The sequence below is a fragment of the Halichoeres trimaculatus genome, unplaced genomic scaffold (genome assembly GCF_033239565.1).
Source record: "Halichoeres trimaculatus isolate MK-OKI-2021-1 unplaced genomic scaffold, fHalTri1.1 fHalTri1_scaffold_22, whole genome shotgun sequence".
Taxonomy (NCBI): Eukaryota; Metazoa; Chordata; class Actinopteri; order Labriformes; family Labridae; genus Halichoeres; species Halichoeres trimaculatus.
The window spans coordinates 17,257,647-17,374,383 of NW_027437200.1; the positions used below are offsets into that span (position 1 = coordinate 17,257,647).

The window sequence follows — 116,737 nt, forward strand, 5'->3', positions numbered from 1 at the left end:
TCGCTGTTTTATTGTCAGTTTCAGTCAGCTGTGAACATGCACAGACACAGGGTGTGTATTCTTGTCCGACAACCTTCGCAGCCTTGCTTTGTTGAGGTGGAACCAAGGCTGTCTGAGAGACACCCTCTATTAATGAACCGATGCTATGGAAGTCCAGGCCTGCAAAATGAGACAGGGGAGAAAATGATTAATAGATCATAGAAACAGGATGACTGTCAAGAGAAGCCAGTCATATGAGATTCTCAAGAACCATATCATATAATAGTCACAGCTATGATTCGATTAAAAAAAAAATTCAATGGGTGATAGGTTTAAAAAATTATGTTTATATGAAAAAATGCAACTTTGCCTCAAAATAATTGTGTAATGCGTTGAATTATAAGATTTGTAAACTTAAATATCTTTCAAACAACAACTTCTAAAGAGAGTGAAGGATAAAGGAGAGTGCCAAAACTGTAGTTCTTCAAGTGTCCACTAGAGGCTATCTGATATAGTGAGATCAGATTCCATGTTAAACCTGTTTACAGCTCTTGTTTTGATATTTGTATACACTATGTAGCCTTATATAACGAATAATCAGACAAAAACAAAAAATGTGTCATTTATTTTAGTCAGACTCACTAGAAAAACTACTCACTGCAGCTGGGGCAGGAGGTGAGGGTGGGGCCCCTTTAGGGGGGTTCTGTGCAGGGCTGACATTGCAAACTCTCCTCATTGTCACTGCTCTAGTAATTCAAAGTTGGTCAGCTGGGGCCCCCTTTTGGCTCTCTTCATTTACATGAATTGTGTCATCCAACATGAACCTTCATCTACTTGAATCTTGTTGACTTCACTCACTTATTTTCATTTGGTATAAACACACAACCTAAGAGTTATACACCGTTTCACATAGTTAGGGGTGTGGCTGTAGTAGTATGTATGTCTCTAGACCAGTGTGATGAACTGTAGCTGAATGCCCGGAGGATTAAACCCTCGTCAGCTCCACTTCTTTGCCCTTTGACCATCATAGAGACTATATGAAGCTCTGTTGTTGACTTTCTAAAGTGGCTTGAACTCACGATGTTAGAGTCCTCAATCTGAAAATCTAACAGGAAGCAACTTCACTGGTAAACATTTTCTCATGATTATTCATAGTTTGGATCAGGGGTGGCCAACCTGTGGCTCGCGAGCCGCATGTGGCTCTTTGCCTTTCGATGCGTGGCTCTTTGATCCATTCATAGAAAAATATATATAGTTATGAGTAGTGGTGTGCTAATCAATCTAAACTATATATATATATATATATATATATATATATATATATATATATATATATATATATATAGATGCCAACGTTGGGACCAGTTGGGATTGATACTTAAGTTTCAGTTTCTCTTCTCTAGTATGAATTGAAACACACAAACGCAGTAAATCTCACTTTGAAAATTGGAAATGTATTGATTTTTATTTTATGTCATTTCGTTTATGTGTGAGAGGAAGTGTTTTTGTAAGACCACGTGTGTGATGTGGCTCTCTGTAGTACCACGGTCATTTTTGTGGCTCTTGGTCTCTGACTGGTTGGCCACCCCTGGGTTAGATACAGTAGGGTACACCTTTGGGCCTGAAAACATTATTATTAGTGATATTTTTGTTTCTAACGAAATTCAGGCTCATTAAATCAAAATCCTTAAATACAAATTGTAAACAAGAAGTTATCAAACCTAAAAAACTATGACACATTTTATCAATACACTGAACTAATAAATAGAAAACTCTTAGAATTACAATTATATAATCAAAAAGTATAACATGAGTTTTAGACTTTGTAAAATTGGAGGTAAAATATTAAAAAAAAAAAACAAGGAATAAAATTTACCAGGGTTTTTTTTTTTTTTTGTGACACGAATGGGCTTCCGTACCTCACAGCTCTGACAGCATGACTTAAGTAGTGGGTAACATTAACTAAGTGATGTGTGCTGTGTGATCCTCCCACAGACAGCAGTCAGACACTGTAAAGCCTGTGGTTGACTGCTGTGCCTGGTATAATTACAGCAGCTCAACGGGCTTGTTTGTGTGTTGTAATGCACAAACATAACTGAATCTCCTTCGATCCACTCATCCGTCACCTGATGTGCGCCGCCCCCCCTGGTGACCACAAACACTCACTGCAGCCAGACTGGCTCATCTGAAAACAATGTGTTTTATTTTCCTCTGCTTTAGACTCCTTCCTCCTCCTCCTCTTCCTCCTCCTCCTGTGTGAATCTGTCAGAGGATCAACGCGGCGTGATGCCTTCACTTACCACCTCACCGAGCATGCTATTTCAGGCTGTGTGCCAGTGAGTGAAAAATCTCGCATATCTCTCCACGGACGTCACGAAGAGGGCGTAGTTGGTGGGTCTGTTGCGTTGCTAAGTTGCCTCATCAAAATAAATAGTGTTGAGATTTTTATTTTTATTTTTTTTTTTTTTTTGAAGACTGGGAGAAACCTGTTTTTAATATATTCACAGAAGTCCCGTGGGAAAATTTGAGGAAGCTCACAAACGTGTTCGAAAAAAATAAATAAATAAAGACTTGAACTTCCTAAAATAAAATGCATTTCAAAAACAACAAAATAATCCCATGTAAACTTTTTAAATGTATTGTATCATCACAGAAAAATATTCTGTCTCATTTGCGGAGAGCGTTGGAGCGTCAGGAGCACAGGGGGCGTGTGCGTAAACGGTGAGGAAACAGAGCACAGCACAGACACAAGCTCAAGACAGACAGTTTCCTTAAAAAGTGAGAAAACGGCTGTTGGACTATGTAAAACTTGGCGGCTCGACAGGTTCTTATTTGTCTCTGACAGGAGATTCCCTACGCATCTGGCCAAAGCGTCAAGGCAGACGTAAACACAGGTGCTGAAGGTTTTACAAAATAAAAGCCTGGCTACTACAACACTTGGTGGATCTGATTGAGAAAAGAAAGAAACACTGTAGTTTTACAAATTTAGGCCTGTTAAAAATGTGACTAGCTTTGTGCAGACACCCAGATAAGTGATTGTGACTAGAAGATACAATCCTACACTGAGTCAAAATGATCATCCGTAAACAGAAGACTACAAGATGATCAGTCTTTACAGGGTGAAATTCAATATCTGTTTCATTACAGGTATAAAATGATTACTAATATTCAAGCTATGTCAGACTTGGGGATTAAAGGGTTACAGCATTGACCATTAAACGCATTGTCCTTTCATTTCTTGCCAAGGCCCTTTACTCCACATCCATGACCTCGTTTCTAGTAACTTCTAGCCTGCCAGATGTTACAAAAAAGAAGGGCTTAGTCATCTTTAAGGTTTAATACAAAAAAAGCTTCATGGAACAAACCAGAACAATGTCATATTCTCATTGTGTTTTGTAGTTTTGTAACACATATCAAATAAAAATGAGTATTTGCCACACAGACAAACTGGGTTCCTTCTGTAGTTGACTGATTCTTAATCTGGTTTCTGTGTTAGCATATATGCTAATCTGATCAAAAACATTACTATACTGAGAATAAGACAAAGTATACGGTTAAAAAAATAAATCCACTAAGGTCTTTTTTTGAAGGTTTAGACTGGAAAACATTAACTTTTTAAGCAACAACAGATCAAAAAAAATATGGAAGCCCTAAGCAGACATTCAACCATTCATGTATATATATATATATATATATATATATATATATATATATATATATATATATATATATATATATATATATTAACCAGTGATAATATGTTGAAATTAAACTGTTTAAACAATAAAAAAAACTTTTAAAAAAAGTAGGCTTGATGTATCATGGGGAATGGTGGCATTTAAGTGAAAAATCCCTTGGTATTTTTTTTTTATTATAATTTTTTTAAGATCACCAAAAATACATCCCATCATCATGAGAAAAAAAGAAAACATGGTTATCTTGAGTTTTTAAATTTGACAGTTTTAAAACCAGTTTGTTTATCAGTAAATTAGGAGTACACTTACATGCCAACTTGGGACCTCCATACAAGATCTTAGTTTATGGTTTATACTGTATAAATTCAAATTCAACAGTTCAAATTAAAATTCTAACAGTTCAAATTCAAATTCAAATTCTAATGTGAAAAAAAACAACAACAAAAAAACAACTTGAACTTCCTTAAATAAAATGCATTTCAAAAACAACAAAATAATCCCATGTAAACTTTTTAAGTGTATAACTCTAAACATATTTCAAATGAAACTTTTGATGAGTAGTTTTGTTGAATTAGAGGAAAAGACTCAGGGTCAAAGTGCTCTAAAAAGGCTGAATCACAGAATACAAACAGAGATACAGGAAAATACCTTGACCCACTAAAAACTGATTCGGTAACAAGTGTTTTTTTGGAGCAAGTTTTTAAAGAAACAGACCCTACTACGTCAAAACAGGCGCTCTCTGAAGCGCCACCTGTTATTCGCTTTTACTCTGAAGGAAATCCGTGCTACTTCCGGTGTTTGTGCAGCTCTGTATGCGGCTTAACGCGCCTCTCTTGCACTGGGAGGGTGAAGCCGCATAAAAGCGTTCCCATAATGCGGGCGTGAAGCGCTCCATGTAGAGGGGACCCAGGAGGAGGACCGCGGAGGGTTTACACCGGCTCCACACCGAGCCTGACAGCCAGGCCCCGGGGCAGAGAAGCGGAGGGATTAAACGGAGGAGAGAAAACATGTCGAACCGAAAGCACCGGGACAACCAGGAGATCTGCGCCCGCAAGGTCCGCGAGCTGGCCCAGTCTGGAGTAAACAAACACTGCTTCGAGTGCAACCAGCCCGGGGTGACTTACACCGACATCACGGTGGGCAGCTTCGTCTGCACGTCGTGCTCCGGAATGCTGTGAGTGAACCCCCCCTCCTGCCGCGCCCCCTGGGTTTATTTACTGCACATTTTTAGCATCAGTGTGTGAGGACAAACACATAATAGAGCCGTGGAGTTAAAGTACCAGGCCTGATATTGCACCATGCACCACCCAGAGTCAGATTTACAAGGCTTTTCTTGATTTTTTTCCAGCGTTTTCCAGCGTGCCGAAATTAATTCACGCAGTGTCCACCTCTCTTTCTCTCCCGTGCATTTCTTCAACAGCCTCAAACCGCTATAGTTGGTCATTTTCCAGCTCTGATTTACGGTTCATTTCGTCATGGTGCAGGTTTGACACTACCCCTCTCTCTCAGTCTCTCTCCAGGCTCCTCTCCAATGTGGGCGAGTGTATTCTGTGTGTGTGTGTGTGAGTGAGTGTATGTGTGTGTGTGTGCTGTCACATTTTAATCTGCATGTAGTCCCAGCACTTCTCAGGGAGATGGTTTCAGCACTTTGCACACCTACATCAAGGTGTCCCACTTTGTGTCTCCCCCCCAGCATGGACTAAATAGGAGGTTCTGGTTTCTGGAAACATGTTGCTCTGTATTTCACACCGGTTCTGTCCTGTTATTCACAGTCACGTGACAGACGTTTTCCTCTCCCACCTGCTCTGTCCCTGTAGTCCTGTCTCAGAGGCGAGGACTCACTGCACGCCTCTTAATTTTTCTACCTGCAAATCCCTTCTCTCTCTCCATCTCTCCTCTGTGTCCCAGGAGAGGCCTCAACCCTCCTCATAGAGTCAAGTCCATCTCCATGACAACCTTCTCCCAACAGGAAGTGGAATTCCTTCAAAATCACGGCAATGAGGTGAGTGACACCTAACAACCACAAAACCACCGTCTCAATGCTTCATCCTGGGGTTATCTTCACTTTTAGATTCACGCTGAGGGCTTGGTTCAACATTCTCATCCTGTGGTCGACGTGGACGTCTCGCGCTCATTCCTGGCAATGACACAAAATATGAAACGTCCCTCATGGCTCAGCTAGCCTTTGTGGTCTGGCGCTTTTTTTTTTCAGACCAGCTCACACAGAGCCAAGAAACAAAAGGACCGGCCATGTCTGTCCCACCCTAACCACCATCTACTTCCTCTGAATGTGTGTGTTTATACTCACATTTCCCAAACTGTTATAAACAAGGGCAGGGAGAAATTTCTGCGAGGACCAAACATACATGAACATACCAAAAGAATGTGATGCTAAATTTTGTGCTGTCAACAAAGATTCTCAGTGATAATAAAAAATATTTTACCATAATATAGCAGACTATCAAAGAGGGGATGCATACAAATGGAATGGTAACATTAGCTTTCACTGACTGCCTAGCTAAAGGGGGAAAACTGGGAGGTGGCTGCATGCTAATGCTAGCTGTTGTCTGAAAGCAGCAAATGGTAAATCTTAAATTTAACTACATTTTCTTTTTAGTAGGTGATCAATAAAGTGTTTGATTAAGATCATCAGATACGTTAAATCAACTTAAACAACATTATATCAGCAACTTTAGCGTAGCTGTACATTATTGCACTGAGCTAAGCTAACACAAATCGTAACTCCAACTTTATCCTGGTAGTATATACATATTTAGTCTTTTATTTTTTTTTAAAAAATAATCAAAACCAGACTTCTAACAATTGAAGTTAATGTAAATGTCACCTCTTATAGTTTTGTGAGGCTGTGGGGACAATAACGATGTAGAAGTGACTTCCTGTAACAACCGTTTTGCCAGCTGCTGGTGCAGACAGCTCCCTCTGTGAAGCTTATATTACACAGAAAAGAGTGGCATGTTACAGGCCATCAAGATAAGTGCAGTGTGTTTTCATCCAGTGTCTGTGTAGAACAAGATGTGCTTCAGTATATGAGAGAGGTAGCCAATAATATGACTAAGGGGGAGGTATATAATCGTACAGTTTCCTCTCTCCACCATCCTCTGGAGATTGATCCATAGAGCCGTGAATCATAGGCGGTAATATCTGCCGCACTCTGACTTGTAAACCGGATGTGAGTCACTGATGGGAAAATCTGTTTGTGAGAGATTCTCTGACACAAAATGTCAAACCAAAGAGAGCTGTTGTTTGATTGAAGGGGTTTGAAACTCTGCTTTTTTAAAAGGGAACATCCAACTCTGTCTGTGTGTTCCTTCAAATTGTCTGTGTGTGTGTGTATATGTGTGTGTGTGTGTGTGTGTATGTGTGTGTGTAGGTCGGGAGGAGGACTTGGCTGTGCGTGTTTGACCCAAAGACAGACGGTTGCTCCAACATGAAGGACTCTCAGAAGTTTAAAGAGTTCCTTCAGGATAAATATGAGAAGAAAAAGTGGTAAGAATTCAGGTTTTGTCTGTATGCTAATGTCACTAAGCAGCGCTAACGAATGCTACGAGTTAGACAGAACTTCAGTTGTAAGATGATTTAACTACAGTTATTGTTGATTTGATTAATTTTATTTCAATCAGAGAAATTTTTCAACAGTTTAAAAATACTAATCACAAGTTTGTAGATCCAAATGTTGCACAAGTTGCCTGTTTTTGTTTCATTTTATAAAACTGTCCCCATTGCTTTGAGTTTTTTTTAAAGCTCTGGTAAGGAACGCTTACTTTGTGTTGCTCTTGGCACTTTCTGCTGACAAAACTTTGTCTCTTCACTGAAAGATAACATTTCCTGATATTCTAAAACAAAGTGATGTTTTTTGAAGAGTCAAATGGATCACTCACTGTTTCTGCAGTGTTTTCATAAAACTCTCATCTGACAGTTACCTGGATGCAAGGATAGAGAGCACTGAAAATAACTGTAATATGTAGGTGAAAGTCATCATTGTTAAATGAGTTGCTAAAATGTCCTACTGGAGAGTATGAACAGCTGCAAATGTTTAATTTCATGGTTAGCTATGCTAGCTGTGTTGCATACAAATGGAATGACATGCCTACCAGTCTTAGCCTGACCCCGTTAGAAGTCCTAATATGAAACAGTAGTTACAAAACCAGGTTGTACACAACGCAGAATATTATCCTAATCAGTTGCATGTTAACTCTGTCTTTATAGGGATGATAGCATGCTAATATTAGCATTTGGCTCACATTGATGTTCAGTTTCAACACACAGTGATGCTGTACTAGCACAATGATAGCACTATGATGGCTTCACCACTAGCAAAAGCTGTGCTATAGGAAAGGAGATGTTAGCCTGCTTGCTAAATTTGAATGACTGTTTACCCTAAAAGTATAACTTTGAAATGACTTTTACAAAGTTTCTCAATGCTTGACTAATAATTGACCAAAAAGCGAAGTGATCTCCCATTTTCATTCTTTGATAATGCTAATGCTAATGCAAATGAAAATATGCTAACTTTAGCATGCCACCTAGCGTTGTGTTGCACTTATGTTGTATGTTGTAAAAATGCACAATAATGATATTTATGCCACTTCTTGATAATAGAGTTAAACCATTAGTGTTAGCTCCACTGTGTTAAACCTTGGTAGCAATTTTTAGCTTCCTAGCTAAATGTAGCTAACTGAACTTTACATGTGCTGAGGGCCTTATAACTTGATTTTAAGTCATTTTGGTGGATGAAGAGGATAAACTTATCATGGATTAAAATGAAATGAAAGTCTGTTAGCTTTTGATGTTAGCTAACAGCATCAGTTTGTTCTGAGACAACTGAAAACAGCTGACACATCCTGTCTTTTTTTGTACTGTGACTGCAGGAAGTTGTTTAGAAGATTAATCAATTGATTTAGCAAGTTTACAGATCAATTTTCTGCTGATTTGTCAATGATTAACCCTCTGATTGTTTAGTTTCTGAACTCATTGGAGCATGATGTTGAAACATTGGGTTTAAACAACATCTGATGACGTTTGTTCTGAAATTAGACATTCGCTGGTTTTAAATGGAGACACCCACTCAGAAAAATGAACTCAGGATAATGGCTGCTTTCATGCCGGTAATAAAAGAGGAGTCATTATTTGGGGTTTAGTCTCAGGATCCCAGAAAGGTTCTTTGTCATGAAGTTTGGAGGAGGAATACTGATTAGATATCAAGCTTTAATTGGGCTTCTTATGAAGCCAGTTAGTCACTCATTTCAAGTCGGTTAAATAACCCCTCTCTTTCAGGCACTTTTCCAAAAGCAAGAACCGGAGGGACGTTGAGGGTCCTTGGAGCCCGGGGGTCCAGGCTGTACCCCCTTCACATGGTCCCTTAGGAAACCAGGTCCCGCCTCATAATATGCCCCCCAACGCCAGGTCTGCGAGGCCACTGGTGAGACGTTTTCTGTATCCTGGATGTGCATGAGAGCGTAGTGAAGATAACAGAGGAGTGAAAGTGAGAGTGAGGATTCATGAGAGAAAGTGTTTGGGTGTGGCAGAAAAACAGGAAGTTAAAACAGACGAGCCGTTCCTAAAAAAGAATCAGAGAGTATAAGGTGGAGAGATGACCTGAATTGGCTGCTGCACAGAGACAGAGACGGATGAGTCGGACAGCGAGCGGGGCAGGTAGCCTCGACATCAAAGCTTCGGCTTATGAATTATTGAGAAACCATGAAAGAGGCTCACTTCTTCTGCCTTTGTGTGTCTCTGTGCCTCCACCTCCCATCTGCTTCCTCTCTCCTCCTCTCCGCCTCCTCTTCTTAAGTCTCAGTCCCAGATGCCATCGTGGGATCGCGCTCCTGCAATTTCACCTGCGGACATGCGGACGGATGTGTTCACAGCTCGGCCGTCACGCTCCCAAAGCTTCAGAGACCCTCCGCTGAAAGGTCAGAGGCTGATCTCTGTCAGAGGAGATGGTATTTTTGCACTGATGTGATCGATGTCACTTTCATTGTGCTTCTTTGTCTGTAGATCCCACCCTGTGCGGGATAGAAAGACAGCGGCCAGGCTCTCTGTCATCAGGCTTGGGAGGTCAAGGCCACGCCCCCTCCTTTCCTGCTCTCCCAAGGCCTTCAGGTTCTCCTCTCTCATGTTATTCCTTCTTGACAATGACTTTTGAATATATTTGAGCCACTTTTCAGAACAGGACAACTTAAATTGTCTTTCATCACACAATCACACTCCAACCATTTTAACTTTTCATTGAATACCTGGAACTATTTGTTCAGGAAACGGGAAAAGTACAGGAGAATACACTTGTTTAGGGGCCAACTGATAATTTTATAAGTGTCTTATTTTAAGTAAAGTCTAATTAGGCTTAATATGAGCCACATTTACCTGGCAAGTCCAGGAGAAAAACGTATTTCAAGGGATTAAAAAAAAGAAATGAAGCCGGAATTTTTTCAAAGGGTTAGAAAGACCAATCTGCCAATGTGGGAAAAATTTACTTGCACAGTTGTTACGATAAGAATAATGTTCCTCCTTTTTTAGAGCAATTAAAGCATAATTTCTTTTTGTTTTGATAAAAAATAAGACATTTTTTAGGACTTGTCATGTGAATAGGGACTCACATTAAGTCTAATAAGTCAATTTTCACTAGATATAAGGCTGTTAGCTTTTGTCTGTGCCTTTAAAAGCTCTAATTTTTAATAAACATTTTCCTAAAGGAGTTTTTAATATTCCACAATCTTACCTTTGACAGAATTTTTGGAAAAGTAACTTCATTTTGTTTTTGTTTTTATTGTGTATCGGTTTGAAATATTGGTTATTGTATGAATATTGGCCCCAAAACTACACATATTGGCTGTTTTCCAAACCGGCTGCTATATACTACATGTGAGTGTAGTATGTAGTAAGCACTACTACATACTACGTACTTCTTGAAGTATGTATTATGACTTTACTGTTGGGTCCGTTTTGTAGTATACTACTCTGGTTTCCAGTCTCGGAAGGCGGAGCTACAGATGATATTGGTTTTTCTTTGCCTTTAGTAAATAAATATATACAACAACCTATGGGCAGATCTCGGCATTTAGTTATTTTGTTAATACATCATAGCAAAATCATTATTCTTGATTTCTTATCTTACACCAAAAGTTATATTGTTGACTGAAGATAAATCTGGATTTTTATTTTTACAGCTAATGGAGGTTAAAAAAAGGGTAATATGTGGTTAATATGGACTTTAATGAAGTAAACACCTCTTTTATAACTATAAGTGACAAGATTTATAGGTGTTTCTTTCTCATCACTTTACTTCTATTTCACGTCTCACGGACCGCCTAGCGTTAGTGTTGTTGTATTGTAGTTGTAATGCTGACTCATTCCAGTAGATGGCAGTAATTCACCAAAACCTGCCACCACACTGACCAACAGCATTAGCGCCGTGCGTTGTGGGAACCAGTCTGCAGAAATTTTCCTGGATCAGTAGGACTTCCAGGGATTTTTGGCATACTGCAGATTTTGCAAGTTTTCTGATACTACCTGCTGCAGACTGTATTTCAGCCAAAATAGTAGGCACTGCTAGTGTAGTAGGCGGTTTGGAAAACGGCCATTGTCGGCATTTGCCGAAACAATAAAAAAAGGGTGTCTCCATTTTTGACAAATTTGACATTTGTGTCAGTATTTTGTCTTTGTTTTGTAAGTTAGGAAATGAAAAAGATTGTTTTTTTTACACTTCCAGAAAAAAAATAGATAAGTTGTTGTTTTTTTAACTGACAGCAATGTTTTACCACATGTCAAAATGAATATCAGTGATCAGCTGTATGGACTGATAATATCAGCCTTATAGTATATCAGTCAGGGACTCATAGTTTAGTTAATCCCTTTTCATACTGTGGGTCCACAAAAGCCTCATAATGCAGCTCCACTCTCCCTGTGTTTTCATTTCACATTACAGCATTACAGACACAGTGTTTCAGAGTTTTACAGAATATTTGTGCAGATGATATTTGTCACTTTCTGCTCATCACTGAAGCCCCAAAGTGTCACTTTGAGGAGAGAAAAATGTAACATTTCTGTCATTCATCATTTTCTCTCTGAAGTGTTTCTGTCGACTTTAATCGTGTTGGATTTTAAACGGCTCCACATCTTCACCCAGGCACGCTGGATTTCTCTTTGAATGGTGTTTCTCTTCCCGTCTCTCCACTTAATACGCCCCTTTCTTCTCCTTTTCTGTCTCTGTCTTATCTCACTGTCCCTCTCCCCTGTAGCCAGTAGCTCTTTCAAAAACCACTTCACTTTGGGTAAGACATGGCACCAACTGATGCTTTTGAGTGTGTGCTGAATGGCTGGGATCAATAAGCGCTTCCATGCTGTGTCATTCGTAATAAGACGGCCAATCTGTGAGCCCCCCTGGCGCTAACTGTGCCTCATGTGCATATGAATTTAGTCTATGCTAAGCTATATACTCAAAAAGCTTCACATTTTGCGTCACATGCTGATGTTTGGGTGGATGTTTTCCTCATCGCTCAGGTATTCCCTCGTCAGAGCCCAGATTTAAAACCTGTGAGGGTCAAGGAGACACACTCACTGTTCCCTGAGAGGAAGAACAAGTAATGCTATTTTTAGCGTAGCTGCTGCCCCTGTCAGCAAAGGGCCGCTGATATTTCTCACCACGTTGGTGTTGGAGCACTCAGAAAGTATGTGGGCTGCAGCTGTAATCCCATGAAACACATTAACATCCCGAACAAGCACCCTAGGAAGTTTGAGTATGTTAGCGAAGATAAGCGCTATCTCTGGCCCTGGAGAAGTGAATTATCATATCTCAGAAGTATGGGGCTCTGCTGTGGCATGCTGTGTAGCCGGTGAAATGAAGTCTGGTCTGTGTCTCTGACTCCTCAGATGATGGGAATTAAATTATATATATAAAAACAAAACATTGAGATCATTATGCTAACACTTTGGCTAATGCTAGCATGCTATATGGCTAATGTTTGTAAAAAGCTTGCTACCCGCACTGGTTCTTTCCTTTGTGAAATTGTTTTTTGTTGTTGTTGTTTTGTTTTGTTGCTTTGAAAACTTTCCCAACTTGCTGCATTTTATATTTTGTTGGCGCTAAAGTGTTGATGCTATGCTATAGCTTGCTAGTCAAGCTAGCTCTACCTTTGCAAACCTCATAGCATGGACATGTCAAAGCATGGTTCAAATTACTTTAATTTAGGGGTTGTTTGTGTAGCTTGAAGCTTTTGCCTCTCTACTTATTACATCTGTATCATTTTTCTTTTTGATGTATAGCAATTTATGCTAGCTAAGCTAAGATACAGTAGGTCTGGATGCAATATTATGGCGCACTTTTCTCCTAAAAAGTTTTTTAGGTTCTACAGTTTCATTCAGCAGATGCTTTTGTCCAAAGTGACGTACAACACAAGCAAGAACTTAGACAGAAGGATTTGTCATATTTTAGTGAAAAATGTCTTTTTAGACCTAATATGAGCCACATCCACTTGACCAGTCCAGAAAAGTGTCTTATTTCAAGTTATTTAAGGAAAAAATGAGGTCTGAGTTGCTTGAAATTAGTAAAACAAAAAATGTTAGTGGGGTAAGAGAATACTAGAATAATGTCTTAATACAAGTAAATTTCTCTTACCTCACTGGGAGATTTTTGTTGCTCATTTCAAGCAATACAAGCCTTATTTTTATCTTTAAATAACTTGAAATATGACACTTTCTGGACTGGTCAAGTGAATGTGGCTCATATTTAGTCTAAAGAGACATTTTTACGGAAAATAAGACAAAAACACTTCGTAAGATTTCGTTTTTTTGCTGTGTAAGAGCTGGGTCTGAGACCTTCGGACTACTTCTACCCCTGAGGACAAAGAGGAGAAGGCTCAGATTAAGTGCCTAAGTGTTCCCTGAACAGTTAAGTCTTCAAATATGTCTTACAAGTAGAAAGGGACTCTGTGGATCGTATAGAGTCAGGTAATTGATTCCACCATTCGGGCACAACAGAGGAGAAGAGTCTGGCTAGTGATTTGGAGCCGCGCTGGGCTGGGAGCACCAGGCGTCTAGATTCAAAATACAGTAAATGTTTTGAGTAAGATACTTTTCTTTTGTCTTCTAACCATCATTTGAGTAGTTGTTCCATAGTTTTTAATTAATCCCATTATACTCATCTGCATATGTCGTCACGATGCAGTTGTATTTAAGCTGTGGATGTTTTCAGTTGATAAAAAGCTCAGGAAGACTTGGCCCAGTGCGGTGTTTTTCAGCTGCTGTTTCCAAAGTCATAAATTAACCAACCAACAGGAAGGAGAAGTTTTTAACCCCTCAGAAAAAAAAGTCAATTTCGACATCATAACCCGTCACACCTCCTGTGTTAATGAAGCTTGTGACACAGTGAAAACTTGAGCGTACCTCTCAGAGAGACAGTCGAGATTGTTTCCTCCTGGTGAGGTCCACAGGTCATGCTCGGCCTCTGGAAACAGCAGCTGAGAAAATAATATCACTTCAGCCTCTTTAATCTTTTAGTCCCCCTGCTCTCTGGATTACGGCCCATGATCTTCTTCAGTTGATTGAGTCGATAAAGATTATGTGAGATGATCAGGAGCTCCAGAGCACGTACTAAATGATCCGTGTCTGGGTAAATTACTTTTTCATCCATTACAAGTTCTTTTGAGGTTTGCAGTCAGAAAAAATACCTGAAGGTACTTTTAGTTTAAGTGGCTTTTGAAGTTCAGTGACTTTCTGGAGCTTTTGATGATTTAATGATCCTCCTCATCACATCTGAACACGTACTATATTAAATCTTGTGGTGTGTGGAGGACTTCTTAGGAATCCTCGCTAGGTTTTATATTTGCTTGGTAAATTAGTTAGCTTGTCTTGGGTACACATCCAGAAATACCTCAAATTAGTAAATTTAGGTTTAAAAGCTTCATTTAATCATCACAACACTTGTCCAGTGTTAAAAGCTTTCTCTGTTTTTTTGCACACAGGTCGGACAGTATCAGCCTCAGGGGCCACGGGGCCCTTCAGAGCTTTCCCCAAGTCTCTCAGTGTTGACTTTGGAGGTCTAAGTCACCCTCAGACGCAGCCTCTGCCTCAGTCTCTGTCCCAGCAGCAGACGCAGACTCAGACACAGACACAGCAGCACCAGCCTGGGAGTGTCGGCCAGATGACGACACAGGTCAGCAGCTCCAACTCCCAGGACAGATACGCTGCCGTGTCACAGCTGGACATCGCCTTCTCGGACCCACCAGCAGTCACAGGTGGGGAATATTTCAGGTTGTGGATGCTGGAATGTATGGCAAAATGTAACCATTGGCTGTATACAGAGTGGACAGTGTGTCTCCGCCTTTTACCATTGTCCGGTTTTGAAGCCAGTAGACTGCACAGTAGAGACTGTGAGGGATTCTGGGAGAATCTGAATGGAGCCGGGTGACAAAATTGATATATATTTTTTTCTTCCAAGAGTCTAATCACTGTCTGACTCTACCTCCCGACATATTTTACAATCCCCCCAAAAAATACACAAGAACAGCAGCTGTCAATCATCGTTAAACCTTACGTAAAACCTCTTTTTTAACCTCTTATAACTAATTAAAATGAAAGCTTTTAGAAAAAAAGAGGACTTGAATACAAGACAGCCAAGAAACATTTTTACGAGGTGTGTTAATATTTTAAAGTTTAACCACAGCCCATCTGGAATGACTGGAGAGCTGGATTTTTTGACCTATACTGCAGTCAGCCACCAGGGGGAGCAGTTTTTGTGGCTACCTTACTTCGAGCTGAGCAAGATAACGCCGATTTTTTTTTACAGTCTATGGTTGTAACATTTAAATCCTAGACTGGAGATGTGATGCAGATATCTGTAATTCAGTTTCGCCCGGACAAAAATAACATGTCAGATACCTGAATTACATTTTTCCTATCCACACAGTTGTCATTTCAGATATCTACAACGTCATTTTGACTAGGCAAAATATGTCACTTTTCGCCATTTATGTTAATTGGGTTTCTCATTTAAGATATGTACTACGTCATTTCGGATATCCAAAATGTGAATTATGGATATCTGCAAATAATTCGCAGATATCTGTTATTCACTTTAAAGATATTCAAGAAAAATTAGAATTACTTTTATTTAAAATTAAAGTTATCTGTAATTATAATTCTTTCTAGTCAAAATGTTTAAGGGGTATCTTGAATTGAAGTGTAGTGTTTAAATGTCAAAACGGCTTGCCATAGGAATGTGCATTCTTAGACCCGGGAACATGAATACTATTATCCAAATGCCAGTTTTCCAATTTCTCATCCAGTAGCCTGTATTACTATTTGACGAAAAACAAATTCTTATTTTTAGATTCAACTCAAGATATGTTAAATTACACTGAAATCATCATAAGGTATTTGAAGGAAATGAATGGTTCATCTCAATCGGAGGATTTCAGCAGAAAATCACTTTTTATTCAGATTTTTATTGCATTTTTAAAAATTCCATGGTTTTATTTTTTCAACAGTCTTTGGGTCTTTATAAACAATGTGTGCACTTCTTACCAGTATCTTGATTTAAATGTATCCCCAGTGCTTTAGTGATGCGGTTGCCCCTGACAACCGTCTATTTGGCTGCACCTGGATGCTTGGCTCAGGGGTTCCCAAACTTTCCCAAGATGTTTTTTTTTCTTTTTCAATTTAACCACTATATTTCTTATATCTTTACAATAATGGATAGATTACACACTTTTAAAAAAAGATTTTGACTTACCCCACTGCCATGGGTGATGGCTCAAACTCCATGTATCTTGGTGTTTTAATTAACATGAATCACACATCGCTTTTGATCTGTAAACTGAGCTGTCTGACAGTTTTTTAAGTGAAGTGTGCCGTTTAAAAGCCTAGTCGTCTTGTTTTTGTGGCAGCAGGAAACAGGAAGACGTTGTGAAAGCTTAACTCTGGTAAACTGTAAAAGACTAAAATAGCATGCAATTTTAAAAAACATTGATGAGACAACATACTGTGAAAAGTGAAAACTTTTGACATGTTTTTAGCTTTTTACATGTAACACAAGTCAGCATCCAGAATCTAAGGTTGCCATTTTTTCAGAAAAGTGTCAAATATTTGCCTCTGATAGCTTCATAAATGTTTGTATGTTATCATTATTTTAACAACGTATAAAAAAGGGTCAGACGAAGAGTTCATGATGAAGTAACTGTTAGAGTTGTCTTTAACTGAGCATGTTTTAGCTTTATTTAAGTCTCTGAAAGCTGAAAGTGTACCTTACAAATATGAATATATATATACTACAGTATGACATTGATAGGCTTGTGCTTGTAAAAAAAAGTGCTTTCACGTTGAACGACCTGACCACCTCCTCCACAACATGTTTATAGATAGATACGGTGAGAGTTTAAGTTTCTGTGTGATGCAGTTTGTTCACGGCCAGCTCAACAAGGTTGCATAACATCCTTACTTACTCCAAATACCAAGGCTTTTAGCGGCTGAATTATGCTCATTGTGTTTGCTCCAGAACATGCTCACTCCCATTCAAAGGGCCTTGTTGATAAAAAAAAAAAAAAAAATCAGCTGTACTTGTTTAACAGCCGAGACGCTGGTTTTAACACTCAGGACTCATGTGAGAAGCCCTCGAGCTCTCAACAAGAAGCTTTGTTGTTCTTCATCGCAGCCTGCCACAGTAATGAGGTTATTGATTTTCTGCCTGCCCAGCTCGCTTTGATTCATATCAAGACTAACACATATTTTATTCAGCGGGATTTGTTCTGCTTTTGTCCTCTGATGATTTAAATGCTTGAAGATCAACCGAGCTCTTTGTGGGATTTTTTTTACACACATGTCAGGCTCGTAGGAGCAGCATTTGATCTCTTTATGAGCTCTCATTAAAGCCCCTCGGTTATGTTTGTGTCTGTGTGAAATGTGTGTTCACAGCTCCCCCTGCTGGCCCTCCACAGTACAGCACGCTCTTTGGGAACAGACTCTCCTCCAGCTCTACACCTGCCAGGTACATGAGAAATTCTGCTTTGGTTTAAAAGGATTTTTTAGATTTCTTCCTTTTTCCCATGTATCAAATTTTCATTTTCCATCAAAAACTCAGATTTTGTTGCAAAATTTTTTTACTTTCCCTCAAAATGTTACTTCTGGGGATTTCTTTTTTTTGTAACTTTATTTATAAAACAAAACCCATGTTTAACCTCTGTTGTCGTTAGTTTCTGAATCCAGATTTTGAGTGAGATTTGTTCAATTATTTTTTAAACTAAGCTGTTTTTATACCAAATTTATGATTGTTAAAATTCAGTATTTGCATTATTTTCTTTAACATCAGATTTGTCATTTTCTCTCTTTCACTCAGCTTTTATGTTATACATTTTTAAGGTCTCCTTTTAAAAATTTAGCTTTTTTGCATGACTTTTGCATTTATTCTTAAAATGTTGCATATATTTTACATGACATTGATAACTTTTTGGATTCAGCTTTTTTAAGATTTTTTTTTGTTTTACAAGATTTCCTCAATATATAAAGCCAGCTTATTGAACAATTGTTTATTTATTTGTTTAATATTTTTTATTTTTTCTAACCGCTGTTAATTGCACAATACCTGTTTTTGCTTATAGACTGTTGGAAAAAAAATGGAAAAAATGTTTTTGGATTCACCTTTGATCCCCATAACTTTTCTGGATTTATTATTTATTAAGACTTATTAACTACTTTTAAATTCCCCTTTTAGCCTCAGTTTTAGATTCTTTTTTAAATTTAATTGATTTTTATTTTTTAATGTGTTAATGTATTAAATTTATATATTTTAAATTTTTTGGCAGTGGTTTTAAAATTTACTTTAATTTACTAGGCTTTGATTGATTATTATATCTTTGTTTTAAATTTATTTTTAAATTTCAGTGTGTAGTAACTAGCTGCATTTAGTTTTTTTTTCCCTTTGGTGGAACAGAAGATACAGCATTCTTAAATAACTTTTAATTTGTGTGTAACCAACTGAATTAAGCATCATTTTGTTTTTATTGACCTACTTTTAATCTTAGATCTATGAAGAAGCTGATCCACCTCTAAAGTAAAAAGTGGTTGTTGTGTGTTAAAGAATTTGTTTTAATTAAAAAAAATCATAATAAAAAGCAGGGTCATATTTATCATACATTATGGAGGCTTCATGTCCCTGAAGGCCACCGTACTTTCACTGTTGCACAATGTTACTCATGACTTTAAGATGTCAATTCTGAAATCAAACTTTTGTTTTAATTTCCTGTGTCTGGATAACTCTGAAAGCCATATTCAGGTGGATCTTCTGTTCTTCTTCTGCTCTTTTCACAGTTCCCCTGGTGTGGATTCGGTCTCCAGCTCTCAAACCTTTGCGAGTAAGTACAGAGCACGGCCTGCATTGATCCTCCTGCTAAGCTGCTCGGTGTTTACCTGCAGCTCCGTCCCTTTAAAGCTATCTGACTCCTCTTAATTAGGATGCATGTGAGCGGCTCAGAGCCGTGTGTGTTTGAGCAGACAGGAATGTACCACCACTCACTGAGAATTATACCCCCCCTCCCCTTTCTGTCTTTCTCTTCTTGTGTGTCTCAGATTTCCCCAACCCATTCAGCTCCAGCTCCAGCTCGGCCTCCCAGCAGCCCCCTGCCCTCTCCCCCAGTAACCCCTTCAGCAACGCTTCAGGAGGTGAGACTCACGCTCAGGGGCTCAAAGATCCAGTATAAAAACTGAGAAACACTCACAACCAGACCAGAAGACACATCCTGACTCTACACTTGACCGGTCTTAGACCTAGTTATGTCCCCTCTAGGCTTCTGTATGAAAAATAGAAACCTGTTCCTCTTTTTTAAGCTGGGTTAATGCCACTCTGTGTGGGTGTGTTTTTCTCTCTCCAGGTGACTCCAGTGCGTTTGTCACATCGCCCACCTCTGTGTTCCCTCCGTCCGCCCCCTTCCCAGCTCCAGCCTCCCAGAATGCATTTCCTCACGAGTCAGCCAGCAACCAAGAAGCCAACGGTAACATTTCTGATAGATAGATAGATAGATAGATAGATAGATAGATAGATAGATAGATAGATAGATAGATAGATAGATAGATAGATAGATAGATAGATATGTGATCAGGCTGCAGATCAAACGCTGAAGTGCTGAAAGGCATCAGCACGTCTCAGATCATTCATTATTTCAGCAGTGACCACTCGACGCTGCACAGGAATACAAATCCACACACTCAGCAACCGCTGCCACCGCCGTAACTCATCGCTTCATCTGCTGCTGGTTCCACTTTCTGTCCTCACAGCTCTGAACATGTTTCTTTTTAATCTCTTTTTTATCCACGGTTACACTGTCTTGTGTTTTTGTTTTTCAGGTTTTGCCTCCTTCCCTGCGCCTGACTCTCAGCCCAAAGTACCCCGGCCAATGTCGGTGAACCCGTTTACGGTGTGTTCAATGCCCTGTACATCATATATTCTCTGCTTTTTCTTTCTCCTATTTTGTAATTAAGTGTGAGAAAGTTTTTGCTAATCATAAATTACCTTGAATGTAACACAGATACATCTACAAAAGCAAACAAAACCATCAGAAAGAAGTTTTTTTTGTTGAGTATTTTCACATGAAACCACTGGTGCAGGGTCGGGGTTTGAAATGCCCTTCGTTTACATTTTTAGCCTTAAAGAAAAATTCACAATAAGTTATATATCAGGCAGTTTAGGGACATCTGGATGTAATTTTTTCTTTATAAAAATTTGAACCGTGCAGGGAAAAATCAGCAAAGACAAAAATCACCACTTTGTCCAAAGGAGGCGCCAGAATCAACACAAACTGAAAATTCCTCACTGTAGCTTTAAGTTGGTTTTTTTTTTCTTTTAGCTAAAATAAAGATGCAGACATGATAAAGGGTGTGTTATTAGTTGATGTACAAACAGAAAGCAAAAAAACAAGTATTACACACATTAGGCAGGCCAGTGAAAAATATATGCAGTAAGGGCCTGTCTCCACTGACAGCATCCACTTTGCCCTAGAAGCATCCAAGACTTTGTTTACAGAGTGCTTCTCATGTGAACTTACTGATGTAAGGTCATGCTGGCCATTTAACCCTGAAGTCCACTTTGTTTGTAACCTTAGTGCTGTGTTCTTGCACGGCACACTGCAACGAGGATATGACGTCTAATCGGGTCGACCGCTCCTCTTGACATTGTTTTTAACAGTGACAAGGGTGTTAGAGGGCTGTAGGTCCAAAAAAAAATACAATATTTTAAAAAAGCAAGAATAAACAAAGGAAATAAAAGCATGAATCTTTTCTGCCCCTTTTGCTAATCACCGTGAAGTCTATTTTAACATTCTCTTGATGCTTACTGTTTAATGTTTTGCTGAACTATTTTACAAAGAAAAAGGAAGGAAATCACATTTTATCATTACACTGCAAAAACTGAAATCTTCTCAAGTGTTCTTCTCTTGTTTTTTGTAAAAAAAAATTCATTTAGACTTTATATGAGCTACATTGACCTGACCAGCCCAGAAAAATGTGCTTATCAAGATTAGAATAATGTCTGAATAAAAGCACATGTCTCTTACTCCACAGGCAGATTTGTTTACTTGTTAGAGGCAGTTTAGACCTCATTTTTGTCTTTCAATAACATGAAATAAGACATTTTTCTGGACCATAGACTGTAAAAAAATGGATGTCATCTTCCTTGGCTTGAAGTGAGGTCGCCTGGTGACTGGCTGCAATATAGGTAAAAAAAAATCAAGCTTTTAAGTCATTCCAGATGGGCTGTGGTCAAACTTTAAAAAATGAATACACTTCGTAGAAATGTTTCTTAAGTCTGATTGTTGTGGTGATTTGAAGATATTATCGAGCTGCTTTGAATTCAAGTCCTCTATTTTTTTTTTTAAGTTTTGTTTTCTTATGAGGTTAAAACGAGGTTTTATGTCATGTTTAACCATTATTGACAGCTGCTGTTCTTGTGTATTTTTTTCGGGGATTGTAAAATATGTCAGTAGGTAGAGTCAAGAAGAGATTAGACTAAAAAAAAAAGCTCCACTCAGATTCTCCCAGAATCCCCTCACAGTCTCTACTGCGCAGACTCTGGCTGCACGACTGCTTCAATGGCGGCGCCTGTGACGGGGGAATTTTGGCTTCTAAACTGTACAATGGTAAATGGTGGAGCCACGCTGTCCACTCTATATACAGTCTGGTCAGGTGAATGTGTCTCATATTAATCAAGAGACATTTTTTACTGAAAAAAAGACAAAAACACTTGATAAGATTTCATTTTTTTGCAGTGTAGCATCAGCTCTGAAACCCTTGCACACTGGGAGAAATGAGTGGAGCTCCCAAAACGCTGATCTGCACTGGTTAGAATGGGGAACAGGAGCTGCCAGCTCAAAAAATGCTGCAAGTGGAGACAGGCCCTTTCAGAAACATGCCAATGCTCCAGTATTTCTGCTAGTCATGAATCTGGACACGCATATTCACTTACAGTATTTACAGAGAGCTGCCAGCTGCTGGCCTTTCCCCTTTAGGATGTTTCCTCTGCTCGTTTCTCACTCTGCCTCTCTGGTCTTTACAGGGGAATGTTTACCCCAGCCGAGGGACGTCGAGAAACCCTTTCATCTGATCCCCCTCCTCCTCTTACTGCCCATCCATCTCTGGGAAACCGAGGGAGGAGTGAACTTGAGGAGTCTCTGCCATTTCAATGCCTTCAAAGTCACCCCCTCCCTCCTCCTCCTCCTTCTCTCCTCCTCCTCTCCTCTCTCTGCCCTTCTCCGTCTGTGTTTACGTGTTTGTAGAGGAAAAAAAATTGTGTGAATGTAATTATGAAGTTCATGTATGTACGTACGTGTGAGCGTGTTCCCCCTGCTGTGTCAAAAAAAAGGTGTTTGTGTGCCAGTAGACGCCACCTCAGGGCTCTGTGGGAGTCACGAGTGAAAAGACGCCTCTATGGTTTTTGCAGAAACACACGTTGCTGCTGCTGCTACTACTTTGCTTTCATCTCCTGCTTAAAAAGTGCATAAAAACAGTCACCGGTAATTCATCCAGATATCGTCCAAAGGAAAAAAAAGAGACTTTTACTTCTCACCAAGGGTTTCAACAGATGGTCTGAACAGCCTTAAACGCCTCCTGATGCATGGGATAGACAGAGAGATCATGTTTGGTTTTGTCAACATTTTTTTGTTTCTTCTTCGTGGGAGAGTTTATGTATTCCACTCCAAGGCTGCATGCGCTTCGAGGGCTAAAAGGAGATGCTACTGAATGTAAAAGCAATTTCAGAATTACTCAAAATGTGTATAAAACCATCATCGCTTCACGTACCGGACCAAAATCTTACCTGTTTATTTTATTTTTGAAAGGGGGGAGGATTTGTTTGACGCAGAGGCAAAGTTTGTTTCTTTTGTTTTGCCAAAACACAAAAAGAGAAGAGATTCATGTAACAGCGTCTTTGTTAACAACAAGTATTCATGTTCATAAAATCAGTTTGTTGCTTCTTACGACTCGTGGTGTTTAAATTATTTTCCATTAATGTGTCATAATGTGAAATTTGTTTTTTTTTGTTTTTTTAATTTTGCACTGATTTATTTTACCAGCAGGGGGCGCGTGAGACCCACTATTCCCTCCGCGTGCATGAGGTTACTCACGGATGCGTATTACATAACAACATAGATACTGCATAAGGATACAGTACAAATATAGAAACCTTTTATGGCTTTCAGAAGGACTATTTTTAGACCGTTTTGAAAGATTTATCGCGATTTGAAATCCAGAGCAAATCCAGACTGAATTATTTATACAGAAAATACGTTTTGTTTGTATTTTTCTGTTTGATTTACCACAGCTATGCTCTATTTAAATAAGAATTCAACGCTCAGCCCCTCTAATACAAATCTTTACACCTTAAATAGCAGAAATTAGCCCCATTTATTCAATTACAGCAGCTTAATCTGCCGTTTGTGCTGCATTCAGAGGTCCATAATCACACTAAATTCCCACAGGATCAAATGAGTTGACCATGAACTTGTATTTTAAATATTTTTTATGTAACCTTCTACTGTGTAAATGCTTCTGTTGCTGCTTTAGCAGCGAAAATATTCACATATGAAAACAGGACTGAGGGGGATTTTCACAATAAATAGAACACGATGGACTCGTGCGAGAGCCAACACTGAAATCTTACTCCACACACACTGGAAGGGCTGATGCCTTCACGGACTGTCGGATATATGAATTATTATGATGTAGACTTAATGAAAATGCAATTACTAAATGTTTACATTTTTCGGCTTTAGCAGGGAAAACTGCTATGAAAAGGGCTTTTATATTTCATAATAGTAAATTGATTAAATAGCATCTTTAAAATCATTAGTTTGCAAAGTGGTTAACAGCAGAAGTCCTAGAACAATATGAAATAAAATAAGACAGCAGTTGAACAGTGCAATACAAACCTTAAGGCAAATACAAAAACAAACACAATGGCAGAACAAGAGAACCCAGACAGCACAAAATCTAATCAACATAGACTAAGACCCTGGGGACCACAGGAAAGGACAAGAAAGTACTAGAAAAAAAAAAACCATAATAGGAATACAAGGTCTTTATAAGCAAGCTAGTAAAAATCTATTAAAAGAAGTAAATATGAAATGGATTTAAATGTAAAGCAATTTATTATACATATATTAAAATGTATTAACATTTTTATTGTTTTTTTTTTTTTTTTTTTTTTTTTTTTTTTTTTTTTGAATAACAACTGAGTACTCTAATAGTATATATGCTTGTTGTATGTTTGAAAGATGAGAAATTAGCATAAGTTATTTTTTATTTATTGGAGCAGGCGTCATCATATCTTTTTTGTTATCAAGGAATTTTAGAATTATAATCAAGTTACAAATTTGTGTTATCCGGTCTTTTCCCGTTTTAAGTAGCTAATAACCGCTTAATACCTTCATTGTGAAATACTGTAATTCTATATTTGCATAATTTGGCAATGAAGGTAGCATAAAAGCAAAACAAAACAAAAAAAATTCTGCTTAGTTGAATTTGACACTCTGATTTCCGTGCTCGGACTGGTGTCCGTGAACGCGCACAGCTCCACAGCACGGCGCTGAGTGACAGTCCTGCTCCTCCACGGTAGCTGCTCTGCTCCTCTCCACACTACAGCAGCAAGGACCAGAGCCGAGCCGTACGGGACGGGTCTGTGGGGGCCGGACTGACTCACGAAGGCAGCCAGCGTGCAGCAGGACGGGCTCTGTCCTCTGTGATGTGCAGTAAATGGGATTAAAGCGCTCAGACACCAGCAGCACGAGTAGTAGTAGTTGTAGTGAGGAGTAGGGGGAGCTGCACCGCATGTGCTCGCTTGTGTGCGGCTGGGAAACTTGCGCTGGGCCGTTTGAAAGAGAGGAAAACAACCGAAAAGAGGAGGAAAACTGATCAGAGCTGCAGCTGGGAACTGTTTTTGGTGTAACCTCCGTGACTCGCGGTAGAAGCAACCCGAACCGCCCCTGCCTCCCCTCTCACATGCCTGCGTTGATGTGGGAGAGAGGGAGGGGAACGGAGTCCGGGCATGTTTGAATTACCTCTCTAAACTTGCACAAATATCACAGAAGACACAGTTTAAGCTGCGTTTGTTTTAGTGGGGTGTAGATAAGACACTGGGTGTCATGGAGGGTCAAGCTGAGCCGCAGAGCTGCGAGGACGTGCGGAAGAGCGGATACCTCCGCAAGCAGAAGTCCATGCACCGGCGGTACTTCGTGCTCCGCGCCGCCTCGGAGCGCGGCCCGGCCCGTCTGGAGTACTACGAGAGCGAGAAGAAATTCCGCGGCAAGGCCCCCGTCCCGAAGAAAGCCGTGGCTCTGGAGACCTGCTTCAACATCAACAAGCGGGCTGACTCCAAGAACAAGCACATGATCGTGCTCTACACCCGGGCCGAGAGTTTCGCCATCGCCGCGGAGAACGAGGCGGACCAGGACGAGTGGTTCCAGGCCATGGTGGAGCTGCAGTGCAAAAGTAAGCAGGAGTGTTTTAAAAAACATACACACACACACAGATACACACACTCACACGTGCACGCTCTCATGCATGCATGCACACACTCAATACTGTATGAGGCTCCTGCACGGGAGCAGAAACGTGGCAGGAGAAGCGCACTGCAGATCTGGACATGTTTCATGCAGGGTTGTTTTAAAAAACGAGTTTGTGTCTGTGTGGATGCACTTTATCTGCTTTGTTTGAGAAAATCAGAGTGTAAAGGTGCATGGTGGTGAATGTGACGCTTAAAACAGGTTAAAGTTGTTTACAAACGACCCCTGACGGGCCTCTGTGTGTAAACATGCGCCTTGAAGCTGCCCCTTTGGAGCTTATCCTCCCCACCAGCCCTTATCATATTGGTGTCAGCTCAAGATATTTGCTCCCAGTTCTCCTCCAGACTTTGCTAAGTTTCTCTCTTCTGGGGCCTCAGCTGTGTGCGAGCTATTTCCAAACCAGTCAACTGCTCAAACACACCCTGTCCTCATGTTTACTCTGCCTGCTTTCCTGCTGACACTGCAATATTACATCAGACATTGATCCCAGAAGGAGAGGAAAGGTCCCCAAAGTAGCCCCAAACCTGACTGCTTCACTGCTCAAACATCCATGTGCATTTGATTGGCAATGAGTAAGCAGCTCAGCTTTTCACTCTGCTTCCAAAAACTCCCACCCCTCCAAAATAAAATCACCAATTTTCTCAGATGGTGTCTATCAGACGCTGGGTAAACACAGCTGTCAGAGTCCTGAGCAAAGCGACTCTGAATCACCTGTTGACCCCTCCTTTCCCACACAGTGGGGGACCAGCCTGGCCATAAGGGACATGTGATGCAATCTTTACTCTCAAAGAAGCTGTAAGGGTCAAGGTGCTTCTCCCACATGACCCACTGATTATGAAATATACTAGTATATTCTCATACGTTCATGTTATACGGAGAGCCATTTTTTTCATGGTGCTGACAGATTGGACTGATTGAAAACTGCATCAAGGGGGAACTAGCAGAGTTTGGGAGTTGGTGCCAAGATTTTTGGCTCCCTCCTGTTGCTGTATCACAACATGGTTCGTGTGTTTGAATGTATTTAGTGAGTTTCTTTGTGAAAGTGACTTGACAGATGTTAAAGTGAGCCAACAGAAATTACTATACTGTGTTTTAAAACCAAAAAGTTTTTTCAAAGTTTGAATAATGTGCAGATTGAGAAAATAAAAGACACTTTGAATGTTTTAAAATGCTAACATTTCATTCCTTGGAGTACAAGAAGAATCATAACCTAGAGGCAAGTAGAGCACTTTGCATCAACTTAAGCTATGCTAACTGCCCCCTTAAAAAGCTAACTCTATGTTGTAATTATTTCCATTTAATTTGCTTTCACTAAAATTAAAGGAAAACAGCAGTAATACTTTAGATTGAAGGACAGTGGAACTTGTGTTTTGCTAGCTTGAAAAATTGCTACATTTTGCTGGCAAGGCAAAATGTACTCAGTTGTTATTCAATAATTCTCCACTCTTCAGCAGTGCTTGAAAGTGTCAACAGAGGAAGCTAACGCTAGTAATAGCTTGGCTAACTCCCCTTTTAAAAAACAGACTACCTTGTAACAAGTTTAAGTATTGTTGGTTCAAGCTAGGCTAATTACTTTTGAAAGAGTAAGACAAATTCCTTGTTTAATATCAAACCGCTTACATGGCTTACCTTTTGCTAGCTAAAACAAATGTTACATTCTGCTGGCAACACTCTGTTAGTGTTAGCTAATGTTTCACAGTAAATAACCTGAAGGTTTAATTTTCCCGCTCTTAAACGTTGTTTGTTATTAGTAACTAATTAAGCTAACACCAGTGTTAGCTTGGCTAAGTTGCTCACTCTGACTTCCAAGAAGAGTTGCAGTGCTTAAGTTTGTAATTTTATCCTTTTCAATCAACAATATGGTGATTGAAAATCAAAGTCCTGAGTAGTTTGTTGAAGAATGCCAGCGGTTGACTTTGCTAGCTTGAATTAAGCTAGCACCCAAAACGTTGTTGTTTGCAAAGTTACACAGTAACTAACCAGAGAGTTCTTCTTTTGAATCCAAAACAATGTTTGTTGATAACATTTCTGTAGGTTTCTGTTTGTATAAAGACTATAAAATTATTTCTGTGGCTGAAAAGTTATGTTACAGACACCATGTTTTATGCAGATTTGAGGGCACCTCTTGCTCTTGTATTGCTATCCAAACAACTCTTAGAGGCTACAGGACAACCTGCCAGGAGTTTGTCCATCTTCATCATACCCCACAGATCCCGTCCACCTCTCATCTCCCTCCTTTGTTGCTCTCAGTGTTGTGTTTCTCCTGTAAATCAGCCTCTCTGACAGTGACAAAAGGCTGCGGCCGGCTGCTGTGTAAACTCTCGCGCTGGCATTTTCTTGCGGTATGTGCTGTACAGTCTCTGCTCGCACATGAAATGAGGCCACACATGCACGCACACATGCATCATCCCGGCCTGTTTGCACAGAGTTTTGTAAGAGAGGAGTGGGCTGTGGGGTCACGGTCAAGTGCTGCCTAAATCTGCTTGTGTGAAAATAGTTTGAATGTACACACACTGTACGCTGAGAGGATTCCTGTCTGTAATAACCCTCCTCTGGTATGTGCAGCACAGTTTCACGTCTTGAGTGACTGTGTTGATTGGACCCTCCCTTGCTTTATTTCCAGTCTCACACTCAACTGACACTACTCCACTCAAGTGTCCGTACAGTCCAGCATCCAACGGTGGGAATAGAGGAATTCACAGCCTGCAGACAGTGAGCAGGGCAAAGTGTAACCCCAGAGATGCTACTCTTTCTTTCTCACATAGTTTCCAGAGGAGAGGACCACTTCTTGAATCTGATACCTGTCAGCCACTGCAGAGGGGAAAGAGTTCCCAGCAGCTGGATTTAACGTTATCGTTTGATACAAGGTTCGTGTATTTAGTGGGAAAACATTACCATACACGTCCATGTTTCCAGTCTGAGCCTGGGAAACCCACCTAAAGCTGCCCAGGGGGCCGTCCACTACCTTACAGACCCCCCTTCACGAGCTGGCGGTAACTACACAAACACGGGCCAGCTGCCGCGTGGAGCGATATTAGAATCCCAAGTTATTTATTCAGCTGAGTCCGGTAAGACCCGTCCGCCGGCGAGTACAGTATCAAGCTGGAGGGCGGCTATTTGCTCAGCTATTACGAGTCAGTGGAGTGTGTAAGGGCTTAACCTCGATGAAACTGGGCTGAGGTGAAGCCAGCGATCGTTGTCTGCCTGGAAGACCGTACGGAGCTGGTGCTGACCTAGAAAGAAAACACTACAGCAGAGTTTGACTGTTAGAGTGTGAGTGTGTTTGTGTGGAGGGGGTTAGAGGGAACAGCAGCTGCAGAGGTACAAGAACACTATCCAGGCTCTAAAACATAAACATCTACTTAATTTGATGAAATACTGACCACACAGAATTTACAACATATAGAACTCTTGTGACTTTAATAGGGATGGGAATCGAAAACCAGTTCCTGTTGAGAAGCGATAAGAAATGTTTCAATTCATCGCTATCATTAGCCTTTGTGCTGAACGATTCCCTTATCAATTCTTTACGTTGTGCCGGAGCTGCCAGGTCTTAAATCGACTTGTCTGCTTCAGCTATCTTAGCTTAGCAGTTAGATAACGTTTCCCAAGAAAACTCTGATTCAGGATTTTCAGCTTGAAGCTTTCCTGAAGAACTGACTTCATAAAGAAATGTACATTACTCTCTCTCAGGAGATTCAGATTGAGTACAGTCGAAATGGTATAAATCACCTTATTTACCAAAATAACAAAAAAACGCAAGCTTGATGCTAAGGTATATGAGAAACTGCATTGATATGCTAGCAGTTAGCATACATCAGTATAACTTCAGCTTCAGAATAGAATTTCAACTTTCATCACAGAAACATATCACATCAACTCTTCAAAATGTCAAAAGCTAACAGGCAATTGAAAGGCTCATGGCTGACTTCATAACTACAGAAAGGTTCCAAACAACTTAAACGATTGCTATAACCACTCTGAGACACTAGATGGCCTATTTCAATTATTAATATATTTCAACACAGTACATCAACTTCACATTGTGTGCAATTTTTACCTGTTTCTGTATAATTATGCCCAGAAATATTCAGACTCAGGGACCACTTACATTGTATTCACTTACAGTATAAACTCAATTATTTGTTGTTGACACAGAAAACCTGTAAAGATACTTTTTGTACCAAGAAAATCACAACAGGAATTGATAAGGGAATCGATAAAGAATCGGATTGTTAAGGGCATCAGTATTGACAAAATCTTCCCATCTCTTTAATAAACTTCTTATTCATCCATACATTTTTTTTTCTTGGCTAACAACTCCTCCTACAAATCTTCACTGATTTTCACAGTTTGGATTTAAAACTGTTCAGCATGTTTAGGAGAATTTTACTTCTACCTTTCACATTTCTTTCTTTACTTTTTTAAAAATTCATTTTCCCCCCTTTTTTTGTTCTATGGAGATGGAGATGTTCTATTACCATGGAAACCACACAGTTGATGATGTCATAAGGGGTTCCGAGGCTATAAATAGGACTGGTGTGTGCCACTTGCAGAAGAGGTTAGGGTTAAAGGTTAGGGTTCAGCATTTCAGCAATTAGCATTCAATGAAATGCACCCTCTTTCTTATTTATCCTTATTAATGTTTTCTGTGATTGAATTTGATATTTTTTTCCTAAAATTTTGGCGAGACATTTCCAAGATGTATGCTAAAGAACATTTAGTTGTGGTCTAAAAGGCTTTTTGACCTCATTCAGCACACTAAAGCTCCATGAAATTATTTTTCTGCATTCATCTGAAATGCTTAGAAGCAACATCTGTTTCCAAATAATTTGATCTAATCCACAAACCTCAATGGGAACCCTTTTTCCTTCGCTGTAAATCTGTTCTCAGTTTGTGTTTCTGCGGATTATCATGATGTAATTTTTCACACTTTTTAGCGCCACAAAACAAACCCAGCTGATCGTTTCTGAGCAAAACTCAGCCGCTGCCTAACTTTAAACCTTGGGAAACCTCACCAGAACTCTTAAATCTGAGTTGACACGAGGAGATGTGTGTGTGTGTGTGTGTGTGCTTTTGTGTGTGAGATTAAAACTGACTCTTCAGAGGGTTTTTCCCCCCACGAGATTCTCGGCCGGCGGCTCCGACCAATGAGATCTGATCTCCGCGGTGGCTCGCCGCTCTGCCCGATTAAACGTTAAGCTGCTCTTAAGCACTGCTCATCTCCCTAATTAGGCGGTAATTATTGTCTCGAGGGTCAGCGGCTGCCTGGTGGCACAGCGTGCAGGGACTGTGTGCTAACAAACTCAGAGAGGAGGGAGCAGGAAGAAGAAGCCAGAAAGTCTCAAATTGGTGCCACAAGGTCTCTCCTCCGTTTGAAGCTCCAACCCTGCCGTCGGATATTTCCTCTGCATAAACAGTTTGCGCTTTTAAACCCCCTGCTTCTTTATCTAACACAACAAGCAGGGCAGACCCTCGCTTGTTGTGATGCAGCATCCGTAAGAAAACCATCAGTGCTGTCTGGAAAGGCCTCAGGCTCCTCCTCAGTGAATTAAGTGCTCGCCTTTTGATTGACAGCAGAGCGAGGCCAGAGATCCATTTAGTCAATGAGTGCCCATATGTTGAGCACGGTGATGCTGTGGGGCTTTAAATGCATAGTAACGTTTTATAGGGGCCACTATTGATTGCTGTTGGTTGATACCAGACCATTATCGCCGTCGTAGAGGAGGTCAGGAGGTTCATGAGCTGGGATTTATCCGCCCTACAGTGAATATGTTAGAGAGGAGCAGGCAGAGAAATTAGTAGATTCCAGCCTCATTATCTGGTGTGTTACAGCCGACTCCTCCGGGAAGTGAAATACAAGAAGGCGGATTGATCAGACGGACTGTCTATACACAGGAGGAGCACTGCCTGTCTTCATCTTCTTTGCTGGGTCTGTTTGATTCTTGTGTCACAGTTGATGTAGAAGAGACACAGCAGACCCAGTGTTCGACATTTTCCATTACAATGGGTTAAAAATCTGACAAATAAAAAGACGTTTCACCACTGAAAATTATTGCAGAGGTAAATTTGGGCAGAACAGAAAGATAGGATAGAGTACATTCTCTTGTCTCCCGACGAAATTGTCTTTGTACAAAACTTCAGAGAACAGCATTGTTTTGAAAACGCACACAGCAAGACAATTTATGATATTGATAAGGTGATAAACATCATGATACAAAGGAACACTAAATGAATCAGAACGGAAAAGGATAAGAAATTAAATAAATATGACGCTTACGATAGGAAATTTCATGGTACGGTATGATACAATATGATATGATAAAAACTGATGAGATAGGATAGTATAAGATAGAAAATTATATTGTATGATATGATTTAAAACAACCTGAAATGATGTGGGAGGATATAACATGATAGGACACAGCAAGAAAGGAAATGATACAATATGATATGACATGACATGACATAACATGATATGACATGATATGAAATGATATGATATGATATGATATGATATGATATGATATGATATGATATGATAGGATAGGATATGATAGGGTTTGATATGATATGATATGATATGATATCATATGATATGACATGACACGACATGACATGACATCATATGACATGACATGACATGATATGATATGATATGATAGGGTTTGACATGACATGACATGACATGACATGATATGACATGACATGATGTGATATGATATGATATGATATGAAATGATAGGTTTTGATATGATATGATATGATATGATATGATAAATGATATGATATGATATGATATGAAATGATAGGTTTTGATATGATATGATATGATATGATTTGATATGATATAATATGATATGATATTATATAAATGATACCATAGGATAATATGGAAAATGACACTATATGTAAAATGATTAGAAACAAACTGAAATTATATAGTAGGATATTACATGATAGGACACATCAAAGATATGATAAATGATATGATATGATATGATACTATTTGATATGACATGATATGATAAATGATATGATATGATATGATACTATTTGATATGATATGATATGATATGATATGATACATTATTGAAGGAAATTACATGATGCAAATTGATATGATACTGAATGATAAAACATGATAGAACACAAAATAGCAAGCTACAATATCAGCAAATCAACCCCACGCCATACATAATGATACAATACAAGAGGAAAAATGAAACACAATAGAATCAGACAGAATCAGACTTTAACTTGGAGGCCTGATTATCTGATGTCTCCAAAGATTATCTTCCCGTATTTTCATGTGTTAAGAGTCATTGTAAATTATCTGTAAACATGTATAGTGTTTATTCTCTGATCACCTGTTGTGTGGAGGGAACACTGAGGATAGCGGATCATGAAGTCTGGGCCAGTTTCCGGACCTCGGAGTATGAATTCCTGGATTTCAAAATTCACTTTATCTGCTTCGGATACTGTGCCCAATTAGAGGCTTATTCGACAAATTTTCAAAACCAAAATGATTTTTCTCAACAAAACCCCTCTTATCTGGAAGCTAAGCCCTCAAAATGTTTCTGTCAGCTCAGGGGACTTTGGCCTGCTCTAACCCTCTATTACAGAAACTTTGTGTTTACAAACGCTGAGCCAGACTCACCAGAGTCCGAGACGAGTGCCAGTTTGGTGGGATCGCTGAGCTGATCCTTGCTTAAGAATACTTTCACGGAGCTTGTTTTTGTGCGTGTCTCTTCAAGGGACAGCAAACCTCGGATGCGTCACAGATAGTTTCTTGTGTTTAGTTCCTTGGATGTGTGTGTGTGTGTGTGTGTGTGTGTGTGTGTGTGTGTGTGTGTGTGTGTGTGTGTGCTCCTCTGGCTAACACATACCACATGTGAAATTAACCTCAGGCTAGATCCAGTGCTGTGGAGGCATTGTGTCCCTGAGTGTGGGCCCAGATACAGGGAGGGGGGTACAGATGGTAGAGATGGATGAAGAGATGGGAAGTTGAGGAGCTGGGAAAAAAAACAAGAGGGAAATGGGTACACATGGGAGCCAGAGATTAGACCGACTGTTTCTTAAAGCTGGGTGGCTCAGTGGGTTTTCTATCTCGGATACATGTGAAGACAAAACGCACACAGCTGTCTCCCATCTATCCGCGCTGGTAACCTGGTATGGCATCTGGGGATTGTGGGTAAAGCGGGGGCACAGTAGCTGAAAGTGGGGCTTTAGCCTGCAGAGGTTTCTGTGCAGAGTTTTGTGGTGTTGCGGTGCAACTCAGCATGCTGGGGCAGTGAGGTCAGAAACTTGAAACAGGACCTAGTGAGGGCCAGAGGGTTCATTCTGGAGTCGTTCCACTGATTTACAAGCTGCGTTGGCACAGCAAGAAGTCAAAACTAACATGAAGTTTCTATCACTGGAGTGCCCTTTTTTCCTGTAAACCTTTAAAGAGGGGATATCATGTTTTCCCATTTTGCAAACGAAAAACACTAAAGGTGCAGATTTTCAAACTGTTGCACATTTATATGTTGTAGAAATCCCTGAATCTTTCTGTAAACTGAACAAAACAGCCTTTCCTAAGAAAAGCACAAGACCAACATGAGATCTTCACGAGATCTTAATGAGACTTGCTGTAATGATGATGTCATCACATAAAGATCTCCTAACTGGTTCATGACACATTGAAGGGGCTGGTTCTAGAACACTGATGCTGTGTTCCATTTGTACTCGGAACCGGGAAGTCTGAGTGGGAATGACATCACCTCCAAGTTCAGCGTTCCAGTTGCCAAGTCGGAAAAGCTTGCTGTAAAAGCAGTATTTCTGTATTTAAACATTGAATAATACTATATAAACGGTAGGGGTGGGTACCTTTCACATTTGAAAATATACGGTACCAATGCTAGTACCTGGCAATCGGTACCGGTACTCAACGGTACCGATTTGTGGTACTTTTTTGTGTTTATGTGGTAAAAAATATAAATTTGATTGATAATAAAATATGTACATTTTTTCAATCCAACACATTTGTTCTTTAACATATAACCTTGAAATGCTGTGTTCATGTCCAGTATGTAAAATCACCTACTCTTCCACTCCCTCACAGTCACAAGGATGCATTTAGGTACCTTAACATGGTACCTTTTGATTTCACATGTATCTATACCCGGTAATTTTGACAGAATTTGGTCAGTACCCATAAAAGTACCTAATTCGATACCCATCCCTAATAAACGGCTGATTAATTGCCACAAACACGAGCCAGAAATTCTAAAATAAAATAAATACAACAGGAGTTTAATTACTGTGTACCCCTGAACTTGGGATTTCCTGCTGGGAACTCTGGGGTAGTGTGGGTACCCGGACTTACAAGTCGGGAATTCTGACAGCAGTTTAAGCTACGATTTCATTACACTGAAATAGAGTTTCTCTAAAATATTAGTGTAGTGTCAAAACTTTAAATCATGTACAGTTACTGCAGGGGTTTCAGAGTGATAGAATAAAGCCTTAAAAAACGTACAATACCCCCTCTTTAAAGTACCAAATTAGGTACTTTTAAAGGTACCAACTGAATTCTGTCTGCCGTACTGAGTACTAATTTACTTGGAATCAAAAGGTACCATATTTAGGTACCGAAACACATTCTTGTGACTGTGACAAAGTGGAAGAGTAGGGAATTTTGCAAACTGGACTTGAACACAGCATTGCAAGGTTATATAATGAAGAATAAAAATGTTATATTGAACATTATGAGATTTTATTATTAAACAAATTAAATTTTATTTCTACATAAACACACAAAAGAACCAAAAATTGGTACCGTTGAGTACCGATACCAAATGCAGAAGGCTCTTTATTTTGTTTTGTTTTGTCTCCTCTAGGATCTCAAAGCAACAAACCCCCCTCCCCTGTGGCAAAGTGCCTCAATAACAACAACACCCCCCCCTATTCTGGTCTGGTTGTAATTGCCCCAAAACCCCTATAGAAGACCTACTTCCTGAGGATTTGTGTGATAACCATAACAATAATCGGCCTGTCGCTCAGGCAGGAGCCATCAATACTCCAGCAGCCATCTTGGTAACCCCTGGGGGAAACATTGCACCCCTAAAGCCCCAGAAAAACACACTGTCCTCTAAGTAGCAAATCACCACAGCCTGAAATGAACTCATTTAAAATCCAGTTTGAGAAAATTAGGTTTGATTATGGCTTCTTTATGTACAGTTCATGTTCTCAGGGGAGGTACCTCAACATGGCAAATAACCCAGCATGAATAGACAGCAGTGTTAGACGTGTAGGTCGCTGTTCTCGAGGCGCTCGAAGGACTGAAAGTTTCATGTGTGGTCGTGGTGGAAGCGAGGTAAACAAGTGGTGCGTGAATAAGCCAGTGTAAGATGTTTTCAGATTGCTAAAAACAGACTTTGAGGAGGAGATACGTCTCTCCCGTGTGAACTCACTGACCTGACGTGAAGGTTGCAGCAAGGTGGGGTGTTTTTTTCCACACCCGTTGCTCATATCCAGCCATAAACTTTAACGCTGCTGCGTTATGATCTCCAGGTGTCTCTGCTTTCATGTGCATCCGCTGTTTTCATCTCCTGCTGAGGGCCATTCTCACTGATGTTGTTCTGAGGGCTCATTATGTTGTATAGGGGTTCCTGCTCCTGCTGCACGAAAGTTGACCGCCTGATAACCTTATTATGCAAAGTGGGAGGGGAAATGTAGCGCTGCCATAAACATTTCCCCTGGAGGAAGAAGGCCACGGGCGATCTATAATTTATACGTCTGAGCGTAGGATCAACCTTGGCTGTGTGTAATCACAGAGCAAAGTCTGGATTGGTCCATATGGCTAAATCAATCTGCACCCCTGAAGGAGTCGGTGAAAACCTCTTAAGGGGTCTCAGTGCTCGGTGGATTGAGCGTGAAAGTGTGCGGCCTGAGTGGCCCTGAAATGAAGAGTGTTTGTGGAAGAGCCACAGCTGAGGTTTAAGGCCGCACTGTACTCAAAACAAACAACACTTGTTTTCCTCTGAAGGGGGATTCAATGGGCTCTTGACGGGGAAAAGATACTCCTGGATGGATTTGTTCTCTGCAGTCTGGGTCCATTTTAGCCCTCTGGAGCCCAGATGAGTTTGAGTTTTGCAGTGGTTTAGTATAAATCCAGACTCTAAGTGACAGTGTTGGACCCAGTTCACACATACAGCTTTAGCTCAACATTAAAGAATTTAAGTCAATGCTAGGCTTGCAAACTAAAAATGGACTATCCCAGACTTTTGTGTTTTAAAAATTTGAGCTCAGTCATAACTGGTTTTTTTTAACCTTAAGATCACTAATATCTAAAGCAACCAATTTGCTGGTTGCTTGATTAAATCCAACCAAATATCCAGTCAGACGAAGGCAAGAAAACAACCAGGAATGTTAAAAAGGAAGAAGATATTGTTGACGTTGATTTTTACTTGTGGTTGCCTGTGGCAAAAAAAGCGTCTGCTAAAAGAAACTGTTGAATTGGAGAACTGCTACAGCTCCAGCTAGTGGCAGACAGCTGTAATTCTTGTAATATTTTTTTTCCCATCATCTTTATTATTTTCTCTTTTCAAATACAGATAAAAAAAACTGGGACATGTTCATCCATACCTCAGCCAAAACAAAAAAAACTAAATGAGAGGAGAAATGCACTGATCCGATCCTGGTATCAGGTATCGGTGCTGATCCAGCGGGTATCGGTGGGATCGGTCCAAACTTGACACCAAGGCTAAACTATGATTTAGTCTACAAGGTATAACATTTTATAATCAAATAGTCATTTCTGTAAATTCTTAAGCATTTTTTAACAAACTGCTGTTAAACATTTTATTTATTTTAACATTTTTAGTTTGAAAAAATATTAACTTCAGTAATTCATATGTACTCATTTTTTTTGTCTTTTACTCAAAACATTACCAGTCTTATCCCACAGTAGAGGATGCAGATTATTAATTAACACCCAAAGCCCAGGTATCCGCATCAGTATCGGGATCAGAAAAGCTGGATCGGTGCATCCCTAAGTAAGAGTACACAAATTAAAGCAAAAAAAAAAAAATCAAAACAGAAGCAAAATCAAAGACCAAAATATTTTCATAAGAGGAAGATCACAGGGTTGGTTTTCTTTAAAGTGGTCTTTACATGGCTGCCATATTGAGTCAGATATATTCATCTTTCCTCTAGGGGTAATTTTTTTTTTTCCAAACTGCAGATGCTTTATTACATTATTCATTAAAGCTAAATAAACTGGAGGTTTGTTTTCGTCTGGTTGTTTGATAAAAAGAGCTTCGTAGCAGCTGACCCAATGTCTAGCACAGGGGTGGCCAACCAGTCAGAGACCAAGAGCCACAAAAATTACCGTGGTACTACAAAGAGCCACTTCACACACACACTTCCTCTCACACATAAACGAAAGGACATTAGATGAAAATCAAGAGATTTCCAAATTCTGATGTGACATTTCTTGCGTTAGTAAGTGTGTTTCAATTCATACCAAGAGCTGTGTCAAAGACAAATTTTGGTTTTTACTGTAGAAGAGACAAAGTTTAATCCATCTTTCTATCTAGATAGCTATGAGCACATGTGGGATGTAGAGAAAAGAAACTGAAACTTAAGTATCAGTTTTATCACCCAAGTATTGATCAATACTGATCATAACATCAGTATATAAATAATTCAGATTGATTGGTACACCACTTCTCATAACAATAATGAATGGATCAAAGAGCTGCACACTGAAAGGCAAAGAGCCGCATGTGGCTCGCAAGCCGCAGATTGGCCACCCCTGGTCTAGCACTATATGAACTATGTCTGGTTTGATATGTTTCCTAATTTTTAGATTTTTCAGTCACTATTTTTAAATATTTTAGGGGTTTAGGCGCCTTGGTGAGAGTTTAGGACAGTTGTTAAAGCAGGAAACCAAAGGAGACTCAGGGGAAAAAGAAATTGGATTTGAGCTGAAAGGTGTTGGCTTAAGATTTTCTTAACTTTTCCTTTTGGTTTAAAATGTTTTTTTTTACATCTTTATTCAGAGATGACTGGACAGTGGATGCAAGAGTCTGCACATTGGACTGATTGACTTGGTTTTGAAACCAACTGCAGCACCTCTTTCTCCAATGTTTCCCACCCTGTTCACTGTCCTGTCCTCTCAAAAAAGAAACAAAGGCATAAAATAGTAACTTTAAGAAAAAAAAAGAAGCAGGCAGGGTAGTTTATTTTTGGGCCAAATAAAGGCTGTTGTTAAATTAGCCCCTCCGAGCCACCATTCATTTTCTTCACCTCTTGAGGAATCCCTGATATCTCTTTGCAATTTCCTGCAGTCCCACATTCCCCACTTAAAAGTTTCCCAAAACCATCCCTTCCTGTTGTAAATCTAAATCGAGGAGGCAAACAGGGCTCCTTGCACACTGTGTACATGAAACAGCCATGCATGGCCTTGAGTGAGTCATCTGATGTAGCAGGGGGAGCGCCTTCACATTCACACACACACACACACACACACACACACTCACACACACATGCAGCCACTAAGCCACAGCCTCTGCTGCTTTCAACAAAACATCTATTCTGAGGCGCTTTCAACTTTTAAGCGAACCTCAACTTTGGGGAAGCAAAAAAGACGACTTCTTTTGCAATCTCTAGAGACAAGGTTTCGGGAACAGATCTTTGGGAATGTTTCTCGTAATGGGCGCTCGGCGATTGCTGTCCACTGATGGTGCCGAGGCTTCCTGTCTGCATATGGTTGTCATTGTCGGATTTGAAGCCAAAGCATAGGAAAAAGAAACAAGCATATATTTGTATTCTGCGGTTAGGGTGCACTGTGATTAGCCTGTTTTTGCCAAAATCATAACCCAAAAGAAGAACACCGCATACACTTTGAGAAAGTATGGCCTTTCATTCAGTAACTTGTCAAAATGAGGTTCACCCCACCAATCAGATGCCAGATGTGGAGGTCTAATAAGACAGGTGCTGCCACAAAGAACGTCCTGTACCACTGAGAGGAACAGAGGGGCCTCTTTATGAACGGTTGTTTCTTCAGCTTTGTTTTGACATTGATTGATTCTGCGTTAAAGATCAGGGACCATCATGCTTAGACTTATCCTCGCGCGGAGAATCCTCAGAAATGTGGTACAGGGAAGGAGAGAGGAACATTTCAGGGTGGGTTCCTTGAAGAAGAAAGAGAAGAAGAGGGATCCACCCTAAAACATGACTCATCGTATGGTATTTCTTTAATCCTGGGCTTTCTAGTAAACAGATGTGAGGTTTCTTGTTGCTGTGAGCAAAAGAGCTTAGAGGTAAATCTTTAAGATGATGAAATGGTGTCAGTAATTGCTCGCAATGTGTTGCACAGCTTGATAAAAACCAAGGTGGTTTCCTAGGCACATTTCTTTCATCAGGTTTGGAAACAATACAGTCACTGAACAGGCGGTCAAACATTAAGTGGTTAAGTGAGTCCCTTGTCTTTATTTGGCCCATACCAGCCCTCACTGAGCTCTCCTGTCTCCTGTCTTCTTGCTTCAGTAATTCACTACTGTCTGAATACAAAACACCCAACACAAAGACTGAATGGACTGCCTGTGCTCCCATTTAAAGATTTTATTAGTTTACAAAGCCGCTTTATTGTTAGAAGAGCAGCTCTAAAAATGGCTTTTGAAGAGCTTGTTTTGTGCTTTCTCTTTGGTATCTAACCATCTATTAACACCACCCTGTGTCTGTTTTTCCACCATGTTTGCACTCCTACATCGTCATCATTCTTCAGTTGTCAGCACTTTCATTTTTTTCCACACTAGTATTCATGCTTGTGTGTTACCATCAGGGTGTCTTTGCGTGACTGACAAATGAGACCCCAGGTATGGTGCCTGCAGGTACGGCAAGCAGGTCTCACAAGCTCCCGCATGCTCCGTTTGAGCTCAGATCTCAGTTGAAGATCTAAGAACAGCTCAATTTCTGCAAAGTGAACATTAATGCCACCTTGTCCTCCTGTTACAGGTAAATAGGGGTGGTTTCACCTGGTGTTCCTTTTACAGGCAGATGAAGGTCATGGCAGTGATTTATTGCTCAAGTCTTTCTCAACACTGCTCCTAATAAACCTTGTCCACTTTATCCCTTGTCATTTCAACAACCTTTTAACCTTCTTGTATCTCTTCTTTGTCTCTTCACAGGTAAGAATCCCACTGACAGTGGAGCTGCAGGCGACTACGGAGTGCCCAATCCTGGACCTGCTTTCAAAGAAGTGTGGCAGGTGAAGGTGTGGCCAAAAGGTCTGGGTCAAGCCAAGAACTTGGTGGGAATTTACCGCCTTTGCCTGACCGACAAAACTGTCAACTTTGTCAAGCTCAACTCGGATGCTGCGGCTGTGGTACTGCAGCTGATGAACGTCCGTCGCTGTGGCCATTCAGAAAACTTTTTCTTTGTTGAAGTGGGACGCTCGGCGGTGACAGGCCCTGGCGAGTTCTGGATGCAGGTGAGTCTCTGATAGGGGCCCCCTTTTGTGCTGACAGTTTAAGCCTCTAGTCTCCCTCTATGTGGAGACCCTATAATCAACAGAGTCAGAGGAAGTTACTCTTGAAGTTTAAAACTGTATCATCTTGTGTAGGTAAAATGAAGTTGATAAAATCTCAGATAGGAGTCACCAATTAAAGCTATGGTCTATGATCTGAAACCGAGTTTGGCTGATGAGACACATTTGAAAAACGCAGCCTGCGCAGGTATTTTAATATTGAACAAATTGATATTTTTTACCACATAAACACAAAAAAGTACCGAAAATTGGTACCGTTGAGTGCCGGTACCGATTGCCAGGTACCAGGCATTGGTACCGTATCGTTTCAAATGTGAAAGGTACCTATCCCTAGTCTTCAGTCCCAAATCCCTCTGCAGCTTTTTCCACCAGTCGTAAATTTCTCCGATATTCAGTCTCTGTTGGCACCTGTATGGCTCATAATTCTTCCTTGCTTCAGCCTTTTCCTTGAAACTTTTTTTTCTTCCTTTCTTCCCTTCCCTGTGGAGGGAACAGCTTCCTGGTTTTGGTCTTCTCTGGCTCCATGACGCTTCGGTAGCTGAGCAGCTAGCTGACGTGAGAGGGGTAGTGGGGAAGGACGAGGTGGGACCATGGGCGGGACGGGGCGGAGCAGGGGAGACAGGGGATTGGATGGACTCATGCACAAATCCAAAATGAGGGAAACGGCGGTTCAGATTGGTCAACTATTAAGCCGTTTTGCAGCTGCTGTACTGAATGGATTTTTTCGTTCTTTTGGTTTTTATATTGCGTAGATCGGACCATCGGACCATGACGGCCTCAAAACGGTGTTAATGATAATTACCTAGCTTCAAATCGTAGATCATAGCTTTAAAGGCTAAAGCCAGAAATTTGATTTAAAAAATTAAATGAAACTCAAATTTCTCCAACAATTAGAAATTGGAGTATAAAAATGTTTTTAAGCCCAGGTTTGGTTTTATGGATAAAATTTGACAAGTACACTTGTGAAATCAGCCAACATTGTGATTCAGGTTAATTTTTGTGTTTCTGTGTCTCAGGTTGATGACTCAGTGGTGGCCCAGAACATGCACGAAACCTTGTTAGAGGCCATGAAGGCGCTGAGCGAGGAGTTCCGTCAGCGCAGCAAATCTCAGTCCAACTCCGGTCCTGGAGGAGGTGCTACTGCTTCAAACCCCATCAGTGTTCCTTCACGCCGTCACCACCCAAACCCTCCTCCCAGCCAGGTAGGCTTCACCCGCCGGCCCCGAACAGAACCTCCTGGAGGAGCTAACAGCGCGGCAGGGGCCAGCAGTGCCAATGCCTCCCCAACCCCACGGCATAGTTTTCCAAGGTCTCGTACTGCTAGTGATGGGGGGAAGGCTGAGGAAGGGTTGGCGGGATCTACGTCACACCAAGGTCCAAGTTCCAGCCCTTCCACTAATGGTTCCTGCTCCACCACCCCAATCCTCAGGTCAAAATCAGTGCGATCAGCTCCCAACTCAGCTGCTAAAACTCCTCATGGGTTGATGCGATCCATCTCGACACCAGCACCCTCCCCAGCCCCAAGCCTCTCCTCCAGCTCTGGGCATGGCTCTGAGTTTGGGGGTGTAACTTCAGCTGCTGGTGCTGGTCCATCCGGTGGCTACAGCCGGGTTCTCTCCCATCGTGCATCGGTCTCGGGTTCCCCCAGTGACTATGGCTCCTCAGATGAATATGGCTCAAGCCCTGGGGATCACACGCTCCTCCCTTCACCAAGCCTCCCAGGGAGCTCTGTTGGTAGCGCAGGTAGCCAGTCTCTTGGTGATGAAGGAGCTAACTACATCCTAATGAGCCAACGTAGTGGTGGTGGCAGCAGTAGTAATCAAGGGAGCTTGACCTCAAGTTCCCTGCCAGCACCAGGAACACCGACCTATGGTTCCCAGCCCCAAACCAGGAGAGTCCTGCGTCGCTCCTCCAGCAGGGAATGTGAAGCTGAACGTAGACTACTGAGCAAGCGGGCTTCCTTACCTCCAATGGCCCTGGAGAGGCTGGCTCCCCGTCAGCGTAGAGCAGAGGAGCCTGCAGATGAAGACTCAGCAGATTACGCCATCATGTCAAGGAGCACGAGCCGAGAGTCCTTTACGTCCACTTCCTCAGCCACACAGAGGGAATCTGTGATGAGTGCTGGATCGGCAGGGGGAGGGGGGTACTTGGATGTGGCGGGTGAGTTTAGAATTGAAGGAGGTGGAGGAGCAAGTAATAACATAGATGTGGTCGTGGACAATGGGTACATGTCCATGCTTCCTGGAGTCACTCAGCCTCCAGCAACCCAGTCCCAGTCAGCAGCTGTCTCAGTGCCAGACTCAGACTCCAAACCTGGGGATGATTATATGGCCATGACCCCAAACAACAGCGTTTCCCCCCCACAGCAGATCCAGCCTCCACCAGCTTCTGATGGCTACATGATAATGTCCCCCAATAGCAGTTGCTCCCCTGATCAGCGGGGAGGTCTTTCTGGAGGGGCTTGGGTGGGCAGTGGCAGTGCAGATAGCCGGGCAGGCAGTGACTATATGAACATGTCTCCAATCAGTGCACGTTCTGTGAATGGTAGCCCCCCGCCCCCTGAACATTCAGGTCAGTTGGAGACCAGTTCTCAACAACAAGCCCCTAAAATGGTGTACTCTTACTACTCCCTTCCACGGTCTTACAAACACAACCCCACTGCCGGACACTTTGAGGATGGACCTGGGCGAGGCAGAAGGCCTAATGGGACTTGTAGCAGGGGAATGGGTGGAGGGAGGACTATGGGAGGGCGTCAGGAGCAAACAGGGGTAGGCAATTCTGTAGTTGGACGTCTATCACTCTCTTCCTCTTCATATTCTTCAAGCTCAGCTAGCAGCGAGAGCCTTGGGGAGGGCGAGGATCGAGCTACCCAGGCTGTGAGCCCTATATCTGGGGGAGCACAGTCCAAAGATGGGACTAAGCTCCAGCAGAGACGAGGATCTGCTGGATTATCCAAGCAAGGTAGTCATACTAGAAACAGACCAGTGAGCCTGTTTGTTGATGTGTCCAAGGCAAATACCCTCCCTAGGGTCCGTGAGAACCCCTTACCTCCAGAACCCAAGAGTCCTGGTGAGTATGTTAGCATTGAGTTTAAGGAAGAGAAGTGTAACCAAGCTGGGGTTGGGGGAGGGCGAGGCAGAGGTCTTAGACATGGCTTATCATTGCCTCATGGCTCAAGTAGCAAGCAACCTCAACACAGGCCAACTTCTTGCTTAGGGAACTTCATCCCCCTTTCCCGTAGCCCCTCTGCCCCCATCACGCCCCCACCAGCCTCTGAGTATGTCAACATGGACTTGGGCCCTTCGCCCTCTCCCTCACCCCTCTCCCTTACCCCGCTGGTTTTTCCTTCTTTCCACACCCCTCCAACGCCTCCAACCCTTGCTCATGCTCCCAAAGTCCGTGAGGAGGGTACCACCAGCCCTTGTGAAGAGGGGGCAGAAGTAGCAGAGGCTCCACTTAGGAAAAGCAGAGAAAGCGTCCCATCTGTGACTGAATCTGAGTCCCCAACCTCCTGTGGAGACTACACAGAGATGGCCTTCAGCCTGAGCAGCAACACCGTCCCTAGGCCATCGTCCAGTGTGTCGCCGAAAGCCCCCTCCCCAACCAGAACTGATACTACTGTTCCAGTGCTGTCACGTGGTCTAGACTTCCCTCTGGCCAAACCAGGACCCAATCCTGATCATGGAGCTAAAGTAATCCGGGCCGACCCCCAAGGACGCAGGCGGCACTGCTCAGAAACCTTCCTTGCCTCACCTTCCCTCCCGACCTCTACCTCTACGTCCTCCTCTTCTACCGCCTCCCTCTTCCCAGAACACGCCCAAGCTGTGGCTCGCCGGCTTGGCTTTGAAAGCATGCTGTGGGGTAATGGTGCTGTGACTGATAACCCCACACAGTTCGCCCTTCCTGGACAGGCAGCCCTTCCCCCAAACGGCCAGACTCCCTCCACGGAGCAAGGCCTTAACTACATAGACTTGGACTTAGCCAATAAAGAGGGTCCCCATTTGGGTCTTGAAGGACCCTCAGGTACCCAAGCCGCTTCTCGCCTCTTCTCCGTAATGAGTGGAGGTCCTGGGGTCGGTGGAGTAAGCCCAGCAGTTGGCAGCAGCAACAGCTCCAGCCTCAACACTTATGCCAGCATTGACTTCTACAAGTCGGAGGAGCTACGGACACATCAGAACGGAAACAAGGAAGGAACAGGTAAGAGTTACTTTTATCCATTGAGGAAACATTTTTTGACTGTGTAGAGTTGTGACAGAGAGGTTTGGATACAAATCCACCAAAGTTCCACATGATACTCAGTGGCATTTAGGTACTTTACTTCCGAACACCCTTCGTTTGCTAGGTAGGTACTTTGTGGATGTGTGCCAAGCAGCCTGAGGCCTTCCCCAAAACTCTTGACAAACATTTTAGAAGTTATGTTGAGTATGAAGACTGCCTTCAATCTGTCTTTGGAAACCAACAGTTGACACCACAGGGACTATGTCCATGTTTATACAGCCTGAGAACACCAGCAGATTTTTTTGGGGCCATCCCTGTTTGGTGTTTGACTGGTGCAGTCTCTGGTACAACATGGGCACTGTTTTTTTTGGAGTGCTTTGGGATCTGTCATTTTACTTTGATGGGAAAGTAAACTAGCTACAGCATAGCCTCCTGTCTGGTCTTTGCTCATAAAGAAACTTCTATCTACACCAGATTAGAACAAAGACACCAGTCTGAACAGGAAGTACATGTATATTGACTACTATGACTATCCGTAAATGCATTTCCTTGTCTAGGGATTGGTGTTCTTCCAGAGTCATACCGACTTTTCACCTGATGTAATTATGTAGGTAGCCCAAGGCCAGACAACCTATTGGAACATCAATGAATATAGATATTCTACAAATCACTATTGAACCTCTCTCCGCTGCTTCAATATTGTTTCAGTTACACCAACTCCTCAGCTCAGGTTTTTTTGTCCCGTTTTTTTTTGTTTGAGTTCAGATTCAGGAGATGTTTGTTTTGTTTTCTGTTTAGGAGAGCTGTCACACACTTATCACTGCAGCGCTTCTCCATCATAGAAAACTACTCAGACGTACCACAGAAGCACCCTGCCCCTGGTTCAATGGATTTGAACTCTGACCCTTTTTTTCCAACAGCGTGTCAGTTCTCAGATCCTCACATGTGACTTGAGTAGTGGGAATGAGCATGTCAGATTTGATGTTATTTTTCAAGACTCCAGGCCAACTTCAACTTTAGAACAATCTAGCTAAGATTTGTATTAAGCTTTGTGGGTATATAGCTCTAGATTTATAAATGCATCTTATTGTTTTTTATCAACTAATGAAGCAGTCAGCATATGTAAGATCCATATAAGAGGCAAAGAAAATTCTTCAAATTAAATGACACTAATTAGGTCATGGTTGTACAGCTGTGTGTCATCTGCATTGCTATGAAAGTTGATGGCATGTATCTTGATATTTCCAAGAGGCAGAATTTCAGGTTAAAATTTTAGGGGACCTAGAATTGAACCCTGAGGGACACCGCAATTTACTTTCTAACATTTTCATGAGCATTCACTCAAACTAACATACAACTCTCTGTTAGTTAGCTTGGGTTCAAAACGTTAAAGGCTATTATCGCTTAGCTGTGATTGTATATTAGACGTAGACACTGAAAACTACAGTTGTGCTGTCGCTGCAGTGCTGTCAAACCTTTTTTGTTACAAAGGGAGGTCACCAAGGCTAGATGATGAATCTTCTTTGTGTTTACATTTTTCCTACTGTGAGGGGCAATTTTCTAGCTGTGGGGGACCACCACAGCTAAACAATGCCTCAACTAGGTCACCATGAGACGTTTCCTCATAGAAAGAAAAAAAAACACTCGCTTTGAGCCACCGTCTGCACTAAATTGGCCTGTTAAGAATCAGACGCCTGCAGTTTGAGCAGATAAAGCAGGGTTTAAATGGAGATGTGGATTTATATGCATCAGTAAAACGCCTGGTAGTCTTAGTTAAGCTTCCACAGTGGGGCTCTTGTGATAAATGTGTCCTGCCAGGGCTTGTTGTTTATGCAGCCTGGGTAGCCTCTGCGTGATTTGTACCCCAGGTTGTGTTGGACTTAAACCTCAGAGGGGGGTTTGTGGTAAACATTTCATAGCTTTGCTCCTCGGTAATGAAAAATGTAAGGCATTAGGAAGAAATCATCGCAGGATCTTGCGGTGAGTGAAGCACAGCGAGGCTCAACAGTTGGTTTTCATAGACGCCACAGTGGAAATAAAGCATCAGCCGACTTCCATACTCTGCCGTGTTGGTTTTATTGGGATGTGGAAGCCCAGAAGTTGGTGGAAAAAGGCGGCGTTGTTGGGTGTATCTTATGTATAAATCTTGCAACAGTGGGAGCATATGGGCTCTGGGCTGTGGAGTATGTCAGCGGGGCAGCGTGGGGGAGAATGTTACACATTGGCTGTGAATGTTGAGATGGGGCCAGTGTTTCACTCACACAGCTCTCAAATGCCTCTGTACAGTGTTCCCCCTCCTTTCATCCGACCTCCCCCTCTTTCCTCCTCCAATAAATGATCCTTTTGTTCCCGTGTTTTTGCCGCGGTGGGCAGACGGGCCTCTGCAGGGCCGAGTCCCAAGACTGGTGGACTCATGTGAACGGGCCGTCCTCTCACTCTGTAATTCCTCGCATTTCTACTTTACATTTCCTCCTCTTCTTGTCTCTTGTTTTTACTATTTTTTTCTGTTTTTTTCTTCTTTTTAAATACTCATCCTCACACTTTTTCCAATCTCCTCAACCTTTGTCCTCACCCGACATCTAGGCCAGAGGATGTTTCGAATTCCTCCCCTCCTTTCTGCTCACATACTGCTCAACATTTTTTCACCAAAACCTCTCTTGTCTTCACGCCCTTTCGTACTCCTCCCTTTTCTCACTCTGTTTCATCCTTTAAACGCTCGCAGAGATGCTTAAAAATAGATTCAAGCGCAGCGCGGAGAAAAAAACAAAAACAGAGATGCTTCATGACTGATTTGCCCTCACTTTGAACAGTCTGGCGCTGATGAATGATTGTGTCTGCGTGGATGCTGTTTGCTTTTTTAAAGAGCCCTGATCTGCCGTAATTAAAGGGAGGTTTTTCTGCTAGCATGTGCTAACATGCAGAAAAAAAAACAGAGTGTCTCTGGTGTGTGCTTTCCTCGCAGGGAGCCAAAGGCTAAATGTGAACATCAGTAGTGGGACATGTGCCAAAAACAATCCAGTTTGACACTGCTTATGTAATATGTAACATGCAAAAATAGCCGCTCTTAATTAAGATAATAAGGGAGTGTATGGTGAGTGGGTTCACTTCAGATAACATCTTTGAGAAATAAATTGAAATAATCTGACACATTTTCATCCAGTGGTAACTCAGGCTGTGTGTGTTTATATATATTCAGATCTGAGTCTCTTTGTTGATGTATTTCCTCGTTACGAAAGACACTAACAGTGTGTTGTGTCATGACTTTCAGCTCCACAGGTTATGAATCAAAAAAAGGAATTTCCAGGAAAAAAAAACTTCAATTAGATTACTCCTCCCACACTTCCAGGAAAACCATGTGAAAGAATTTTATTATCTGCACTTCCAGCCGGTCGCTTTGCTTTATTTCTTTACCATCTGGAGGAGGAGGAGGAGGTGTATGCCAGGCTGAAAATAACCTGTAACTCTTTAAACCAGCGTCACAGCCGTGCTGCTTCAAGGAGGAAGTTTTTAATAGGGGAATCCGTGCATACCCATATTTACCCTGGATACACATGAAAACCTGATTCATATGAACCGCAAAACTGGATCCTTAGAAAGGAAATGACCGTCATGAGGAGGAGAGAAGAGTCCTGATTCCAATCTCAACTGTCAGATCAGTTTGTATTGTACTATATGAGATTCTGCTGTTGGTTTGTCGAGCTGTAAATGAACTAAGCACCACTTGTAGATAACACCCCTATGGACTGAAGTCCTCTTACACAATATCTTTTTCTCTTCTTTACTGATTTTGTATGCTCTTCGTTTCCTGTAGCTTATCTAACGTCAGTCATTTGATCGCTCATGTGACTCTGCTCAGGCATTTTTGAGATGACGCAGCATAATGTCACTTAAATCTGATTCAGAGCAGGTTCACTTAAGACATCACTACCTTTGTGAATTTCTAACACTGGAGCCCTGCAGGGAGCGAGCTGCGTTATCTCTTATTGATGAAATCCTTCTGTGTGCTGGAGCAGTCAGGAGTTTCCGGAAGAATCTGTCAGTTTTGTTTTTTATATTTGTAGTCATTTAAGGATGAATTAAGAAGATCAATGGATTTCCTTAAGGAAAATCAAGTGACTTAAAGCTGAAAGAAATGAGTCAAACAAATACTGAAAATTTAATTTATTCTAGTAGAGAAACAACCAAACTCTTTGGAACAAGAGGTAGAGTATTTATTAAGCAGTAGATTATTAAATAAAAAATTTAAAACAGAAGCTGAAAAAAACATAAATAAGTTAATAAACAGATAAATAATTATAGAAAAATTAAAAGATAAATAGATAAAAAAATGATTAAAAAAAAGAAAAAAAGATGTATAAGTAAATAAACAGAAAGATACATAAATAAATAAATAATACAAAATCAGATAAATTAACAAACAAATCAAGAAGATGAGCCAATAAATAATTAAGAACAAAGCTAAAAAGAAAACATAAATAAGTTAATAAATAGATTATAAAGCTTATATTAAATTAAAAGATAGATGGATTAAAAAAATTGAAAAAGAAAGTCAAAAAAAGATGTATAAGTAAATAAACAGAAAGACAAATAAATAAATAAAAAAACAAAATCAGATGAATTAAACAGATAAATTAGTAAAAAGATATATAAATGAAAAAGTAAGTAAATTGTAGATGAAAAAAATATTTTTGTAATAAAAATCTAAAGAAAAACCATAAATATGCTGATAAATAGATAATAAAGTATATATAAATTAAAAGATAAATAGATTCAAAATAATTAAAAACAAAGTTAAGATGTATAAGAAAATAAAAAAAATAAAAAACAAAATCAGATAAATTAACAAATAGATAAATTAGTAAACAGATGAAAACAAATATTTTCGTAAATAGAATAAATGTTAATCCTCAAGTCAACAAGAAAGTTAATTAAAACTTAAATGGGTAATAAATCAATAACATTTTAAAGAGTTCAAAAATGACTCATTAAATAAGAAAATAAGGAAAAAAATATGTTTTTAGATAAATTAATTAAAGTAGGAGAAATAAGTTTACAGATATACATATATCAATTTGGGCCGATACTGTTTTTTTATTTTTCATTTTTTATAACTGACACCATATATGTTCAACGTTCCGATCTTATATTATTGAAAATCATTGAACAATACCTGTGAAACAATAATAACTTTATGTTTTAGCTTTAATAACCAATAAAGTGTCCTGAGTTTTAGGTCTCAGAGCAAAAAGCAACAATGGCTGGCTGTCAGACCTTCCTGAAGGTTTATAAGATCAGTTTCATATGTAAGGATGGGCCGCTCACGGATCACCCAAAAATAAGGAAATTGGCACTGATTGATTGGTGCATGTCTAATATATATTAATACAGTAATAAGTAAGTATAAAGACTGGAGTTCATCTGGATGCTGTGTGGAGGTAAACTGGGAACAGTTGTTGTTTCTTTTGGCCCAGTTGGCAGCTGTTCGGTGTTTTCCAAAGCTGCTCTAAGTCTGGGGTTAAGTGTGCCAGGAAGAGGTAAATATACTTAAAGAAAGTCAGTCAGTGGAACGGCCTGGACGCCGGGCACAGCCAAGTCCTGAAGTGAACAAATCCTGTCTGCTCTGGATGTTACTGCTGACCTGTTACAGACTCTAATCGGCAGACGTCGGCTTTAAGAAGAGGCAGTTTGACTGGTCATAGTTTGATGCAGGTATTTCAGAAAAGTCTGAACAGGCACGTTTGCTCATGAGGCTGATTGATGAATAAAACAAACAGCGTCTGCAGACACTGCAGGCAGTTTGGTCCAGGTTGTTGTGAGATAACAGCTTATCCCTTTATCAAACAATCATTACTCCACACTGACTGTTTTACACTGCAACAAACAAACACACACCCATTCCTCTACACAGAACACACACGTTTCTCATGTGTGTGTAATCAGGGCATCTCTGGTTTGGACTAACAGCAGTCGGAGCGTTACGTAAAACAAACCACGTGGACGGGACATGACCCCCAATGAGGGTGAGGCTCAGGGCACTCTGAGCGTGTGTGTGTGTGTGTTTTATCTGCTGTGCGCTTTTAACCTGGTTTGTGCCGTCAGCTCCGGTCTGTCTTTGCTGAATTAGCCTCTCAGCACAGTAACACACAGATCCAGTTGTGTGTGTGTGAGAGAGAGGATGAATGCAGAGAGGTACACATGAACAAACAAAAACAAGGCTGAAGAATTTAGATTTTTTTTTTTTTTCTGTGGAGTTAAGATAACCAGAAATCTTTGATTTCCTTTGATAGATCGTTTATTAATTCCCTGAATCTGATCCATTCAGGCTCAAGGAAGACAGATCTATTAACTCATTAGCCTCCCCGACTCGCCTCTGTTCTCCTGTTGTGTAATCCAACCATGTGGGTTTGAAAAACAGGACGAGGTGGGAGGTGTACCCCTGCTTTTTAGGATTACATAATCCACATTAAGCTGAAAATAAGCTCAAACTTCTCCACTTTGCAACTTTCCTTCATTAGCGTAATTACTGCGTTACACAACCAATCAGCCCTCACGGGAAGATCCCTTCAAATAAGCCTCTCATCTCTGTGTTTATCTATGATTTTTCCCCACATTTGGATTGTTTGGGTTTTTTGCAGCATGAGAAAAAGTAGGGAGTAAGACGTCACACTTTCTGAGGATCTTTGGAGTCAAAGTTGTCGAATTCTCTGAAGTTAATCCTGGGTGATTTGTTTTGAGGGAGTCGTTAAAACTCTTCTTGTTTTCTTCCCCTTGAAGGCTGCAAAAGTGCCCTCCCATTTCTCAAAGCCCCATGAGGTCATCCGTGTGCGTCGCCTCATCGTCTCATTACAAGCTGTGCACAATTAGGTTAAACGGAAGGCTGGAGGAGTAATCCGAGTTGAATACTTACACACATGTACACACACGGCTTTGTGACGGGTGAACAGGCCGCTACACACACTGGCTGCTCACTCTGCAGAAATCAGTGTTACGCTGCACACAATAAGTGGAGCACAGAGGGACGGACGGAGCCGCTCTTCTCTGCGTTAGTGAACTCTGCTCCTCTGCTATCAGCTGAGCGTTCTCCCTCTGAACTTGTAAGAGATCATAAAAAGTCAGCACATCTGGCACCGTCATGGACGCACACCAGAGAGTTTTGTGTGTAGAAAAATGTTGTGCATATTACAGCTACAAACAAGAGCGACACCTGGAAAACAGGTGCTGATTTTACAGGTCAGCATGTAGCAGTATTTATAGATCAGGCTACTGGCAGACTCTTGTACTGAATCTGTCAGTTTTTTGCATCCCCGCCTTGAAATTATTGCTTGATGTGTGCAAAAAAACAAAATTTTAGATAGATTTTCATCTTTGAAGGGCATATTGCAGGTTAAATTTTTTGTAAATCAACACTTCTGATAATGGCAGTAGAGTAAGTCATTCACTGATTTTATATGTTATTCAACAAAAAAGGCATACATTTAGAGGAAGTAGTGGCTATTTTCGGTGTAGCTGTTGAAAACACACTTTTTTCAACATCACGTCATTTGATATAACAAAAGGGAATCACATTACCTCACTCCCCTTTGAGCCAATGTGAATAACAGGTTGTCATGGTTCTTGTTGAGAATCGAAAAGAAATGTTTCAATCCATCGATATCGTTAGCCTTTGTGCTTAACGATTCCCTTATCAATTCTTAATGTTGTGCCAGAGCTGCCGGGCCTTGCGTCGACTACTGCTGCAGCTATCTTAGCTTAGCAGTTAGATAACATTTCCCAAGAAAACTCTGATTCAGGATTTTCAGCTTGAAGTTTTACTGAAGAAGTGACTTCATTACTACATTACTCTCTCTCAAGAAATTCATACTCAGTACATTTGAAATGGTATAAATCACCTTATTTACCAAAATAACAAAATAGCACAAGCTTGATGCTAACGTATATGGGAAATTGCATTCATGTGCTAGCAGTTAGCATACATCAGTATAACTTCAGCTTCAGAATAGAATTTCAACTTTCATCACAGAAACATATCACATCAACTCTTTTTAAAAAAAAAAATGAGAATTTCAAATGTCAAAAACAAACAGGCTAATGAAAGGCTCATGGCTGACTTCATAACTACGGAAAGGTTCCAAACAACTTAAACGATTGATATGACCACTTTGAGACACTAGATGGCCTACTGGAATTATTAATATATTACAACATTGTGTGCAATTTTTACCCATTTCTGTATAATTATGCCCAGAAATATCCAGACTCAAGGACTAATTACCAATTATTCACTTACAGTATAAACTCAATTAAATGTTGTTGACACAGAAAACCTGTAAAGCTACTTTTTGTACCAAGAAAATTCACAACAGGAATTGATAAGGAAATCGATAAAGAATCAGATCGATAAGCAGAATTAAAAACGGCACCGGTATTGACAAAATCTTATCAATTCCCATCCCTTGTTTGGATGGATGGTTGCAGAAATATTAGCTCAACAGGACATCAAGTCTACTTTTTCGGACTCGGTGAGTTAGCTTTCGTACTCAGGTTTGTTTGTGTTTGTGCAGCTGACAAGACGGGACTTATTTCTGCATTGGCCACAAAAATCGCAGTTGTCCGTGGTGCCCATTTCACGACAGGAAGATAGATATGATGAGGTCTATTTTATAAAGTCTATGGATGGAGTTCATGATGGGATACCGGAGCCAGGTGAGACCGACACGGCTTCTGTCCCGTCAGACAACTCCAGCTCCACCGGGAGCAGCAGCAGCTCCTGTTTATAATCAGCTCTTACAAAAACGACTCATTTTTTAAGTCAGTGAATCTGATTTCAAACTTTAAATGCGCTGATGTGACACAGAATTAAGCTACATACACTAGCTAACAGCGCTCACTCACCGGGACACCTGCTCCGTTCTCCTCTGGTTCTCCTCACACCTCAACTCCTCTGCTCTCCTACGACCTTTATTCCTCCTAATCCTGCCCTGTTCCCGGTCTCCATCTTTCCTAACAGGCTCATTAATATAAACCCTGTTTATTATTATTTGTTTATTAATGTTAAAGTTATTTTCCTGTCAATTTCTTAACAGTTTTTTTTAACCTGCAGTATAGCCCTTTAAAGTCTGCAGGTTGGTTTTACTCCCCTTGTGTAAACAACTTAAAACAGCGCGGCATGAAGAATGAAGAGCGCGATCAGCTGCATCAGTGTGGACATGTTAGTTCAGCTGTCAGTGAAACGATGGATCCAGATCAAGGAAGTCCTGGATTGAGATCTGAATCAGCAAGTTCGAAAGCTTCCCAGACCGTAAAACAGCGTGTAGTTTATCATTTAATGAGACAGGATTTGACATCTTGTTAAATCTAATCCTTTGTTCCAACAATCATCATCATCAGGCTCCGAGCAGACAGTCACACACCTGGAATGTTGATCGCTGCGAGAGTCGAGCCAGGTTTTTTTTTTTTTTTTTTATCCTCCAGCGCTGAAGGGAGTGAGTTCATGTGTGAAAGTCAATAAATCAATCAGACTCTGTTCTTAAAGCTCATTTCCAAGAGAGGATGAGCCAAAGGAAGAGTTTTATAAGCAGCTGACACATTTAAAGATGAGGAGTTTATGTGTGATCCTGAAATAGTCCCACTTTTATAAATTTGCCTCTTCATAATCGATTTACAGCACGACAAAGAGAGATCTGTGTTTCTCTCTGCTGAAAATTATTTCTTGGATTATTTTTGCACAGACGGTGTCAGCGCAGAAGAAGCAGATTGAAGGGACCTCAGCGTAAACGTCGTGTTTGTCAGTCATCGACATCGTGAAACGTTTGGTCGTAAGGAGAGTCCCTCGCCTCTAATCCTTAGGCCAACAAAAAATAAATCAAATTACGCTTTTCATTGGTCTGGGTTAATGGTGTTATTTAATTTGGAAGGTGATGTTAGGACGTCTGTGCCTCTGTGTGTGTGTGTGTGTGTGTGTGTGTGTGTGTGTGTGTGTTGCCTGAGGTCGACTCTGTCACAGACTAATCTACTGAATACAGTGAGAGCAGAGGAGAGGAAATGGGAGGATTTAGCTCACAATGAATAGAGGCTAAATCAGTGTGTGTGTGTGTGTGTGTGTGTGTGTGTGTGTGTGTGTGTGTGTGTCTCTAAGCACTTGTTGAACCTTCATGAATCATCATCCTCACTCATTATTGAATCACAACGCTCATAATGAAGTCTTTTTATAACCGTCTCTTTTGTCTTCTGAATGGATTTTTTTACTGCTCTGTGGATTAAGTGTGTGTGTGTGTGTGTGTGTGTGTGTGTGTGTGTGTGTGTGTGTGTGTGCAATATTTACAATCTCTCCTCCATATTTACCTTCACACTGTTAATATTTGCCTGGTTTCTACAGTCATCAAAGGCCTTTTCATGCAGCGCTTGTTGACGCTTAAATATTGGAGCTGGACACGCCGGCGAGCGCAGAGAAAAGACGAAGACGTGTTACGAAGGTGAAAAAAGAAAAAGAAGAAGAAGAGTGGATAAAGGACAGGAAGGAGGAGCTGGGAGAAGTACAGGAAAGTTTCAGGGCTCGGAAAAAGACGAGTAATGACTGAGAGAAAGAGAGGGAAGGTGTGTTTCCCAGGGGTGAAACGCAAAAGTATTGATGCATTTCGGCCTCACTTTTAGACGAAAAACAGTATTTTTAGCCAACCTAAAACCAAAGACTGTAAAAAAAAAAAAAAAAAAAAAAAAGGACGTCATCTTGCTCGGCTTGAAGTGAGGTCTCCACAAAAACTGCTCCCCCTGGTGGCTGGCTGCAGTATAGGTCAAAAAATCCATCTAACCAGTCATTCCAGATGGGCTGTGGTCAAACTTTTCGTGGAAATGTTTCTCACGTCCGATTGTTGTGGTGATTTGACTGTCTTGTATTCAAGTCCTCTTTTTTTCTAAAAAGTTTTGTTTTCATTAGTTATAAGAGGTTAAAAACAAGGTTTTACGTCACGTTTAAGGATGATTGACAGCTGCTGTTCTTGTATTTTTTTCGGGGATTGTAAAATATGTCGGGAGGTAGAGTCAAGAAGTGATTACTCTCTTGAAAGAAAATAAAAAAATATTATTTTTGTCACTCGGCTCCACTCAGATTCTCCCAGAATCCCTCGCAGTCTCTGCTGCGCAGACTCTGGCTCTGGCACCCTTAGGGGAACTTTTCCTCAAAGACGCCAACGGAGGCTGACATTCCTGCCTTGCGTCAACAAGCAAAAGTGAAATATTTCAGTGTCATACGACAAACATGAAAGGCTAGTTTCTGTCTTTGCTCTTGTTACAAAGAACTAACCACTGCTTTCAAAGGGTTTACACCAGGGATGCACAGAAGTGAAAATTTCTAGTAGTGCTGTTATGGCTAATAACCGATATTTACCAGTATCAATTTTGGTACAAAACAAAACAAAAAAATCTGAGATGATGTGTCCAGGTAGTTCAGAGAGAAGGAGTGGTGGGATCGTGAGAAAAGACGACCATGGAGAGGATTAAAGGATGGAGCGCCCTAGATGATTTTTTGGATCAAAAACAGGAAGAGAAACATTAGAGACAAGAGTCCACTCTTCTTAGGTAGTTTTGGTGTTTACATAGTCATAGAAAACAGTTTTATTTGGAAAGATCGTTCAAGATGCTCTGAGAATGGCCAGCAGCCATTGAGTAAACATCGGCCCACTTCTACACAAATCGGCCAATACTGATATTGACATCAATATATCGTGCATCCCTAGTTTGGACCAATCAGAATCAAGTATTTGATAAATGTGAGTTTTGAGAGTCAAATGAAATCGACAGCAAAGAGACGTAGATGTCAGATTAGCCTGAAGAGCCACTGGACCCCAAACGTTGCTGATTGGACGTTCCACTTTCCTACCTGGAAGGGCAGGGAGCTCCCAGAAGAAAGTCAAATAAAACTCATCGTATTCAGGAATGTTTTTTGAGAGAGAGTGAACAAAAAATTTAATTGCAAAGAATACAAATAATTTCAAAAGTGGGATTCTGAGAAAGCTGTAGCATTTGGATAGCAGGACAGTGTTTTGGGCTCTTCATTATGAGTCTGGGCTGGGATGGTGACGGCCAAGATCCTTAATTGTAATAATTTAAAGTTATGAGATTTGAATAACTTAACAACTTACTGAAGCAGGGCTGAAATAATGCACTCTTTTCTTCATTACACACAGCTGTAGTAGTGTTTGAAAGTTATAAATAACACAACGGTGTTTCAGTACCTCTGAGAAAACCACTCACACAAAAATTCACAGCCCATTTTGAGGAGACGTTTGATGAATAAAGTCTCAGAAAAGTGTTCATGTGTTAGTTTTCATTGTGACATACACTGCTGAGGACACACACACACACACACACTGGTGTCGCCCTGCTTTGGTGTGATCTTGCTGATTGCAGCAGGGAGTTGATGTGTGTGAATGTGTGATGTCGATGACATTTTTCTGGAGGTCAGGGCCGGAGCAGCCGACCTGAGTGTCTTCATTCTTCAGCTCATCACATGAAGCCTGAGGAGGGACAGATTAGCTGATAGCACATGGTGTGTGTGTGTGTGTGTGTGTGTGTGTGTGTGTGTGTTTGTTTTTGATTCCAGTAGTTCTACGAAGCCATAAGGATCAGATGTTGTTTGCAGCTCTTAATGTGACAGCTCGTCATGTGTAAACACACGTGTGTGTTCACATGATCTATTGATCTGTGTTCAAAGTCAAAACCAGCTCTAGATGCTTCTTTTTTGTCACATTATATAAAATATAAACCTAAAAATAGTGTATCATTTAAGTGCTACGGTAATTGGCAATATGTAAGAAATAAGGACACTGTAACTGTTTGTCACGTTTCGCCTCCTACTGTTTCTTTTTTTCTGTGTGCGTCTGATCTTTAGACAACAGGACGTGAAAACACAAAAATTACACAACTTTGAAATTTGTCTCCTGTTCTCCCAACAGAGTATTTGGTTTTGACTTGTTAGCAAAACTACGATAGCACAAAACATCAGCAACAGCAACCAGCCACACATTACAATGAGTGTAAGAAATATTTGTAAATTGGAAATGAAACAACTAAAAGTAACAGGGAAAAGGAGGTTATATACGTATAAGAAGCACAGAAGCACAGTGTTTAGTGCTGCCGCCTCACAGTAAGAACGTCACCAATTAGCATCCCTGTTTGGGGTAAGTTTGCCTTTCTGTACGGTGGCTGATAGGTGTCAGCTGATTTGCAAAAGCAACAACAGAAGAGGAAAGTTATCCTAATAGACACAGAAAAGTTGTGAAAGTAAGTTAAGGATTGTTTTCTTTTTAACTTCAGCTAAAATAAATATAGCTCTAATGCTAACTTAAATAAAGAAATACAACTACTGTGAAGGATATCACAAGCTGACACCCCTATGAAGGACAATTGTCCTCTTAACTCCCGTTGTGTTCTCGCCATAGACTGTATAAAACATGGACGTGGTCTCTGTGACATCACCCGTCTGTTCCTCAAACCGTGAAATGAGGCCAATCCGCGGAAGCAGCCACATTTGCTATGAGTTTCCTTTCGAATAGCTACAGGGGGTACGTCAGTCACATGACCTGAGTTGTGCCTCTGATTGGACAATGAAGCGATCCAAATAACTTCTAAACCGCCGAGTCAGAAATAAATTCACTCATGGTGAAATCAGCGTTTAAGACCAAAGATGTTATTTGAACCAGACTGTAAATATGCTTTTAAATGGCACAAAAGTCAATTTTTATGTCTAGATGTGTGCGTGACTTCTGGTTTTTCTGCAGCCAGCCTCAAGTGGATTCTTGACGAACAGCACCTTTTAGCACTTCCACACTTTTGGTCTTACATTCCTGTTGTAGCTTTTGCAAATCGTCTGACACCCACCCGCCACCGTATTTCTGTGTGAGGTTTGTATGTTCTCCCCACGAATCATGGGTTCTCTCCTCAACCGGTCTGAAACATGTTCATCAGGTTAATTAGTGATTCTGAATTGCCCGTAGGCGTGAGTGTGTGTGTGGACGGTTGTCTGCCTCTGTGATTGGCTGGTGACCAGTCCAAGGTGAACCCTGCCTCTAGTTTGGTAAAGAAAGCTGGGAAAGGCTCCAGACTCCTCTGAACCTGAACAGGATAAAGGTTGGAAGAATGAATGGATGCATATAAAAATAGTCTAAGAATAAACTTAAAGCTTCTGTGAGTAACTTGCCATTTGTGACATTTTTGGCACCCCCTGTGGACAAAGTTGCACCTCTTAATTTTTTTTCTGGTTTTGTTGTGTGAAGGTGTAACCCTTATTTTTATTCAACAATCCAAAGTATCACTGAACAAGAATCTTTGAAATGTGAGAATTAGCTTTATTTCTTTTGCATCTGATTGATCAACCTAGTCCTGTACTCATGGTGGATCAAGATAAGATCAGACTCCTTATCTCGTCTTGGTGTTGGGTTTCTGCTAATAAAATGTTATTAACATTTATGGGTCGAGACCTGTAAATGTTTTTGTAAAGTGTCTTGAGATAACATTTGTTATGATTTGGCGCTATACAAATAAAGATTGATTGATTGAACCCGCGTCATGAAAAATGACTTTAAAGCGATAACGAGTCTTTTTTTACAGTCTTATTTGTTTTTGTAGGTCATAAAAAACAGCAGAATAATTTAAGTCTGTTTCACGACCAGCTAAAAAAAAATCTTCACAGGAGCTGTAATTTTTTTATTTTTTTTTTCAGATTTTTAAAAAAGGAGAATTCTGATGTCTTAGGGCGTATTCAGACCTGGACTGTTTGGTCCACTTTAAACGGACCAGGGTTCGTTTCACACGCTGGTGCAGACTTTTTATGCAGGTGTGAATAGACACAAACGAACCCTGGTGCGGACCAAACAACCGGACCAAGACCCACTTTTTGAGGTGGTCTTGGTCTGCTTCCAAACGAACTCTGGTGCGGTTCGTGGTTCTCCGGTGCAGGTCTGAATACAAACCAAGGTCCATCCGAACTAACTACAGGATACATGTGCCTTTTTGGCCTGTAAAGCCACCGTAACCTAACCGTCTTTGGTTCATACCTGATCCTCTTCTGTTTAGCTACGCTGTTGCTGGCATGTTGTGGGTCAGGACACGCAGAGCATAGCGTCTCCTTGCTGCGCGCATTCCTCTTTTCTGTTCCTAAATTATAAACAGTGTTGTTAAGCTGCTTTGAAGGAGCTGCTCTTGAAACTGAAAATGATTTTGCAGCTCTAATAAGAGCACAAACACACATTTACCTCCATTTCTGGGTCTGTATTCTGTGTGTCACCTTTGTCAGTGCTGTCCAATGAGAGCACTGATCGTCACACACGTGGATGTGTTTACAGAATATAGTCCACTTGCAAAAAGTACAATCTGAATACGAACCGCACCAAACGAAAAAAATAAAGTCCGCTTTTGGTCCGGACCAAACAAGTGGACCAAAGGACTTTTCTGGTCTGAATACAGCCTTATTCGTTATGACTGAGCTGCTAGTCCCACCAACAAATCTCTTAATGCTCTTGTATTAGAGGCCTTAGCGTCTTGCTCAAGGGCTCCTCAGAAGTAACTCAGATGTAGTCTTTTCCTTTGTGTGTGTGTCTGAGTGGTGTGTGTTTTTTGGTGAGCTGCCCGGGTGAGTGCATGCTAATTAGGTAGTAAAACCGGGCTCATGGCTCAGTACTCTGGTCATGTTTTGACTGACTGCTGCCTTATTCACATGCATTTGGCACACGGACACACGCACACACACGAGAACACAGCGGCCGGGTAATGAATTGTATTGGCAGCTTGGTCAGTCAAAGAGGCGCCGCCGGACAGACTAAAAGTGTGTTTTTCATGTGTGTGTGTGTTCTTTTATGTGTGTTTGTGTGCACTGAGGTCCTTCGCCATTGAACCTGTCATTGGCTGTGACAGAAAAACAGTTATTAACACACCTGGGCATGCTTACTTTACGACTCTTTAGCTACATCAGAAAGTTTGAGGTTGTCAAAAGTACACACACACACACACACTCACAGACACACACACACAGGTCTGGAGGCTGTAGCTCCTAGGAATAGCTGTCAACGGTTGATCTTAGCCAATCACCTTTCAGGAAGCAGGGATCAGCCAAAAGCTCCTCAACTAATGGCCAAAGTTACCTTCACTGACCTGGCTCTAGTCCATGTCAGCCACACACACACTTAAACACACACACACACACACACCATGTCTTTTTGTCAACTGTTTTGCTCCTTCTGTCTCGAACAAAGCCCCCTTCCTCTCCTCTCCGCTCTCCAAACCTCTCTTTCTTCTCCGTCTCTTCCTGTCTTTTCTCTCCGCGTCTTTCATCAGACTTTTTAAGTTTTTAATTTTCACACCGGACTTTTCATCGTCTTTCTTTTACCCCTGATCCAGGTATAAAGGAGTGTTAGGTTGAGTGTGTGAGCCATGTGTGTGTGTGTTGAATGAATAAACGTAGCTGGAAAAGAAGCTGTTTGTAAAATATAGGGAGTAAACCTTAAAGAGTGTGAGCAGGACGGTTCTCGTCCCATGAGTTAAGGTGAGGCCTGTAAATATAAGCTTGCTCTGTTTGTTTTAAACTGCCTCCTTTGTGTGTTCATAATATTTGAGTTCTTGATTTGTTTGTAGACTTGCTCACGTGTCGGTGTCTTTGTGTCACTCTAAAGTAAAGTTCAAAGATCTGACGTTGTGTACGGACAGAAAATTGACCGATTTATTGTGAATTTACTAAAACGCTTCAGTGCAAAATAAATATTAAGAAGTTAAAAAGAGATCTCATACAACAAAACTGATACCTTCCTTTTTGTACATTAGACAGACTAAGTCTACCTTTGTTTCTCCTGCTTAAATTGTTTATGCTAGGCTATCAAAGCTAACCTTCTTAGTTCCAGATTTATACTGAATAAACAGGATTATTGTTTTACCCAACATTTAAAATCTCAGAATTTATTGGCAGAAGCGTAACTTCAAATTTTCAGGCCTTTAACCTTAAGAGGCATTTAGAAGTCAACACAATGATAATGTTGTACGCTATCAGTTAAAGTGGGGGTGCTCTGGTCTTTTAGACTTCATGTTGTCTCATTGGTAGTCCTGTAGTCGCTTTAATCAAAAAGTTTGGGAAAAAAAAATCTCAGTTTTTCTCACATCAGTGTTTTAGAAAACCCTTTAACTAGTATCATGTGAAAATCTTTGTTTTAAGCTTGCTCACCGCTACAAAAATCCCCCTTTCCTCTGATTGGCCAGCCGTCTGTAGGTTTGTTGGAGGCAAACTATGGGCAGACCTTGGTGTTTGAGGCCCGCACTTACAGTGTGTAATGAACCAGTTAGAAGATTATTATGCAATGACCTTATCAATTCTGCAAGTCTCGTGAAGATCTCATGAAGATCTCGCGTTTCAGATGATTCCTTTGAGCTGTTTACAGCCAGATTTAGAGATTTTTACAGCGTCTGAATACATGGTGGTCTAAAAATCCTGACCACATTTGGCGTAGATATCTGGAATTGTTACTGTGATATCCATGTTTAAAGTATTAAAGCAGAATATCCCCTCTTTAAGACTTGACAATGACTCATTCTAGTATTCAAGTCTCACAGTCACAACACAATACTTAACATTACAACTACAGATGGGTCCTGAATTAGGTACTTTTATAGGTACTGACCAAATTCTGTCAAAAGTACCAGGTACCGATTCAAGAAAAATCAAAAAGTACCATGTTTAGGTACCTAAACGCATCCTTGTTACACAGTGGAAGAGGAGGTGAGTTTCCATGCTGGACATGAACACAGCATTATAAGGTTATATACTGAAGGATAAATCTGTTACATTAAAAATATATATATATATTATTAAACAAATTAATATTTTTTACCATATAAACACAAAGAAGTATCAAAAATTGGTACCGTTAAGTACCAGTACCGATTGCCAGGTACCAGGCATTAGTATCGTATCGTTTCAAAAGTGAAAAGTACCCATCCCTTACAGTTGCAAGAATTAATTTCTAACAGTATCTTGTTAGGATAAGTGTAAAGTGATTACCTTACATCCTAACCATAGACTGTCACTGTGACTCAAGTGAGGTCTCCACAAAAACTGCTCCCCCTGGTGGCTGGCTGCAGTATAGGTCAAAGAATCCAGCTCTCCAGTCATTCCTGATGGGCTGTGGTCAAACTTTAAAAAATGTATACACCTCGTAGAAATGTTTCTCACGTCCAATTGTTGTGGTGATTTAAAGATTCCATTTGGCTGTCTTGTATTCAAGTCCTCTTTTTCTCTGAAAAGTTTAGTTTTCATTAGTTATATGAGGTTAAAAACGAGGCTTTATGTCACGTTTAACGATGATTGACAGCTGACGTTCTCATGTATTTTTTTCGGGGATTGTAAAATATGTCAGAAGGTAGAGTCAAGAAGTGATTAGACTCTCAAAAGAAAAATATGTTTATTATTTTTGTCACCAAGCTCCACTCAGATTCTCCTCTATACTGCGCAGACTCTGGCTGGGCCTGTAACGGGGGAATTTTGGCTTCAAAACCGTACGATAGTAAATGGCGGGGCCACACTGTCCACTCTATATACAGTCTATGAGGCTGACAGCTCAAGTTAGACCTGCTCATCCTCGAGAAAAACATGAATATTCAAAGGAAATCTTATTCAGATTCAACAGTATTTTAGAAGTATTTCTTTCAAAGTCACAAATATGAACTTTGTTATAATGCACCGTTAATTTCAGCACAATATTTCAGTCTGGACTAAACAAATGGAGCAATATCTCCAGCCTCTGATCCAGCCTGAGTAAACAGTCCAAACACTCTCTGCTTCCAGTTTTGCAATTATGAGGCTTAGCTGCTTGTCGCTGTTTTATAGGATTGCAAATATCAAAGTTTGGAAATGAACTGTTGGCTGAAGGAAACAGGGAAATCTGAAAATGAGGTTTGGGGAAATTTGGACAAGCTTTTTCCGGCATGTTCTCCCCTCCTGTAGATTTAATTATTCAAAGATGTGTCATTAACTGATGTATTTGACGTTTTGCTGCCAGTCTGTGAGGCTCGTGAGGTTAAATAGACACCTCCTCCTTCCACCGTGTGTGCTGCGCCTCCACCATGTGCGTCCTGCTCTGTGTAGGTTCAGTGTGTATACACTTGGCGGTGTGCCAGCTCCCTGTACGGACATGATCCCGTCTACAGAGCGCTGATTGTGCGCTCTGGTATGGGATGTATGCCGGGCTTGGGGAGCGTCGGGCGCTGCAAAAAGAAAAGGAGCAACCACCCACCAACCCAAGTGGGGTTCACTGAGGGCACAGGAGGAGGAGGAGGAGGAGGAGTGTTTCCCTCCTTTCACACACTCTTTTTGATTTGTTCCCTCTTTTTTTCCCCTCTCCTCCTCCTCCTCCTCCTTCCTCACACTCTCCCAGGAAAACATTCGAGCTTCTTTTTTCGAGCTCCTGTTTTTGCGTTCTTTTCACTCAGTTTGTCTCCCGGCCTCTTTTTTTTTTTTTTTCTCACGTATAAATTTCTCTTTTCTCTCCACACATGATTGTCTTGATGTCAACTCCACCGCAGTGTCTCTCCCCATGTCTCCGCAGTGATCTGTGCGTTTCAGACTGTGTGTGTGTGTGTGTGTGTGTGTGTGTGTGTGTGTGTGTGTGTGTGTGTGTGTGTGTGTGTGTGTGGATTCTGGGCCACGGCGTTGCTCAGCTGCTTCTCCTCTAACTGGGTTTGTCTGTAAAGAGCTTAACACCGTGGGCGTTTGGAGAGCACTAAGCTGATTAACGGCGACTAACGAGCCACTTCTCACATGAAGCCCATGTTTGTGTGTCTGGCTGCAGTGATATCGTTTGTTTATGTGATGCCAGCTCATGTTTGTGTGTCTGTGTGTGTGCGTGGACCGTCTCGAGCCGTACTGAGACCAGATGGATCAGGTGGATCAGGTGGAAGGGGGTTAAGGGGATGAGAGGAGGTCAGAGTTGATTTTGCGGTTAACCCATAGGCTGACGATGACGACAAGGTGCAAATCCAGTTAAGACTCCTTCAGAGGAGGTCAGGTTGTTCTCAGACGAGCTGAATTTTTCTTCACTCTGACTTTTCTCGATCCAACGAGACTGTGGGAAATTGCTTCATCACGCTACGAGCTCCTCAGGTGATCACAAACTGCCTGAACACTTTCCTCAAACGTGGTTTTATTATTTGAGAAGTCTCCAACAAAATGCGAGACTTAAACTTAACTTTTTCCTGCTCTTAAACACTTTTTATCTCTAAATTTAAACATAAAAAGCCTGAAGCTAACCTTTAGCTAACACCCATGTAGCCAAAGTCAAAATTTCTTCAATTCATCTTATCCAATAATTAAGGAGCAACTTTTTAGCTGAATTTAAGTTTTAAATTTCAGAATGACCCTTTAATATTTATCATTTATCATTTTTTCATTGAAGCTAAATTATACTTTTTTGAAAAAATCCTAGCGGCCTCAGAATTTGTCAGGGGCTGCAAGCTGAGCTACCACTAGCTTGAATCATGACTATGCTCATTAAAGATCCTTCAACCACTGAAGTCTCTTTTCAAAGCAGACATCAAGTTGACTGAAAAGGCTAAAACAATTTTTCCCAAAATGTGTCCCACCAATGTCTTTTTGGGCTGCTAGCCAAGCTATTGCAAACTTTAGCTAGCTCACAAGCTAAACGTCTTCTTCACGTTTGGAGGTGGATAGACAGCAGTTTCATTTCATTTTCCTTAAGCTCCAATCAGCAAATTTATACTTTAATTAAAAAGACCAAGTGTTAAAAAAAGGTCCCTGTAACACTCTCCGGGGGCTGCTAGCTGAGCTGTTGCAAGCTTTAGCCAACTAGCGAGCTTCCAGTCTTCCTGAAGTCACTCAAACATGCTGCAGACTGCCTATTTGGAGGTTTTTTTTTTTAACTCTACAAAAACTTTCAAGTTCAAATCTGGTAAAATTGATTTTATTTTAGTTTGGTTTAGTTTATTTGTTTATTGTTCCGTGGACAGTCCCCTTTAATTCACTATGCAGTAAAAGAGGCTAATTTCCAGCTGTAGTCACCGGCTAGTTGTAAAATAGGCAGCCTACAATTTTGGTTGATTTAAATTTTTTTTTTGTAAAGAATTGTAACTGACATATTATTTATATATATATATATTTTTTTTACTTTTTTTGCTACATCAATTTTTTTTGCCAAATTGTATGACGGAGATGTCTGCATACAGTGGCAGCCAATATAATTATTGTTAAATTGGCCGTTAAGATACCAATTAAACAAATAAAATATTTATAAATTCATTACTGTGCCCTATACATAATAGAAAAGACACATCATAGGAATTTTTAGGTGATTTTCCTTATAAAAAGTAACACTGAAAATGTTTTACTGCCTCCATAAAGTCCAGACCTAAACCCCATCCAACAAATCTGGGAGAGCTTGCTGCTGTGCATTAGCTTGAGTAGCAGAAGACATCTGATAAAATCAGTGTTGATGTTCTCAGGAAATATACTGACTCTATTCCAGAGACGTGCTGCTGTAACTGCTGCAAAAGGTGAACAAACCAAATGTTGACATTAAAAGTGGATAAAAACAGAAGTCTTGAACATCAAAGTTTTTCATCAAGCACAACTGAGATAGTCTTAGTAAAAAAAAGATGCAACACAGCTTGATTTAAGATAATACAAACTCATTTTAACGTTTTTAGTTCACTGCATATTAATGTACATGAGTTATTGTCTGAGACCGTTACAGCTTTTTGCCCCAAGTCTGTTCTGAAGTGCCTGTAAGTTTTTCCAAGTCAAATGTAAATTCAGCAGTTTTAGGAACTTTCAGTGAAGTCAACAGTCGTCGTGTTTAAGAACAGGAACAAAACCTCATGGGAACAGAGGGGCCACCGTTCACTGATTGCTCAACTCTCACTGCCTGGAGGGAAGCTATTGGCAAAACACACACACACACACACACTTACACAGAGTGCACATTTAAGTTACCTAATCCTCACACATGAAGCAGGGTTCACATTCACTGCAGCTCTGTTCAATCAGGAACAAATCTGTGGAATAATTTAAGCATTAAAAAAACATCAACTGAATATTTCTCAGTCTGAGCAGATCAAGTGAAACTCTTCATTTATCTGCGTATACTCGAATCTCAGCCCCTCTGAGCCGGACTCTTCCCTGGTCAGGCTGATTGAAACCTTCTCTGTGGTGATGGAGAGGAAGAACAAACAGTCCCTCGACCCGCCTTATGTAACTCATCAGTGCGGATCGAATGAAGGGGCACTGATGTTTGCTCACCGCTGCCATTATTGGCCTGAGAACGGTCGTTAACCTTTCGAGCGCTGCCTCACCTTCACGTTGCCTCAGCGTCAGCAGCGTATCCGAGCCTCAGCGGAACAACTAACAGTTTCCTGTGCTTCACAGGGTTTACTTCATCTAATTGCTCAATTTGCTGGGGGAAGGAGGAGGATGTGGAATAGTGCTTTTCTGACCTGCATCAGGGAACAAGCTTGTACCTCGAATTAGAGATCCATTATCCAATCATTCAACGGCTCATTAGCTCAACATAGAGAATTTAAGTTGTGTAACACTGGCAGGTTGGTGGGTGCCCAGGGTTTGGGCACATCTCAAAGGGGTATCCTTAAAATAAATAATCCAAAAAATCACAAACTAGAAAATCAATCAGAGAGCGCAGACCTCCACCAAGCATATTGTGATTGTCACCAACACTTTAGTCCTACTTTAATGTTATACTCCCTTTCAGCAGACTGTCTGCTACAATTTGGTGTTAGTTACAGGTTTGTACAATAATTTGTTTCCTGACAGTGTTGAAAATTGGGATGACCCAGTTCATATTTCATATTCCAGATCTTAGTATCCAGAATATTGCCAGGATCTGGATCGCACTTTGACATCTGTCAGAAATGATGGTGACCTTGTCTTGTGTTGTTTTGCAAAGCAATCCGACCATTTATGGTGGAGTTATATACACATATGGTGAAAACAGCCCTATCTCACAATGATAAAGAATCCTTTAAAAAAAGTCCTGGATCCAGACAGTGATCCAGATCACCTCCAAAATGTAATCACTTCCTCCTTATCACATTTTGAACATTTCCTGATAATTTCATTAAGACCCGTTTGCTAGTTTTTGAGTTATGTTGTTCACAGACAAACAGACAAACTCTACAAAAAGAGGTAAAAATAACACCTAATCCTCCATTATCTAAGTAATTCTTTTTTTTTTTTTTAAAGGCTCAATTTAATACATTTTCCTCCATCGATAAAGTGGCAGAATAGGCTAATAGAGTTAGCCAACAGTTTAAGTTCTCACTGCTTAGCATGTTAGCAGTGTGAGGAACATTTTCCCACAGATATCACTAAGAATTTACCCCCCCCCCCCCCCCCCCAAAAAAAAAAAAAAAAAAAAAACAACCCAACAAGACCTGGTTTGTATTTCCTGGTTGAAATTACAGCTGTAAGTGATTATCTTTCAGCTGTAGCTAGCTAGTATAATATAGCCTAGCAACAAAACTCTTGCTCAGCTGAAGACTGAATTCACTTTTAAAAACTGAACTCTGCCAACAAATGTAAGCAGGGTGAGCACACTCTTAAGTTTTAGTGTCTAGCAAGACACATTTTACCCTGAACATATTTTTGATCTGCTGCTGTAAGCTAGCTGAGCAGCTAAGGCTTGTAGCCAACGTGAAGAGGAAAACTGTGCTGTTACAGGCATCTCTTTCACTATTTCTTGTCTTCTCGTATTTTTATAGGAAAGTGACGTCCCTCTATATATTTTAGAGGCAGTTGAACAATATTTACACCATGTAATGATTGAACAGATATCAAAAAAGTTTAATGTACAGTTATTTGATGATAAGAGTTATAATAAGGGTAAAGAGTGACAGCTCTAATGACATTAATTTCTGCACCTAGCCTCTTGGTGGTGTTTATTTGTCAGCTTATTATTGCAAAACAAATTGTATGTGTATTGTACTGAGCCAAATATGAAAAAATTCACAGCTGCAATCCAAAAATACTTTAAAAAAAAATTATGGTTGTATTAGATGTTAAAATTCACAAAGTTCAAGAAAATTGTAGTTTATGAGGAAAACATTGAAAAACAAGGGTTTAACATCCATATTTGTTGAAGAAATGTTTGTAACACCTCTATTAAGCAAATTAAGCTAATGTCTGACAGAAATGTTTTCATCTCCAATGAATAAAAAGTTTCCTCTTTTATTTAAAAATATACATTTCAGAGTGAAGTTTTTTATTTCACAAGTAGCTCCTTTGATAACAAGAGTGACTCAAGCTTCAACCTATTTGCTAAATAGCAATTAGATCAACATTTAAATCATGTTCAGCCTCTTTCTTTGTTTGCTTTTTGAGTTGTTATTAAAGCTGAATTTCCGCCAGTGTTGGCAAAGAAAGCAAATCTCATTTGGATTTTGCGGCTACGCCAGGCTTTGCCAGCCGTCGTGTCGGCCTGGATTTGTTTCCTTGCCATTCATGTGCAAAGTTTAAATGAGGTGGAAACCGAAACCGTCCGGCTCAAACTGGCACCGTGTTTATTTGAAGGTTTGTGGTTGTAAATGTCTGCACAGTCTTATATTTCTTTCTGCTTACGTTTAAATGAGCGTCATCTTTGTGTTTGGGCTGCGTGGAGGCCCTGCAGTGCAGACTCATCCTGAGAACGTCTTAAACGTCGGTGCTTCAGGGGAACTTCATGTTCTTTTTCTCAGACGGAGAACACGGCTGAAATCCACAATTACACCTGTGCACAGCCGCTAACACAATGTTCCCCTCGCTGCAGACGTCACATCACCTTACCGGAGCATTAAAAGCCTCTATTTGGCTCCGGAGAGGAAATTAAATGTGCACATCTCTCCTGTTTACTTATTAGCCCTTCGTGGTGAGGAACAAACAAGCTGAAAGTGGAAAGACGAGGGATGATGAAGGGCTGGGACGTTATGTATCGGAGCATGCAGCCTCTCTGCTGCATTTCATTTGGCTTTCATGAAACTGTTTGTATTCATGACCAGTTGTCCAGGGGAGAGGAGGAAAAAGTGGCAGAAGTTGATCATGTTTGTTGCATATGTGTGTGTGTGTGTGTGTGTGCGCATGTTTTCGGAGGCTTTAAGAGGAGCATGTGAATATGAATCACACTCACTCATCCTTCACACACACACACGGAGGTAGTTATGTCGTGTGCGTCATCGCGCTGCTTGTTTACACGATGTGGGGACTTTATATCCACACGCTCCTTCTTGATCTTCATGAGCAAAAAGTTGACGGTGAAATCGACCACATATTTCATTCTTCATCGTCTGTTTTTCTTCCACTTCTGTGTCGTCGACTCTCAAGCCGTGACACTAACCAGCTTCCCAGCTCCACACACACACAGAAAACCACGCATGTAATCATTTCCCAAAGGCTTGCGGTTCATTGACTCATACATTACGCACACGACCAGCACATCCTGTCATTGTGCCGCTTGACACTTGCATGTGCGTCTCCATTTGAGTCTCTTTAAACGCTCCTTTCTTTTTCTTGTTTTCGCGTTCATGCCTGACAGAAATACAACCACACATACCATACAGAAGGAACATACCAGCGGTTTTGCATGTTTTTGCAAGTTTGCTACCAAATCCCATTTACTCAATGCCATAGCTTAGCATAGTTTTTCCATTTCAGTCGTTGGCTCACAGCCACACAAGAGGGAAATGTATCAGCAGGCTTTGTGGTCCAGTAATCTGTTGTAATAAATATTCAGCTTGGAGAATTATTTTCCCTCTAAGTTGTTTTACATTTTCATGAAGTGTGGCAAATCAGAATTGCAAGGCAGGCGTTACGCAAGGTTGCTGAAAAATCAAAGCTGGGTTGTTATTGTGGAAGAGATTTCCACTCAAACAAGTGTTGAGTGTTTAGTATGTGGATTCTTAAAGTGTAGAGCAACGGAAACAACAGCAAAAAAAGAAGATGTGCCCAGCAAGCAAGACAAAAAAAGCTTTTCAACCACCGACTAAAAGTTCCTGGTACCACTCCCCCCAGGAACTTAATGGTTCCTTTAGATCAGGGGTAGGCAACCTTTGCCATGACTCAGTGCCAATACTAAGGCCCCGTTTACACGAACATTTCACCTGAAAACGCTAAAACGCTGTGAAAAAAATTCTGCGTTTACACAGAAACGCAGATGGACTGAAAACGCTGTAGTAAGCATGCCAGGCCTGTAGGTGGTGTTAAAACTGTCTTGTCCAGAAGCTGCTTTTGGAAGATCTCCACTGAAGTAGAGTTGAGCCGGTCATCTGGTGTATTGGGGAATACTAAAGCCGAGTTTCCACCAAGCAGTCCGGGTCGGTTTGTCTCGGTACTGTGCGCTTTTAGCGGCGTTTCCACACACTCATCCCGGGACGGATCCCTAAAAACCGAGACGAGCCGTCCCACTTTTTTGGGACCCTTTCGTATGGGTGCCAGACTAAACCGATCCGCTCTCGGGAGGTGGAGCAACACACTGCAGACGGTTGATTGGTCAAAAGAATCGTCACTCACCCCGACAGCGGCTGCATTTCTCCTGGCGGCTCACAGACTTCTCTGAAACGAAGCTTGATTGCACTTTGTAACAAAGAGTTACATGAAAATCACAGAGAGGACGAAATGCTGCATGTCTTCCATCCGTGCTCTTTGTTTACTGTGTCGCGTTTTCTTCTTTGTATGATTTAATCGCGGGGTAAGCTGCTACGGCGTCGCGCTATTGTTTAACAGCTGTAGCTTCCGGCATGTGGCTTACACGCCACCCACCACGAGAGGGCACAGTTTGCTGTGGAAACGCAAACGGGATGAGACTTTACTGTCCCAAACCGTCCCAAACCGTACTGAACCGACCCGTACTGCTTGGTGGAAATGCAGCTTAAGTTAAAAAGTGGGGCTAAAGAAGCTCATTTTGTATGAAGACAGTCTGCAGATACAGTAGATTGATCAGCACAAGCACAACACGGTAGTTAGCGACGATCGTAACAATAGTACTGTTGTCACGTTGTATGCGCGCATGAGGCGGAGTGTGACGTCATCGTTTCCACTGAAAACATCGGCTTACTGTTTACACAGCAACGGTGTCTGCAGCGTTTCAGAAAAATCCCACTCTGGAGGCTGTTTTCAAAGTTTGCGTTTTAGGTCGGCTGAAACACGGTTTCAGTGTAAATGTTGGACTGAAACACAAGAAAACTTTTGCGTTTCAGCCCAAAACCATTTGAAACTTTGATGTATTGTTGTGAGTGTTGTGAACAGAGAGGTTTACTGGAGCCGCTGTCGAGGGACTTTTTTATCAAGGGGTAATATATTTCCTCCTCCTCCTCCTGTGGAGACGCGGTCGAGGTGAGAAACGTCTGCAGCGCAGCTTCCAGAAGGTTCATGGATAAATATTTGCGATACATGACGGCCAAGTCTTCCTGTCTACCCACATTCACACACACACACACACACACACACACACACACACACACACACACACACAGGCATACCAGCTCTTGCGCACATTCATGCTTCCACTCTTGTACGCCTACGCACATATCACAGTCACTCAATGCGTTTGCTCACACACACTGTGCCACACACACACACACACACGGCTCTCTCTAAGTCCTAACCTGTATTGAGTAACATGTAGAAATTGAATCTGTGTGTGTGTGTGTTTGTGTGTGTGCTGTTGCGGTGTGATGAGGCAGGGCTCTCTATTAATAATTACACAATTCATCATCAGACTGGAGCAGAGGCCAGAGATTGGCACATGGGCACCAGTACCCCAACACACACACACACACACACACACACACACACTTTCACACAGATTGGGACATGATTTCTGAATGCCACACTCTCAGATCCTCAGCTTGTTTCTTCTAAGTAACTGAAAAGTTTGTCGATTTGTCTCTGTACGATCTGAGAGAGGATCATAAACGCTGCTTTAAACTGAATAAACAGCTGAACTGAATAAAGTCAAAAGGTACCTTGTTTAGGTACCTAAATGCATCCTTGTGACTTTCAAGGAGTCATAGAGTAGGCTTTGATTTAAAGGTTTATGCTCAAATGTTTCAGGCTCAGTGCGAGGTGGTACGTTTTTGTAGTGAATCCACAGGGATGGGTACCGAGTTAGGTACTTTTATAGGTACCGACCTACTCCTGACAAAAGTACCGGGTACCAATTCATGTAAAGTCAAAAGGTACCTTGTTTAGGTACCTAAATGCATCCTTGTGACTTTCAAGGAGTCATAGAGTAGGCTTTGATTTAAAGGTTTATGCTCAAATGTTTCAGGCTCAGTGCGAGGTGGTACGTTTTTGTAGTGAATCCACATCAGACAGCATCATTTCACCTTTTTTCGAGCCAGTTCTGCCTTTATTCAGAGAGCGCAGTGGATCGAGCAAGACACAGGGTGAGAGTTTGGAGTAACAGGCAGGAGAGAGTTCACAGGTTGGATCCAACCTGGAGGAATTTTACAAAGGCTGGTCTCATGTTGCGTTGTCTATTTGCCAGTGTTTCTAAAATTTTTTCAGACCAAGGACTATTTATCCCCCTAAAAAACTCTCAGACCACCACGCTAAACAGCCCTGCAACATCAGCAAACTGATGCATTACCAACTCAGGTGTCTCAGGTCTGCCTCCGCTCTGTCACGGCACCGGGTCAAATATCGTTTCACTCAACTCAAAGCCCCGTTTCCACCAAGAGGTTCAGTTTGGTTCGTCTCGTCACTGCATTTATTTTGTAGTGTTTCCACTGACTAATTCTTGGAAAGACCCCAAAATAGCCGAGACGAGCTGTCCCACTTTTTGGGACCCTTCCGTTGAGGTGCCAGACTGAACCGATCTGATCCAGGAAGGTGGAGCTACAATATGTCCTTTGATTGGTGTATGTTTAGCTGCGTTTCCACAAAGCAGTCCGGTTCGGTTCAGTACAGTTTGATACGGTTCGGTTCAGTTAAGCCTGATCCTATTTGCTATTTGGTTATTTGGGGATCTGTCCCGGGAGAAGTCAGAGGAAACGCCACAAAATTCACGAAAATCAAAACAAAAAAGATGATAAATTGTTGGATGTCTTCAATTATTGCGCTTTGTTAAGTGTTACAATTTTCTTTTTTGTTGGATTCTTTAGCAGGGTACACTGTGTTGCGCTGCTACGGTATCATGCTTTTAGATAAATGATGTGGCTACTGGTATGAGGCTTAGGACACCGCCTACCACTTGGAGTCACAGTTGGCTGTGGAAACGCAAACAGGGTCAGGCTTAAGCGATCCAACCCGTACCAAACTGAACCAGGGATGGGTACCGAGTTAGGTACTTTTATAGGTACCGACCTACTCCTGACAAAAGTACCGGGTACCAATTCATGTAAAGTCAAAAGGTACCTTGTTTAGGTACCTAAATGCATCCTTGTGACTTTCAAGGAGTCATAGAGTAGGCAATTTTCCATGCTGGACATGAACACAGCATTGCAAGTTTATATATACAAGATTAAATATGTTAAGTTGAAAAAATATATATATTTTATTATGTAAAAAAAATGATATTTTTTGCCACATTAACACACAAAAGTAACAAAAATTGGTACCGTTGAGTACCGGTATTGATTGCCAGGTACCTGGCATCAGTACCGTATCGTTTCAAATGTGAAAGGTACCCATCCCTAAACTGTGCTGATCTAAACTGGACTGCTTGGTGGAAATGGAGCTAAAGTGTTGACTCACACTGGATCCATCCTGTTGCATTTCAGCTGCTTCTCTGCTCCGGCAAGTTGCAGCAGATCCGCAACAGTCCTAGTTTAGCAGGAGACAGGAAGTTGACGGACCACAATTCGAGAAACAGTGCTCTAGGTCATATTGGCGGCCTAACAGAAAGTTAAATTCAAGGGATTTTTGTGGAAATTTTCAAATCAAAATCTATTTTTTTTGTCCCACTAAAGCGCCTTTTTTGCGCAAATCTCATCTTTTAACAGTCAGAAGTTTTACTCACTGAGAATCTGTACCGTGAAGAATGTTAAAGACTGGGCTTTTTGTGTGACACTTACCAACTCCTCACAGGAGCTTTAAATGTTAAAGCCTTTGATGAAAATTTATCCAAATATAAAATTTTGATTTCTGTGAAAGGACGGTTAACCCACCCACTCCTCAGAGTCTAAAATAAATATTGATTTTTCCACAAAAACTATAAGTAGCTTCAGGGATCAGGCTTTGCTGACAGGAAACATCATCATGTCAAGTTGAACAAAGGTGAACCTGAAGGTTTCAGTCATGCTCTTTGTTTGGTGTTTTAAAGAATTTCACCACAGCTATGCTCCACGTTTCAGTCAGAAACAAATGTCACAGCAGCAGCAGCAGCAGCTCCGTCTGCCAGCTGCCTCTCTTAAAGATGGAGCAACAGCTTCTTGTGTTTCACTCCGCGTCAGAGAGCCGGAGCCTCACACATTCTGGAAAAACCCTTACTCAGAAGTGAGGACCCCGCCTGCTCATGATATCCCTCTGAATATCACTTCACTCCGAGACGCCGCCTCCTGCTCGTGTGTGAGTTTCTGCGAGTGTGTTGCTGGAAAGTGGCAGAACTGGTGGAGCGATACGACTCAGAGAGGGGAAAAAATCTGAGGTCTGAGTCAGCGAACAATGAGTGTGAGAGAAACAGAGAGTGGATGAGATAACGCTTTGGTCCTGTTGGCTTTAGCAGTGTGTGTGCTGTCCAGGGACAGGACGTCCCATGTCACATTTCACAACAGTCGCCAGGCTCGGTTACACAAGGACGCCTGTTTTCCTCCACTGTTTTACAACCAGTTTTACAATCGGCTCAAATGCAGTGAAAGTCTTTAAATCCAACGTGTTTTATTCAAACTGGAGTCAAATGAAACAGACGGACTTCTGACCAGTGGGAGAATATTTACCACCACAGCTTCTGCCATGTTCCTGAACTGATTTGTTTGCAGAAATGTACCGACCGTTTTATGTTTTTACGGTCTCTTAAAAGCTAATTACCCCTTATCTTTATATAGGTTGAAATAAGTACATGCTACGCCCAGGACAATAACCAGGTTGACTGGGACATAAAACATTTACCAGCTGACACACTTTCTCAGTCACAGTGTGTAAAACCTGATGACTGCTAAACCAGACTTTCAAAGAATCATCTTCTTCAAAACTTTTAAACTTCTCGTCATTCATCCAGTCAGAGCAAAGCGTAAGTGTGACTGCTGTTTTGAAACCGTCACCTTAAACCTGACTCCTTGTGTTATTTGAACAGGTAAATACACAGTGAAGCAGCGTAGTGTGTCGTAAGCAGGTGGTTATGCAGATCTCCAGGACAGGATCTCGCTCCTTATCTCTCCTCTCTGTCAGAGGCAGCTGGGTCCAACAGCTCCTCAGGCTGCTCCCACATCTGCGCCCACCAACTGTCATCAATACGACTCTCAAAACAAGCTTCATATGAGAAGTATCGCTTCCTACTGTGTCAACAGACAGAGGTGAAATGAGCGGGGACTCCTCTTCACGGCTTGATCTGATGTGACATGTTAATAGAGGTTGGACCAATCAGAATCAAGTATCGAGCATAGCTGGAAAACAGGGTATTTGCATGGATTATTACGCTTCTTTATTCAACACCTGCCTGTGTGAAATGCTTGATTCTGATTGGTCAAACCCCCTTTGAAAATGGAGATTGATTCTGCATAACAGAAGCAACAACAGACACACTGAGGCTAAAATGCCAGTTTCCAAGTTCATGTTGGCATCATGTTGATAAACTTTTTTCCTACCTGGGGTCCCTCATCCAGGTCTACCCTCCTTCACACCCACTATGCTCTGCTTGGGAAAGACGCCTGGTGCTCTAAGCCCAGCGCGGCTCCAAATCTCTAGCCAGACTCTTCTTCTCTGTTGTTCCTTAATGGTGGAATAAATTACCTAACTCTACACAATCCACAGAGTCCCTTTCTTCTTTAAGAGATATCTGAAGACTCAGCTGTTCAGGGAACACTTAAGCACTTAATCTGACCCTTTTTCTCTTTGTCCTCAGGGGTAGAGTGAGTCAGAAGGTCCCAGACCCAGCTCTTAGTAAATTTTCAGCACTAATTACTGAATGTTTGTTGAAGGATTAATTGTGGCTAGTTGGCTAGATTATTCTACATTATTAAAAAAAAAGAAATCTTGCATTTAACAGCAGCACCTGCAGTCGAATAACTTGTAGCACTTTGTTGCACTAACTAGACAAAAGCGTCTGCCAAATAAAACTGTTAACTGTAGATAAACATTGGAGAAAAGGGTTCAGTTTAGCAAAATTACCAGCTAATTATACTTTCGTCAGGACCAACAAAATGATTAATAATTTTCATACAATAAGTTAAATTTGGCAGCCTGGCTCTAAAAAAGATTGAAAAGCTTGAGGCGGGGAGAACACACTTCTCCCCTCTAACATTTGCATACATGAGGCACCAAGGCAGGGAGAGCAGCAGCAAAGACCTCCTGGAGTGCACAACGGAGTAGGCTTCAATTAGGCCGAAAATTAGTATTGCAAAATTCTGGGAACTTTTAAAGTTTGAAACTTTCCAAGGGAGTTAACAGGAATTTCTGGGAATTTTCTGGAATTTTCCTGGTTGTAAACATGCGGACATGCATACAAACATGTTTAATGCAAATTTACAACATTTCCAAGACCAAATATTCTAGGAATTTTGAGGAAAAAAAAAACAGTTTGATGGCAACAAAACCCTGAAAAAAAATTCTGGGATCTTTTAAAGTTTGAAACTTTCCATTGGAGTTAACAGGAATTTCTGGGAATTTTCTGGAATTTGTATTAACTGCATTTACCTGGTCAAAAACATGCAGACATGCATACTAACATGTGCAATGCAAATTTACAAAATTTCCAAGACAAAATTTCCTAGGATTTTTTTTTAATTCATTTGGATGGCAACAAAACCCTGGAAAAAAAAATCTCTGAATTTTTTTAAGTTTGAAAGTTTTCATGGGAATTGACTGTAATTTCTGGTAATTTTCCAGAATTTATATTAACTGCATTTTCCTGGTTATAAACATGCAGACAAGCATGCAAACATGTCTAATGCAAATTTACAAAATTTTCAAGACCAAATATTCTAGGAATTTTAAGAAAAAAATTCAGTTTGAAGAGCCTGGGTGCAGGGGAGGCAGGAGGAGTCTGCAGGTGTTAGGAGCAGTTGACTCTGTGGCCTCCCTGAACTAAAACCATGTGTTGTAGTTACTCCAGACCACAAGGTGGCAGTATTGAGAAGTCAAAGTTAGATTGCGGAATTTAGCGAGACTTTTTGAAATGCATTGACAGAGAAAACAATACTGCACTGTTTTTCCAAGATATGTTACAGTGTGATATCAGCTAACTTTGTCCAAATTAATTGATTAATAATAAAAGGTTTTTTTCTGAAAAAAAGGTGGATAAAAAAACTTGCAACACCTGCAGACAAAACTCAGGGTTAAATTTGTACAAACTCCCTTGAGCTTTTTGAGGCAGCTTCATCAAGATTTATGACACTTTCAAAGGCTCCAGGTGCACACACACACACACACACACACACACACACACACACACACACACACACACACACACAGGGGCACTGTTTAGGGTTCAACCACCTCTAGTGTTTTTTTTTAGTTTTCCTTAAAAAAAAATCTTTGCCTGTGTTTATAAAAATGTGTATTCAAACCCAAACATGACAGGAAACAAATGTAAATTGAGAGTCCAGATTTTGTTTAACGATGCTCTAAAAATACTCTGAGGCCACACGTGGGCAGTGAATGTGGTTCTCCCACAGTTTCTTTCTCCTCCTCCCCTTTTTTCCCGCACTCAGCACTGCTGCTCCGTCTCTGTCGGTCTCTTCCTGTCCCCACACATTCCTGCTCCTCTGCGCTCCATAACACACCCACTCAGTCTCTCCCACAGTGTCGCTGCATAATGAAACTACCCTGCAGCCTCTTGTTACTCCACTTTTAACTTATATCAAAGAAGTCAGACAGCTCCCAAAAAGTGGAGGCTTTTGATTCGTCACGGAGAAATAGCTTTTTCGCACTTTCGACGCCTCCCCTCTGGAGATTTCATAACACCTTTTCATAATCTGTGCCGTGGGCACACGTGGTTGTGTGTATCCTCAGTCCACCTGTGTTATTTTTCCATGCAACAGTACGCCCCCGCCCTCATCATGGTATGTAGATATACATTACACACCCACACATGCACACACACACCAACACACACACACCTGCATTATAACTCATAACCAGTTGAGGTGATTGACAGCTGCGTAATAACACTCTCGTCTTTCAGCTCCACGCTGCCAGCTCAGTGGTGTGAATGTATGAAACCACCAGAGACAATGTGCTGCGTTCACTGTCCTCCTAAAGAGCCGTCATGTTGGGGTGTTGTTTTGAGCTTAATTTTCTTTAAATGGGAACAAAATGTTCATGTTCTCCACTTTTAAGAACTCACATGTCATTGGTGCAGCACTTCAAATGCCTCTTTCCTTCGTTTTTTTCTCCTCCGATGATCAATGTTCACCCACCAGCCAGCTCTCCTCGTGTTTATTCTAAACAAGCCGCTGCCGGCGTTTCTGAGAACATGAAAGGCTCCCCGCGTCCCCGAGGACTTTCCCCGAAGAGGCGCGCCTGTGCCTTTGCAGGGCAGCAAAATGCAAATGAAAAGCTGGGGGACGACAGAAAGACTGCAGATTTGTCACTTCTTATCACTTCCTGTAAAGCACAACTTTTGAACTTGATTCAACAGGACATTGCAGTAGAGATCTTTAAAACCATGAAAGTCACGTACACCAAAATCTGCAGCTCTGACTAAAGGCCCATTTATGCCCAACGTTAAATACAGATCCGGATCCGGATCCTGTGGTGCTCTGCGTTTACTTTAGGGAGGCACTGATATAAAAATTTTGTCTGATACCAACATCCGCTATTAATATTTACCAATATGTGACATACTGAAAATCATGCAAACTGAATTTTTCAGCATCCCTTTATTTTCAAACTTGTTTTCCCTTTCCACTCTTTTTAAGTTGTTTAGAAAACATTTTATTTGACTCTTGGAAGATCGTTTAAGATGCTCTGAAAATCGCAGGCAGCTTGTGAGTAAATATCGGCCCACTTTTACACATCGACCAATACTGATATTGACACCAATATATTGTGCATCTCTAGTTCATTTCATCCATATTTCTGCGCATTTCCATGAAACTTATAGGGGCCAAACCAAGCAGTACCACAGGAAACCGTGGGAGGCAGTGTTGCTGTTATTCCCCGATACTTAGCTCTAGTGAGACATGAAGAAGAAATAACAATGTTGGGACTTTTTGAAGAAATACTTTGTGAGTTGGTGAGGAGCTTCTGCCTCTATTTTTGCCTTTTATTCAAGCAATACATCTGCAACACCTCCTTCATAGTCGCCATGTTTGTTTTTGAGTTTATTGTTGTTGCCATAAGCTTTTGACTTTGGGCTGCCCCCTCCTGGTGGATGTATTGGTTAACAGCAATGCCAGGGTAAAGGACGCATGGAATTATGTGAGCAGTAGGGATGGGTACTGAATTAGGTACTTTTATTGGTACCAACTGAATTCTGTCAAAAGTACCTGGTACCAATTCACGTAAAATCAAAAGGTACCATGTTGAGGTACCTAAATGCATCCTTGTGACTGTGAGGGAGTGGAAGAGTAGGTGTTTTTCCATGCTGGACATGAACACAGCATTGCAAGGTTATAAATTAAAGAATAAAAACATTACATTTAAAAAAATATATACTTTATTATTAAACAAATTGATTTTGTTTTATTAGTACCATTGAGTACCGGTACCTGTCATTGGTACTGTATTGTTTCAAATATAAAAGGTACCATCCCTAGTGAGCAGTGACAGAAACATTGTTTGAAAATGACCTATGGATTTCCACATCTAAAGGGAGTATAAATGGGATTTAGTGTCAGTTATCGTCAGAGTAGTTTGAGGAAACAAGGGTTGCAAATGGGATGGAAAATTCTGTATATATCAGGAGAGTTTCCTGGAAATTTTCATGGGAATTATTGGAAATTTTCAGAGTTTTGTCAACTCAAATGGATTTTTTTTTATTTGATTGCTTGAAATTATTTTATTTTCTTCTATTTATTTATTTATTTATTTTTGTCCTGTGAAAACTGATTTGTGTCATTTATAGATGTTGTACCAGGCAAACTTGTGTGTATGGTTGCTTATGACAAATATTATTGTTTATATTCATGACAGACTCTGTGAAGAAAATTAATTTAAATGTCATTTTATAAATATTGTATTAGACATGTCACATGCATGTCTGCTTATAAAAATAATTATTCCTGTTAATTCATGTAAATTTCCCCAAAACCCATAGAAAGTTTCCAACTTTGAAAATTCGGAGAATTTTGCAGCCCTGGAAGAAACCCGAGACGTGAACCACAGACCTCCAGAGCAGGATCTGATCTCTGAGCTCATTAAAGAGACAAGAAGCTGCACCTCAGTTTTATTCATGAGGCATCATTTTTTTATTATTTGAAGCAATCTTATGGTGTAGCTATGAGGTTTTCTCTTAACATCATTCTGATTCCTGCTCATATTTGAGGACTTTGACTCATGCATGAAAATTGGAATAGATGGTTGTTTTTCCAGCAGTTTTTCTTGTGAAAACGTGACTAATTTCATCACTAAGTGTTGCCCATGGACTACAGAGAAGTGGATTAGCCTGTGAGGATCATTTTACAAGCTACTGTGGATGTTTGATACTTCAGTTTCACCGTGAAACTGGGTCATTGCAGTCTTTTGTGACTGCTGTGGATCCAAACTGTCTACACTCGCCGCCCCTCCGTGAAAAAGCAATTTTCAAACCCAGTTTAAACCGTCTCTGAAGCCCACAGGAGGAGAGTGTTTGATGCTCATAGATGGAGTATAACTTTAACCTGATCGTCATGTGAAGCTGTGCATGATTCATGATGAGCGGATAAGCTCTGTGAAATCAGACACATATACTGTGGTCAGCCTGCGAACATTATATCCACGTAACGCACAGACTTTCTGGCGTCATTGAAATAAATTAAATGAGGTGACAGAGCTCTCCTGCTGCTCCGCTCTGACACATTTTATTCCTTGTATCTGCAGCTGTCCAGCGCTGAATCCCGGCTCATGTTGCGCTACTTTACCTCTAACCCGCTTGCCTGCTCGCACGATTGAGGATTTATTGGAGTCAAGTATAATAACAGTGCTGGAGGATTGTGAGGGCTAAAGTCGCTGGCAGGAAAAAGTGCTGCCACTGGGGAAAACTTTTTACATTTTTTAAAAAAAGAGCCTCAATACTAAGTATTCTTTATTTGGTTTCTTCATTATGTCAACAGTCAAGGCTCCTACAAAGCTTAGCTCGTAAAGTCTGGAGGACTTAGATTCTGGAGGATTTAGCAGAAGACATTACAGGATTACCTCGCAAATCATACATTTATGTCTGGGTATTATCGGCAACTATCGACCAACCACTAAACATCGTTATCTATGTAGCTGCTGCTGTTACATACCAAAAAAAGAACAACAAATTCAAAAACACATACATACACGGATGATAGAATACATACTCAGATTAAAAATTATTTACTGGTCTACATCTTTGTCAATCTGTTTCTCATATAAGGATCTGCTACACATTTGTTGTGGATTGGAGCAGTAGGTTTGCATACAAATTTGTTAAGCTGAGTGGGAAATGGATTTGCTTCAGCATTTTTGTCCAAGTGCACATTTGTAAGTCTGAGTACGCACTGATAGATCGAAGTTCACATCCTTAGATCTGAACAACCATAACTGGATCTGAATGCACATCTGTAGATCGGAGTTCACATAAATAGATCTGAGTATGCATTTGTAGGTAAACCTAGAGACAGTTGAGCTCTAAGGAAACACCTGTAGATCTCAAGCACACATGAATGGATCTGACACTACACTTGTTGGTCTTGAGTACACATTAGTAGATCCCGGTACACATTTGTGGATCTGAGTTGACATAAGTAGATGTTAAATGCACATTTGAATATCTTGAGTACACATTTGTAGATCACTTTACATACTACACACATTATACAGACTGTTGATGCTCAAGAATGTGTTGGCATTCACTGTGAAGTTACACATTTTTATTGTTTTTGTTATTCAAAGTTGTCTGTGTGCACATTTGTAAGTCTGAGTAAGCACTGATAGCTCAAAGTTCACGTGTACAGATCTGAATAACGATAATAGGATTTGAAAGCACATCTGTAGATCAGAGTATACATGAATCGATCTGATTACGCATTTGTTGCTCAGAGTATACTCATACGTAAACCTGGGGAAACTTGAGATCTAAGTACACACCTGTAGATCTCAAGTACACATTTGTGGGTCTGAGTTGACATAAGTAGATACAAGTGCTTATTTGTAGATCTTGAGTGCACACTTTGAGGTCAGAGTACCCACCTAAAGATCTGAGTACACATTTGTAGATCACAGTACATGTGTGACTCTAAGAACACACATGTGGATATTCAGAAACACGTGTTGATCTGATTTCAAACCAATCTATGCATTGTTTGTCTTTATACAGATTGTTGATGCTCAAGAATGTGTTGGCATTCACTGTGAAGTTACACATTTTTGCTGGTCTTGTTGTACAGAGTTGTCTGTGTGCACATTTGAATGTTTGAGTACGCACTGATTGATCAAAGTTCACATCTACAGATCTGAAAAACCATAACTGGATTTAAATGCTTATCTGTACATCAGAGTACGCATTAAATCTGAGGAGGCATTTGTAGATCAAATACTCCTGCAAACCTACGGACACTTGAGATCTGAGGACATGCCTGTAGATCTCAAGTACACAACAGTACACATTTGTGAATCTTAGTGCACATGGGTAGATCCTGAGTGCACACTTGTAGGTCAGAGTACACAATTAAAGTTTTGAGTGCACATTTGTAGATCACAGTACATGTGACTCTGAGCACACACTTGTGGATCTTCAGTACACGTGTGGATCTGATTTAAGCTAATCTATGCGTTGTCTTTATACAGATGGTGGATGCTCAAGAATGTGTCGGCATTCACTGTGAAGTGACGCATTTTGGCTGGTCTTGTTGTACAAAGTTGTCCTAGTGCACATTTGAAAGTCTGAGTACACCCTGATTGATCAAAGTTCACATCTACAGATCTAAATGCTTATCTGTAAATAAGAGTACACATGAACAGATCTGAGTAAGCATTTATAGATCAGAGTATACTCATAAGTAAACCTGGGGAACTTGAGATTTGTGGACACTCTTGTAGATCTTAAGTACACATACAGTATATAGATCTGGGTACACACTTGTAGGTCTTGAATACACATTTGTAGACCACCGTACATTTCTAGATCGCAGTACACATTTGTAGATCTAAGTGCACATAAGTAGATCTGAGAGCACCTTTGTAGATCTTGAGTACACATTTGTAGGTCAGAGTACATGTGTGAAGATCTTCAGAACGTGTGGATCTGATTTCAAACCAATCAATGCATTGTTTGTCTTTATGCAGACTGATGATGCTCAATGTTGGCATTCACCGCAAAGTTACACATTCTTTTTGTTAAAAGTTGTTATGTTTGATAGAAACTTGCCCTTTGATAATAACATTAAACAGTCTCTGCTTAAGAGGACTGTTTAAATTTGAAATTGCCATCTACATTATTTGCACAGTATCAGTCACAAACCGGTCTCTGTGTTTTGCCCAGTTGGTCACTGCTTGCTGACGTAGCCGGTTACTTTGTGTTCACAGAGAATATAAAAGCAGAGCTCGACATACTCCTACTGCCGTAGCTGTTTCTGCTTCAGGTCAAAGATGAGGGACGTAAACGAACACCTTGGGGATTTCCAGTACATTGCTGTTTGTATTCATTTATCGTAACCCTATAATTGAGTCTTATACCTCTAATGTACGGTGCCTGCTTTGCTCTATAATAAAATCTGATTTAACTTAAACCGACTGTGTGACCAGTGGATTCAGTGAGTCACGTCACGGTGCTTCATCTCCTGTGGGAACCAGGGCGGCAGGAAAATGACAGACTGACACGCTCGATTTACGAGCAGAGAACAGGGTGGCTTTTAATTTAAGGCAGCTCTCGATTGAGACATCGCATAGACCCAGACTCTCCTAATTACACACACACATTCACACACAGGCAGAGAGAGAAGGGCCATTATTGGCTGGGCAGAAGCTTGTCTAGCCTCTTTATTTAAGCAGTCTGAGAGAGAAAGGGGACACGCTCGCACAATCCGGGGTCGTTATCGCATCGATTCACCTGCAGACGGAGAAACGGTGCGAGGAGACGAATGAGATCAATTGACAAACCGCCACAGGAGGGTGAAAGTGGAAGTCCGGGGGAAATAAAACCACAATATTTGATTATAGCGGAAGTTGTGCATGTGTGTGTGTTTGTGTTAGGATGAGACACAGGAGAGTTGTTTGTATGTTTCAGCGTATAATTTCCCATGTCTGTGTTTGGAGAAAGGTCGTCATTAAGTGAATGTCATCCGCATAATTATAGCATCTTCCTCTGGTGTCCCTTACTGCGTGTGTGAGAGTTTGCATGTGTGTGTCCATGGCAGAGCACCAGTGCGTGTCCCGACTGTCTCCTCGGGTCGCTTTGCCCGGCCAGGCTCGATTGTTTGTGTTGCCGGCTGGCCTGAAAGAAAGCAGGAGCTTCTCTGCTCCGCTTTAGGCCGTCATGGCTTTGGCCGGCTGGCGGGAACCGTCTGTGCTTAGGGGGGGGGCTAAATATAGCTCGCTGCAACAGGAAGAAGACAAACTGGAGAGAGAAACAGAGGGAGGGAGGGGCGTAAATATAGAGTACCCCCCTTGCAATTAGAGAGTCGAGCTCTTCTGGGAAATTTTCTAGAAAAAGACAGGGAACTCTATCTCGGCCTGTTTGCTTTTCTGGCTCTGTGTATTTGTAATTATAGCTGACGGCAGCCTGAGAGGCTTCGATTTGAGTCATCACATCATAGAGAGTAACCCAGTTTAAAGGCCATTGACTAATCATTATAGTAGTCATGATCCTGATTTCATTGCAAACTCAATAACCCTCGATTCTGCCGTTTTTAGCTCCCTCTTTTATTGAAACATTAAAACATTTGTGACAAGAGCATAAAAAGCGACATACACATCACGTTAAAATGTGTTACACTGCTGTAAATGGGCCAATAAAATCTGTCAGACTGAGGTATGATATCACTTTTGGGGCATGTCGGACTTTGCAGTGTCGGGTCAGGCAGTGTGTTCAGCATTATGTCATTCCTTACTTTCCTAATTGGTTGTTTGAGACATTAAGGTGACAGGATTGTGTGCTTAAATAAAAATCATGATTTAGACTGAGATACCACCAACACTTATGTCCATTTATGTTTGCTTTGGCTTTCCAAAAGCAACGAATGGAAACATGCACACAGAAAAACTGCCTGATGTAGTCGACTTTGAGCTAGCTTGAAGTACTCCTCTATGAGAATTTGTACCAATATCAATCAAACCCAACGCCTTAAAAAGGTTGCTTAATGAAACAAGTGAATCACAGAAAATTAAAACCATTAACCACTGTCGAGCTGTGCCAGTTCTGCAGGCAGTGCTTAAAGAGGGGGTATCATGACTTTTTTATAAGCTTTATACCATCTCTCTGGTATCCCACTGTAGATTCCCACACGACTTATGGCATGGCCACACTGGCTGTTTGAATTGTGCTGGACATTACTACGCTGGACTGTACAGATCATGGTCACACTAGTCCAATACCCTGATTTCAGTCTTTGTCTGAAATACTGAGTTTAGTCGCTGTCTCTTTAAGACTCCCTGCCCCATAAACCCCCTCCCCTCTGATTGGCCAGCCCCCTGGAGGCCTGTCAGGGAGCAGCACTATGGGCAGATCCTGGTGTTAGAGGTAGAGATGGGTACCTTTCACATTTGAAACGATTCGGTACCGATTCCTGGTACCTGGCAATTGGTATCGGTATTCAACGGTACCAATTCTCGGTACTTTTGTGTGTTTATGTGGTAAAATACATCAATTTGTTTAATAATAAAATGTAAATTCCTTTCAGTTTAACATATTTATTCTCCAATATATAACCTTGTAATGCTGTGTTCATGTCCAGCATGGAAAATAATCTACTCTTTCACTCCCTCACAGTCACAAGGATGCATTTAGGTACCTAAACATGGTACCTTTTGATTTTACTTGAATCGGTACTCGGTACTTTTGACAGAATTAGGTCGGTACCTATACAAGTACCTAATTCAGTACCCATCCCTACTTTGAGGCCATGTGATGACCTCGTCGTTACACCAAGTCTTGTGAAGATTTTGTTTTGAGCAGTTTACCGACAGATTCAGGGATTTCTGCATCTTGTGGCGGTTTGAAAATTCGCACACTTTAAGTATGGACATCCAGGATTGTTAATTTATATCCATGTTTAAAACATGGGGAAGCAGATACCTCCTCTTTAAGTTGCTGTTAACTCTCTGAGGAGAGCTTTCCATCATGTTGATGTAACCTAACCTCTTGGTCAATCTTGTATCAAGACAGATGTGTAATCACCATTTAGTTCCTTGAAGAAGTAGTTCCTGGAACTAAAATTTTCTGGCGCCTCTAGTTAAAAAGCACATTATCACGTAAGCTAGGGAAAATAAAAAGATTTTTTGCACCAGGATGCAAGGTGCTTAATCTCGATGCAAAAATTAGCATTTAAACATGAGTGTTTATGGGGAATTTAGAGTTTTGGGGGCCGGCCTCAAGTGGACACTTCAGGAACTGCAGTTTTTAGTGCTTTTTTTCCTACGATTTTTTTACCCCATCATGTCAAGAGATTATCTTTACAACTATAAAAGTAAATATTGGTCCCACACTGATATTGATGTGCTGTTTCTGGATGATGTTAAAGGCTGATTGCTATATAAGCTAGGTTATAGTAAACATTAAAAGCTGAAAGCTAACCAACCAAGGCCAAAAACTTGACTTATTTGGGCTGGGAGTGCAAAGTACCCCGACCTTTGTGGAGTAACTGTACCTCATTGTGTATCACATTATCATTATGCAATACAGGAACCCTGTTCTGAAAATAAAACCCATACAGCAGAGTCCACAGGACCCCTAGGGGCCGGACTAACGGTGAACTAGAACCCCTAATTTTAGCTTTCAGCTCTAACAGCACACAGCATGCTTTGTTAAAGGCACGCTGACCCCTTACATCAGCCATCCCCAGACATGTCTTAACATGCCTCATTACGACCCCCGTTTCTGATTGACGACTGAAGACTTCAGGTTTCTCTCGCAGGGGAAAGCCCCAAATCAAACCCTGTACAAGTGCCTGAAAACTTGCTAAAACCTGCTTGATGCCGTGAGATTCCTCTGCTCCCTCGGCTCAGGAGCGAAATGATCATCTTGTCTGCGCTCCTGTTAATCCCATCCTCTGTGCAAACAAGGCAGGGGGAAGACTTTACGCCAGTAGAGATGATTCTTGACAGTACACACCTTTGTGCTCGACAGTGTGATGTGAAGAGCTAAAAACTGCAAGAATAACCTGACATGATTTCTCAGATCTCTGACCTGCTTCATGCTGGTAGACACACACAAACGCACACTAACACACACACTTGGCTCTAAGCCTGCGGCGATAGGTGTCCTGACTTTTGAGTGTGGCTCCTTTTATCTCTTTCTTTATATTTGAATCTGTTTCTGCTACATTCGGCTGTGTTTGTATCCCTGTCATTCCTTTGAGGGTTGCTGTGTCCCTGGCTTGATAAGCTCACACGCTCATATCAAACAGATATTCCAACAAACCTGATAAGAAAAAATGATGTATATATAAATATGTCATAATATTTCTTCTTCATATCTGGGTTGCTTCAAATAAAACCAAATCCTCTTTTTCTTCTCTTACAGAGTGCTGATGACGGTGCGTCGTCTTTGGGGAAACAATCCGGTGCCAATCAGCGAGCTTCAAAGCTACGCCTGTGAGAGCCAATCACGACGCGCGAGCAGCCGGAGCTGACACGCCCCCCTCGCAGCACTTTGACACAGACTGATGGAATTTTCTCTCTCTCTTCGCTTTCATCTTGTTGGTTGTGAAAAACCAACAGGGATGTGTGCCAAATGAGGTTCTTAAAAAGCCATTTGCTGCTCTCATTCCTTCAGTGGAAAGCCAATCAGAGATGGGTACGAAAAACGGAGAACATTGTGGTTTCTTTTTTTTTTTTTCCTTCAAAGAAAAAGATTTTTTTTTTTCTGTTAAAACTTTAACGATGGATGACTCATGTACAAAAAAAGAAAATGTAAAGAATTATATATCAGCTCAAAAAGTGCCTCATTCAGATTGTAGCCATTATACAAAGAACTTCATGTACTGAAGCTTTGTGTGGGGGGAGGGGGGTGATTCGGATTGTTGGGGGGGGGGTTGTTTTGATGTAAAAAAAAAAAAATCAATGCATTAAAAGTAAGTGGGTCACACTGGTGCAGGGTTTTGCTGCATTCATGTCATTCATGGGTAGACAAAATAAAGGAAAGAGACAGTCAAACCACCCTGTATTCATCAAAGGACTGCAGATGTGAATTAGCTTCAAGCTAACTCTGCTACAATGCAACAATTGTAGCATTTATGTCAAACATTGCACACAGTATGTCTATGAGTAAATTAATTAGTACAATATTGGTGTATTCATCTTTAATGGGTTCGGCTAATGTGCGCTAACAGTGCATTTGGGCTACGAGAACTCCTTTAGCACCTCATGCTAACAGTCATTTTTATGGACGCTGACTTGAATGATGCTCAAAATCACCCCACGATGACATGAATGCAGCATATCCAACATGTTTGATAATGGTACTAGCAATGAGCTGGCCTTCCTGTCTAATGTGAGAAATATTAGCATAGCTGCTGTTAGCTTGCAGCTCATTGTGTAACTTTCTTTTATCCTCTTTCCTCTCTCTTTACTAACTTGATAAACAGATACACACAAGTATTAAACACAGGTTAAAACAAGAGACTCATGTACTAAGGGATATGGTAGCTTGCATTAGCTAAAGTTAGCTAGGACAGATTAAGATATTAGCAGTGCCAGGATGTAAAGTCAGCATCCTGCTGTCTCCAGCTCAGGGTAAGACCCCTGACATAGAGCCAAGAAATCTCATTAGTGCTGTTAGCTCCAGACACCTTTGTCCAACTTAATCCCGTCTTCTCAGGAGGGTTAAAACATACAGGTAGGATGGAGAGCCATTCGATAGCCATGCTAACGTTATTTGTAGCAGTTTGTTTAATGCTTTCGCAAATGAAAGAGTTTCAGCTCAGATTATAGAGAAAACTTGTTCTGAATAATTTTAAACATAAGGTACCAAACATTTTACAAGTTTGACAGTTTTTTATCTGTTTACTTCAGTTTGTTTTGACCTACAGCTTTCTGTACGGCTCTTTTCTTCTTCCCTCCTCTCTCTTCTCCGTCTTTTGCTTGGCTCTTTCTTTAATCTCCGCTATGCATGAGCACTTAAGTGCCTGTCTGCCCTTTTCACCCTGTCTTTCTGCCCCACCCTAGCAGCTAGCACTATTAGGGCTGTCCTAGCAGTATATATATACAAATATATACATATATCAAGTCTATTTTTGGGCCTATTTTTGTCTCTTTTTGCTGTACAGTTCTCTTAAAAAAAAGTGTATATGTTGGTTTAGTGTGTTTTATCAGATGACTTGACTCTCACAGCCATGGCCCTAATCGGAGGAGTTCTGGACTGTTTGTTTTGCCGATAATGGAGGACTGAATTGTGCAGGGCCTTTCGTGCCAAAACACAGAAACAAACAAACAAAAAAATCTCCGGCAGCACCTCAAGAAGCAACCTTCAGCTCTCAAGTCTGGACGAAATGCTTTGTTTTGTTTTGAAAATGTTATCCTCTGTGATCCCCTTGTTTTTCTTTTTCTTTCGCACTGGGGGAAAAACTGTGACATATCTCGCCTCACCGTCTACGTATGTGACTCTTGCAGATAAAGGTCAATGTGAAGACATGCGTACGCTTTAACCTTGAATCCGCCTTCAACTTTGACCAGAGGATACAAAAAAAAGAAATGCATGAGGAGAGATAGAAAAGGCCACACAACAAATACCTTTGTCTGAATATGTGTGCGTTTATGTAGCTCCAAATTGTACTCATGTGTTTGTCTGCCTGCGCTTGGGGAGTTCATGAACTTTCTCCTTCTGGTCACCTGACTGTCGGGGGGCCAGGAGCTTAACAATGCAGCTTTATTGTGAGCAGATTGGGATCTGTGGCTGGGATTGCCTGTAATAGCTGTGTGTAAGAAATAATTGGACTTCAGACCAGATTTAGCGCGTATTACAGACTAGCAGGCAAACACATGAAGATTGGTTGTTATGTTTCTGATGTTTTTTGGAGATGTTCTCGTATTAAAAAAATTAGCAGCACAAATGTTTTAAGGGTACGTTACGTGAAAAAAGAACAGTATCATCCTGCCATCTTACTCCTGATGAGCTCTGAGCATTTCCTGAACTTGTGAATGAACATTTTTACTTCGTCAAGCTGCGTGCAGTCGTAATTCCTTACTGTGGTGGAGTGTTTGACCTTTAAAGCCACACTTCATGAGTAAAGTTCCTCCAGGAAAAGCTCACATGAACCAGGGCGTGAAAGTTGAAGCAGTTGTATGATTTTATTCACTGTGTTAAAAATGTGCTCAAGAAAAGTGCTGCTGCTGTTAAGAATTGTGTAATCTCTTCTTCTTGTTCCCCCTGAGGGATAGTACTGAATGGGAATATTGTGAGATGCCATTGATGTAGACAGTTTTACTTCTGTTGCTTGAAAAAAAAGAAAATCTGACTAAAAGGAAAAAAAGTCAAAACAACAAAAGGACTTGTGGTGTCTTTTGTTTTCCTGACTGGCTGCCATGTTTTCTTCTAACTGAAGTCATGGGAATGGTTGTTGAAAAGTGACAGGCTTAAGACGGAAGAACAACAGCTACTGGTCTACGGGCGCATAAAAGAAAAAAGAAGATGCCAGAATTTACGGGCTGAGACGAGTGTGAACATTTGCATGAAATGCCACAGACAGATGGGCTCATACCCCCTCACACACTCATCATCTTTTACTCCAAACACTCACAGAAACAGGCTGAAATCACAGCGCAGATGTGACACCATAATGTGGAAAACAGAAGCACTCGACTGTTGTCCTCAAATTATATCAGTCACAGTAACCATTCCCAATCATCATATTTATACTGCTGCTGTTTTTCTTTGATGTGTATGGAAGTTTATTGCTGCCACACCAGAGCACGAAACAAAAAATCACTGGTTTCACATTATAACGTGATTACTTCATTGTCCAACTTATAATGCTGGTTGGTTGAGTTTTACTTCACACTTGGGTTCGGACACGGGGAGATTCTGCTGCTATTTTTAAGTATGAGTAAGTCCGTCCCTCTGGAGGTGGTTTTATTTATCATTGATAAGCTGAACCAGTCAAATATTGCCAAAAATTAGTCTTGTTATAACGATTGGGTATTTTTTAATTTGTAGCATATAAGTAGACTAGAGGCTCAAAGTATGAATGGACAACAGACAATAGCAACAGACGCTTCGTGCAGGTTAGCGACATCTTCATTAACTGTCCCCCGAGCAACCACTTACACACAAAATTTCCTACATGGATATTTCTTGTTTTTAATTTATCTAGCCTTTATTTAACCAGGAGAAAACCTCACTAACAACAAAAATCTTGTTTTCAAGGGGTCCTGGTCAAAACAGCAGCAGTGAACTGCAACATGAAATCAGGAGAAAATTCAGTATCATGAAACAACACGATAATTGCTGTTGGAAAAAATTGAGAATCCAGTCTTTTTTAACCCTTTATTGCTTCTTTATTGATAAATTATTGAAAGAACAACTTAAAAAAATCCAGAGGTGCAGTTTAGTTTACCCTAAAGATATGGCATATTATGTATCCTATTATCCACCAACAGCAACAAATAACAGTGGCATTAATCCAATACTTGGCATATGCTATTAGTTAGCTTACCCATGGTTCAAACTGTTAATTAAAGTCACAACAGCTAACATTAGCAATAAACCATTGCCACACTAACAATGATGAAACAGCATCAGCGGACTTTCCTAGCTCACCCTTCGTCAGGTAACCCCAGCGCTAGCTAACAATTGAACACTGTTGTTGGCAGTTGGCTTCCTGTGTGTTTAAAGTTCATTTCGTTTATTTATTTATTGGCTAACCCAAATATTAACAAGCTAACGCCTCCCTATTAATTCTTTCCTGCTCCTGAATCCAATTTCAGTTGAGTATTTTACACAGCCAGATGATTGGTAGTAAGTTGGATAAAGTAAATCAAAGTTTTGCCACCCATAAGGTACTGGTAGCTAGGTCACAGAAGCTAACTACATTGCTTGTACTCATGCAACATTTAATTAGGTTTTAAAATAAGAAAAAAACAGGCCTAATCTTAAAGGTGGGTATATTCGCTAGCGCTTGCTAAAATTAGCAAATACTTAAATTCTAAATTTTGCTGCTGTAACAAACTGTAGCTGTTACATAGAATTTACTCTGAACATCAAGCTAACGGTGTTGTCAGTTGGCTACCTTTAACAAAAACTCGGTCACATTACTATTTGGGTTACTGTTTGAGAGCTTTAACACCAATAACATAAAACTAGTAAGCTAGTGAGTTGAAGGCTAGCATTAGCATTAGCCAGCCCTCACTGTTAGAGGTCTTTGAGTTGGAGCAGTAAATTATGTTAGCTTTAGAACAGCCCACCCTGTGAATCTAATAATAAGATTTGTGCACAAACTTTGTGGTTTTCCAACAGAGCCAATCACTAATATTGATAACTTGTCTGCTGTGTTTGCTGGTTGTAATTCATCCTCTCTGTCTGACTCGATACTTATCCCACTTAACACTCTGTCTGATAAAAAGAGCTTTAAATCCGTCTTCTTTTCACTGTCATTAAGCATGAGCTCTTGTGTCATTGTCTCCCACAGATGGTCGAGTAACTCAACCCAGACTTCTATTCATACCGTAGGAATGAATAGAAATGAGAACACACACGCACAGCTCAGGCCTTAACATGCAGCACAGCAGATCCTCTCACTTACCCTTCACTGGGTAAAAAGGAGGTTGGAATGGATGATAAAAAAAAACGTGGGAGCACCTGACCGAAAGCAGAGGAAGCCCACACGTTCACATGTATGTTGTTCCTGAAACCTACTTCTCTTCACGGCTTATTGTCCTTCAACTTTTATTCTCCACGTCTCAAACAAAGTGAGTCCTTGGGGGATTTTAAGACCTACTTTGGATTTGTTTCAGCAGACATTTCCCTTTCTCTCTGACTCACTTGCAAAAGCAGTTCCCATAATACAGTGGCTGAATCAAACTAACTCAACAAAGGTTTGAGAAGAACAAACTGTTCTTACCAAACTGTCCTAAATCCACAACATTAGCAGAGACTTTTATCCTTTGTTTGATGTGAGACATCAGATCAACTCAAGTGTCTGCCTCTGTCTCAGCTAAGAGCAAAACGGAAATGTTAAAGCAGCATCAGTTTGAACCGAGAGACCATTAAGAATCAGAGGCAAACAAATGGGCACAGCTGCCATCTGGTTGTTGTGGCAACGGGCAGTGACACTGCCCGCCTCCAGTCAAGACGAGAGAGGAAAAGAGGAGGAGGAGGAGGGATGCTGGACCAAGGCCAATGCAAGAGGACACCGGGTTCAGTCGCAGAGAGGTGGGCTGGACACACGCCAACAGGTGGACCTGTTGTGTCTGGGTGAGCGGGTGTATCATCTCCTCGGTCTGAGTGTGTGATACTGTATCACTGTATAAACACACCGACATGAACCTGTTGGCACAAAGGAGGGGGAATACACTCAATAACCTTGCTCGATTACTCACCGCAGTGTGGACACAGGAAACTCATGCTGATGACTCCAACAAGAAAACCACAGAGACGATCAAAAATGGCCCTTCACAGTAATATTTTGGCTTAAGTGCAATATTTTAATTAAAGAATAACAAAAGGGGGGAGATGGGGACCACTCCTCAAACAGTATGATACCAAAGGGACACATTATAAAACAACACAATTGGATATAATACACAACAGCTGAGTAGATTATGTCACGATCACTACAATACAATGCAAAACAATCGGTTATGAAACAAAACAATACAATTCACTGCCATCAGTATGGTACGATACATTGTGGTTACAATACAAAACGAATAGATCAGTATGATACAAAGCGATACGATTTGATACAAACAATTATATGATGCAACACAACAACGCAATACAACTCAATAGGATACTGCATGTTATATCATCATGACACAAAACAACCCAATACTACATTAAGACAATATAAGATAATACAAAATAAGACGATACAGTACAACACAAAATGATAGAAAACGATACAATACAATCTGATACAATCTAACCTATGAAATTGAGACTGGACTGGGGCACAGATGGCCTAGCGGTTGAGGCATAGATCGTATGACTAATGGATGAAGTCTCCATGACGTTTGCTGAAACAGATTTTTGAAGCAATCTGTGTAATGGCCATGTTGGCCATAGAATAGAATATAACTTTATTTTTCATTGTACTTGTTGCAATGAAAAATAAAGTTCTATTCTATTCTATTCTATTCTATTCTATTCTATTCTATTCTATGTTGGAAGTGATGCAGTCCACACTTACAGCTATAGGGCACCTGTCAGTCACGTGAGCTGAGCTGTGCCTCCGATTGGTCGAACTCGCAATCTAAACTGCTGAGTTGAAAAAAATTGTGGGATTTTTCTGAAGCGCTTCCGACACTGTTGCCGTGCAATCAGTAAGCCAGCGTTTTCAGCGGCTCCGCGCGAGTACATACGACAGGACAACAGTACCAGTCTCACGATCGTTGTGGACTACCATGTTGTGCTTTTGCTGCTCAATCTGCTAATTCTGTTGACTGTCTTTCATCAAAATGTGCATCTTTTGCTCTACTTCTGCTCTTAGCATTCACCAATACACCAGATGACCGGCTCAACTCAACTTCAGTGGAGATCTCCCAGAAGCTGCTTCTGGGCAAGACAGTTATAGCACCACATACAGACCTGGCATGCTTACTACAGCGTTTTCAGACCCTCACCGTTTGTGTGTCAACACAGATTTTTTTCACTGCATTATAGTGTTTTTGGATATAACGTAAATGGGGCATAAGTCATGTAGCCTACTGTGAGGTTCGGAATCGGGTGGCGGGGTTCGAGGCCAGCCTGTGGCCTGTTTTCTGCATGTCACTCCTGACTCTCTCTTTTCCTATTCTGTCTACTTTCTTATCCTGTCTCACTGAAGGGTTTAGAAAGAAAAAAAATGATACTCTACCTCTCTTTCTATGCATTCTTACTGTCATTCTAGATCCTGAGTATGTATGCATGAATTTACTCTCTATGCAAATATGCATATACATACATTTTCTGCTTAAATGGGTTAATCTCTTCACGTTTCCATGGCAATCAATTGAACTGTCATTGCTTACTCTCCAACATGTGTTTGTATACTGGTGTGCCGTTTTTAATGATTATTCTTTCATTAACACCTCCCTTTTTTGTCTGTCTCCTGTCATTTTTGTGTGTCTGTGTGCACAGCTGATTGAGTGTTGATATGTGTTATATGTCCCTGGTTGGTTTTGACCTGAGATAGGTGGGTAGGTGGGAAGAGGTTATACCATTGTCCTTTACAAATGTTTGCCAATTACAAAAAATGTCTTTAAAAAGAGTTGGAGAAAAACTGATACTGTACAAATAATACAAAACAGTAAAAAACAAACAATAAGGCACTGTGTGGTACAATATAATACGATTATAGGATGGATGGGATACAATATGATACATCACAAAACGTTACAGACAAGACAATAAAATATGAGAATTTTTTATTTTGGACTAGACTTCCACATATTAGTGTTATTCTTTTTTTTAAATAACAAAAATAGTCAACACTGATTTTTTTCTAGGTGTTTTAGCTTCAAACTAATATGATTGAGAGTTTGTTTTAGGAGTCAGAATAATAATGACAGTTTAAACCTTAAAAAATGATACCAAGTCCAACATTGACTCTGCTTATGTAATAAATGTTCATAGTCTTTGCGTGCAGTCAGAGTTTTGTATGAGGTTTCATGATAAAATAAGTTGAATGACCTCTTCTGAGTGAGTTTCCTCTGGTTTGTGAAAAGTAGAAATGTTTGACGCCTGAACAAGCAGACAAATGAAGCGTAAAGTTTTAAATCTACCTGCACAAAGAGCAGAGAAAAAACTGTTAGGATTATAAAGACAACACTGATAAGATTTATGTTGGGCAGTGTGTGTTTAATTTTGCAGGGAGATCCTTTTCCATGCCTGCTTATCCCAGTGAAAACATGTCCCAGGGAGCCGGGGAGAGGCGCTGGTATGAAGCGGTGGTATAAATCTCCCGTCAGATGTATGTGTTGGCCTCTTTGAACAGGCTGCTATTTTTACTGTATTTACATCATCTCTGGCCTCACAGACCATGCACAGTCTGTACTGCTTCACGCTGGCAACAATACAGGAAGTCTTCCTGTCTTTATGACTTCCTCTACGGCGCGGACCACAGGAAGCTCTTTGGATGTAGGACACGGAAATAGCTTTTGCTCCCTTTGCGAATGTGGGAATGTTAATGCGGGCGCTAATCCATCCATGCTCCTAAATTGCTTCCTTCCCATTATTCACAACAGAGAGTATCTGCAGAGAAAGAGGAGTGTTTTTACCACCATTTCTCCTCGCAGAGTTCCCACAGTAAGCTCCATAAGTAATGCTACAGGTGTTTTAGCTTATGTAAACCTGCTGTGTGTTGACTGAGCCAAGAAAGCCAAGGATTACTGTCTGTGCAGCACAAGCTGCCTCTGCTAATCCTCACAACTTTCCCCCCTTGTTGTCTCCTCATTTCCCACTCTGTCCATATATAAAGACAAAGTTAAACACCACAGACTCAATTAAGTAAGTTTACACACACACACACACAGTTATGGTCAAACCAAGCGGATGACGTGGTCTGGGCCTTTTACGGCGTCGCCTTGGAGGTAATCTGACCCACAAATGCCGCAGCAGATGCAAACATTTTTCTGATGTATTTCCAGTTCTCGCTCCTCACCGCCCCCTCTTTTTCATAGTGTACTTAGCCAAACAAAAAGCCTTTCTCTCCTCCGTCTCCCACTCCCTCCCCTTCTTCTCTCACCCACCCTCCACCCTCATAAGAAAATCTTCGCCCTGATTATGGATTTGTTCTTTTTTCACAGACTGCATGTGAAAGTCTGAGAAGAAAAGAAGACGTCTGTAAAAGAAAGTGGCACATGGAGCAAGTGATTGAGAGGAAAATGAGAAGGTAAGGAAGGGAGGAGAAGAAAGGAGGGTGTGTTGGGTGGGTGGATGTGAGGCCTCTGTGCTTTATTTTCCTTAAAAGCTCCCTGAAAAACCGCAGACACATGGTACAGAATTCCCCTCTCACAGAAGGTGAAGGAAGGGGAGGGGGCAGCCTTTGCAAAAGAACACCACACTGTCTGTGATCAACACACACACACTCACACTCACACACACTTGCAGGGAACATTACAGGCGAGTACACACTTGGAAAAAAAAGGGAGTGTGTGAACCAGACAGGCAAACACTCAGCTCCACAAAAGAGAGAAGGGAACTTTGAAGGAGCCGACAGGAAACCTCAAAAATATCACCTCAGTTCCTCTATGGGAAAGTGGACGACCCCACTTTGTGTGTGTGTATGTGTGTGTGTGTGTGTGGGGTGTTAATCCAAAGTACAATGTGTTTAACTTTGACTGGCAGATCCCTCGAACCCTCCCACCCTCCCTCCGCTGTGGGGCCCCTCTGAGCCGGGAGATTGAGGACAAGTGTAGAAACTGGTATTTAGGTGAAGCTGTGGGCCGACTGGGAAAAAGTGAAGGGTCAGGTGGTGTGAATAGACCTGTTAGGAGCTTCACTTCATGTGGGCTTAGAGTGGACCCAGTGCCCCTGAAATTAGTCGCTTGGTTGGCTCATTGATCAGGGTGGAAGCTGAAACATCTTTTTTGACTCTCCCTTCTTTTTTGTTGCTTTAAGACCAAAAATTTGCTCTTTGTCTTCCCCTCTTTAACTTATTTTGCAAATTCTTTTTCCCCACAGAAGACCAAAGCATGGGAACTCCTGCATCCATTACTTAAGGTCACGTAAGGAAAAGAAAGTGGAAGCGTAACGCCATCTAGTGGACACCATCTCATATCTTTTTGCTGTCAAATACACTTAATTTTTCACATTAATTAAAACACTTCTCATTAAAAATACAGATATTAAAGCAACATTATAATAAAGATAATACATGATAGCAGCTGTGAAACAAACTCTTTGAATTCAGCGAGCCTCATACCGCTTTAATCAACAGGAACAAACCACTTAATAACTTGTTTCCTCCATTTTTCTTTATACTTATTAACAGCCTGCCAAGAGAAAAATAAAAAACCCTTCCTGCAAACAGAAAGATCAACTTTTTCCATCTAACCCAGAGACCAGCATGCTGAAACCTTCCTGCTACAGAGAAAGAGGAGATGGAAAATCTGTGTCAGCACACAGAACGGCCACTGCCTGCCTGGAAAAACGAGGACACAAGGAATGGGAATACAATCAATTTATAAAAAGCCTCAAGTATGACCTCCCTTCATTCTCCCCTCTTCATACTTGACATTACATTGTGCAAATCATTCGCCAAATGAGGAAGAAGTCATGCAGAGTAATCCACGTTTGAAGTGGAGGGATTTTCCACTCATCAGAAGGTTTCGGTTTCTGCCAGGAGAGGAGAGACTTGTGGCTAAAGTTAGGGGATGATATTTCATGACCTGAAATGACTTGAATTGACTAATTTAATAAAGATGAACTCTGGGGTTTCTGGTATTTTAATTAGCTAATTAACTTATTGTCACTTATTTTGTGCACCATGAGTTTGTTTTCCGAGATGAACTCATGAGTTTTTTGTTTTATTTTGTCAAACATCAAATGAAGTCCTAAATGTGTGATGCATTAAAATGTCTCCTTCTCTTTTTCCAAATAAAATGTGTTTTGACCATCATTTAGGTCACAACAGACAAACAAACGCAGTCCACTTTGACTAACGTCATTCAAACATTTTTTATTGATTAAACCATGTAAATATTCACAGTGTAGGATGGAAAAAGTGTAATGCCACAGCGTCTCAACCCAGTAGAGGTCAGGACTCTGACTTGGTCACCCCAGAAAGTGTTTGTTCTTCTGTTGAAGAAACTGTTTTCACTGTCATTGATCACATGAAACAGACAAAATGCAAATTCTGGCATTTATTTAAGAAAAGGTAAGCATTTTGGTTTGAAAAGTGACTCAAATATTAGAAAATTAAACATTTTTTTTGGTTTCTTATCTTATAATAATGATTAATTACCCATCTTTGTTACACTAGTGAACTCTGCAACTGCTGTATCTGCTGTACCTGATGTCCCCCCATTCCTATTTCTCATAAAAATCTGATACTGCGCAAAAAGTGACTATGAAAATAATTTAAGCCATCTACTACACTTTAAGAATAAAACTTAAATGATTTTAATCCAACTGATAAAAAATAGAGACAAAACAGTAAGGTTTTCAGCATACTGACTTATAGAAATGAAATATTTTAAACATACTTTGAGAAGATATTTCATAAAAAAATAAATTATTTTATCAGTACACTTGCATAACCTCTAGAAGAGTGATTTTTTTATACTTGTCATGCTTTTGTGGTTACATTATTTGACAATTAAATGGGACCGATTCTTTAATTGGTTTAAAATGGTTGAAATATCATATAAAATACTATGACACCATCACTAATGCAAACACATTTAAACAAACATGTTGTTTGAACAAGTTTAACACATATTTTTGGTTTGGATATCATAAAAATCCTTATTTGTTACTGTCCAATTGTAATTGAAAAGCTCTGTTTTCTATAATTCATACTATACTTCATGTAATTTATGACCGTTAAGCTAAATTTAACATAAACACGACTATGTTATCTTGTGTTTTAATGATGACGTGATCAAACGTTTGCTAACTTCAGCCGTTGACATCAAGCAGCCTGCTAGCTTAGCTCCGTTTAGCATAACTAACAAAAATGTGGGAAACAGCTCCACTTTCTTCCTCAAAAAGTAAAAAATACGTCGACTTTGAACTCCTGGGATTCTGTTTTTCGCGTATTTGTGCGAGAAACGTTGGTTTATTGTCTTATATTGTTTTCAGTCATGTTAGCTACCCAGCCTTGTTTAAGCTAGCGCCTGTTCACAGCCTGCTGAGTCCATGAGTCTCGAGGCAGCTACAAAACTTTACATCTTGCCGTTAATATTAAATAATGAAATATTACATTTAGCAAAGTTAGGACTCCAATTGTTAATTTTCATTATGTCCAGAGACAGGCTGTGATACATTTTAAATGAATAAAACAAAAGATTCCCTATGCCAAATCTCACCATTAGTTGTCATTTTGCCTGAGAATCCCAAACAGTCGTTATTTGCTCAATAACAAAAACATAATTGATTTTTAAACTTTTATTCAAATTGTTCAGACTACTTCAAAACCCATCAAGCACCTGTCACGTTCATGGATTTGAAGGAAACGTTCCCAGCTGAAATTCTAAGATAATCCACCTCTAACAAATCATCGCTCAGTCTGTTACCCTTTACTGAAAAACCATCAAACAGACTGAAATCTCCACTTCCACTTCCTTCTGTGTCCTGAAGTGAGTCTGATGTTTTTAGGTCTGTGGCTTCACTTCTTGAATCCATCTTTTTCTCCTCCGCTGCCTTGTCCTCTGCTTGTTCCTCAGAGCCTCTGCTGGATTTTTCTCTGTCAGACACAGCATCCTCAGAGATCAAGGTCAGGTGAGCCACCTCTTTTTGCTCTGTGGCAGCTGTAATGTTTTGGTTGTTAAACTCATCAGCTGGTGGTGTCTGGGTTTTTGCTCTGACACTGCTAAACGAAGTACTTCCAAGTATATCCGAATGAGTGAGGTCCCTGAATGTTTTTTTAGGTTGCTTGGGAAGCCGGACGATGGATACAGCGCTGTTTCGAGGGGTGGATTCACTGGTGTTTTTGGCGTTGTCCTGCTTTCCTCTCACACGTTTACCCCTCACAGTGGAACTAGTAAAACCGCTCAGCAGACTTGCTTTCATTGGGACAGGTTGGGTTTTATTTGACACTTCTGGGTCAGGTTTCAGGTGAGGCAGAACCTTAAGAGGCCCAGTTGATCTGAGAAAAGCTGAGGGCATTTCCTGACTCTGTGATTGTTCTTTGTTCCTCCAGGTTGTTTGGTTCACTGGTTTAGCGATTCTGCTTTGCACAGGTTGAAATCCTCGAAAGCTGTAGATTCTGCGGTAATTCTTGTATCTTTCAGGCATGGCTCTGTGGGTTGAATTTGCTCTTCCTGATGTCTTTAGAGGTAGTTTGGGCTCATTTTCTCTCAAGTTTAAAGCCTTCTCTGTTCCACTTGTCTTATTGAATCCATATTTCTGAGTCTTGCTGCTGTCAGGTCGCCAGATCCGTGAGCTCCTAAGCTTGGAACCTTCAAATTCCTGCTGAACTATGGTAGACTTCTCTGGTTGACTAGGTAAAGCTTTGGCTCTCCCTAGTGGTTGATTACTGAACCCTTTGAGACCATATACCCGCCTGAAGATCCTGAATTTACCATAATCAGTTTTACCGTCCAAACCAACATCACTTTCAAGTTTTTGAGAAGGGAATTGCCTAACTCCTGGTGTAAACGACCTTGGAGGGCTTTGGGTTTTGGTGATAACAGAAGTACCAGGAGAGGGGGCGAAGTAATCTGTCTGTTGTCTCTCTGATTTTGTTGGTCGATTAGTCAGACTTCTTTGCCCGAAGCTATACTTTTGAGACAAAGATGGGTATACATTCACCCTTTTAATACTTCCTTTGTTGAAAGTGTATCGCTGAAGGTTTGTGCTGTCATTCAAACCTCCAAATGAGGGAGCAAATGGTTCCTTCAAAGCAGAATTTTCAAATCCTCTGTAGCCATAGATGCTTTTATTCATTTGTGCAGGTTTTTGTAGCTGCATTGATCCACTTGTTGATGGATTGATTGCACCACTGAGACCAGGTTGTCCTCTTAGAGTCGCAGAATTACCCTGGAAATCTGCATCAAGAGAAGGGACGAAACGCTCCCCATTGTCCTGAAGGGAATGTTTAGATGATTGAGCCACAGTCTCTGCTGCTGAGTGATAAGATTGCGAGTATGCATCTGTCTGGGCAACATGAGCAGTTTGATGAAGTACATTTACACTTTCAGGTGAATGTTCTGTATTCTTGGTGGGAACTTTCTGTTGGAAACCCAAAGAAAACTTGCGACCAGGTGGTTTTTGCACATACGTTCTTGTGGGAAAAGTGCTCTGTCCTTCCGCAGCTCCTGTGTTCAACGACTGTCCGCTGAAATACGTCTGTGAATCCTTGAAAAGATACGACTGGACGTTTTTGTGTCCTGGCATTCCGCTGCTTCTCTCAGAATTCCACCCCTGGGAGGAATCCATGATGGATGGTCTCTGTGGTTCTGCGTTATTTTTGTTAACAAGGGCAGGTGATCTGTTCCTGTTTGATGTCGTATGAGTTTGACTTGTTGAGCTTGGATAGTTTCTTGCTGGAATCACCCTAGATGTTCCCAACTCTCCATTTGTCTCTCTGTGGTTGCTGTAGTGCCTTCTTTGAGTTGGCAGTGAGGCACTTGAATATCTGCGAGTCTGAGATGAAGATGGAGAGAGGTCATATCGTTGCCAAACTGTTTTATCACCTACTTGATTTGAAAAGTCACCCACGGGAATTGTTTCTTGTTCTTGGTGGTAAGACGTCTGAACAGCACTGGGGTTCCAAACTTGTGAAGGAGCAGGGATCTGATGAACATGAGCAGCAGCTGCAGAGTGCGATGATTTCCTGATGATCGCTGAGTTTGCATTATAAATTTGTCGATTTGTCGGCGGGTGGTTTACTCTGGGTTGAAGTCTCTCAATGTTTGGCAGATATTTGTTGCTGGAAATGTTGTCACCTAGCTGCGCTCTACTCTGCGCTGATATCACACTGTTGGCGTGTTTGTTATCTGGCCTGTTTGGACTGTAACCAAAGCTACTACCTGTAAACAACAGAGGTTTTGATTGATGGTTAATGATTGATGAAATAGCTCTTTGATTCCAGGTTGTCTCAGTTTTGCTGGAAGTTCCCGACTGGAGTCCAGTTTCGGGTGATGGGGGACCAGAAAAAAGCTGATGTTGTTGATTGTTTGGTTTGTACAGTCGTCTGAAGACTCTGTGCTCCGCTCCAGCGTCTGCTTGTCTTTTTATTTGACTGGCTGGAGATGTAAAAGAAAGAAGTATTAGTAAATAAAGAATTGGGTATCGTGCTTTTTGATATTTTTAACATAAAGTTTAAATTCCAGATGTTCATAATAAACTCAAGCAGATTTTCAGACTGCTGAATATTCACGTGTTGTAGAAATCCTGTAATCTGTCTATAAACTGCTTAAAATGATCTAAAAATAGCACAAGGTCTGCATGAGGTCTTTAAGGGACTTTTTGAAGTGATGAGGTCATCGTATTAAGATCTCCTAACTCATGACACCAATGTCTGCTCATAGCTCCACCCACAACAGCCTTAAAGAGACAGCAGCAGAAAGGAAGTGTTTCAGGCGGAAGATGAAACAGTGGTTTTCTAAAACACCAGAGTGAGAAATTTTTTGTTTATTTATGTATTTTTTTGAGCTTTGAATCATGCAAACACAATACCCTTCTTTAAATACCCTTTCTTTGACTGAGTGGTACATCTAAACAAACACATACATTATACAAAGAAGCATCAGAAAACTGTACACTGCAAACATCAAGTTTGGAAGGCAAGTTTGTTGGCTTATATCTAGTAGATTATTAATTAAACGTTAAAGGTTTAAATTGAGAGAAATGAGAATGAAACTTAGAGAATGAGAATATTATCTTAATTCAAGATATGTTACAAGTACATTTTTCTTAATGTTTCAGGATTATTTTAGTTTAAATTAGACATGCGCAGATCGATCGGTGCCGACTTCCTTAATTCTGGGGGATTGGGGATCGGTGATCCTTACATATAAAACTGATCTTGTATAAATCTGGGAAGGTCTGACAGCCAGCCTTTGTTGCTTTGTGCTCTGAGACCTAAAACTCAGGACACTTTATTGGTTGTTTAAGTTAAAACATCAAGACTTTATTGATTCACAGGTATTGTGCAATGATTTTCAATAAAATAAGATTGGAACATTGAAAGTATATGCTGTCAATTAAAAATAAAAAATAAAATAAAAAAAAATTGGTATCGGCAGGTCAGGCCGATAGTTGAATTTTTTTCAAACTGGAAATAGCAATAAAAATAATAACAGAAAAGTTGCTCTTTTTAGAGTTTTTGTCGTACTGAAATACCTAAGAGACCCAATGGTTAAGTTTCTCCATTACTTCTTTACAGAAGCCCTTAAAGGTCATGATTAAAAAACATTAAATTTTATCTTATAACTCAAGAAAACATTTCAGGGGATCCCAAAAATGAGAACAGTAGGTTGATTACTGTCATTGGCCAGAAGACGGCCCGGCTGTTGCTGCCAAAATGACTGAGGTGAGTGAAGCCCATTTCTATATTTCTTTGTGCTTTTTCGTTGGCAAGCTTGCTAAGCTCAGGATAGTAATCTTCCCACTAATATGATATTTAGATCGCCAAGAAAAAAAGAGTTATCTCAAGCAAACTTGATTTTCTTTTTCTACACATAAATATTTTGAAAAGTACAGCTTTTATCTCTTTGAATTTCAATTGCATAGCCAATCTCAGGAAAAAAATCACAGAGGGATAAATATATTTATAAATATTGTAAAGAAGATGAGCTGTAGCTTTAAGAAATAACAAATGTGGCTGTCTCCATCCGAACCAATCATCCAACACATGCTTCATGAAGATGAGTAATAGCTCACTGAAAGTGCACACACTGCAGTTTTATCCAGGCAGATCCATGCTTGTTTGCGCTCACCTCTGGTTGTATCTGAACACATGATAAACGACATGACAGCTGCACAGACCAGCACAAAGAGTCTGCAGAGAAAAAGAAAAAAACAGTCTGGACTATTGTTTGAATGCATGTGAATTACAAGGCTCTCTATCATAGATAACCACCCTCTCTTTCCATTGTTTAGATTAGAAGGTTACCTTGTGTAGAGATGGATATTTTCTAACATGACGGAGAACCCTTTTCCAGGATTGTAAGGTTGTCCAAAACAGGCTTTGTGATCTCAGTCTGTATGTGTCAAACAAATGAGTCACTGAGCTCTGACCTCTGCTGCTGAGTGAGTCTGATTGGAGGAAATGCTCATCACCTGGCTTTGGGGAAACTACTTCCTGGAGCAGGATATCAGTGGTTTCCCAAAAATTTTCAGCTTTGACAGGCCATTCACTCTATACTGTGTATAGTGTGTTCCTCTTTTTCAGTTTTATGCTCTAAAACGTGAATTATAGATTATTTTAAATCTTAAAGCTAGTTTAAAGCTGTTTAAAAACACAGCCACACAAAGTTTTGGAGAGTTAGAACCAGGAATGGTTTATTTTTTCTTGTAAAATGTTAAGAATACATAAAAATAAATACAGTTGGTATAAATAAATAAATATTACATATATCAGTCAATCAATATAAAATGGCAAGTTTTCCATTTTTGTCACAGTTCTGTAGTGGTTATACTTTACATAGGGTATGACACCGCTGAAATGTGCAGTTTAATCATAGTTGAGAATGTTTGTGTGTCTTTCCAGCAAAGTTTTATGAGAAATACTTCGTCTTCAAAAAGTCCATGTTGCACTGAAGAGTCGTTTGGAGTTAATAAAGTGTCACATTGTCCGGGTTAAGGCTGTAGACTCCTTAAAACATGTAGGAGGCCATCATGGCGAAGTCCCTCAAATCATCATTGGTCATAGGTTGACAGTCTGTCGAAGAGAAACAATTTATATTAAAAACATTACTACAAAACGTTGTAAATTAAGCTTTTAGAGACATTTGGGGAACATATTCCTGATAGTATATCGTTAAAATGTTATACAGAGGTTGTTCTGATGATCACTATTTCAGTATTTGTGTGAATTCAACAAATGACGCAGTCTACGTATTTTAAAGTCAAAATGGCGCCAAACGTCAGTTTGGGGGTACAAATTTTTATAGTATTATTTTGACAATGATACCAACTGATAAACACACAAAAACTTACTTCGTCGAGAATTTCTTCCGCTTATCTTCCTCCAAACTTTGGTCCAGGACCGTCTGACTCTGCCTCCTCTGGAGCCGGGGGAGGAGTCGCCTTCTTCGGCTAGAGTGTCCGGGGGAGTCCCCCTGTCGAAGCCGTCACTACTGTTTCCAACGGAATCCTCCTCCTCCCCTTGGTCGTCTTCCCTTTCGAGGACCCCCGCATCCAACAACCGCTCCAAGACGGTCTCATCCACCCTCAGTTCAGCTCTAACCGTCATCTCACCGGGAATGGTTGTAGTGTGTCGACACAGCGGGCAGACGATGGACCTGTCGGCTCCCAGACGAGCCTCGTCACCGGGTCCTCCCTGGAGGGGTCGTGAAAGGGCCAGCAGGCAGCTCTCACAGAAGCTGTGTTTGCAGTGGAGCTCCCGGGGACACCGGCGACCCGTGTTGTAAGTCCAGCAGCAAATTCCACACTCCAGATCTGAGTACATGGTGATGTGTGTGAGTGAGTGTGTGGTGGACAGCCAGTTGTTTGGGTTTTAATGAGGTAAGAGCAGTGATCTGCCCAGACTTATACCTAAGGGTGTGAGGAAGTGCGTGGGAGGAACACTTTCGAGTTTGATAAATACATGAGTCACCACTGGGAAGACACGTGATGTCATGAAAACTAACAAACTGATGCCCTAAACACTTTCTCTGAATATTCATGAGCACATGTCACAGCTCTGAGTCATAGCCAGTTGTTACAGATTTACCAGAGATTACAACAGTGAAGTTGGAGTGACACACAACTGGGTAGATGGAGACTGTTAGACTCTTAAAGCACACTTAGATAAAAACAAAAACTAAAAAATATGTTTAAGTATTTCTGACAAGGAAATCTTCTATTGATCAGCTAAAATAAGATCAGGGAAGTGGGTGTTTTTTTTCCAATGGGGGTAAACCCTGGTATGGCATGTGAAAACATGTGGAAACATGCCATGCCAGGTGTAGTAGTCACTTAACATTGAGGTGCCCTTGAGAAAACACAGTAAGGTACCCTGAAGCCTATGCTTAATAGTTTGGACGGGGGTGGAAATATAATAATTAACTTTATCAATTATCCTGTTAGTAGAAAAAAATATCACATCTTGCCTTTTAATGTGACTTTGAGAAAACTTGATGATATCCAGGTGAACACCGAAAAATTTGCTTATCAGGGTTCAGAGGGTAGAAATGGCTCAGTGGTAGAGTTAGGTATCTCTAAACCAAGCCAAGAGAAATTATATGAACACCATCCATTTACTATTTATCATTAGGTTGCTACGGGCATTTGATAGTTCCCTGCAAGTTGACCTTAATGCTCCCCTCGAAGTGCCTCTGAAGGTGAGGAAATGGAACAAAGTGCCTTTTCAGTGGGTGGGATTAGTGATATATTGTACAGGGAGTCAGTTTAGTTGTGTAAATACAACCACATGAACACCAAGATGTCATCCCAGAAGGAAACCCCCTTAAATTCCAACAAGGCTGACAGTGAAATGACCGAAAAACAACCTACCAACACATCCAAAAATGTAGCATTGGCCATACACTGATCCCACTAATGCCTTCAAACAGTCTGAGTTCACCACTGAACTAATTTATGTTGGCTTATGTCAGAAGTAGAACTCCTCCTGCCCCCACTGACGCTCCACAATGGGTGTGTGTGTGTGTGTGTGTGTGTGTGTGTGTGTGTGTGTGTGTGTGTGTGTGTGTGTGTGTGTGTGTGTGTGTGTGTGTGTGTTTGTTTTTCCCTGTGTCATCAGCCCTTTGGTAAATCCCAGAATAGTCTCCTCCCATCTGTTGTTACAGCCGGAACTCCTTTCATGGGGGTTTCCGCTGAAGTCTTGGCCCACAATCTTGACTCTGTCATCTGTGTGTGTTTGTGTGAGTTTGTTTGTGTCTTCTTCTTTGTAAAGTATTGTTATTTGTTCCTTTTTTTGCTGAGCTTTCCCGCTTTTGACTTAGGAAGCAGACCTTACCGTAAGAGTGGTGGGTCACAATAGAAAAAGATCCCTTAGCGTTAAAAAGTGGTGAATCTCTTATTTAGGTTACAAACAAAAAAAGTGGGCTCTGAGCACTGAAATACAAAAAAAAGTCACCGCCAACACTCTTTGATTTACTTTATGATGGTTTGTATAGCAGGCCCTCACACAGTCCACTTTCAGTTTCAGTGAAAGCAATAAAAGGGAAGAAAGGTTTAAATGTGTTGGCCTCCTAGCAACATAATCTGTATGAAGAAGTAGACACAGAAAGTGAACTTTAACCTGCTGCGTGTTCTCTGTAATGGATGAGAGGAGACAGTTCTAGTCAGACCCTACTTCTCATTGAAGTTCCTCACCAGAATAATTGTTGATCCTAATGAGTTTCTGGTCTCTATCAACAACACAGAAGCATATACATTTCTTAAATTATGGGTTAGTCGTAGACAAAATAATAGTTGTATTTAAAAATGTTAATTTAACTTAAGTTGAACTTTGTGATTCGGGATTCACCCCCATCATTTACTTTAAAATTCTTCCTAGCGACAGCTTTCACCGAGTGGCAACCTCGGGTCTAAGAATATGAGACAATTAAGTGCTAAAATCTGCTGTTTCTCGAGTGTCCGCTTGAGACTGGCTCCGGAAGTACCAGAAGTCACATACACACCAAGCCAAAAAAAACAGTTTTCAAAGCAGAAATTAACTTATTTACAGCCTGGATCAAAAACGACTCCTGTCTGAATCACTAATTTTACTATCGGCACACACTGTACGAGGGGAATTTTTTTCTAACTCTGCAGTTCAGAGGATATTAAGATCGTGAGCTCACCCAGTCAGAGGCACAAGCTCACTATAGCTGTGCTGGAAACCCTTGCCACTTCCAATATAGCCGCTATAGCTGACATACTTCATTTTCCGTTTCAGAAACAGATGGGTGATGTCAGGGAGACTAAGTCCAGTAATTATACAGTCTATGGGTTTTACCCATTGAATGTTCAAAACGATGGACAGCACTGCAGTTCCCCTAAAGTGAAGCCAAAATAATTACAACTCCAAAGTGTGTATAATCTATTGACATACCATCTATAATATAATCCATTTGTTCCTAAAACAGTTTTATAGCCCATCATTGGCAGGGGCCGTATTGAAAAAATACTGAAATAAACCTAGCTTCATTCTGATTTTGGATGGGGTAAAGGAGTGGGCTTTTAGCCTCTTTGTAAACTGTTACCATGTGCTCTAACTGGAACTCCTAACTGGTTCAGCAGGCTTTAAAGACCAAGGTCTTTCCTTAAAAGGCCTCCAATGGGTTTTAATGTGAGAAAAGTAGTGATTTTTTAAAAGTATAAATTACTCAAAGATGCTATGGTGGCCCAGAGGGACAGTATAATGCCAAAACAAAACAGTTTTGGTTAACTTAGAGACACTGACGATTAGCTTTGAGTCAAGGAGAGAAAGTGACCTATTGGTGTTTCTTTTATTTCACTTTCAGCTGGTTATGCAACAAATGATTATAAGTAAATATAGCAGTGTAGTCTCTTCAATCAGGAAATAACTATTTTAACACTCTCTAGAAGGTGTCATGCATGCAAACGGAAGGCTACTTCTTCATTACACTTAAAAACAAAGAGTAATGGTAATGCTTACACCCTAATTGACACTTTGCCTTTGAAACCCTACATGCTGACTGTGTAGAAGCATAATAACATAATAAAGGAGTAGAGTAAGACATGTCGGGATCAAGAGCCTCCAATCTGTCATTTTCTGTCTCATGTATCCCAGTAACCTGCACATCACCAAGGGTTTAATTAATGCTCAGCAAACCACACTGAGGTGCCTCATGGGAGAAGAGACAGAGAGTCAGAGTAGAATCAGAAAACAGGAGGCTGAGCGTAACCCAGGCTCAGACACGCAGCAGGAGAGAAACCTGAGTTTTTAATGTGCTTACTAAAAAGGGAGGAAGACCTTCCAGGATGAGATCTGCACCAACATGAGGAAGAGTGTGATTTGAGAGAGGGGAAGTACCTGGTCAGAGGTGGGCATCAAAGTGAGCTCTGATCAAAGGGAGTGTGCAGTTGGTAAGTGCCGCTCTTATCTGCTGCCGAGTGTTATGATGGATCGCTGCCAAATTCTTTCTGTTTAATCTCACTAAAACTGCAGGCCAACATGGATTCAAGAGGGCTCAGTTATTTATACCGAGCAGCTACTCCGTGCTGGCTTCACCATTTCTCTCATAAAGTCTCTGTTATCACATAAACTGTCACTTTGAAGAGATTCACAGATGTTTTTATTGCCATACGTAAAATTTTAACTGTTATTCTCGTTTGCAGTTTTTTTTAACGGTTGACTTTTAAAAGAAAGGAGTTCAGGCTTTGTTTTTACCATGCACTATACTAAAGGAGATCCCATGTGCGAAGCAACAATCCTCCCATGAGGGAAGTAGGGCTTTGTTGTAGTTGTCCCATATGAGCAACACTCAATAACAAATAAAATCAGTAAAGCTAAAATAAAAAAACAATAAAAAAAAAAATCTTTGTATCATGCATTTTATAAAAGCTATAAAATTAGTAACAAACTCAAGAAAATCTGCTAATTCCAGTTTTTAGCTAGGTTAGCATAGCATGACTTAAGCTTCATGTGCCCTTGTCCGACCACTTTTGTTTTTTCAGTGTGGTCATTATGCTTAGTCATGCTATCAGCAGGTAGCTAAGTTAGCCCAGCCAATCGTAAACATTAGAAACAGAGGGGAACACCTAAGCTAACAATGAATCCTTCTAAGGAACTGGTGAAGCCAACTAATCCACCTTCCAAACATTTTGTCCTGGTAGGCAAAGACATTTTATAACAACCTTCTTATTGATAAGAAAAGTTAGGTTAGCACAAAGACTGAAACACAGGGGAGCCCCTATACTAGCGATAAATCCTGCAACTTGCACCAGTAAAGCTAACTAATCCATCTTAAAAAAAAAAAAAAAAATTGGCTCAGTCTGAGTTGTCAGGTAAGTTAGCTTAGCTAATCATGATGATGGGAAACAGAGGGCAACACCTCGGCTTTTTTGTATCTTGCTACTAGCATGAGTGAAGCTAACTGTCTCACCTCTAAAACCTTTTTAAGTTTGTAGATATGTTTTTTAAAAATATTCTTAGCGAAGCATGAGAGCTGGAAATAGCAGGCAAAATGACTACGCTAGGAATAAACCCTGTTAGAAGAACCATTGATGCTAGCTAATCAATGCCCCCTGAAATTAAAAACTCTCATACTTTAAACACTCTTTGTAGTTAAAAAAATTAGCCAGGCTGCTTAGCTAAGCATTAAAACAGAAAAAGGTTTTAAATCCTGCAACTAGCATCGGTAGAGCTAACTAATCCACCTCAAAAACATTTTTCCACTGCAGCTAACTTTTACTGGTTAGATAAGTTTACTTAGCTTAGCTAGTTAGCTTATTTAAGCCTAGAGGTTGCAAACAGAGGAGGGTAACCAAGCCTTCCTAAAGGTAGCAAAATGCTACTACCACCATCTTTAGATCTAACAAATTTACTTCTGAACAGATAATTTTTTCCATCATAGCTCGAGGGGCTCACTGGTGGGTTATGGGATATTTGGACAAAACTCTGCTAGCTCACTTTGTCGGTTTCTTTTAAGCTAAACCAAGCTAATTCAGGCAGCTACTGTTGTTAGCAACTAGCTTAACACAAGAGCACACCTCTTATCTAACACTGGGAAAGAAAACACTTTAAAAACCATGAATCTGTGGCTTCATTGCTTTGTTCGCTTTGGTTTATATACATCAATGTTCTTTCTCATTAAAGAGCTCTGACTAGTAAACATTTTATTTTCTATGTGGATTGAAGACTTACAAGATACCATAAAAACAGTATAACACTTCACTTTTCAAATTAAACTAGGAGAGTAAAGCCAGATACCCCTCCATCTACCAAGCCCCATGTCATATATTTGCAGAATAAGCTAAGCTAACTTATGATAGTTTAATGTCTAGTCAACCTCAGTGAAATTCTTGTTTTTTTTTTTTTTTTGTTGGTTTAGATCTTAGCCACAGCACCAAAACTGTGTCTGATGATGAAAATGGGTCAAACAGAAGTAATGTCTCATAAAACGACTGAGACAACACAAATCTGATTGCAGAGCAGCTGACGTGCGATAACACATGAGCTCATGCTGTAACTGTCATAAGTGACTTATTACTTCCTTTAACAGCTCTTGTTTTCTTTTATTTCACAACTTCCTGGACGTGCTGAGTGTGCAGGTCAGGATACTCTACATGGAGCCGGGCTGGTTATGAGAGAGTTTGGGGGGAGCAGTGAGATGGTGCACGTCTGAGTGGTTTAATGGATGAATGAGTCACTAGCTGAGGAATCTGCCTCATAAAACATAGAGGACATGCAGCAGGGGAGCATCATGGGAAGAGTAGATCCTGACTTTTAAAAGCATCTGGATGTCTTACAGGTTCTTGTTTTGTCTTTACAGATCGTGCCAGCACTGGTTTCTTGAGGTGACTCCAGCCGTACCCCTCCCCTCACCATGACAGAGGAAGCTGTCCCACCTCCCCAGCAGGGAGATCCAGCTGCAGCAGCACCCGTCCCCAGCACCCCTCCTGGGGAGCCCATGGATGTGGAGTGTCCCATCTGCTACCAGGAGTACAACCAGTGCAACAAATGCCCTCGGATGCTGGAGTGCCTCCATGTTTTCTGCTCTGAGTGCCTCCAGAGGATCCAGCTCTGCCCCTCTGATCCCTCTGACCCCCACAGCCCGCCCGCCATCCCCTGCCCACTCTGCCGACACCTCACCACTCTAGAGGCCGGGGATGCTCTCTCTTTACCCTGCAACTCCCGCATCCTCGCCAGGCTGCCGCCCGTGGCCTTCCACATGCCCGTAACCGTGGCATCTCGTCTGGCAACCGTCACCCAGAGAGTGGTGTTGTCTCTGGAGGGCGACAGCAGGGACACACGCTTCATCATCCTGCCCACCGTCAGCCTGCGGGTGCAGCAGATGCATCCAGAAAGGCCGTACGGCACGGCGCCGGGCCTGATGGGAGAGGAGGAAGTCATGCAGCAGAGCAAGAAGACACTGTTCTGTGTGCAGATGCTGGCTGTAGTTTTCTGGGTGCTGTTTGTGATCACGTGTGTGGTGGGGGTTGTGTTTGGGCCACATTTCTTAAACAGAAAGCTCTAGAAGAGAACAGAAAGCCTCCTATGTCTAAAGATGCCAATTTTAAAAAGTCTTAATATAGATTATAGTGACAGTGTGGCTCTTTAAAAAGTCAATATATGTTTTAATGTTTAAATTATACATTTAATCATATTTTGAGGAATTTTTTTTGGGGGGGGGGGGTGTCTATTGATGCACCAACTTTACAGTTACATGCTACCATTACAATCACCAATCCTGACTAAAAACTGCACATTTGTTGCACCCTTACAGTGATAGACTGACAAAGTGCTCCCTCTAGTGGTGACTGCAGTCGATGATGGAGTAAAAAACAGGAGGATTTAAAAGTGGAGCAAACTGATGACCATCCTTTCAAGAAATGAAATGAGAATAAAAGAAAGAAAGCTGGTGTACGTTGAACAAGTAAACCCTGTTTTTTGTTTGTAGACACCTAAAGTGAAGGTTAATGACCATGAAGCAGTGCCTTTTGTTGTTAACAGACTGTGGTTCTAATGGTTAAGTTTCCTCTATCTGTGTGGTTGTGATAAGTGAATAGTTTTTCCCCCAAGGCTTTGGTATCCTGTTCATCACAGAATAATAGTCTTGTGTTCAAAGGTTCTGCAAAAAAAAGACCCAATCCTTAATTTGCACCATATCGTAATCACAGTTGTAACTTTTATACCTTCATGTCTTGGTTATTTTTTCTAACCTATGTCTGTTTATTTTGTCTAATTTATCAGAACTTTTAACTTTGTGACTGTCTGGGTGACACAAATAAAATATTTTAAGTCATATATAACAGAACTCATACTGTGTGTAATAATTCAGAGTATTCATTTATTCTTTACAGATTTTTTAATCCTTAGCCTTTTATGTAGGCTCGGTTCATAAATCAAATGTAATTATGGGCTAGATTATAGGGTTGCCATACAACTTTTAAAAGCTCATTAAAACAACATGAACTAAAGGTCAAAACAGCATGCAGGTGTTAAGTATGCCACTAAAACAGAGTAAAATTGTGTCAATCAATCAAATTTTATTCATGTTGCAACTTTCATACTCAAATAATTATTTAAAGTACCTTAAAGTGATGGGAAAAAAAATACGAAATATAATGTTTAAACATATCTAAATGTCTTCAAAAGAAACATGTAATTGTACAGTTAAACTGAGAGGTTTGAAAGATATTTAAAGTTATATATAAAGTTGAAAAAATGTTGAAAAGTATTACAACACGATTGTAAACAATACATAAATACAACTATAAAGATGGCATTTTGATAAATGCACTCAAAAATATCAAGATGTTGATGAAAAAGTGAATTAAAAATTTTTTAAATAATAACGGATTGAAACACATTAAAACAAGTAAAAAATAAGAACTCTGAAACCCTAAATTAAGTATACAGAAGTATCACTGTTTGTAGTTCACTTTCTTAGCGTAATGTTTCAAAAAAACATTTTCACATTTTTTTTATAGAAAGAAACTTTCCAGTAGATATAATATTCCCTCCGTGCCATTTTCTACCAGATGACTTTTATAAAAAAAAAAAAAATCAGTGCTGTCATGTTTACTATTATTTATTTTGTTACTAGCATAATTATTATTTTTTAATTGGTTTATTATCCTGTATTTTTTACCTGGCATAAAGAGGCTAACCTTATACTTCATAATTTCATTTTATCGCTTTTAAAATCC

The 116,737-nt window shown here is 40.7% G+C and overlaps 4 protein-coding genes and 1 long non-coding RNA gene across 6 annotated transcripts; 3 read left to right on the plus strand and 2 right to left on the minus strand.

Annotated features, from left to right (window-relative positions):
• Positions 1–4,474: 4,474 nt before the first annotated feature.
• On the plus strand, positions 4,475–23,119 carry agfg2 (ArfGAP with FG repeats 2). Of its 2 annotated transcripts, XM_074662200.1 has the most exons (14): positions 4,475–4,848; positions 5,583–5,676; positions 7,066–7,181; positions 8,970–9,114; positions 9,487–9,607; positions 9,693–9,797; positions 11,933–11,965; positions 14,654–14,926; positions 17,601–17,673; positions 18,993–19,036; positions 19,251–19,343; positions 19,553–19,672; positions 20,025–20,095; positions 22,228–23,119. In XM_074662200.1, the coding sequence occupies exons 1-14, from the start codon at positions 4,682–4,684 to the stop codon at positions 22,273–22,275; spliced, it is 1,503 nt and encodes a 500-aa protein (XP_074518301.1). In that variant the 5' UTR covers positions 4,475–4,681; the 3' UTR covers positions 22,276–23,119. The 2 variants fall into 2 exon arrangements, with proteins under 2 accessions (XP_074518301.1, XP_074518302.1); XM_074662201.1 differs by lacking the exon at positions 11,933–11,965.
• A 1,636-nt stretch (positions 23,120–24,755) lies between these two features.
• LOC141784174 (insulin receptor substrate 1-B) lies at positions 24,756–92,376 on the plus strand. Its single transcript, XM_074661910.1, has 4 exons — positions 24,756–25,655; positions 40,903–41,204; positions 42,278–45,458; positions 89,450–92,376. The coding sequence occupies exons 1-4, from the start codon at positions 25,310–25,312 to the stop codon at positions 89,455–89,457; spliced, it is 3,837 nt and encodes a 1,278-aa protein (XP_074518011.1). The 5' UTR covers positions 24,756–25,309; the 3' UTR covers positions 89,458–92,376.
• Positions 92,377–102,157: 9,781 nt separating this feature from the next.
• Positions 102,158–107,001, minus strand: LOC141784118 (uncharacterized). The gene is made up of 3 exons (XR_012597420.1): positions 106,845–107,001; positions 106,669–106,730; positions 102,158–104,973 (listed from the first exon to the last, which is right to left on the minus strand). It is a non-coding gene; the product is annotated as an uncharacterized LOC141784118 (long non-coding RNA).
• Positions 107,002–107,214: 213 nt separating this feature from the next.
• Positions 107,215–108,470, minus strand: LOC141784124 (RING finger protein 227). The gene is made up of 2 exons (XM_074661847.1): positions 107,891–108,470; positions 107,215–107,612 (listed from the first exon to the last, which is right to left on the minus strand). The coding sequence occupies exons 1-2, from the start codon at positions 108,360–108,362 to the stop codon at positions 107,548–107,550; spliced, it is 537 nt and encodes a 178-aa protein (XP_074517948.1). The 5' UTR covers positions 108,363–108,470; the 3' UTR covers positions 107,215–107,547.
• On the plus strand, positions 108,196–115,798 carry LOC141784123 (uncharacterized). Its single transcript, XM_074661846.1, has 2 exons — positions 108,196–108,320; positions 114,358–115,798. Exon 2 carries the CDS (start codon positions 114,412–114,414, stop codon positions 115,060–115,062), a length of 651 nt encoding a protein of 216 aa, XP_074517947.1. The 5' UTR covers positions 108,196–108,320; positions 114,358–114,411; the 3' UTR covers positions 115,063–115,798.
• Positions 115,799–116,737: the final 939 nt, after the last annotated feature.

Excerpts from the sequence above, each read along its gene's own strand:
- LOC141784124 (XM_074661847.1), bottom strand. The coding sequence starts at position 108,362 with ATGTACTCAGATCTGGAGTGTGGAATTTGCTGCTGGACTTACAACACG. Across the intron at positions 107,613-107,890 it reads CGGAAGAAATTCTCGACGAA|ACTGTCAACCTATGACCAAT; the intron begins GTAAGTTTTTGT and ends TCTCTTCGACAG.
- LOC141784123 (XM_074661846.1), top strand. The coding sequence starts at position 114,412 with ATGACAGAGGAAGCTGTCCCACCTCCCCAGCAGGGAGATCCAGCTGCA.
- agfg2 (XM_074662200.1), top strand. The coding sequence starts at position 4,682 with ATGTCGAACCGAAAGCACCGGGACAACCAGGAGATCTGCGCCCGCAAG. Across the intron at positions 7,182-8,969 it reads AAATATGAGAAGAAAAAGTG|GCACTTTTCCAAAAGCAAGA; the intron begins GTAAGAATTCAG and ends CCTCTCTTTCAG. Across the intron at positions 19,344-19,552 it reads CTTCAGCAACGCTTCAGGAG|GTGACTCCAGTGCGTTTGTC; the intron begins GTGAGACTCACG and ends TTCTCTCTCCAG.
- LOC141784174 (XM_074661910.1), top strand. The coding sequence starts at position 25,310 with ATGGAGGGTCAAGCTGAGCCGCAGAGCTGCGAGGACGTGCGGAAGAGC. Across the intron at positions 25,656-40,902 it reads GGTGGAGCTGCAGTGCAAAA|GTAAGAATCCCACTGACAGT; the intron begins GTAAGCAGGAGT and ends GTCTCTTCACAG. Across the intron at positions 41,205-42,277 it reads CTGGCGAGTTCTGGATGCAG|GTTGATGACTCAGTGGTGGC; the intron begins GTGAGTCTCTGA and ends TCTGTGTCTCAG.